General features: G+C 40.2%; 3 protein-coding genes across 7 annotated transcripts; 2 read left to right on the top strand and 1 right to left on the bottom strand.

Annotated features, from left to right (window-relative positions):
- Positions 1 to 23,595: 23,595 nt before the first annotated feature.
- Positions 23,596 to 102,089, top strand: RASSF4 (Ras association domain family member 4). Of its 5 annotated transcripts, none has more exons than XM_020994627.2 (12): positions 23,596 to 23,705; positions 44,795 to 44,900; positions 53,340 to 53,437; positions 54,819 to 54,894; positions 74,837 to 74,979; positions 77,100 to 77,188; positions 78,501 to 78,658; positions 91,404 to 91,505; positions 92,644 to 92,695; positions 96,789 to 96,910; positions 97,895 to 97,992; positions 99,470 to 102,089. In XM_020994627.2, the coding sequence occupies exons 3-12, from the start codon at positions 53,376 to 53,378 to the stop codon at positions 99,537 to 99,539; spliced, it is 972 nt and encodes a 323-aa protein (XP_020850286.1). In that variant the 5' UTR covers positions 23,596 to 23,705; positions 44,795 to 44,900; positions 53,340 to 53,375; the 3' UTR covers positions 99,540 to 102,089. The 5 variants fall into 5 exon arrangements, with proteins under 5 accessions (XP_020850286.1, XP_020850283.1, XP_020850285.1 ...); XM_020994624.2 differs by having other exon boundaries at positions 78,498 to 78,658; XM_020994625.2 differs by lacking the exon at positions 23,596 to 23,705 and adding an exon at positions 24,836 to 25,073 and having other exon boundaries at positions 78,498 to 78,658.
- DEPP1 (DEPP autophagy regulator 1) lies at positions 66,344 to 68,093 on the bottom strand. The gene is made up of 2 exons (XM_020994631.2): positions 67,878 to 68,093; positions 66,344 to 67,063 (listed from the first exon to the last, which is right to left on the bottom strand). The coding sequence occupies exon 2, from the start codon at positions 67,059 to 67,061 to the stop codon at positions 66,372 to 66,374; it is 690 nt and encodes a 229-aa protein (XP_020850290.1). The 5' UTR covers positions 67,062 to 67,063; positions 67,878 to 68,093; the 3' UTR covers positions 66,344 to 66,371.
- Positions 102,090 to 113,474: 11,385 nt separating the features above from the next.
- On the top strand, positions 113,475 to 120,776 carry ZNF22 (zinc finger protein 22). The gene is made up of 3 exons (XM_020994566.2): positions 113,475 to 113,582; positions 116,431 to 116,540; positions 118,548 to 120,776. The coding sequence occupies exon 3, from the start codon at positions 118,651 to 118,653 to the stop codon at positions 119,326 to 119,328; it is 678 nt and encodes a 225-aa protein (XP_020850225.1). The 5' UTR covers positions 113,475 to 113,582; positions 116,431 to 116,540; positions 118,548 to 118,650; the 3' UTR covers positions 119,329 to 120,776.
- Positions 120,777 to 127,809: the final 7,033 nt, after the last annotated feature.

The following is a 127,809-nucleotide window of genomic DNA, read 5'->3' as shown; positions in this document are numbered from 1 at the left end:
CCTCTCTGGGCTTCAGTTTCCTTGTCTGTAAAAAGGAGTTGGACTTCAGGGCCCCTTCTGGCTCAAAGTCTATTGTGTATGATCCAGAACCTTAAAGATCTATCCCAGGAGTGGGGAATCTATGCCCTTGAGGCTGTATGTGCCCTCTAACTCCTCAAATGCAGCCCTTTGGCTGAATCCAACAGTAAGTTTGGATTCAGGACTGCACTTGAGGACCTAGAGGGCCACATATGACCTTGAGACCACAGGTTCCCCGCCCCCAGTCTATCCCAACCCATAGCTACATCCCCTTTCCAACACATACTGTAGACTTAGACTCCATAAATAGAAATAAAAGCATAATGAGTTTTTTTAAACTACAATAAAATCCATGTCATCTGATTCCAAATTCTTGACTCATTCTACTACACTGAAGACTTGAGCCAGGATTCAAGAAAGAAAAATGATTTTCTGAGAACTACCATCAGATTGTCCTCTGGAGTGTTAATGAGTAAGTTTATGCTTCCTTACATCTGATGGCCCTTCCCGACATGTGAAGATGGTTCATCTGTCCCCACCCCAAGTCTTCTTCTCCACCACAAATCTTCCCCTGGGTCCTTCCTAGCATTCTCTATTTTGTTCCTCATTTTCTCTCTCCCCCTCCACATTTCCATAAAGGGAAAATCAGATATGGGAGAAAGAGATTCGTGAGAGAAGGAACAACGTGAGGATGAGGGGAGACAGCAAAATAATTTGAAAATTTCTCAGGGGGATATGTCCTTTATGTATTCTAGAACTTGGGTTCTTTAGCCTTTCCCATTTTCAACACCAAACAAGTTCCTTCCTTTTTAGTTCGGAAGAATTTTTCAAGGTGTAGCATTTGTTGACAAGCCATTTTTCCCATTGCTCTGGGAAATATTCTTGGGGTATCAAGCCCATCTGTACAGCTGTTTCCTGCCATTTCATCTAAGAAGTAGTTGTCTGTACAACTAGGCCAAGTTCTCCTTCTATGAGGGGGAGGGTAAGAAGATGATGAGCTGGTATGTGTTTTATGACCATGATTCTATGTATGTCCACGTCATCATAAGAGTTCCTCTTTTGAATGCTAATGGTCACAGCCCTTCTCTGCTAAATCACGAGCTCTAGTGACAAAGGACAAGGCCAATGCTGTCCTCTCATTCAAGATATTTCCTTCTGTTTACAGCTCAACTATCCTCCGAGAAAAGAATTTTGCCTACAGCTTGTTGTTTCCTTACTAGGTGATGTATCTGTCTTTTGGTATTCAACTTCTGCCTTGGAAAGCAGGAGAGCTGGGAAGGGAGGGGAGAAGGAACAAGCATTTACTCAGTGCCTGCTATGTGCCAGGCATTGTGCCAAGCATTTTGCAAATATTATCTCATTTGATCCTCACAACCACCCTGGGAAGTAGGTACTAACATTATCCCCATTTTATAGTAGAAGAAATTGAGGTTAAATGACTTGCCCACAGCTAATAAGTGACTAATGCTGGATTTGACCTCAGGTCTTTCCTGACTTGAAGCCTAATGCTCTATTCACTTTGCCACCTAGACCTCACAGATCTGGTAGCAAAGATTCCATTTATAGACAAGGGGAATTGAAAACTTAATCTGAAACCTAGGTTCCATCTCACTGCCAGACATGAGGGTAAGCATTGGTCCCCAATGACTTACTCCCCACTGGTCCAGGAATGGTAAGACCTATTTTTTTTCACATTACTTTACTTATAGAAGATGTAATTTACCATCATTGCCAAGAATAAAAACATTCATGAACTGAGTCTTCAACAGTTCCTAAAGTGAATAGCCACCTTTTCAGTGATATAGGAGGCTATTATCTGATTAAGTCTGAGGATAGCAGGTAGGATTTGAATTATGGGCCAGAACAGAAAAGAATACACATTTTCATAGAATCATAGCTGGAAGGTCATCTAGACTACCATTTTATAGAGAGAAAAGAATATGTGAGATAAATAAGGATCTAATAAAAGAGCCAAACAATAAAAGACCCAAATGCAATGAACAAGTTCAAATTACCATGCCCAAGTGAATTAAATATTAATGGAAATGACCTGAAAGAAGAAGCATTAATAGCTGTTTTGCTGCCATTCCTTATACTGCTGGAAAGGACTGGAGTTGACTAATGAGCCACTGTTACTGATCTTTAAAAGATTATGGAAAGTGTGAGAGGCATTGCAGGACTAGAAAAAGAAAAAAACAACAGATTCTCAGGTTTCAAATGAGAACAAAAAAGAAAACAGAATCTATAGTCCATATAAGGCACCAAATTTGATTGGTTCCTGGAAAAAATTCAAGAATGTATTATTAAAGAGATGGTATGTGAACATCTAGAATAGGAAACAATGATCAGAAAATCAGCATGGCTTCATCCAGAACAGGTTATTTCAGCCTACCTTCATTTCTTTTTTAACAGAGCTATGAGGCTGGTAGGAGGACAGGGAAACACCATTGGCATCATATACCTAGATCTCAGGATAGCATTTGACGAAGTACCCCATTCTATTCCTGTGGACAAGATGGAGAGATATGGGCTATTTAAACAGTACAGATTAGTGAACTTGGTTGAATATCCACAAGAGTAGCCATTAATGAATTGATATCATCTTAGAAGGATGTCTTTACTAAAATGTTCCAGAAAACTTCGTTCCATCCTCTACAATTTAGAATTTTTATCAATGACTTGGATAAAGACATGCTTAGCAAACTTGTGGATAATGAAAAACTAGGAGGGATAGTTGACATTCTGGATGACAAAATAAGAGTTTGAAAAAACCTCTAGGGGTTAGGACTAGGCTAAATCTAAACATATGAAATGTAATAGGGATAAATATAAGTCCAGAGGATCATCGATTTTAAGCTTTCGAGGACATCCACTACACCAACTCCCTCATGTTATTGATGAGGAAAATGATGTTTAGAAATTTTAAGTTTAATCCAGAATGAAAAAATGGACATTTAATGAACTGTCAGACTTTTGGGATGTTGTTTAAAAAAAAATTGAACTTGATAGAAGATTTGACATACAAGAGCCAAGAGAAATATAAGGTATATACCAAAGACTAATTACAAGGGACTCCATAAGGTCAGAATGTTTATCTTTTATGTGAGGAAATGTAAAATGTGTCTAAGATTGTTATTAGTAATTGGGTAATTCATAAGAAAGATTGGGGTAGACTTGAGCATGATATGACTTCAAAAAGTGAAACCTTTCTGAAACAACTAAAATGAGTAATTATCTTATGCAAATGAGGTACAAGAGGAAGAAGTGACACAGAGAAATTAGATGGAGGAGGAGGGCTGGTAGTCCTGGAAACCTACTTTCATTGGGAATGGGTTCAAGAGGGAACAACACATATATACATCTGGAAGAGTGTGAAAGTCTTCTAAATTCAGAAACTGATATGATTTTATCAGTGGCAATGACATTAAAGAAGAGCATTAACATCTGCTTTGCAGTTGCTCCCTAAGGACCATTGGACTTTACCATCTGACCTGATGGATAGAGCACTGAATCTGGAATCAGGAAGACTTGAGTTCAAATCTAGCCTCAGGTCCTTACTAGCTGTATGACCCTGGACAAGTCACTTCATCCCTAGCAGCCTCAATTTCCTCATCTGTAAAATAGAGATAATATTGCCTCCCTCGTAGGGTTGTTGTGAAGATAAAATGTAATAATATTTGTAAAGCACTTTGCAAACCTTCAAGTTCTATACAAATTGTTGCCGACTGTCTTACTTGCAGCTGAAACCTTCCATATATGTGTTCTTCCCCATTAGAATGTAATCTCTTTAAAAGCAAAGATGGATGGTCTTACTTTTCTATTTGTATGGCACAGTGTTTTGCCAATTGTAAGCACTTAATAAATGATTCATTCATTCCTTTTCATATTTTTAGATTTCTTCATGTGTGTCCACATTAATATATAAATATTAATGCAAACAACAAATGTACACAATTATAGCAACACTGCTACTTTGGATTAATATACTGTGCTTAAACAACACCTTAGCACAGAAGCAGGCAATTTCAAATCATGAGCATAGCGCCAGTGACTTTCTCATGTATCCACATATAGCAATTAGTTATACATACAGTGCTGGTCAAATTTTTCAAGTCACTAAGTGCCTGCTCTGTGCCAGGAACTATGCTAAAACCTGAGGATAAAATGAAAGGCAAAACAACATAAAAGATTTCAATAGATTTAATGGTGCTGTAACAATATTTTCATGCTAACATCAGCTAGGAATGATATGAAACTCATTTGGATATGTTCATTTCAGCTCCAAAGAAATTAAAAGAAAAGAAAAAGAAAAAAATGCATTTAAAAAAGGCAATTCCAGGATACAACCAGGAAGAAATAAAATTATATGTGCCTCAAAAGAAAAAAAATCTTTTTCCTGTCAAAAGGGAAAAATGAAAACAAAATGTGTTTTCCTGAATGGGAAGACAAACTCTCTGAGACAAAAATGACCACAGTCAAACATGTCCTAAATTTTCTTTCAAAGTCAAAGAATTTCCTGCCATTCATATTGCTGCCTGAGTCAACCACCACTTGAGCTCCAAATGGACCTGTCAGGGCACCAGCTCCTCCATAATTCTGCTGCTCCCCAAAGTCATTTCTCTCTGTCTGGGGCTCTCTCCCCGATGAGAGCCTAAAAGGAAAGGTGTCCTTTCTCAAAGCTGCAAGAAGGTCCCTCTCCTAAGCTCTTGTCAACTCCACTCTCATACAGGCAGAGCTGCTTCAAGTAATCACTCTTTCCACCAATGAGAAGAGTCCTTTGCAAATGTGCCACGTTGTTCTCCATGTTATACTCTAAAAAGCCACAGCTATTATAAATGACAGGCTGCCACTGAGGAAACGTTCAATGAAGCTTTAATGTGCCAAGCCAGGGAACATTCTCTCCAGAGCACCATTTATCACTCCCATTCCTCTTCCTGCTTCATCATAAATTCCATCACACCCAAGGATACAATGAGTGATTCCCTCCACTTACTCAGGTTGTATCCATGCCATCCAATGACTGAGACATATCTTTTGCCCTAAGATCCCTCTTTCCTCATTTCCCCTGTTCCTCTATGATTCCTCTTCCCTCTTCCCCAAAACGCCAACATGTTTTGATTTAGACCTATAGCCTCCCCTTGTATGAGTTAAAACTGCCCTCTAGGTGCTCAAATGCGGCCCTTTGACTGAATCCAAACTTCACCAAACAAATCCCCTTAACAAAAGGATTTGTTCTGTACAACTTGGACTCGGTCAAAAGGCCGCATCCAAGAACCTAGCAGGCCATATATGGCCTCAAGGCTGCAGGTTCCCCACCCCTGCATTGTTTTATGTATCACTGGACTATAAGATTCTTTTGTGATTCCCCCTCTGAGCCCCATAACTTCTGTTAAGGACAAAGAAAATACCCACTAAGTGGTGATCAAGCCTCTGCTTAAAGACTTTCAGTGGGGAGGGCAGGGAAATGACTTTCTTAGGCATTCAGTGCTACTCTTGGATAGGAAGGTTGGTTGGATATTGTCCTTAGTTCTCAGAGGACCAAAATGGCACCACCATGTTGGAGTCAAGGTACAGTGCATCCATCCATCTGTGGCTGATCAGACCAATATGAACTTGGAAGGCTCTACCACAGACGGTTCACGTGAACATTGGGAGTGGAGAAGTCTCCAGATTTGCACATCTCGTGTTTCTTTTGCACTACTGCAATTCTGCTTCACCCATAGAGAGGATGGATAGGATAGGATAAGTATTTCTAGAAGGACAGCAGTGAAGAGATGGTGTGGAAGCAGCAGCAAAAAGTAAAGGACTATTCCTACCCCTCTTCCTGGCCCTTGGAGGTGGGATGAGTAGGAGGAATAGTGGCCTCCAGTCGAGAGAATTGCAAGGGATGTGGCATCATCACGGAAGTACCAGGTTCCCATCAGAACAAGAAAGAAAAGGGAAAGTAGGTGGAAAAGTTCAAGAATAAAGAAGGATTTGCTGACAATTGGCAGACACTAGGGAGTGGCCCACAAGGTAGACAAACTCACAGGAGAAATTCCTAGGCTTGTTGGAATAGGGATGAAGACTGGGGAGGAAGCAGTAGCAGTAGGTCACTTTCAGTTTAGGCCATGAATGGATGACCAGGACTGGGGAGTCAGTACCACGGGAGGTAAATTGTTGTGATATGTTTAGCAAATGAAACTTGATCGGTAGAGTACTAAAAGAGTTGAATTCGACTTCGCATGTGGAAACTAGAGAACTTGTCTCTGAAAGTCAAAGTGGTTTATTTAGTAGAGAGTGTGAGTAGGGCCAGGAAAACCTGGGTTCAAATCCAGCCTCATTTACTTGCCGTGTAACCCCTGGCAAGTTACAATCTCTCTCAGCCTTAGTTTCCTCATTGGGCTGCTTGAGCTCTAGGGTTCCTTCCATTTCCACATCTATGATCCCAGAAACCATATCTTCTTAACTAGCACTTGTTACGATATTTGCAGAGCACCCTGTGACCCTTAAACAAGTCACCTAACTTTTCTTAGACTCATTTTACTCATCTGTAAAATGGAGGTGATGATAACAGCTAGCATTTACACAATACTTTAAGATTTGCAAAGCACTTTACTTATATTTTCTCATTTGATCCTTAAAATAGTCCCATGAAAGTAGGTACTACTACTATCCTCACTTTACAGATGAAGAAACTAAGACGAAAAAGAATAAGTGACCTGCCCAGGGTCACATGAAGAATAAGTGTATGAGGCAGGATTCAAACTCAGGTCTTCTTGACTCTAAGTCCAGCCCCTTATATACTACATTCCCAAGCTGCCCCATAACACTTACCTCACCTCATGATGATCAGTGAGATAATGTATATTAAGTATGCAAATCTTCAAGGTCTATAGAAACGAATTGTTATAATAACAGTAACAAGAAAAACTTTACTATTGTTATTATTAAGAAATATTACCCCTTGGCATGTTGCTGCTTTTTCAGCCATCATTAGAAGGAGTGGATCTTGGGGTCCTAGGATCTTAAATTTAGAGGCAGAAGGGACCTCAGGAGACCTCAGACCATCCAGTCCAATCCATTTACTCATTTTACAAGGGGAAAACTGAGACTCGAGAAGATTAAATGACCTAAATGAGGTCACAAGGTGATTTGCAAATGCTATACAGAAGCTATAGTTTCCAAGATCATAGATTTAGAGCTTAGAAGTAGACTGGTCCAACTCACCCACTTTATAGATGAAAAATTGAGAGGTTAAATGACTTGCCCAATGTCATGCACATAGTAAGTGGTAGGTCTGGGATTTGAACCCAGGCCCCTCTGACTACCATTCAATGAGTCAACAGTCATTTTTAAGCATCTACTGTGTGCCAGACATTGTCCTAAGCCCAGTGTAGACAACTAGTATGCTTTCCATGATAGCACAAAACTATCACAATCATCATTATCCCTGAAGACACCCATTAGTTTCCAGCAGATCAAAGCTGCTCCATGTTTAAAGACCAAGTCCCAGATTCTCCCCTAGTTAGGAGATAAGCTTGGTCACCGGGGAGTGAAGCTGTGGATAACTCAACCCAGCCAGGTCCTCATCACTGCTGAGGAATCGGCTCACAATGGACATCCTTCCCACGGTAAGGCAGTGGAAACACTGCTTGCATTCATATTCCACTGGAAAGGAGCCAGAGGCCCTGGCTTTTGAGCCCCCAGAGACCAGCAGCTGGAGAGCATTGCAGAAAGTCCACTGTGAGTGCACTCACCCAGCCACACCTGTTGCTAAGGATTTCTCTCTCCTATTCCTTCTGCTGTCTTAGGGTCCCACTGATTGCTAGCAAACCAAACTCACAGGGTTTAGGGCATTTATAATTAGCCAAACATTGAGTTCCTAGGATGATTGCCCTCACAAGTCATGTAAGTAGGGCAAAGTAACAGGTCACAACCAGCAGACTTCACCGACTTCAGTGAACGTAGGGACCCAGAAATTAATAAAAAATAAAAATGTAACTCTCAATTTGTTGTATTGGAGCATCTCCCAAGGAAGCCAGAGAGCAAGATCAGCTTCATGGGAAGTGCCTCAGTCCCACAAACCAAGTCTCCCCTTGATCTTCCCTATTACACTAATTGATATTTATGTTGTACTTTAAGGTCAGCAAACCACTTCAACATATTTTGTTGTTGAATCACTTCTTTTTTTTCAGCTGTGTCTAACTCTTCATGACCCCCTTCAGTGTTTTCTTGGCAAAGATACTAGAGTGGTTTACCATTTCTTTCTCCAACTTCAACATACACTATCTCATCTGAGACTCATGAGTACTCTATGAAGTAAGTTCCACGATTGTTATCCTCTGCATTTTACAGCTAAGGGGCTCAGAGGTTAAGTGATTTACCCAAGGTCACACAGCTACAATAGGAAGCGGCCAGGTGCAATTCAAACCAAGCTTTTCTTGTCTCCTGGTCCTACATTCTTTAGCTGTTGTTGTAATTGTTCAGTCTTTTTTTAGTCATGCCTGACCCCATTTGGGTTTTGTTGGCAAAGATACTGGAGTGGTTTACCATTTCCTTCTCCAGCTCATTTTACAGATGAGGAAACTGAGGCAAACAGAGTTAAGCGACTTGCCCAGGGTCACCGAGCTAGGAAGTGTCTGAGGCCAGATTTAAAGTCAGGTCTTTCTGACTCCAAGTCCGGCACTCTATCCTGCTCTCCGCCCAGCTGCCCAGGCATTCTTTAGACCAGACCTTAATGCCTCTTAGCTACCCACTCTCTCAATGCTGTGGGACTAACCTACACCTTTCCCTCCTGCCCCCAGCTTCAGTTCAGATCTCATGAGTTTAGATGTTTTTTGCCTCCTTGAAACAGGCTCCTAAGGAGATTCCCAGGATCCAGTGATTTCCTTGAAAGCAAGGATTGTCTTTTCCCTTTCTTTGAATCCCCACCTTTTAGCACAGTATCTGACACATAGTAGGCACTTAACATAAATGCTGGTTGACCGACTGTTGAGTGTAGACACCCAAGGTTGGATAATCTAGGCCCCTAGTTCTTGATCTTGCACAGAAGACTTTTACTTGTCTCAGTTTCTCTGCTACATTTTGTCAGTATAAATACAACCTAAATTGCCTAAGGTATAAGTAATCATCATAATATAATAACACTGATATAATGCTTTAAAGTTTGCAAAACACTCCACAAATAGTATCTTCTGTGATCCCCTCAACGACCCTATGAGGTAGATGTTATTATCATCCCCTTAGATGAGGAAACTAAACCAGGCATAGTTTAAGTGACATAGGAATTATTTCAGGAAGATCTGAACGCGGGGCTTCTGCCCTTCGACACTCTGCCACCCACACAAGTGATGCTGCATTTTTCAGACTGTAAAAATTCAGAATTTTCATCCTTTGGATTTTCTCCAATCAACTTCCCTAGATTGGAAAATGCCACATGAACAGAGGCTACTTCTGAACCTTTTGCGTAGTCTTGAAGAGCTATGAGCTCCTTGAAGAACCGTTGAACCCAAAGAGTGTCATGGAATGTACCCCACCACCTTCTTGTCATTTAAAAGCTAATTTCTAAATCTGAAGCGGCGTTTTGTCCGTCTCTGATCTGACGCTGGAAAATCTCTTGTTGGACCTTCAAAATTTCTTGACCTAACTAGAGCCAGCAGGACAACCAGTCCATTTTTCACTTGGTTAAGAAGGCTTTTTAAATATATAAAGGAGGTAAACTGAATTTGAGCAGTTAGACCAGAGAATTAATAATCCAAAAAACGCATTTCTTATCTAATCTAATCTGATCTAACCTAATGTAATAGTTCAGCTAAGTAGTCCAATTGATAAAGCACTGAATTTCAAGTCAGGAAGATCTGAATTCAAATCCGGCCTCAGACTCTTAACTAGCTGTTTCATTCTGGGCAAGTCACTTAACTTCTACCTGCCTCATCCATAAAATGAGAATCATAATAGCTCCTACCTCAAAGGGTTGGGAGGATCAATGAAATAATTCATGTAAAGTTCTTTGCAAACCATAATGCACTATATAAACGCTAGTTACTATTATTACAATAGGTATCCAGGTGTCTCAGTGTAGACAGGTGGTAGAAATTCAGAAAGATGGATCTAGAGTCAGGAAGATCTAAGTTCAAATCCTGCCTCAGATACTTATTGTATGACCCTGGTCAACTCACTTAATCTGTCAGCCTCAGTTTTACCATCTGTAAAATGGAAATAATAATAGCAACTATCCCATAGGGTTGTTGTGAGTATTCAATGAGATAATGCCTGCAAAGTTGCCTGCAAATCTTCAAGTGTTATCTAAATGTTATTGTTGAGGTAATAGCATGTATTGTGATGTCATCTCGAAGGAATTCAGACTCAGACTGTCTCCAAACCAAGTAAGGGTGTTTTATTCTGGGTAACACACCCAGTGGGCCCTATTCCTTAAGGGAAATGGGTGTCCCGCTGGAGAGGAACATGAGGTTTATATAATGCAGAAAGTGCTGACAAGCATCCTGAATCTGTTCCAAACCATGATTGCTTGGTCACAAAGGCAAAGTGGAGCTTGCAGGGGCTACCCATAATACATACAGAAAAGCCCACAAAGTGGGGGCAAAACCGCAATGCAAATGGTATTATAACGAAATCAGGGTCCCCTTTAAGTGAGCCAAGATAGATAATGTGCTGGCACTGTGGGCAGCACTTCTTAAACTGTGGGTCAAGACCCCATACTGGGTCATGTAAATGAAGGTGGGGATCACAAAAAACTTGGCAGTAGTAAAAGGCTTCTGAATGAGCAATGACCAAAAAAATAATTAAAAATCAAACACGTAATGAATCCGAGGTGTTTCTGGAAGCGTTTGCCCATGTTGCATCAGGCAACTTCACTTGCAGGTTTTGTTCTGAACAGACAACATGTATACTTCACACTGCACATGCCATCATGCCATGCAATGCCAACTAACACTGCCAGAAACGCTTCAGCTAAGATCTGAGACTATTGTATGTTATGAATGGCAATGTTTTTACTATATGTACAAAGTTTTCTGCTTTTGCAGAAACAAAACAGTTTAATTCCAGAAAATGCTTTTAATATTTTTCCTACCATCATTCCTCAGCATGTAAGTATCAAATTAGTATATCTTTGGATTGTATTATGTTAGAATGTTTGATTTTTTTAATTGCTGTTACCTACTTCTTTTACAGAAACATGTGTTTCATTGCAGCAAGCGAAGACAAAAGCCCTTTAATCACATTTCTTCAACATCACCACTATATGTGCATGTAAGTGTAAACATCAATATTTTAAATTAGGCAAAAACAAATGTAATTTCATACACTAAATCTAGTATTTATTTGAGAAATTATTAGCAATATTTATTTATATTTTAGGACAACAATATTTTTCAGTTATAGATAAGTAGCTAAATTTAGACAGAAGAGGTAAAAATACTGATGACAATGTGGCAGAGTCTTCACTACCAGATTGTAGTACACCTAAATTGACAAGTAATAGAAAATAAGCTGAATCATTTTTGCAATATAGATTTATTTCTAATAATGATGATGGTATGGAAAAATCTCTTTGTTTAATTTGTAATGAAGTTTTGGCTTTGGAGAGCATGAAACCAGCCAAACTAAAATAATGTCTTAATATCAAGCATGCAGCATATTGCAATAAACCAAAGGAATATTTTGAATGACTTTTAAAATCTTCAAATAAAGAAAAACAATGTTTCAAGAAATGTGTTACTATCAACAAAAAGTATTTACTTGCATCTTATGAAATTCTTACTTAATTGCAAAAACTAGAAAGCCCTATGTGATAGAAGATCTTGTGTTACCTGCTGCTATTAAAATGTAAGAAACAGTTCATGGGAAAAAGTAGGGGGATGAAATTTGTAAAATTCCTTTATCAAATGATAGTGTTTTCAAAAAAATTTCTGAAATTATTTATGACCAATTCCAACAGCATATTACTAAGCTTAAGAGCAGACCCAAATTTGCAATTCAGTTAGATGAAACAACTGATATTCCTAACATGGCACGGTTGTTACTTTATTTAGGTTATGTTTATGAAGAAAGCATACATGAGGAATTTTTTTTTGTCACCCTCTGGAAGGACATACAAGAGGGGAAGATATATATATCTTCAAGTCAATGAATTTTTCACAAATGAAAGTTGACAGTGGAAAAATTGCATTGGAGTGTATACAGGTGGTACTGGAGCGATAATGGGTTAGAATGTTGGATTTAGAAAAAGTGAAAGCTGGTGGCAATGAACATCTCGCTTTTACTCACTGCGTGATCCATCGGGAGGCACTCATAGCCAAAAAAATCACTAGAGTTGCACATTGTTCTTCATGATACTATCAAAATCATTAATTTTGTCAAAAGCCATGCCCTTAACAGTCATTTGTTTTCAAACCTTTTCAAAGACATGGATTCTGATTACAAAAAGCTTATTACTACCTGCAGAGGTAAGGTGGCTCTCAAGATGGTGAAGTTTAAACCAATTATTGAAATTGAAAGATGAAGTTGTAATATTTCTGACTGAGCAGAAATCCGAAAAACCTCAGTCATCTGCCATTAAAAGTTCAGGAAGAATTTGCCGAATTATCAAGCAACACAGGTTTAAAATTAGAGTTTCTTAAAAAATCATTAAATGAATTTTTGCTTGGGATTAGAACAGAATGTCTAGCAATTTCTAAAATGCCCCTAAACATACTTCTGCCATTTTATACTACATATCTATGCGAAGTAGCATTCTCGGCATCGACGATTTTAAAACCAAAATATCAATCAACTCTGAAAAACATTGAAGAGGCTCTAAGTCCCACAGTATCAAATATTCCACCAAGATTTAATTCTTTATGTAAAAATAAACAAGCATATCCACCTCATTAGTATGCAAATTTGCTTCTTCTTTAATAAGTGGTGAAATTATATGTATTCCAAAATGCTTTAAAATAAATTTCTTTATGATTTATTATCAGTAAATTTTTTATTTGTATATCTATTTTATATATCTATATACCCAGGGTCATGTAAAAATTTCTTTGGCAAAAAGGTGTTGTGAGTGGAAAAAGTTTAAGAAACCCTGCTCAAGGGAAAGTCTCTTTTCCCTGGTCTTATGGCTGACATCTTGTATGGGTAATGCATTCATTAGTTAAAATATGTTTATCTAGGGCAATAGGTTATTCCTCCTTGTCTAGCAATTGTTGCTGACATAATTGTTGCTAACATTGCTACCCCCATCACCATTGTCAATCCTCCTTCTACATCCAGCATGCTGCGTGATATAGCATGCTTCCTTTTGACTTTCAATTGCTTCATTTTTTCCAGTTACAAAGTAGGGCATGGTAATATCTTCCTACCATCCATCTCCCTGTGAAGAGAATTATCACTCCCTCAGGCCTTGAAAATGATCTGAGATATCAGCTGAATCTAAGATTGCTTTTACATGCTAAGTGCCTGCCATGTGTTAGGACCTGCATAGAAGATGGCCCTGCTTTTAAGAATTCTAATCTATATAACCCAAGGAAATCAAAGAAAGAGGAAATTATCTTATATTTATGGGCCGCAAAATATTTATACATAAATATTTATAGGTAGCAAAATTTCAAAATTAAGGTATACCCATCAATTGGTGGATGGCTGAACAAATTATGGCATATGAGTATAACAAAATACTATTATGCTATATGACAAGAAGGACAGTTTCAGAGAAACATGGGAAAACCTGTGTGGACTGAGGCAGAGGGAAGTAAGCAGAATTAGGAGAAAAATTTATGTAATAACAACAACACTATAAAACAAACAACTTTGAAAGACTTAAGAACTCTGATCAACACAATGATCGATCATGATTCCAGAAGACATGATGAAGACTGCTGTCCACCTCTGGACAAGGAGGTGACAGGCTAACATAAAGAATGACACACATTTTTGGACATTTCCAGTATGGGGATTTATTTTGCTTGACTATACATTTGTCCCAGGAGTTTTTTTTTCTCTTTAAAATTTTTTTAGTGCACTAGAAGGAGGTAACGGGAAAAACAAACAAATACTTGATAACTGGAATTTTTTTTCAAAAGGAACATGTAGCTTAAGATAAGAAATATTACTTTTTTTTTCAACTCAAACCTATTCCTTCAATTAACTTTACCATTTCTGTCAATAGCTCTAATATTCATTTAAGCAGCCATGTGGAATAGGGTTAATGGGCATTGTTTTTACTTTTCCTTTACTTGACATCTTGATACTACATTCTATCTTGTATTCATCTATGCTCAGTATACAAATCCACCACCCTAATACCAGCCACCCTGGTCTGTTATTTTCATTCAGGTTTTCCTACCTCCACTTTCTCCCTCACATCCTTCACACCACTGATAAAAATTCTCCTTATGCATAATGTCAATCAATCAATCAGCAGGCATCTATAGTGGTTTATGAATTATTTGGGATAAGTAGTAATTTTAATGTAGTTTCATTTAGTGACACCACTGGCCATAGGTGTATGTGCATCTAATGATACTAGGCTGACTCAGAATATCTGACTTTGACCAGATAAAATCAGATTGAACTGGTTTCCTCTCCTTTAGTTTGTTCTCTGTCATTTAAAGACTCATTTTTATGCGATTGTCATTTGTGAGAGCGAATCTCAAAATCTCAAGTAGTTTTAGAAAGAAATTGATTAGGTCTTTTGGTAGAAGAGAACAAGCTGGAAAATTGGTATGGTGCTTTCCCCTTCAGGCTCTGGAAGGTTTACATTATACAGGATTTAGACAAGGGTACCTGTACACAGACCACAAGTACGAGGTTAAGCAGTTTTACCAAGAGGACAACTTGAAAGCAAAGTAGATGGAAATGAATGTCAGTATATGTGAACATTCAATAAAATTTAAGCAAAGTCAAGACACAAGGGAACCCAAATAGAATGAGTGGACCCAAGTCAACATCTGGGTGAGGGAACTCAAAACAAGAATGTTTAAGGATAGATGCAGGACATAGGGAAACCCAATATTTCTCATAGCCATCTCTGGCATTCCTGGAGAGTTACTGAGGTCAGGGTGACATTCTAGGTTCAAATGATAAATAACAATCCACACTATAAATATGTATTTTGTTGCTTTTACAAATCAGTATCACTCCAAGGTAATACAAAAAAGTTGTAAAGAGCACACTTCTCTGACTATCAGAGATAATAGCAGCAGCTGTCATGGAGAAGGCAAGCATTCATAGTTCATCCCAGTCTACGATGAAACAGGATCAATTACATCAAAGCAGGAAAAAGCAGCAAGAACTGAGAATCTATTGCTGTCATACATTCTACTTAATCCTTGGAAAATAAGCAAGGAGCTTCAGAGAGACCTGGCAGAATGAGGAGTTGTTATTAATTCCTTCTTAGTGTAATGGAGACTTCTTGGATTTGGAATTTGGAAGAATAGCAAGAAAACTATTCAAAAGAAATAAACAGCTGCTAACCCATGCTATGAGAAAAAAAAAAGTCATCAGCAAGGCAATGCAAAAATCAGAGACCTCAGAGATAGGGAAAGGTATTTTTACTGATGAAACTCACTTTTAAATTCAAGGTTATAACTCCTGTCTAAAGAAGTACAGGTTTGGGGCAGCTAGGTGGCACAGTGGATAAAGCTCTGGTCTTGGAGTCAGAAGGACCTGAGTTCAAATCTGCCTTCAGACACTTAACACTTACTAGATGTGTGACCTTGGGCAAGTCACTTAAACCTGATTGCCTCACCAAAAAGAAAAAAAAAAGTCCAGATAAGCCTGTAAAAGCTGGGCATCTTTGTCAGCCTATAAAACATCCACCCACAAAAATGTTTGGGGGATTTTTTACTTCCAGTGGCCCTGGAAGTCTTGTCCCATTGAGGGAATGTTGAACTCTGATAAATTTTAAAGAATACATTTCAAAATCTTGTACATTCAATCCCAAATTGTGTAAAACAGTGGCTTATAGCAAAAGGACATATTTAATGTTGAAAGTTTTTAAAGACGTGAAAAGTTGTAAGATTTATTGTATCACCTAGTTAAATGTAATTATTTTACTTTGCCCTAGGCAATTTGCATATATTAATCACTTACTGTGTGATAAGTACTGGGGATATAAAGTTAAAAATGAAACAGTCCGTGCCAATAAGGAGCTTAATCCTAGTGGGGAAGACAATCTGTAAATATATAAGTGTATACTAATATATGTATGTATATATATATATATATTTGTATTTAAATATACTAAATATATTCAAAATAAATTAAAGGTAATAAATGGGGCAATGGAAACTGGGGAAAATCAGGAAAGGTGATACAAAGAAGGCGGCCCTTGGACTGAGTTTTCAAGGAAATCGGGGATTCTAAAAGATGGAAATGAGAAGACGTGCCTTCCAGGCATGGAGGACAGCCACAGTCAGAAGATGGAGTTTCATATGTGAAGAACATCGAAAAGGGAAAATCTGGCTGAACCACAGAAAGCAGGAAGGGGAGTAATATGTAACAAATCTAGAAAGGTAAGTTGAAGCTAGATTGTAAAGTTCTCCAAATGTTGAAGGAGTTTATATTTGATATATTTGATCCTAGAGAACATAGCTGGCAGCTAGGTGGCTCAGTGGATAGAGTGCTGGACATGGAATCAGGAAGACTCATCTCTTCCTGATTTCAAATCTGGCCTCAGATACTTATTAGTTGTGTGACCCTGAGCAAGTCACCTAGCCCCATTTGCCTCAGTTCCCTCATCTGTAAAATGAGTTGGAGAAAGAAATGGCAAACTATCCCAGTATCTTTGCTCAGAAAACCCCAAATGGGGTCATGAAGAGTCAGACAGGACCCAAAAATGACTGAACAACAGTTATTTAGTAGGACACTGCAGTTTATCAGGCAGAAGAGTGACATGGTCAGATATATGCTTTAGGAAAATCAGTTTAGCAGCTATGGAAAGGATAGATTGGAGTTTGGAAAGGCTTGAGGGAAGATTGTAGATTTAGACCTGCAGGAGAACTCAGGGATCATGCCCAATCCCATTATTTTACAGATGAGGAAATTAGGGCCTAAAAAGGTTAAGGCAAATGCCCAATGCCACTCAGGCATAGTAATGGGTAGCAGAGCTGGGATTAAAGTAGCAGGCCTGGGATTCCAAATCCAGAACTTTCCCTACTGTGGCAGGCTATCTGGCTATGCCGCACCTCTGCTTAAAGCCCTTCAATATTTTTCAACTGAATTGAAATATGCATTCTTCTTAATGTTTGTGAAAAAGAAAGAGAGAGAGAGAGAGAGAGAGAGAGAAGTTGACAATTCATTCACAAATAAAGATTTATATTGTTTCAAGATGTCAATTTTAGGTCAATCAATTATCAAAATATGTCTTTGGATTTTCTCTCCCAAATAGACCTTGTTTTGACTTTGATACTCACAGCTCTGGAGGAAGAGCTTGGAGCTTCCCCAGGCTAAGGAGAGATGTTTCCATGGAGCGCTTTTCCACAAACAGTAGCTTCTGTGATTATTTTCAGCTTCCTTACATCACGGCTACATCCTCTAGCAAACCCAGCTGCCTTCCTCCAAGGAAACCCCACAGCCAAGGGAAATTCCTCTTCCTCTGGATAGGTGACAAAAAAAAATCTTTCTCTTCCTAGGCATGAACCTAGAGGAGAAAAAATATATTGCAAAGGGAAGGCTCTTACCTGCTATGTATCATTGAAATTGATGTGCATGTGGGGGAAAATGATAACTTAGAACTTGTCTCTGGAATAGGTTTGGGAGCTGTGCATATCTACCCAAGGGCCATTAATATGCAAACCAGATGGAAAACTTTCCATGTAAGAAAGCAGGCTACATTAGGATTTTTGATAAATAACCTAAAATCTTATTGTTAAATCACATGAATAACTTCTGTATTTTAAGAGAACATAACATGATTACCATATTCCTCCAAAAGTTTACAGAGGCATGCTACGTAGCTCTTTGAATTAACCAGGAATCTTGCTAAGCAGTGTTCCAAGTGTCCAAAGAGCCAAGGATGTGCCAATGAAACCATTTTCTTCAAAGTTATCTTCCTTGATTCATAACCCAAATCTGTTTCCCAAATTTAAAGAATCCCAGTGATAATTGCGGAAATGCACTTACCTGTTTTTAGTGGACTAAAGTGGCCATGGACAAATTACTTTACTGCCCTGAATTTCAATTTCTTTAACTGTAAAATGGGAATAATACTGAAACCTACCTCACAGGGTTGTTGAAAGTGTCCAAGTGTGCTAATACATATAAATGTCAGTTCTTCCTATAATTTTTGTAGGCATTGACAAAGTCATCTATTAACAGCTATTGGTAAGCAACCAAACTTAAAACAAAACAATTCTTCAAAATCAATCAATCAACAAGTTTTTCTTAAGCATCTCCTACTATGTTCCAGGCACTACACTAGACTCTGGATATACCATTATAAACATGGGACACCCCCTGCCTTTAAGGAACTTAAGTCTAACAATTTTTAGAAATGACTTAATAAAATAACATTCATTTTTTATGTAGATAGAAGGGACAGGGAATAGACCCATGACCTCATTGGTGCAGGGAACCCTTTGTGAAAAAGTATTCTTTTATCAATGGAGGTCAACACCTTCTCTGTAACTTATAGTCTTAGAGACAGAGGGAGGAAGGGAGGAAGGAAGGAAGGAAGGAAGGAAGGAAGGAAGGAAGGAAGGAAGGAAGGAAGGAAGGAAGGAAGGAAGGAAGGAAGGAAGGAAGGAAGGAAGGAAGGAAGGAAGGAAGAAGGAAAGGAAGGAAGGAAGGGAGGAAGGAAGGAAGGAAACAAGCATTTATTAAGCACTTACTATGTTCTGGAAACTGTTCCAAGTGCTTTACAAATATTTTCTCATTTGACCCTCAAAACAACCCTGGGAGGTAGGTGGTACTAGAGGGTTTCTCAGAGTACTCAGAGATTAAAGGACTTGCCCAGGATCACAGTCAGTATGGTTCAAAACAAGAACTCAAGGCAGTTTTCCCTGGCTCCAAGGCCTACATTCTATCTGCTACATACTGCTACCTCAATAAAATATTGTCCAAAACCCTTCTTTCAGTTTTCCATGGTGCACATTCAACCTCAGAGACACATGATAATAAATCCTTCATTTAAAAAAAAATTTAAATTATTATTCTAGGAGTAAGGAGTCAATTTATCATCTTTTTTTGGGGGGATTGTATTGTATAGTCACAAAATTAAGTACTAATTGGGACCTAATATTAGATTCCCTAATTAGGACCCTAATTAGGACCAAATCATTAATCCCTTTGAATAATGGTATTGGGCTAAATGATCCTTGATCTTCTTTTTCAGGTCTTAATTTGTGATCCTTCCTCAAGCCTTTGCATACTCCAAATACACATTCTCACTGCATATTTCCTTTGGGATATGTAATCGAAAGGATTATGTACTGCACAGATTCAATTTAGGTTCCAGTCTCAAGATATAATGACACCGCACTCGGGATAAACTTAACAAATAATCGCATTTATTTTACAATAATTAATAATGATTAAAAACCACACAAGCAATAAAGGTAAGAATAACATTCAATGTAATAAGTAATAATCAACATAAAGGAAAGTAGGAATAAGAAAAGAAAGGATACACACTCACTGACCAGGTGAGCTCAAATGCCCATAGAACTAGGGAGACTGGAGATGGCCCAATGGGTCTGGTCAGGGAGGCAATGGGGAGTGTCCTACTCTGGGACACACCAAAGGCTGTGCACGAAAACTACTCCAAAATCTCCCTTTCAAATGACCCTTTTTATAATTATGCAAACCAGGGAAAGACAATCTTAACATTTTGTTTTGTGTATGTCTCCTTGGTGAGCGCTCACGTCCAGGCACACACACATCTTTAACAAAAGTTGGGGCTTGATCAGAGCCCCAAATACCTGTTTGCTGTGTAAGTCTCCAAGGAGTGATCAATTCCTTGGACAGTTACATACTCTTCTCAAGAAAAATGTTCCTTCAGTGAGCAGCTAGGTGGCGCAGTGGTTAGAGCACCAGCCCTGGATTCAGGAGGTCCTGAGTTCAAATCTGTCTTCAGACATATAACATTTACTAGCAGTGTGGCCCTGGGCAAGTCACTTAACCCCATTGTCTAGCCAAAAAACAAACAAAAAAAAAAAGAAAGAAAAGTGTTCCTTCAGATAATTTGCTTTCCCAGGTGACATAGTTTGTTGGTTATTTAGTATTTTGCCTCCATGGTCAGCTCCAGCCATGCATGCTAAGTCCCATTTATCTTTACGTCAGGCAGTTACACCATTAGGTCATGAGATAGTTACACAGGGGGCTGAGGAGGATCTTTCCTCCTCAGTTTCCATTACAGGATAGAACCAACAACCATATTTTATATAATTATAAACTCACATAGTGACCACTTCATGGTATTCGTTATTTAAGCTTATCAGGACCTTGCTGAAGGAAACCAACAAGCAGATGTGATGTTTCATGACCCACGTGCTCCATTATATTACCTCATTCATCAATGAAACATAACTCCATCTTTATACCACCTCTATTTCCTAACTATTTCCTATCCCATACACTTCCATTCTGCTTTCTATGGGCATTCCAGGCCATTATAGACTTGACTTAAAATGTGGTCTCCTTTTCTTAAGAATTTTGGAAACCTTTACTTCTATTGTAGCTTTCCAAGTATACAGACCACCTGCAAAGGAGCAAGGTGATTAATGAGTTGTTTCCCTTCATGGCCCACCTAAAGCTTCAGTGCTCACTAGGGGTGAGGAAGAGGAAATTCAGAGATATACTTGGGTAAGAACTTGTATGTGCAGTCAGATTCTGCTGAGTCCCCATCTTCTATTTCCAATCCAGGTCCAAAGTAGCCTAACCCTTGAATTAAAAAAAAAAATCCATCTTGCAAACTTGAATAGGCTACGTATTCTCATAGTTTGCTTCAGTAACTATGGGCTAGAAAACTGTGATGATGCTCTAAGCCTACAAATATAGATGCTAGGGACATCAAGTTAAACTTGTTATGACCTTGTCTAGCAAGAAGGCCATTAAAGCAGATAACAAAGACATAAAAGCTGATGCATTAAAGTGTTTTTATGACTGCCATCACAAAATCCTCATCCATTTTCTTTGTGTATTTTTGGATAGAGTCCATGATCATTTATTTAACTGTCATTATTAAGCACTTGCTGTATGCAAGACCTTGAACCTCATTCATTCATTCACTCATTCATTCATTGTCGGGATACAAAAATGAAACATGACACAGTCCTTCCCTTGACATTCTTTTGGGGCGAGGAGTGAAGTAAGACATACATTGACTTTTTAAAAATTAAAATTATAGCAATGAAATTAGAGAATATATGATTTTTCTGGAATCTCATTTGATGTTAAGATTTCATGAGATTCCTTTATTGGGGAAAAAGTGCCTGAAGTTACCATTTCCAACGGTGGTAAATAAAATGTTTCTGCTCTTCTTGTGTTTGGGTTCAAATTATCTTGCCTGGGGGATGAGGAGAGGGAAACTCTTCAAAGAGATAATCTTAGTTTTGTTGCTCTTTTTCTGATAAACAGTCAAAAAAAAAAGTCTAGGGCTTAGAAGGTATCTTGTAGGTCAGCTTGTTCATTTTACAGCTGAGGAAGATGAGGTGCCCAAAGATGGAAATGACTTGCACAAGGTCACACCTATAATAAAAGGCAGGACTCACCGTAGAACTTAAGTTTCCTAACTCAAAATCAAATAGCCATAGTATCATCACTATTGTCATCATCAGAGCTAGAATATATTCAGTGCTTTAAAACAGTATCTCATTTTATCCTCACAATAACTCTCAGAGGTAGGTGATATTATTATCCCCATTTTACAAATGAAGAAAGAGAGGTAGACTGTAGTTAAGTCCCTCAACCAGAGCCACCCAGCTAGAAAGTATCTGGGGCTGGATTTGATCTTAGATTGTCCTGACTCCAAGTGTAATGTCCTATCCACTATAGTCCAGGGATGGAGAATTTGCAACCTGGGGGCCACATGTGGCCTTCTAAGTCCTCGGGTGCAGCCTTTTGACTGGGTCCAAGTTTTACAGAACAAATCCTTTTATTAAAGGGATTTGTTCTTTCCTGTAGAAGGTAGGATTTTAGCTGGGAAGGAAAGCTGGAAAACCGGGAGGCACTGGCCCCTGGAATCAGGAAGGCCTGAGTTCAAATCCAGCCTCAGTTGTGTGATCTTGGGTAAATCATTTTACTTCTGTCTGCCCCAGTTTCTTCATCTGTAAAGTGGGGGTAATCTTAGCACCTACCTCCCAGGATTGCTGTGAGGATCAAAGTAGATAATCTTTATCAAATGCTTAGCATAGTGGCTGGTACTAAATGTTAGTGATGATGATGAGGATGATGAGGATGATGAGGATGATGATGATGATAAGTGGTAGTGTTCTAGGCATGGGAAGTCGTCAGTGAAAATTCAAAGACAGGAGATGAAGTATCTTAGGCTTATTTGACCACTAGACTGAATTCTCGTGAGGGCAGGGACTATCTTGGACTAGATGAAAGACAATATAACTATAAAAAGGAAATGAAAATAGAAAATTTAAGTTGAATCCATGGAAATACATGTGACCTTTAATAACTGCTATAGAGATGTATCCCAGTTTTTCCACTTACAACTTAGGTGACCTTAGGTAAATAACTTCACCTTTCTGGCCCTCAGTTTCCTTGTCTCTAAAATGAGATGCTTAGACTTGGATGACTACTAAAATGACTTCCAGCTCCAGCCTATGATCCTAAGGTTCAGTGATATCTAACACCCTTATTTTCTGTATGAGGAAAGTGAGACCCAAAGAGCTGAAAGGACTCATGGAAAGTCATGTAGCTAATTAGCAGCAAAGCCATTACCTGGCTCTGGGTCGAGAGCTCTTTTCATTACAGCTATGACCCACTGAAGATGCTGAACTTCGATCAATTATTATTGCTACAATCCCTGATGTGCACAATGCTTCTTACATATGTTGATTGCCTCATTTAATCCTCCCAATAACCCTGGGAATTAGAAAGCCAATAACCCACAAACCCTTTCTTTTACTAATAGGGAATCCTTTTACTAAACATAGGGACTTGGAGGATAATAGGATTGAGAGCTGAGAGGCCATCGAGTTCAACCCTTTCATTTTTACAGATGAGAAAACTGAGATCCAGAGAAGCTATGTGATTTGTACAGGGTCACACAGGTGGTAAGAGACAAAGGCTGCGTTCGAACCCATGTCTCCCAAAGCCAACTCCTGAATGCACCCTTTCCACGGTACCATCTTGCCTTGCCCAGGCTGCCTTCCGCTTCGTGGGCTAGACCCGCACCTTTGCCCAGGGCCTAGAACTGCTGTATACAGTTCTCATAGCTGCAGCAGATGCCTAGGGGAATGAGGCTGAAGGGCGCTGAAAGCCCACGCCTGCGGCTCCTCCTTTCCTCGGGTTCTGGGTCACCCTCTTCTTGGCCACGCCCACCTCGCCATGGGGAGTTAGAGGAGGCGGAGCAGGTTGGCGCCGGGGCCGCAGTGATTGGCAGATGCCCGGGCTGGGGCGGGGATGTGAGGGGAGCAGAGAAGCGAGGGACTGTGGCCGGGGCTGCTGCTGGGAGCGGAGCCGGCCACGCGCAGGGCGAGGAGGGCTCCAGGGGTGGACGCGCGCGTGCCGGCTTGGGGAGTCTCGAGTGGGTGAGTGATGCAGATTCCTTTCTACCCCTTCCTCTTCACAGAGAAGGGACCGGCATCCTCAGCTCCCAAGAAGTACCTTCTCTTGGGCTAGCGTGCCCTGCCCAGGGGCTGGGGGACATTTATTGATCCCGGGCGACACCACGCCTTTGCCCTTCCCTGGGCTGATGCTGCCCTGCCCGCTTCTCTACTCCACACCCCGTGGTACCCTACACTCATCTCTGCGTCCCACTGCACCAGTAGGACTCCCGGTGCTTCTAATCCCCTCACCTTCTTGATATCCACCCCACCCCCAACCTTCTCTACTGCCCCTTTAGACTAAATGAATCTATTGCTGGAGCGCAGACGGTGCTTTCCTTGGGGGTCGTGTGGAGGAAACATCTGCCAGGGAGACAAGTGCCCGGGACTGCCCGTGTCCTAGGCTGTGTCTACCACTGGGTTTCCCCTCCCCAGGTGGTACTGGGGAGGGGAACCCAGGTGGCCCCAGAGCAGGGCAAAAGAAGCACCTGACTGACCGCCCACCCTACCCCCTTCGTGCTCCCTGTGAATTGCACATGGATTATCACGTGGAGATTCTACCCTTGGCTCACTGGTACGTCCCACATTGCTCCACCTTTTTGTTAGGGAAGGACCAGGTTTTGAAGAAAGGGCTTCTTCAGTATCTTGAACCTGGAACTGGGTGGGTTGCTGGACTTCTGGTCGAAACTTCAGTTTTGAACACCCTCTTAAACCATTTATACCCGACAGCTTCTCAAGATGTTTGTTTGTTTCCCCTAAAGACTAGCAAACCTAGGTGGTGGAGAAGTGGGGGTGGAGGGCAAACATCTTCAGTCCACCAATCCTTAGAGATGTAGAAGCCGCCTTGTTTCATTTTTTAGTAAACTATGCCAGTCATTCAAACACACACACACACACACACACACACAGAGAGAGAGAGAGAGAGAGAGAGAGAGAGAGAGAGAGAGAGAGAGAGAGAAACACTTGTTCATTGTAGCTGTTGCTAATGAATACAGAACTTCCCTTGAGAAGCAAATCTCCCGACTCTCCTGGCCCCTCCCCTGCTGTCATTTCCAGAATACTATTCTGTGGGTTAAAGAGTCCAGGCTGGAATCAATTGCTTCATCGAATACAGTAGACTGTTGGACAGAGATTTCTTGAGGGCTTGGTTGTCCTTTAGTGTCTTTTACAAAAAAATAACTCCATTAATGTGTGCTAAGCCCACTTTAATTTGTGTTTGCTCTTAATGGTAGCAATGACAGTAATATAATTTACTGGTGTCAAAGGACTAATAAATAAACTCTTTGACGACGGGACTACTTTGGTTTTACCTTTGTGTACTAAGTGCCTAGCACAGTGCTTGCTGCATATTAGGTGAGTAATTAGGTGTCCTGAGTTAAATGTTATTGACTGATAAATACAGTAAAATGATTTTAAATCAAATAGTGGAGAAAACTAAGCTTGGATTTGGGGGTGGGAGATGGGAATGAATGTTGATATTGGATGATTAATACTTTTTGTTGTTTCGTTTACTCAGGAAAGCAGATGACAGGGTATGCCGTTTGGTCTACCTTGAATTGTTTTAGATTTGTGGACATTGCATAGCCAATAACATGAATACTAGTTATTTTAAATATAATGTATTCTGTGCACAGTGTGTGTGTGTAGGTGCCATGGGGATAAATGAAGACATATATGACCTAGTCCTTACTCTCAACATGTTTATAATCCATTATTATAATTCTGTAATGAGGATTACCCTTATGGAGCAGTTAGGTCATAATAGAGAATAGTGACATTTCTTGCCTTCTCCGTCGGTGGGGAGGAGAAAGGGAGTTTGGAACTCAAAATAAAAATATATTAAAAAGAAGAAGAAGAAGAATGCCTAGTCCTATAGCATCATCAGGAGAATGTTGTTACCAAAAAAATAAAACAAAACAGATGGGTCATTGTAATAGGAAACGAGTTGGAATCATTGAAAGTGCTTGACAATTCCTCAATTGTTGACTAGCCTGATTTCCTCCTATTTGATTCTTGACTCGGTTCATTGTCTATGAACAGCCCATGGCCAAGATAGAGTATTGAGCCAGTGGCTAGGGCCTCCCCCATTCAGTGACCCTGTATTTACTTTGTAAATGTTTTGCATTTTCTCGTATGTATATACGTTATTTCCCCTCAAAGAATGTAAGGCAGGGGCTAGTTTGTTTTTGAATTTGTATCCTCAGTGTGTCTAGCACATAGTACACATTTGTTAGTGCTTGGAGAGAGAGAGAGAGAGAGAGAGAGAGAGAGAGAGAGAGAGAGAGAGAGAGAGAGAGAGGGAGGGAGGGAGGGAGGGAGGGAGAGGGAGAGAGAGAGAGGAGAATGGAAAGATGCTTCTTAAGTGCTGTTAATGTACCAAGCACTGGTATGTACCATGTACAAGAGTAAGTCCTCTCTATGTGCCAAGGTACTGGTGAAAAGATAAAATAATGCCTGCTCTCAAGGAACTCTGTACTCTGTGTGAGATGATAGGACATAAAAGAAAGTTCAGCTGCGGAGCACATAGCAAGGGCCAAAGGTTGTATTGTATGTGCGCATTCCTGTACCTATACATACACACTCTAATTCAACCGATCGGTCATCCAGCTTCATGTCATATCTGGATAGTAATCCCTGGGGGAAAAAGCACTTTACCTCTGTCTGTGTCAGTTTCCTAATCTGTAAAGTAAGGGTAGTAATAGCACCTACCTCCTAGGATTATTGTTAGGATAAAACGAGATCATATTTGTAAATGCTTTGCAAACCTTAAAGTGCTACGTAATAAATGCTCTTCTTATTATTAATCCATTTTTCAATACCTTTCTGTGGTTTTGCCTCTTTCCTTCTTTCCACGTGTCCTAAAGTTCTTCCCTTTCAAAGCCTCATCCTTTGGGATCACGCTCCGTTAATCTTTCCCAGTGCATCATTGTACTCTAGTTCCTTCTCTTCTGTGGAAAAATATATGCAAAATTCTCCTAACCTTGCTGTGGTTCATCTCATTTCACCCTCTCACTGTAAAACTTCAAGGAAGTTGCGTTCAATCATTGACTTCAATTTTCTCACTGCCAACACTTAGACTTTGGCTCCTGACTCCACTGTTCTATTGCTCTCACCTCCTAGATCACCAAATTCGGTGATCTTTTCTCAGTGGTTTTCCTTGACAACTGAATCACCCATGAAGCTGTCCACTACCTCTTCTATTCTGTGAAATGGTTGCTTTTCCTAGCTTTTCTTAACCATCCACTCTTTCTTATCTTTCTGTCTCCCTCATTGCCTCCTCTTCTTCCTCCCTTCCCAGCATCCTGCCCTAGGCCCATGTCTCTTCTTTCTTTTTCCTCTCTACCACCTGTCCCCAAATTTCTCTTTTGCGAGGCTTATCTGTGCCATGTATGTAAGCATGACCTCTCTAAATCACTCCCAAATCTTTATTTCCTTCACTAATCTCTCCTAAGTTGCAGAGCCAGGTCTCCAACAATGACCAGATGTCTCCATATCTCTGCCAGAACCTCAAACTTGATATATCTCAAACTGAAATCATCTTTCCCCCAAAACTTGTTCCTCTTCCTTACTTCTCCATCATCTATTAATAGTGCTAGCATTCTGCCAGGCACTCACACTTAAAACCTCAGAGTCATCTATTTCCCCTCTCATGCTTCCCATTTCTAGTTGATCTACCAAATGGTAGCAATTTTCCTTTATAGCATCTCTGAACTACATTCCCAATGCCTTCACTTTTGCTAGCTCAGACCCTCATTACTTCTCTCCTGACTTTTGCAATATTCAGTCTTCCATACTCAAATATAATTTACTCATCCTATCCATCACACATATTGCTATGAGATTAGTTTTCCTAATACAACAAATGGATCGGGTGCTGCCTGTAATAAAAACTTGCATTTTTTGTAGTATGTTACAGTTTTAAATATGCCTTCAGGCATGTGCTATCATTTGGTCTAGAGAACAACTCTAAGCTAGGCCAAGGGAAGCAGTATTGCTCTTGTTTTGCAGATTAGGAAACTGAGGCTCAAGTAGTAATTTCCTCAAGGTCAAACTGGTAAACTTAGTATTCTAACTCAAGTTCATCCGATTTAAATTCAGGTTCTTCTACCATTTGACAAAATTCAATAAGCTTTTATTAACTCCTGTTTTGATTACAAAGAAAGCAGGAAACTGGGGGGGGGGGAAATTACAGTGGGTTTCTCTGATAAAGGCCTCATTTCTCCAGTATGTAGAGAACTGAGTCAAATTTATAAGAATATAAGTCATTACCCAGTTGATAAATGGTCAAAGGATATGATCAGGCAATTTTCAGAAGAAGAAATCAAAGCTATCTATAGTCATATAAAAATGCTCTAAATCATTGTTGATTAGAGAAATGCAAATTAAAACAATTTGTCATGTTATGACAGAAAAGGAAAAACAGCAAATTCTGGAGTGGAGGTGGAAAAATGAAGATACTAATGCTTTGTTGGTAGAGTTATGACCTAATCCAACCATTCTGGAGAGCAAATCTGGACTGTGCCCAAAAGACTAAACTGTGCATACCCGTTGATCCAGCAATATTCACTACTACATCTGTATCCCAAAGAGGCTTAAAACAAGGGAAAAGGACATATATGTAAAAAAACACATTCACAGCAGCTCTTATTGTGGTGGCAAAAAATTTGGAAATTGGGGGAATGCTCATCATTGAGGATTGGCTGAACAAGTTGTGCTATGTGATTGTGATGGAATACTATTGTGCTATAAGAAATGATAAACAGCATGGTTTCAGAAAAACCTGGGAAGACTTGCATGAACTGATGCAAAGTGAAGTGAGCACAATCAAGAGAACATCGGGTATAGAACATTAATTCTGTCTGATGATCAATTGTGAATAATTTAGCCATTCTCAACAATATAATAATCTAAGACAATTCCAAAGGAATTATGATAAAAAATGCTACTCATCTCCAGAGAAAGCACTGGAGTCTAAATGCAGATCAAAGCATATTTTTTTTAACTTTCTTCTTTTTCTTCTGGTGAGAGGAGACGATCTTTGTTTTCTTTTGTAACATATATACAGAAATAAGTTTTACATGGTTGCACATATATCATTTATATTAAATTACTTGCCTTCTCAAGGAGGGGAGAAGGGAGGGAAAGAGGGGGGGGAGACCTTGGAACTCAATTTTTTAAAATGAATGTTAAAAATTGCTTTTACATGGGATTAAGAAAAAATAAATGATTAAAAAAACCTCACCTCCTGCTTTGTATAAGGTACCTATGCTAGGCACACAAAGAAATAGTCCCTGACTTCAAGGAGCCTTCATGACACTGGGAGAGGGGAGGAGATTCCCCAAGTATGCAAAGAAATGCAAGGTCATTTGAGGAGTGAGAGAATACAAACAATTAGGGAGAGGGGGACATCAGAACATAACTTGGCAGAAGAAAACAGTTGTGGCTTAAAGGAAGGCCCAGATTCCAAGAGGTAGAGAGGCAAGGAGTGAGAGAGAAGATGGTGCTTGGGAAACAGCTGCTAGCAAACCTGTTTGGCTGCACCTTAAAGTGTCTGATGAGGACTGATGTGAAATAAGGCTGGAAAGGTAGCTTGGTGCCCGCCTGTGAAGGGTCTTAAATGTCAGGTTGAGGAATTTGTTTTGTACCTGGGACATAATAGGGAGTGAGTGAAGGTTTTTGAGCAGGTGACATGATTAATCTAGTACCTTAGCAAGCTTGATTTGGCAGCTATATGGAGGATAAACTAGAGATGGGAGCAAGGGGAAGAAGGAAGATTCCTCCTCAAAAACTAGAGCCCAAAAGCTTTAGCAAACTATGCAATCTTGATCAAACCCAAGGGTTCTTCACCTTTTTGTGTGTCGTGGTCCTCTTTGGCAATCTGCTGAAGTCCATAGACTTTTCAAATAATGGTTTCTTGCCTACATGCAAATTGAAGAAACTGCTAACTTTCAGTGAGAGGTTAGTGGAAATAAACATGTAAAATTTCCCCATCGCAGTTGTGGACCCCCTGAAATCTGTGTTCTGCAGATTCCAGGGTAAGAAGCCGTGCTGTAACCTGACTTTCTAATCATATCATATCTTAGTCTCTTTCATGCAGTGTTTTGCTCTGAGCAAATTTGTTTGCTTGGCTCAATTTGAAGTCAGAGGATGTGGGTTCAGGTCTCAGTTGTAGTACTTGTGGAACTTTGTAGTGCTTGTAATAAGTCACTTCCTTTTTGTGGGCTTGTCTCCTGATTTGTAAAATGGGGAGATGGAAGGTGCTGGACTGCAATGCTGTCTAAGGTCCTTCCAATTCTAATTCTATGACTCTATGAATTTGTTCTCTATGTTTTTCTGTGTCCGTGTGGTTTGTTTGAATTTCTCCTGCCTAGAATGCCCTCCTTTTCTCTCTCTCTTTCTGTGTCTCTCTCTTCCTCTCTCCTCTATCTCTCTCTCTTCTCTGTCTCTCTATCTTGCTGTCTCTGTCTCTCTTTCTCTCCTGCTGATGCTTGAAGGTCCAGCTCAAATACTACCTTTTTTTCTAGGCAAACTTTGCTGATGGCAGCTCAAAGCTCTAAGTAATAAGAAATACATGAATAGAGAGTTGGACTAAGAGCCGGGAAGATGTGAGGTTCAGTCCTCTGATGCTAGTGACTTGGAAAAGTCCTGCCTCTGACACAATGCTACCTGTGTGACCTTGGATAAGTCACTTAACTTCCCAATGTTCTAGACTATATGTTGAAGAGCAGCTGTTGACTTGTAGTTGGTGTGCTGAGAGAGGTATTAAACTCACCTGAGGACTGAACCAGATTACAATGTAATTGGGAACAAATAAATAAAATTACAGTACAACACAGATAATGTTACTTGGTACTTTTCCAAGTCACTAGGAATCCCCCAAGGGGCCCTTTCTATTTGAGCTTGATACCACTGTCTTAGACCAATGAAATCACAGGTCCAGTCTCTAGGCTCATATGAATGTCAGCTGGTGTGTTATTCATGTTAAATATTCTTATGTCAGATTATCATTTGAATCCTAATATGAGGGCAGGAGTGCAGCCAGGTGGCACAGTGGATAGCGCACTGGGCCTGAAACTAGAAAAACTCATCTTCCTGAGTTCAAATCTAGTCTCAGACACTTATTAGCTACATGACCTTGGGCAAGTCACTTAACCCTGTTTGCCCCAGTTTCCTCCTCTGTAAAATGAGCTGGAGAAGGAAATGGCAAAAGACTCTAGAATCTCTGCCAAGAAAACCCAAATAGGGTTATGAAGAGGTGGACATGACAAATGAATGAACAAGAACTTGGAGACAGGAAGCTACAGTGGAAATAAAAACAAACGAACAGAAAACATTGAGTTTGGTTTCAAAGGACCTGGATTCAAATGTTAACCGTGAAATCTACTCTCTGACTGTAAAGAAGAGTATTTCTTTGGTCTGCACTTTCCTCCTCTTTAAGACGCAAAGGTTGAACTAGGTCACTAATGTAATAAGTCTGTGATTCTAGGTATAGTACTTAGTATAAGGGAGAGATTAGTTTTACACACACATGCACACACACCTTTATACTGGTTAACATTTGCATGTGCTGATACTGATGTCTCCCTCATGCAACTGATGACAGACGACCCTCAGGGAGAGATAGGTGGATGACATAATGAGGGCTCTAGAGATCCTGACAGCCTGGGATGATGGATGGGCTACATCTAACAACATACAAATTTAATAAGTATAAATGTAAAGTCCTGCATCTAGTTTTAAAAAATAATCTAATTCCTAAGTATAGAATGGAGGAGGGAGGCAGAGAGGTGGTGAGCTTTGCATCCAAGTGCCTTAGCTCAGCATTTCACTTGTAAGCCCTTATCCCAGAGGCAGTGGGGAGAGAGTGAATCTTTTTGAGCAGATAAGTGACACGGTCAGATCTGTGCCTTAGGAAAGCCATGATGAGAAAAGGACAGAAAGCTCAGTGAATCCTAATTCTGATGTGGCTGCAAAAAAAGTGAATTTGATATTAGGCTACATTAAGAGACAAATAATATCCGGAATAAGGGGAGAGGATGGTTCCATCGTATTCTTCCCTCTCAGCCCACATCCGGAGTGTTTTCTGGGCAACATATTTTAGGAGTTATATTGACACACTGAAATGCATCTGAAGGAGCATATCTAGCATAGTCAAAGGTCCTCAATGCAATCTTATTCAAGCAGCGATGAAGGAATTGAGGGCATTTAGCTTGTAGAAGAAAAAAATCATGGATCATTAGAACTGAAATGAACCTTGAGTCTCATCCCAGGCTGCTGGATGGCTTAGTGGATAGAGTGCCTGATTTGGAGTCACGAAGACCAACCCCAAGCCAACCCCAGATACTTACTAGCCCTTTAACCCCTGGCCAAGTAGTATAACTTTACTCATCTGTAAAACAGGGATAACATAGTAGATCTTCTTACCTTCCAGGGTGTGAGGATCAAATGAGGTAATATTTGTAAAACGTTTTGCAAGCCTTCAAATCCTTCATAAAGGCTAGTTCATATTAAATGCAAAATCTATGCAGAGTGATTTCGGGGAAGCAGTAAAAATGGGAAGATCAGAAGACTCTCGAAGGAGACGACACGTGAGCTGAGCCATGAATGAGTCTAGTTCTGTTCCCATCCTAGATTCAGTCCATTAAATTCCATTCTTTGAATAGACAGGCCCAGGACAGCCTGCTCAAATGTACAGAGAGCAGAAACAGAGCATCAATGGGGAAGGGATTTTGTCTGGAACACAGAGTACAGGAGGGAGAGTAATAAGTAATGTTTAATTTGCCTGGAAAAGTGTACTGGAACCAGGTTGTGAAGGGCTTTAATTGCTAAACAGAATAGTTTGTGAGGCAATAGGGACCCACGGACATTTCTCAAGTGTGGAACTGATGCGGTTGTACTTGTGCTTTAAAATATATTGGAAAGGGGCAGCTAGATGGCACAGTGGATAGAGCACTGGCCCTGGAGTCAGGAGAACCTGAGTTCAAATCCAGTCTCAGACACTTGACACTTACTAGCTGTGTGACCCTGGGCAAGTCACTTAACCTCAATGCCTAGCCCCCCCCCAAAAAAAAATATGTGGAGGAAAAGTCTGGATTCAGCATAGCCAGTGAGGAGGCTATTAGAATGGTACAGGCTAGAGGTAATGAGTATGATGGTGGTGGCTGTTTGGGGGAAGAGACAGGAATGGAGGTAAAATCTATGTGACTGAAGGAATTGGGGTTGCTTAGTCTGAGGGAGGAGATTTGCTAATGACATGAGAGTAATCTTCAAGCACTTGAAAGGATTTCTTGTGGAATAAAGATTAAACGTATTCAGTGTAGATCCTGATGGAATAATTAAGACCAATAAGTTGGGATTAGAGAGAGGCAGATTTTTGTCTATTAAGGAATGAATATATATATATATATATATATATATATATATATATATATATATATATATATGTGAATGTATGTATGTATACACACACATATACATGCATATATACACATATATATATGTATGTATATATGTATGTGTGTGCATATATAGACATATATACATATTATATATGCATATATGTGTGTGTGTGTGTGTGTGTGTGTATGTATATATTCCAAGCATCAGAGCTGTTTACAAGAAGAAATGGAAAAGGCTGCCTTGTGAGATAGGAGGTACCCATGTTACCATCCCTAGATATCCTTGGACTGTTTGTCTGAATATCATAAAGACGATTTGGCTCAGCTGTGGACCGAGCGATGTGAAAGAATCCTTCTGACTCTGAATTCCTTTTTCTATTTTCTACTTATTTGTATTCATGGCCTTTTTTTTCCCTGACTAGACTGTAAGCTTCTTGAGGGCAGGCACTGTTTTCTTTGCATTCCCAACACGTGGCAGAGTACCTGGCACATAGTGAATATTTAGTAAATTCTTATTGAGTTGGATTTGATAAGTAAAATGTAGCTTCTCCCTAAAAGACAGTTAAGGACCCAGCACTATCTCATTTAATGTTTCCCAGGCTCCAACACGTTTTGTGATGATTTGAATTCTCAGGAGTTGCCATTAGGTCATAGGGGAACACCAGCTTCTCTGTTCTTGTCTCCTGCTATCTGTCAGAAGCCACACATAGACCTCTCGGCCTCCTAAGTGTCTGAGGCCCAGAAAGGTGACCTGCCTGTCTGTGATTTCCAGAACTAACAAGTTTCAGAGTAGGGATGACTTACTTTTGATAACAATAAGGGGCAAGTGATAGGGACCTGGGGGAAAGTCCATTTGGATTCAGCTCAGTGAGCTTTATGAAAGCACATAGTTCCACTTTTGTTGGAGGAAATTGTAAATTCTCTCAATTCTCCTTTTAAGTTTTGATGCCTTATCACAATCAAGGCATGACTGTTGCCTTCATCAATAAATAATAAGCGTATTTCCTCTTCACTCCACTGCATTTATGACAGAGCTAGAGAAAATCCTTTGGCATCTCCCTGAGCTTTTTTCTGAAAGAATGCCTCAGAGAAACAAAGAGGTACAACGTCTTAAAGCGAGAAGGAATGTTAAAGATCATGTCATACAGCCATTCATTTTACAGATGTGGAAACTGAGGCCTGGAGAAGGGACTTGCAATGAGAAGAGGTGAGCCTAGAATTCACATCTCCCAACTTCCAGTTCCATTTCACACATGCAGGGTGCCATGATGCTTAGCTGCTTCTTAGCTTGGCCTTAGAGAGCCCTACCTGTCACTTTGCTCTTTTGGCTGAGTTAAACTGTGGGAGCTCATATCTGTGGTGCAGCCTCAGAACATCTGCCCTAGCTATGATACTGTAGGTTACTGTCTCCTCCTGCTTCTCGACCTATGGGAGGAAGCAATAAAGCTGGAATGCAAGCCGGGTCCTTTTATTTCAAATCCAGCCCTGTTCTCATGACATTTCATAAATATGCAAACATTAGTCTGTAATATGCTAGGATACAATGAAGTACATAGGAAAAATCAAAAAGGTCAAAAAGTCTAAGAGATCAAGGGGGGAGGGACAATTCCCTCTTTGGGGAAGTTTTCATGGAGTAGGGGATTTTGAAGGAAGAGAGGATTTTAACAGCCGCAGATGTGAGTGGAGTCCAGGGAAGGGATGACATCTATAAATAACATAGAGGCAGGATCGGAAAGAACAAGGCCCAGAACAGTGACTAGTCTTGTTTGTGAGATATGACAGGGGGAGAAATGGGAGATGTGGGGGGGGGAGGCATTCCATCTTCCCTTTTTCAACAGAAGGAATGCAATTTTAGAATGTCTCCATTTCACTGTAAACGAGCAATCATGTCTAACCCTTATTGTTTGCCTTCTTTTACCCTGGTTCTTCACCATAGACAACCAAAAGACGGACCGACAGAGTCCGCCTTGTGTCAGACCCCCAAATCTAACAGACTTTCAGATTAGGACATGTTCCCTGAAACATGCATACACACATACATATACACATACACACACACACACACACACAACACAGCCTCCCAAGCCCTGTGATTTTATCTACTTATGAATCCAGCAGCACAGCATTTTCTGTATACTGTAAGTATACAAAAACTTAAGATCACAGAATCATCTAGAACTGGAAAAAAACTCTGAGGCAATCTATTTCAACACCATTTTTTAGATGATGTAACAGAGACCCATGTTGGCAAAGAGACTGGTTCAAAGGTCATATTAGTAGTAAGTAGCAAAAGTAGGATTTGAACCTGTGTCTTCTCACTCCAATCCATTGCTCCTTCCATTGTACTTTGCTATGGAAGCCCACTTGCCCCATGGAGAGTTCCATTCTCAATGGACCAAATGATGCTTTTCCTTGCCTTAGCTTGCAATAATAGATGAAATAAAGCCTTTTACTGCTTTGTACCCTAAGTTGTAAATAATAGTTTTTCTTTCCAAAACAGGAATATGAATATAAAAGTAGATTTGGACCAGATTTTTTGGTGGGGTGGGGTGGGAATTGAAAGCTCTGTTAAAGAATTTGAATTAATGATTGAATTAAGATGTAGAAAGGGGAATAAATAGAGCAAGTGAGAGATATTGGTGAAATAGACCCACAGGATTTTGCAATTGAATGCACATAGGTAGTGAGGGTTGGGGAAAATAATCAGAGACTGTTGAGGCAGAGAGAAATAGGGAGATCCGGAGATAGTGTTTTGGGGAAAAGAGAGAAATTCAGTTTTGGACATTTTGAATTTCAGAGCTGGTAATTCCTCACCCATAAAATGAGGGTTTTAGATTGGATGACTCCTAAAGTATCTTCTAGCTCTATACCTACGGTCCTATGAATGAATGAATGAATTTATTAAGGTCTTACTGTATACCAGGCACTGTGCACTAGAGAGACAAATACAAGCAAGGCAAATAGTCCCCCACCCTCAAAAAGCATACATTCTAATAGGGAAAGATAACCTATATGGAAGTGGTGACTAGGGAGTAGTGCTTTGGAGAGGGATGTCAGAAAGAAGGATGATTCACATAATAGGCAGCTGATTGAGAGAACCTTGACAGGAATAGTTGTATTGATATGATTACCGTTCTCTGAGGCAGGGCAGGGGGAAAGCAGCAGCAGGACTCACCTGATAGCATGGCTTTAAGAGCACAGTGGTCTTCCTAATATGACATGGTGGCCTGAGACTAGTCAAGATAAAGTGAAATGCTCCACATATAATCTTATTATCAAGGGGATGAATTAGCCAGCCTTCCTACCTTCAAGGGTTTTAGAGTTCAATAGAAGAGATTGTGTCTGTGATCAATTATGGTGAAGAGAGTATGTGATTTCCAGGAAATGGCTGTTAAAGACTTTGTTTATGATGGATGGATGTTCTTAATATCTTTGTTTTTCACATCACTTGGATGGATGGATGGGAGACCTGCTCCATAAAGAAACAGGAAGACTTACCAGTCTATTACGTTATATTATGGAAAGGAGAGTTGAAATCATAAGGGAAGGTAGGGGCAGGGGGAGGGAACAAGCATTTATTAAACACCTACTGTATTCCAGGCACTGTGCTACGTGCTTTACAAATATCACAGTTGATTGAGGAGAAGCTATTATGATACCATTTAACAGTTGAGGAAACTGAGGTAGTCAGAGGTTCAATGACTTATTTAAGGTCAGCTTGTAAGTGTGAGATGGGATTTGAACTCTATCCACTGCACTATCTAGCTGCCTAATAAGTTCCTAATAAGTTGCTCATTGGTTGGTACTTAATAAATGCTTATCAGGTTGATCTTTCTCCCCACTCAATCATCCTTCACTCAGCTGTCAAATAACTAATCTTCACAAAGTGTAGATCTGACATGTTATCACTGGTTCAGTAAAGTTCAGTGGCTTCCCATCACTTCTAGAATCAAACATAAAATCCTCTGTTTGGCATTCAGAGCCCTTCACAACCTGTCCCTCTCCCACCTTTCCAATCTTCTTAAGGCTCCTCGCCCTCAAGTAGCACTGGCCTTCTTCCTGTTCCTCTAACAAAACCCTACATCTCCCACCTCTGGGCATTTGTCCTGGCTGTCTCCCATGCCTGGAATGCTCTCCCTTGTCCCTGGTTTTCTTCAAATCTCAGAAAAAATCCCTCCCCTAATCCCCCTTAATGCTAATACCTTCCCTATATTGATCATTTTTAATTTATCTCATATATATCGGTTATAAATAGTTATTTTCTTGTGGTCTCCCCCAGTAGACTGAGTTCCTCGGAAGCAAAGACTGTCTTTTGCCTTTCTTTGTATCCCTAGTGTTTAGCACAGTGCCTGGTATAGAGTAGGTGCTTAATACTGGAGTCAGGAATATGTGTGTTCAAATTTGGCCTCAGACTTATTTAGCTGTTTGACCCTGGGCAAATCACTTAACCCTACCTATTTGCCACCGTGTACTCGTATGTAAAATGAGCTGGAGAAGGAAATGGCAAACCACTCCGGCATCTTTGCCAAGAAAACCCCAGATGGAGTCCCGAAGAATCAGACAAGACTGAAAATGACTGAATAACAGCAAAATGCTTATTGACTAACTGTTGAGAACTGAATTGAATCCTTTAGTGGATAAAGGTGATATTTTCCAAACCACTGTGCAGATAGCTATCTAACCCATCCTGGTAGAGGGAGGACAGGGTGGTACCAGGAATCTGGCTGTTAAATCAGGGAAGGAGGAGGATGAGGAGGGGAAGAAGGAAGCTTAAGATTCAGAAGGAAATGCTAATGGGACCAGCTGAAACTCTACCTATTTTTGCTTTGTTCGGTTTTATTCTCGTGTCCTGTTTTGCCTGAGCCTTTTTTTAGACTAGTAACAGTTCTTCTGCAACAATTGTGTCTGGAGTAATTGCTCTGAGCAAGCTGACCTATATCTCTTCCCTTTTAAAGCCTAGCTCCCAAAAGTAACTTGTCTGCTCCTGCTTCTGCTCTCTCCACCCACTCGCTTCTCCACCTCTTAGAATCAAGATTCTGACTCCGACACTCAGAGCTATTCTCTCTAAGGCTACCAGAAATCTCTTGACTGCTACATCTGACAGCCCTTTCTGTTCTCATCCTTCTTTTGGCTAGATTTGGTACTGCTGACCATCTTCTTTTCTCTGGGACACTCTCATTTGTACCTTAAAACAATTCTATGAGGTAGATACTAAAGGATGAATGGATTCATGGACAGATGGATAGATGGATGAAAATGGGCAGATGGATAAAATATTTATCAAGTACTTACTATGTATTGAAGGAAGAATCGAGGTGACTCAGTAGATAAAGTGCTAGGCTTGGAGTCAGGAAGAACTGAGTTCAAATTCAGCCTCACACACTTACTAGCTATGTGACCCTGGGTAAGTTATTTAACCTCTATTTGCCTTGATGCACTAGAGAAAAAAATGCAAAACACACCACTATTTCTGCCAAGAAAATCCAATGGACCACATTGTCCACAGGGTCACAAAGAGTCGGACACCACTAACCGGCTAAACAACAACAATACTGTGTATTGAACACTGTGCTAAGTACTAACGATACAAACACAAGCAAACAAGATAATCTTCAATGAGCTCACAATCCAATGGGGAAAAGACAACAATTCAATTCAATAAATATTTATTCAGCAGCTACTATGTTCCAGGCACTATGCTAAGTCCTGGGGATACAAATAAGACAAAGAAAGATAGTCCCTGTCTTCCAGGAGCTTAGAATCTAATTGGCACACACAAGAGGAAGCTGGAGTGGGTGAAGGGGAAGAATGGACACCAGGGGCTATCTGGCGTGTAGGGGATCATATTCCATGGAATTCAAACCAAGCAGAGGTACAGGTACAAATTAAAGACTTACAAGACGTACAGAATGGCGAAAATTCCAGGTATTCCTATCACTATTCTACAGATGAAGAAACTAAGATATGAAGCTTAATGACTTGCTAAGAGCTGCATAACTTGTGTCATAGCAAAAATTTGAACCCAGGTCTGCCTGATTTCCAATCCAACCTGCCTATGGCAGGTTGACATTCAATAACATTATTATTTTTATATATGACTTCAAAAATTGTAAGAAATATTTTTAGTTCTAACATTTCTCCTGAGCCCCAGTCCCACATCCCTACCTGCCTACTGAACAGATCTATCTGGGTAGCCCCCAGATCTCAAACTCAATGTGGCTATAATAGAATGCATTATTATTCCTCTTCCCCACCCCCAACCCTATACAGGTACATTTACTCCAAACTTCTCTTTACTGAAAATACCAGCATTGTTCTTGTGACCCAGGATCACAGCCTCAGTTGTCCTTGAAATCTTCCCTCTCCATTCTTGAAATCAACAAATCCTAGGCTTGAACATCTGACTTTGGGTTCCCAAGTCCAGATCAGATTTGAACAGGCAATTATTTATGACATGGGATGGAAATTCAGTGAGGAAGTAATTGCATAAACAAAGAAAGGGAAGTAGGAAGACTCTGGCGAGCAGAGGAAGCATGGAATTATTATTTCACCTTTTAATTTTCACTCGCTTGTGTTCCCTTGTCAAATGTCAGTTATTAACATTCTAGCCCTGCCATAAAAATCATTTTAAAAATGACTCCTGTGTATCCTAAGAGACTAAATACTACACAGACCACAGAACAGCACATTAACATCATAGATTTAGAACGGAAAAGAGGCTTAAAAGCCATCCAGTAGAACTTTCATTGAATGGTTAAGGAAACTGAGGCCCAGTAAAGGTAAGATTAATTGTTTTGCTGTTTAGTCTTTTTTTAGTCATGTTCAACTCTCTGTGACCCCCTTGGGGTTTTCTTGGCAAAGATACTGGAGTACTTTGCCATTTCCTTCTCCAGCTCATTTTACAGGTGATGAAACTGAGGCAAATAGGGTTAAATGATTTGCCCGAGTCACACAGCTAGTGAGTCTCTGAGGCCAGATTTGAAATCAGGAACATGAGATTTCCGAACTCCAGGCCTGAAGCTCTGTCCACTGCACCACTAGCTGCCAAGGTTAAGGTAATAAGGGATAAAGACAGAGTTTGAACCCAGGATATTTGACTCCAAAGACACAGTAAAGCACTTTCCATAGCTGGGCACTGAGAGCTTAAGTGCTCAGGGATTACTCAGTGTTTATCACAGTACTTAGCACATAATAGGTGCTTAATAAATGTTTATTGATTAATTGAGCAAAGGTCTTCCAGAATCTTGAGGGTGTCTATCCGCTATGCCAGGCTACCTCTTGTTAGGAGCCATTAAGCCCCAGTTCTCAAAGATTATGTCCTTGGGCAAGGCTGCTGGTTTCACATCATGAAATTAGCCTGGCACACTTGTGTTCAGCTGCTGTAAGAGTTCAGGGCTAATGGCACGATGAGATTGGACAGGTGGGCAGCTGGAGAGATGACCACAATTGAGGCTCTTCAAGGGCAGCCGGCATTTGTAGGGCATAGGGGTTGTTCTGGCATCAGGGCTGCCCTTCCTGAGCCTCTAAAAAACAGCTTTAGTGACAAGAAGGCAATCTACATGTGCTTGTGTGGTTCCAAGTGAACATGCCAAAGCAAATTTTGAAATAGTCAGTGTCTTACTTCCAGAATAAGTTTCTGCACATGCTAGAGGTTGTCGTAACAAGTGTTGAAGAAAAAAAAATGACAGTATTTCTTCTGTTTTGGTCACATGTCAATCATAAACAGTATATTCATTGAGCATTATTCTAGAGTCAAGCATTGTCTTCCTTGGAGAGAAAGACTCAAGCTGGTAGAGTCCACGCATGCTCTTGGATATGTCTCTGATACAAGACATTTTGAAGTTACTTTTATAAGAATACCAAATCAGGAAAGTGTTATCATATGATAAAACACATTACTCCTAGTAATGGAACAATAGTCACTTAGTTTTTCCTGAACACCCCTGGAGAAAAACTCTTCATCCCTCTTTGACCGCTCCCAAAGTAATCAAAGGGACTTCCTCCCTCTAATGAATGATTCCTTTGGAAGAGAAGTGAGTCTGTGGCCATAGGTGGGTCCTGTCTTCCTTTCAGGGGATGGGGAGGGCAACATCACACCCTATACCGGAGGTATTCCTCCTTAGGTTTGCTTCCTTTTTTCCAGTTTCTGGACCTGGTTTTTGTTCTTGACCTTTTATACGCTTTCCTCAAATTCAATTCAATAAACATTTATTGAAAGAAAGAGGTTTTGACCTGAGCAGATGGATTTCATAGCAGGGCATTGTTCCTTAAAAATTTTGATTAAATACTGATAAAATTTTGATTAATACTGATAAAATTTCCTCCCTTCAGGGAAGTCTGGAAAGAACTTTTGAGAAGAGAAATTACTGCCTCGTTATTGCTGTATTCATTATTTTTAAAAAATACATTCAAGCAAAATCCAAAGGAGGTTTGTGCTGTGCTTCCACATAAGGAAGGGTTAATTCAGCCAGCACTTCCTGGGCATTCACTACGTGCCTGGTCCTGTGGCTTGTCGGCCCAGGAGACAAGGGTGAATTAAAACACAGTCCCTTTTCTAAAGGACAGCCTGTAGGGTAGGTAGGAGGCATACACAAAAACCACCCTACAAGGAATACTTTGGAGTAGGAGAGGCTAAAAAGCATTACTGTGAGAGTTTTAAGGAAGAGGCCTATTCAGATAACTGAACAGTGGATGAGAATGCTGGACTTGGGAGTCAGGAAGATCAGAGTTCAAATCCATCCTCTATGTCACACTAGCTATTATTAAATCCTGCTAAGTCAATCAGACCCAGAATCTGATCATTCAGCTTCTCCTTGGCTCCAAAGATCCTTTCTTTCCCACTAGGACTATTTGTCCGGAACTCCTCTAAAGTATATGTGGAAGAAATAGTCAGACTACCTCTTGTAATTCAGCTTTCTGATCCAGCTAATAAGTGTCAGGGGTGGGATTTGAACCAGCTTTTCCATGCCCTGGCTCAGCACTTTCTATTGGCATGCTGCCTGTCGATTAACATATCTTTCTACAAGGAGATGGCTGCTGGTTCAGCTGCTAAATGAGGTTCTCTGCTTTTTAGATGGCCTTTGGAGAAAGACTGAAGCAAATGGCCCTTTGGCAGAGGGAGGGAGAGATTAACTGAACGGTAGTTTGAGTTGAAGCCAAACTCCCATTTCAGTGGCACTGACCCGTTTCGCCTCTCAAGAGGCTCATGCCTTTCTCTCTTATTTTGCTCCCTGCCTTTCTTTGGAGCTGGCAGGTTACTAATTGTATGAAAGCTCCTGCCTTGAGCCAAATGCTAGTTTCAGCTTCCCCATCTTTCCTGGCCAGTCATTTGGAAGATGTAGAAATGGGCGAATTCCCATTGGACTGAGCTCTTCAGTAATGACTGCATTGCAGCGATGTTGGAATGGTTAGCTGTAACATCTGTTGGGCTGAACAAATGTGTTGGGCAGAAGGTTGGCAAATTTGCAAGAGCTGAAAGCCATTTTTTCTAAGAGTGGACACAAGGATGTCATACAGTAGCTGTCGTAGAAACACTGTTTGGAAAGCATTTATTTAACTCAGGCTTACTTAAATTTTTTTTAACTTAAAAAAGGGGGAAAAAATAAAAACCTAGAACCTGGACTGGAAAGAGAATTTCGAGATCATCATTTTTCAGGGCAAATAATAGGCCCACAGAAGTGGCTTGCCCAAAATCATAATTTGGTATTATGAGAAAAAGACTGATTGTAGAAAACTTGGGTTCATAGCCCTGCTCTGTTTCTTTTCTTTTCTTTTCCTTCTTTCTTTCTTCTTTTTTAAAGGCAGTTGGGATTAAATGACTTGCCCAGGGTCACACAGCTAGTAGGTGTCTGAGGCTGGATTTGAACTCAGCTCTTTCAGGTGCTCTATCCACTATACCACCTAGTTGCCACCTAGCTGTGTGCACCCCTCCCCCCTTTTCTTATGATGTATGATATGGCCTTACATAAGTCCCTAAACTTCTGGTCTTCAGTTTCATTATATGTAAAGTGAGGATAATAATACCCTAACCCAGGACTATTGTGCATCTCCAATGACATGACATACGTAAAGCAGTTTGTAAGCGTTAAAGTGCTCCATTAATGTTGTTGTTTTCCTCTTCTTTCATAAGGAAGTTGGATTCAATCAGCTCTCAGGTATTTTCTAAAATTCACGTTGCCTCCTGGCTTCCCAGGATCTCACACTGACATCCTAGCCGAATGTCTCCTGACCACAACACTTTTCCCTGTTTCCTTAAAATGTCTCTTTCTTGTATCATATCAGTTCCCTTGGGCCCTATTATTTGCTTTCTAATGTAATAACTGATTATCTGAACAAATGTATCTATTCTACTGATTGATATGAAGTGATATATATTCCCAGCTCTCAGCAGAATTTGCATTTTAAGGGAAGATATTTAGAGATGCCCTTACTTATAGAAATCCATAACTAATGATGAGTGAAGCCTTTCACACCTGGCTCCCACCTTCCTTTCTTTATTTAATTTTTTAAAATTTTATTTGTAATTTATGGAATAAAACAAGCATTTCCATAATATATTATGATTTTTAAAAGATGATTGCACATGAAACTGCAAATCGGTTATGCACAACTTGCTATTCCTTTTAGATATGTAAGTTATCATGTAATTTTTTTTCTTTTTTTTCTTCCCTCTCCTCCCACCCTAGAGATGGCTACCATTAGACACAAATATGTGTATATATGCAAAATCATTCCATACATACTCCTATTTATCAGTTCTTTCTCTGAATGAAGATGGCATCTTCATATGTCCTTTGTAAATACCTAAAAAACCTCTCTTCTCTGATATGAAGGATCAGCTACAGATGGGTTAAAACTAGCAGACATTTCTTTCAGTCGTTTTGGGACACTCCTTAGGACTTCCCCATCATGCCAATGAGAACCCCATTTTCCTGCAAGATCACATTAGCCTTAGTACTCACCCTCTTTCCCTATGGGGCCTAATTGGAGAACTCCTCCCCAAACCTCCATTTAAGAAAGGTGCCCAGGCCAGCATCTCCTCATTTCCTCTGTCCCTTTGGATTTCTGTGTCATTCCTCAGTGTGGGGGAAGGGAGAGGGGTACCTTTTCCCCTCTCCCTTTTCAGTTTCCTTTTGAATTAGATTAGACTGTAAGCTCCTTGAGGCCAGGGACTTTTCTTTTTCCATATTTGTATCCCCAAAGTTTAGTACAGTGTTTGGCATATAGGAGGCGCTTAATAAGGTTTATTAACCATCTCATTTGCTCCTCACAGCAATCCTGTGGAGGAGATACTGCACAGTAACATCTCCCCATAACAGATGGGGAAGCTAAGAATAGGAGACGTTAGATCTACTTGTGGCCATGTAGCTCGTAAGCATTAGAGGTATGATTCAAGTTCAGGTTTCTTCTCTCTGTTTCTTACCCTGCATTTCCCCAGAACAAAGGTCAGGTGTGGAAGAGGGGGCAGGGAGAACCAGCTGGGCAGTGCACATCCTCTCTGCCCCATTGTCTGTTAGACTGAGAGGAAAGGCTGATCAATGGGCCTGAAATAGAAAGCAGAACCTGCTGAGAAGTTGGGAAATCCGAGCCAATGTGATGGGCATGAATCACGGAGGTGGCAGGATTCTGGGGCTTGCAGGACCCTAGTGATCATGGTCTCCATACTTTTTTTTTTAGGTGAAGGAACTGAGGTCCAGAAGTGAAGTTATAAGCCTCAAGCCATCCAACCAGAAATCGAACCCAGGTCTCCTGGCTCCAAATTCCAATTCCTGTTTGACTTTGAGTAAGTCACTTAACTTTTCTGGGCTTCAGCCTCCTCATTTATGTAACACTCTAATATAAAATTAGCTTCCTTTAATCCTAGGGAGCTATATAATGAATCAACCCCACCCTTTGACCTGTAAAATTAGAGGCTTAGCCTAGGATCTACATAATATCTAGTTCTAAATCTTACGAGCCTGTGCTCTGAAATTCCATGCTGTAATAATTCTTCATTCCCCCTAATTTTGGAGATCAAAAGTCCCCGTTTCTTTCTTGGTTCTTCCTCAAAAAGGCAATTTCCTCCAATTTAAAAATATTAGGGTCAAATCAACTCAGTGAGCACATATTAAGCACCCAATGTATGCCAGACACTGTGCTAAATGCAAAATAATGTGGTTTGAGGACTTTGGGTATAAGGGAATGCATGAAACTCATGCATGAATGCATGAATAGGAGGGTGTAGCAGAAATAGTTGGGAGTCGGGACCTGGGTTTAATCTCAACTCTGCCACTCACCTCTTCTAGCTGGCTCATTTGTAGTTTTCAGTAATCAACGAGCATATATTGACCACCTACTAACTGTAAGATGTCCTGGTAGATGCTGAGTATACAAATACAAAGAATGAAACAATTTCTCCAGACAAACAGCTCACATTTTAATGGAGAAATCAATCATACACACATATACATATATACATATACATATATACACATACATATATAAATGTACTTATATTACATAGAATATGTAACACACATACGTCATATCATATCTTATGACATATCATATGTGATACATATTATACATTAATGTAATAGTTGTAGCTGATGCTATATAGAATAAAGATAAAGAATATATGTAGTTGCTGAGCCTTAAAAGGTAGTTAGAGGAATTTTGCATGACCTGACATGTGATCATTGAAATCAAAGAACTTGCCTTATCAATGAGGGGTGAGGGATGGAAAGGCTGAAAGGAATTTAGAACTCAACATTTTAAAAGATAATTGTTAATTTTTTTATTATATTGGGAAATATTTAATGAAATAAAGAAAAATAATCTTTAAAAAATAAAAAAAAAGTTCTCAAAGTCAAAGAGAGAATGTCATATATCAGGAACAGCAAAATGGCCTCTCTGCCCACCTACCAAGGAGGCACAAATTCCTTGAGTGGGGTGACTCATGAGTCACACTCAGTAAATCCTGCAGTCAAGCCAAAACTCCTTTTCTAGTGTGGAGTTTGAGGATCAGTTAGCTAATAATTTGGTCCAGATTCCCCTCTCACATCCCCAATGCCTGGTTCTGTTTGACCCAGACAAGAACTCTATAAAACCACCTGGCTGTGGGCACCTTTCTATCCAGGGCCCTAGTGTACCTGACTTGACTCCATCTCCTTGACCATCCCTTCTTATTAGGTTTCCCCTCAATAAAGCTGACTTGCTTCACTTTCACTCCATTAACTTCTTCATTTGCTTTTCTCTCTCTTGTGTTACATCACATCTCAACCACATCAATTTTTGCATTAGAAGCCTAGACCATTAACCAAGGCGGGGATTGATGGTCTTGGTGGCCATTCCTACACCCATGCTTCCCCAGCCACAACTTAGGGAATGCAGAACATAAGAACTGGACTAGAACTCTATGTCCCAACATGAGTACCTCCTCAATTCTCCTAGATACCAGTCCCAAATATGCACCCCTTGGAATTTTTCCCCAGGCATCCTAAGTGGCTTGTAATGCAGATTGCCCCCTTTCCTCTCACTGTACCATGGAGCCCTGAATCTCACATAAATTAAATTAAGATAGTCAGCTTGGCACATGAGAGGCATGAGAATGAGTGATGTTTAATGAGAATGACAAGAGAGATGGAAATAAGTTACTATCTGAGAATAGATTTGAACTCAGGTCTTCCTGACTCCAGTCACTTAGCTACCTTGACACATGGTCACACATGCTCTGTAGGATTGTAAATATGGCCACTGTGTGAAATTTGGAGTGGAGAATGGACAGACTGGATTCAGGGAAACCATTTAATAACTATAGCAATAATTTAGTCCAGAGGTGATGAGGATCTGCCCTGAGGAGATGATGATAAATGAGGGGAGGGTATTTTGCACCTGATTAAATATCTGAGTTGGGGAAGAACAAGATGACTTTGAGGTGGTAACTGGAAGGATAGTAGTGCCCTCCTCAGAAACTGGAAAGTTTGCAGAAAGGGGAATTTGGGGCTGGAGGTGAGGGGAAGACAATGAGATATGTCAAGTGTGATAGGCCAGCTTAGATGTGGAAATGCAATCATTTGTATTCGAGGCCTAAAGCATGGTGGCTAGCTGTGAATCCCTGGGAAATCTTGACTAGGGAATGTGCCCTTTTTGAGCAATCTGCCTTTCACTATAACTGTCTTGCTCTCTCCCATGCTAGACTTAAATCAACCTTAAAAGTTCCAGAGGTATTAGGGAAACACTTAGAAATAGAAGGAGAATGATATGGCAAGCTGGGTTGTTTTTTTTTTTTTCACCCCAACCAAAAACTGAATGTGAAAGGGACCTAAATAAATAACCACAGGAACTGAAACTCTATTTCAACATCATTACAGCTGGAAAGTAAAGACTGTTTGAATGTTTGAATGCCATGGAGTCCCCTTCCTCTAGTCTAGGGGCTTGCCCTGAAGCTGAGTTGTCTGTCCAAGGGTGTTTGTTCAGGGTCCTTCCCTTTAATTTGCTGGAATATGACTTTATTCTCTTTCACTCTGTTGAAACTGCTCTGCAAAGTCATTGGTGACTTCCTAATCCTCAGATCCAAAGGTCTTTTTCTCAGTCCCCTTTCTCCTTGATTAGCCTTAGCTTTTGGTGTTTACTAAATTACTGCTATTACTTAATATTCTCCCCTGACTTAGCTGTCTTGACTCTGCTGTCTCGGTTTTTCTCTGACTTCACTGACTGCTCCTCTTCTTTATTAACTCTTATTATGTGCCCCTTTCCTTTTGAACCTAGGTGTTCCCCAGAGCTCTGTCCTTGAACCTTTCCCTTCTTTCTTTACACTCTGATCTTTGGCAATCCCCAAAGGTCATATCTATGCGATGATTCCCAAACCTTTATTTCCAACCCCAATCTCTTTCCTAAGTTCTGAACCCACATTTCTATCAGCCGATTGGATTTCTTCACTTCCTTGTCCATACCTTAAAGTGAACACATCCAAAGCTGAGTGTGTCAAGGTTCCCTAAAGCCTATTCCTTCTTGACTTCCTCTTTCTATTAGTGGTTCCAGTGTTCAGTCAATTGTTTGTACTTTAGACATCAGAGTCATTTCTAATTCTTTCCTCTTTCTTCTTTCCTTAGGTCTAATTAATAGCCAAGTGCTGGTGTTTTTGCGACTGTGACATCTCTTAGATCCACTGTCTCTGTTATCACTGCAGTCTATACCCTCCTTTTATGCACACACACAGTCTATCTGTATTTGTCTGTCTGTCTCTCTCTCTCTCTTTGTACACACATATATGTGTATGTATGTGTGTATGTATGTATGTATGTATGTGTGTGTGTGTATTCCACGACAGGATATTGCAATAGAGGAGATAGATAGGTGGATTGATAGAAGGATAGCCTCTACTGCAATAACCGGTAGTGGAAAGAGAACTTCGATGGATGTGTTGAGACCAGGGTTCAAATCCTGCCTCTTATGTTTACTAATATGTGACCTTGGTCAAGTTACTTCTCATCTCTAAACCCAAGTTTCCCAGGGAAAATATCATAGTTGCATGTGATTTATAAACCTTAAAGCATGATTTAAATGTTATCTATTATTTAACCTAACTACTCTCCCAGCTTCATCTTTCATTTAGTCGATGAACATATATTAAGCACCTGCTATGTACCAGACACTGTGCTAAGTGCTGGGGATACAAAAAAGAGGCAAAAGACAGTCCCTGCCCTCAAGGAGCTCACATTTTAATGGGAGAGACAACATGCAAACAAATGTATACAAGTGATATATAGGATCAGTAGGAAATAATTAACAGGGGAGGCACTAGCATTAAGAGGGGATGGGGAAAGCTTCCACTAGAAGAAAGGATTTTAGTTGAGACTTAAAGGAAGCTAGGGAAGCTATAGGCAGAGATAAGGAAGGAACATGGTTGGGAGGGGCTAATCAAAACTAGTTAAGAGATCACTGGGGCCTGGATGTAGTAGATGCAGCATTCCATCCCCAGCATTCACTCTCCCTCCTCATTTCCCCCACCCCCCAATTCTCCAATGGAAAGAATGAAGTATCTTTCCTTACCTCTTCCTAATATCTTTTGAATTACATAGTTTTCGGCTTTGTCTTCTCATCATCATGTTTATGCTTTTCTGAGATTCTACTCCATTCAGTCCACATCAGTTTATATGAGCCATCGTTCATGATTCTCTTTCTTACAGTGGAATAATAATCTGTTGTATTCATATACCACGATTTGGTTAGCCATTAGTTGAGATAACATTACTCCCATTTTGCAGATGAAGAAGCTGAGGCCTCAAGTCATTTATTCAGCTAATGAGTAGCCAAGCTGGGATCTGAACTCATATATTCTGTGCAGAATCCATTTTGAAGGGAATAGTTATATCAGACTCATTTCGTTTTCTTTTCCTAAACTTTCATTTCCTTAGCAGAGTGCCTGCCCTGTAGTAGGTGCTTAATAACTGTTTGTTGGCTTTTTGACTACTAAGCTGGTAGGTCAGGGGAGTGCTGTAGATCAGAAGTGTCAAACTTAAGGCCCCCAGGACAGCCAAACTAGATTAAAATGTAATTGGGTAGTGTTTAAGAAAATAAGCAAAAATACAATGCAGTAGAGATGATGTGGATTTGTGGTTTTCTAAGTCCATATGTGGCCAGCAGTGATCCCTTTCCATTTGAGTTTGACACCATTGTAGTAGATTGTTCACTTGGGTTCTTTAAAATGTCTGATCCAGCAACTCATCCTGTTTTTGTGGACAGCATGGAGAGAGGTTGGCTAGAAGATGCTACGGCTATTTAGATTTGGATCTATATGAAGACCAGAATCCCTAACGTAGTCATTAATGATTCCTTGTCAGTTTGGAAGATGTCCAGTGGAGGGTCTCAGGGATCTGTGCTTGACCCAATGCTGTTTTAACGTTATTATCAGTGACGTAGATGAGGGCATAGATGTCATACATCTCAAGTTTACAGATGGTGACAGGGTGAGAGGCATAGCTAGCACTGGCTGGTAGGATTCAAAAGAATCTTGACATATCAAAACATTATAAGGACCTGAGCATGAATGCTTCCTCTGACACTTAGCTGTATGGTCCTGGACAAGTCACAATGCTTCTACCTCAGTTTCCTCAAGTATAAAACATGGATAATAATAGTACCTGTCTCACAGGGTTATTGGGAGGATCAAATGTGGTGATCTATATAAAGCATATTGCAAACTATAACTCATTATAAGAATTTGAATTATCATTGCTGTTATTAATAAGAAACAGTTGAATAAGGCTAAATGTAATGTCATACAACTGGGTTTGTAAAAATTAGTAAATGCACATGTACAGGGCTGAGAGAAGCATCGTAAGATAATAGTTTGTCTGGAAAAACAAACAAACAATTCATATTGGTGGACTATAAGCTCAGTGGGTCAGCAGTGAGGTATAGTAGCCCCTGAGCATGGTGCTATAGAAAGAACACTAGGCTGAATGTCAGGAGATGTGGGCTGTGTTGTGCCAATACTTAGCTCTCCTGTATAACCACTTAAGCTATGGAACTCCATTTCCTCCTTTATAAAGTCATGGGGTAGGGTTGGACTGGGTAATTTCTAAGGTACTTTACAACTCAAAAATCTATGATTCTGGAATTTTGCTAAAATTTCCCTTGTGGGCCCACTCCTTCAACTTTCATTCCTCTCATAATTTCAGGTCCCCAGAGGGTGGCTGCTACCATAATTGCTATTAATGGAAACTAAGAAGTTCATGATCTTTAAAAAATTGTAGTGTTCCAATTTAAAAAAAAGTGGGGGTTAAAGAGGGATAATGTCTTCAACTTTATGCTGGTGGGTTTTGATAGCTGGTAAAATTCTAGAACTTATTATTAGCGGGCTGGTTTGTAAGCATTTACAAAGAAAATCAAGCAGTAATTGCAAAAGGCTAACATGGCTTTATCAAGGGCAAGTTGTCATACCAGGCTAGCCCACTTCCTTTCTTTTGACAGGATTGTTGTTAGACTGATATGTCGGGGGAATTGTAGAGGCCTGGTGTGTTTGGATTTCAGGAAAGTGTCTATCAGTTTCTGGTGGACAAGATGGTAAGATGTGGGCCTCCATCATCCTGTTCTATTCCCAAACGCTGTCATTGGCGCCCATCATCACTTCCCCCACCAGGCCAATTTAGGATTTGCCCAAACTGTCTCTTTGATCAAGATAGTTTGCCCTTTCTACAAGCTCAGGCTCACTTGACTCTGCCTAGAGTTCTAAATTAATCCCTTATCTAACTGATTATCACCTCCTTTTTCGTTTGTAAAAAGGAGAGGATAAAAAAGAGTACCCCAATTCCATTAAACGTTTTTCCATTACCCAGAAAGAAGAATAATCTCATTGGAAAGTCTGCTTCCAAAGATTAGAAAGGACCATAGCTTTCCTACATAAAACAAACCCATACAGGACAATTCAGTATTAGGGAAGTCAGATATAAGTAGGGGCTGGCCATGGAAAGACCAGTGGTCATGATTCTGTGCTGTGTGGAAAATGTGGAAAGTGGACGTGAAGATGAATGTGAACTAGATGACTTCCTAAGCTTTTTCCCACTAAGAAATTCGGACTCTTGCAGTCACTCAACAAATATTTATTAAGTGGTTACTGTGTGCCAGGCTCTATGCTAATTACTTGGGATATAAAGAAATGCAAAAACACAGCACCTGCCCTCAATATACACAAGAGATAGAAGGCAACGTCATTTTCTAATGATCGTGACAGACAGATTGAATGAATGAAAAAGTGTTAAGCAGCTTCTATGTGCCAAGCACTGTACTAAACATTAGGAATACAAATACACAAAGGAAAGGGTGTCTCTGCCCTCTAGGAGCTTACATTCAAATAGACACTCTCTCTCTCTCTCTCTCTCTCTCTCTCTCTCTCTCTCTCTCTCTCTCTCTCTCTCTCCACATTATATACATACATATATATATGTATGTATATATATACATATATATATACACACACATATATATATGTATATATATATATACATATATATATGGGATTAGTATTATATATATATAATATGTATATGATATATACATATATAGATAGATACAGATATAGATATATATATACATACATGCACTCATATATATATACACATATGTATATATTAGAATATTCTCTATATCAAATATTCTAAAAGAGACTTCTACATGTTATGATATATCTATATTCTCTCTGTATATTTTTATATGTATAGGGGAGTAGTGTTCTGAGAGGGGCCCTTTGACCTGGAAAGTTGCCAGGCTGGTGAATGGTGCCATTTTTCAAGTAGATTTACACACTTCTAGGAGCAATATTAGAGTTGATTTAATCATGGTACCAGAACTTGTCGTGGAGTGGGAATGGTTTGGGTGGCAAGATCATTGGTAAGATGGCTGGAGAGTAAGGAGTAAAGCATGGCTTAGTTTTAGTAGTTCTGGTGAGGTACAAATGTGTTTCCATTGTGTTGTGCTGGTGTCCAACTTGTAGGAAGGAGGAGACCAGATGATTTCTAAGGTTCATCTAGCTGTAATGTTCCACTGAGTATGGTTATTGATGGATTTTGCCAGTGTTTTGTTTTTGCTGGTTAAATTGCATCCTCCATACTTGAAATACACTTCTCTTCATCTTTGCCTCCAAGAATTGCTAGCTTCTTTTAAAGCTTAGCTCAAATGCCACCTCCTACATGCATTCTTTCTTTATTAACACGCCCCCTCCTTCCTATGGCTGCTGTTTACTTAGGAAATATTAACTTACATTTACTTTGTATATGTTTTATATATATTATATGTGTGCATGTTGTTTGTATGGTAAGCTCCTTAAGGGAAGAGACTGTTTCACTTTTGGTTTTGTATCTGCAGAGCCTGGCACACAGTAGATGATTAATACATGCTTATTGATTAATCTATTTTGATATTTGTTTGTTTCCTCCATAAAGGACAATCACGTGCTTTCTCGTGGGGTAGGAGGCTGAACTAGATGACTTCCTAAGCTTTTTCCCACTAAGAAATTCGGACTCTTGCAGTCACTCAACAAATATTTATTAAGTGGTTACTGTGTGCCAGGCTCTATGCTAAGTATTTGGGATATAAATAAATGCAAAAACACAGCACCTGCCCTCAATATACACAAGAGATAGAAGGCAATTTCATTTTCTAATGATCGTGACAGACAGCCATTGGCTGAACACCACAGCCTTGTAGGTATGTTTGTAAGCCCTTTTTGGTTTTTTGGCAGATTGGCTCTCAGGCCCCCACAGAGCTGCTGGTCAGGATGGACGAAGAGCTCCTGCCCAATTCACATGTGCTCATCAGTGGCAGTAAATCAATTCTGAAGTAAGTGTTTCCTTCTTCTACTGGCGGAGGGTAAAGGAATGGGAGGCTCATCCCTTCTCCTTTGCCTAATTGCTTTACTCCACACATTGGGTGGAGGTGGATTCAAATGTGACGTGCTACTTTGTTTCTTCCATCATTGGCTAATCTTAGGAATTATCTATAAAGTGAGGGAGTGTTAGATAGTAGATTTAGAGGCAAGAAGATCTGGGTTCAGATTTCACCTCTGATGTTTACTAATGCAGTGACCTAGGGCCAGTCACTTCACCTCCTTGATGTTCCATTTCCTCATCTATAAAATGAGGAAGGGGATGACTAGAATCCACTGAAGGTCCCTTCTAATCCTGCTAGTTTACAATTTTCATAAGCATAATATTCTCATAAGTATAATGATTCTCATGAAGTATAATAATACAGACGTCATACCAACTCTACCATTCTTCTCTGGGAAAACCTTTCAAGTGATTGCCTCTGGAGAATTGAGAAATCATGTGATGAATGATTTGCTTCACTTAACCACTCTGGGCTTCAGTTTTCTCATCTATAAAATGAAGGTGTTCAACTAGGTGACCTTAAAAGTTCCTTCAAGCTATAAATGTGTGTGTGTATATATATATATATATATGTGTGTGTGTGTGTATGTGTGTGTGTGTGTGTGTGTATGCACATATTTATATATATGTGTGTGTGTGTGTATATATACATATATGTGTGTGTGTGTGTGTATTACCCTGTGATCCTCTGGCTTTCTCTGTGCAAAGCTGGATATGGTGGCCAACTGCCCTGATATATCCTTGGAGGGACCTTGAAGGGGGTGAGGATTGAGGGAACCAGTCTGGGGTTGGGCCTGGGTAAGTAACCTTGAAGCAGAGAAGTGGCAAAGATGCCCTCACTGCTTTCAGTGCCCTCTTCTCTCCTTACCATTTTACTGTGCCCAACCCTACCATTCCATCCCACCATTCTTAACTCTTTCTTACTCATAAATATGGCGTATGTATACATGTACATACCCATAGAGTCCTCTTTCCTGGGAAAAAATATAGAAGTTAATCATGTGAGTGGGCAGGCTAGGGAGTGTGTGGGTGGGATTTAGGTGCTGGTGGTAGCTGATCCTAGTTCTAGAGACTGTTTAGAGTAGAAATGCCTTGTGTTTAATGGAATGTTTAGTACTGTGTCCGTGAACTTAGATCAGTTATCCCACTTGAACCCATGAAGCATCAGGGCAAGTGTCAGTAGCCTTATTTGACAAATGTTCTCTATAGCACAGACAATGTTAACTTCTTCAGTGTCACATAGCAGATGTTTCATTACCAGTCTCCTGACTTCTTATCCAATGTTGTAATCTTCATGCCACAAGCCTAAATTTGTGTTTTGACTCCTGCAGATCAGAACTCTTATCTCTGCTAAAAACATACAATTGTTATCATGAAGGAAGAAGCTTCCAGCTGAGACATCGAGAGGTAAGATTTCAGTTTAATATCGAAAAAAAGATGTGGGCTAAGTAAGCGAAGTTTGCCTGAGAAAATCCAGACATTCTGACTAAGGCCTTGTGCTTGGAGTCTGCTCCAAGCTGTGCGGTGGGAGAAAGCCACCGTGACTGGAGATCAAGGCCTGTGGTCACTCACATTGTATGCTCCTTATTTACCCCAATTTCACCACTATCATTTTTTTAGGTAAAATCTCATGGGCTCATAGTATAATAAGGCTGGAATAAATCTTAAAAATATATACATAAAACAGTGGTTCTTAAACTGGAGTCTGTGACTTACAAATATACATATATACTTTATGCACATACACAAATACATACATATATATATATATATATATATATATATATATATACACACATACATATATATGTACACATACACACTTACAGATAACTCTATTTCACTAAAATTGGTTTCCTGTGTAATTTTGCATATTTTCTTTTGTGTATTTAGAAGCTTGATTCTGAGAAGGAATCCAGAAGCCTCACTAGACTGCTAATGGGGTCCACAAAATAAAACAGTTGTTAAGGTCCCTTATCCAGTCTTACCCTCTCACTTTATAGATAAGGAAACTGAGACATTGAAAGTTCAAAGGATATCCCCAAAAGAATGTGACCAGAGTTACAACACTGTTTTTCAAAGCTTTAAAAGTTGTTAAAATTATCTTGGAGAGAACACCCTTGGAGGGGAAGAAATATCCCAAGAAGGAAACCTGCAGCTTGAGGAGGATGTTGGAAAGGAAAGGGTGGGGGGGAGGGAGAAGCAGCTACAGTGACTCCTATCTTTCTCTTAGAACCAGCCGACTTTACCACCTGCTTCTACTCTCCTGACTGCTTTCCTGAGTCATTCCAATAGCCACCCTAATTACTGTTCCCCACCTTCCTCAAAATGTGGGGTCTGGGGTCAACTGTTGGAATTAAATATTTATTGGATGCCTATTTTATGCAAAATATTATGTTAAATGCTAGACATTATTGTGATTAATAAAACATGGTTGCTGCCCTCAGGGACCTTGCAATCTAGAACAGGAATTAAGGGATATATGCATAGAACTGGGGGTAAGGGAATCTTCGCCTTTTTTTGTTTCATGAACTTTTTTTGGTAGTGTGGTGAAATCTATGGACCCCTTCTCATATTCATGCTTCGTTAATTACATTTATAATAGGAAGAAATGTTCCATATCTGTTTGAGATTAGGGAAAATAAAGATGATTTTCCCCCATCCAAGTTCATGGACCTCCTGAAATCTATCCATAGAGTCCTTAAGGATGTGTAGATCTCAGGTTAAGAATTCCTCATCTGTACCTGTGATTTCATTGGTATAAGGAACTACCAGATGGGGAAACCCTCTGTACTAGTGAAGATCAGCACCTTCTCTGTAATTTATAGTCTTAAGAAATTTACCCAGGTAATGTAACTTGCAAAGGGTCACACAGTGAATTTATGTCAGAGGCAAAACTTGAATCCAGATCTTCCTCATTCTAAGACCAAGTTCTTCTTTCATTCTACCATATTAGATCTGGTATGTATAATAAGAATTTTCATGCTTAAATTAGTATTTTATTAATATTAGCACATTTATATAGAGCTTCACAGTTGACAAAGGCCTTTCCTTACAATGTTTCTGGGTATCTGTTGGTGCAAGTATTATAATTCCCATCTTACAGATGAGAGATGTTGAAAGAGTTTAAGTTCCCCAAATCACTCTGGCTCGCTACAGAGCAAAGCCTCAAACCCAGGTTTGACTGTGACTCTGAAGGTCAGTGACTGTTCCAGTACATGATTCTCCCACCTGTCGTTAGCATCTCACTTGTCCCTCGGGGTTTCTGAAATATGAATGCCTCTTTCTAACCCAGCATCCAATTTCTTTCTCTTTTTTTTAAAATTTTATTAATTTATTTTGATTTATCAACAATCACTTCCATATGCTTTTGAGTTTAAAATTTTTCTCCCCCTTCCTCCCCACCTTCCTCAAGATGGCGCGCAATCTGATATAGGCTTTACTTTTACATACCCATGCAACATATTTTCACATTAGTGAAGTTGTAAGTAAAAATTAAAACCAATAGGAAGAACCATCAGAAAGATGAAACAAAACTCAACAGAAGGTAAAAATAAGTGATGGCGATTCTACTTCCATAGTTCTTTCTTTGGATGTGGACAGCATTTTCCATCCTGAGGCCTCTGGAGATGTCTTAGATCCTTATAATGCTGAGAAGGGTTCAGTTTAACAATATTAGTCATCACATAACGTGGCTGTTATTGTGTACAAAGTCCTCTTGGTTCTGCTCACTTCACTCAGCATCAGACCATACAAGTCTTTCCTAGCATCCAGTTTCTGATCATAATACCCCAGACACTTTTGGAGAAGTGTCTCTGACAGCTCTGTTTGCCCAGACTTTTTTGGGTCTTTTTACCTTAGCTGCACACTGTGTCTGTTGGCTAATCTGACTTCTTGTGTGCTACAGACTGAGCCTTTCCCTCTTGGTTACTGAAGAGCTGGTCCCTTCTCTGAATGTGATGATTTTTTTTTTAAAGCAGCAAGGGCGTAATGTTCTGGAATGAAGTTTATTCACTCATCTCTATCAGTTTGCTATTTACTGTTTGTATAACACTGGAGAATACATGGTCTTCATTACAGAAATAAAAACTTAGGTCCAGAGAACTAAATAACCTGCCCCAAAACAGTCTTAATCATCTTTGAATCTCTCCATATGTACCTAGTGTAGTACATTGCATACAGTAGGCCCCTGAGCAGTGTCACATGGACTGTGTGAGTGGATGTAGTCCTCAAGGAACTTTCAAAATGTGCAAGTTACAGAGAGACAGATTTGGATCACTCTAAGATAGGACCTAATAGGTCCTAATCATTCCCTCTAAAAAAATAACAAAATAGGGGGGCAGCTAGGTGGTGCAGTGGATAGAGCACCAGCCCTGGATTCAAGAGGACCTGAGTTCAAATGTGGCCTCAGACACATAACATTTACTAGCTGTGTGACCTTGGGCAAGTCACTTAACCCCATTGCCTAGCCAAAATAATAATAATAATAATAATAATAATAATAATAAAATAGGCTGCCTCATGAGATAGTGATTTGACCGTCACTGAAGGTATTCAAACAGAGTCTGGGGTGACCACTTTATCAGAATTTTGTAGTTGGCCACATAATCTACCATCCATTCTCTCTTTTTCTTTCTTGCTCTTGTCTATCACATACTACAGATCACAAGAATGAAGTTCCCACCCCCTTTAGAGTTTTATTTATGAAGGAAAGAAGTCACCTGTGTGACCTTAGGCAAGTTACTCATTTTCTTTAGGCCTCGATTTCCTCATCTGTAAAATGAAAGAGTTGTGGTCACTTAAGTTTTTTGATCATACGTTCCCATTATCAAAAAAAATTAGAGCATGCACTCCTTATATTTGTACATTTATATGTACACACACACACACACACACACACACACACACACCCCTTTACTAATAGGTATGTATCATAAGCATGCACAAAATTCAGACATCCAGAAGGGATGAGATAAAGATGAAATAAATGTTTTTAAAATATTTTATTCTATTCATTAATGGTACAAAAACTTTTATTTTCAATAAAATGTTGTTGTTCAGTTGTATCCAATTTTCTGTGAGCCCATGGACTACAGCACACAGACCCTTCTGTCCTATGCTATCTCTCAAAGTCTGTGCAAGTTCATGTTCATTGCTTCTGTGACACTATCTATCCATCTCATCCTCTGCCGTCCCCTTTTCCTTTTGCCTTCAATCTTTCCCAACATCAGGGTCTTTTCCAGTGAGTCCTGTCTTCTCATTATGTGGCCAAAGTATTTAAGCTTCAGCTTCAGTATTTGACCTGCCAGTGAATAACCTGAATTAATTTCTTTAAGTATTCACTGATTTGACCTTGCTGACTAAGGGACTTTTTGAAGTCTACTCCAGCACCATGAGTCGAAAGTGTCAATTCTGTTATGCCCAGTTTCTCTGATAGTCCAGCTCTCAGAGCCAGCTGCACATTACTACTGGAAAAACCATACAGACTTTTCATTGTTGTTGTTGTTTGAAAGCAGTGTTATTAAGTAGTCATCATTTTCCAAAACTCCCTGAGGGTGTCCAGAGTATAGTGCAGACTGGAAAATAATGATTTCTTGTTCTTTACTTAGTTGGATCAAAGCCACTAGTCAAGTAGGTGAATATCTAGAGATACCTTTAAAGATACAACATACCACGTGGTAATGGACAGCGAGCAGCAGCTTTTCAGCAGAAGTCACATTTCTCTGTGTGTTCCCCACAGGATGCAAAAAACAAGCAAAAGTGATTTATCTCTAATTTCAACTCAGGCAAAAGTTTTCAGTGTAAAAGCATTCCTTTTTTTTTTAATATAGTTTTGCTCACTAAATGGACTTGTGCCTAAATTTTCCCTTCGTGGTTGAATATTTTAATTGTGGTTTTGCATTAATGTGAAAGACAGCAAGAAGGCTAGTTTGACTAGAATGAAGTGAGCAGAAAGGGGACTACTATGTAATAAGGCTGTAGAATGTGAAATTATGAAGGGTTATGAAGGCCTTTAAATGTCAAAGGGAGTAGTCAGTCAGTGAATAAACATTTATTAAGTGCCTAGCATGTTCAGGCACTGTGCTAAGTGCTGGGGAAGGTGAAGAGTAATGACATTGAACTAGGGTGGTGACTCAGAGTGGGCAGAAGGAGAAAAGATGCAAGCGGTGCTGTAGAATTGGAAATGACAAGACTTAGCAACTGTTTGAATGTGTGGGGTGAGTGAAAGTGAGGAATTAGGGGTAATACTTGACTAATTTAAGGGGTGGTGTATAAAGCCCTTGACAGGGAAGAAACAGGGAAGGGCAGAAAAAGCAGTGACTGAGGGGTGTGGGAGTAGATATGTCAAAAGATCTGTGAAACACATTGCAATTCCATCCATGCCTGCTCATCCTGGGTGGCTCACTCTGTGCTACCCAAAATGAAAGCAGGGAAGGAGGCAAGGCTCTCAGTCATTGGTTACTACCCTTCAACCTATCCAATAAGGAATACCTGCCTAGGTGGCAAGGTGATCTGGGGGAGAGTGAGTATTCTGGGCAGGAGGGGGTGAGGGAGGGATTTGACCTATCAGGATCTGATGGGGAAAGGATGGGGGCTCTTCTGAAAGTAAGCTCCTTGGGAGCACAGTTTAGTTTTTGTCCTTGTATCCACATTACCCAACACATCACATGATCAAAGCTCTAAACTGGGAGGGACCCCACAGGCATACTTAATAACTGTTAATTAATTGCTACAATCTAATTAGGGCAGCTAAGTGGTGCAGTGGCTGGAGTGCCAGTCCTGGAGTCAGGAAGGGTTAAGATCTGGCGTCAGACACATTTACCAGCTGGGTGACTGTGGGCAGGTCACTTCACTTCACCCTCCTTGCCTCAGTTTCCTCACCTGTAAAATGAGTTAGAGAAGGAAATAGCAAACCAGTCCAATATCTTTGCCCAGAAAAACCCAAATGGGGTCCCAAAGAGTTGGACATGGCTGAAATGACTGAAAAACAAAGCAATTGAGGAACATCGAATTTATCTGTGTACTGAGCAACGTTCCTCTGTGAGCCTTCTTACTCAGCCTTCTTCTCAGAGTTAAGTAGTTATACCTGCTTAACAAATCTCTGAAGCCGTTTCCTAGCTTTCCTCAAACATAAAATGTTCTCGTGTTTTGGCTCACTGGCTGAATAGTAATAGACTTAGAAATGAGTGGTAGTGAATGTGGTCCCCTGGGGAATGCAAGTTGTGTGAACCACAGAATTCCTTTATATACCTAGGGGTGAATTAAGAGGTGTGGCTTAAGCTTTTCTGAGGTCCCTTGATTTGATGACTCTATTGTTATGGGCCTGCTGGCTCTGGAATCATCCTGACAAGGCCTCTAAGGCTGTTTCCTGTACTGCTTTGGCTGTCCAGCTCCCCAAATCTGCTCACTAACTCTCTCTCCCCCTCTCTCTCCCTCTCTCTCCCCCTCTCTCTCCCTCTCTCTCCCTCCCACCCCTTTCCCTCTCCCCCTCTCCCTCTCCCCTTCTCCCTCTCTCTCTCCTTCTTCCCTCCCTCCCTTCCCCCTCTCTCGATTTCTTTTCTGATCTTGTGTTCCCTTCCCTGGGAAAACAGCTGGTATCTGGTTTTGTGGCACAGAATTAAAACAAAGATTGTGAGAGCCGCAAAGTATCCTACACCAACCCTCTCATTCTATGGCAACCTCAAACTCACAGAAGATGAGGCACTTACTCACCCCCCGAAGTACTGGATACAGCTGCTACCAACTCATAAGAGGGACTGTTAAATTTGGAATGTGAACATTTACACCTTGGAAATCAGCAAACCCTGTTAATCATCCCTTGATTTATTGCTTTGGTGATTGTCTAGGTTTAAGAAAGTGATGCTGAAAATGTTATAATGCAGGGTAAAATTTAAAACCATGCTGTGAGTGCCCCCACACACATACTTTGGTCAACGTTTATGAGCACATCCTTGGCCCAGATCTATCTAGAGATGAGGAGACTTCCTGGGTTGGGAAATGGGGGACAATGGAGGGACAGTTCTCCATAAACTAATGCCTTAGCTCTTTTACTTTTTTTTGTTGTTGTTCAGACCTATTATTTCATCAGTGTAGACTACTCCCAGTGTGCAGTTTAGAGTCTCACAAAGTTCCCCTGCGTGGTCACTGAGAAGTTAAGCATTTTGTCTAGGGTCACACAGCTAATCTGTGTTACTCTGCACATAGTGTCTTCCTGACTGACTGTCTATCCACTACATACATGTTCTCTTAACTTATTTGCTGCTGTTCAGTTGTTTCACACATGTACAACTCTTCATGACCCCGTTTGGGGTTTTCTTGGCAAAGATACAGGAGGCGTTTGCTATTTCCTTCTCCAGTTCATTTTATAGATGAGAAAACTGAGGCAAACAGGGTTAAGGGACTTGCCCAGGGTCACACAGCTGCTAAGTGTCTGAGAGTGGATTTGAGCTCAGGAAGATGAGTCTTCCAGGCCCTGCCCCCTTAATTTATACTTACTATCAATTATTAATTTTCTTTACTTATTCTTGAAAGACCATAGCAAAAGCTTCATTAATTAATTTGTTTAGGGGTGGGGAGTTGAAAGGGGCAGAAAGGAAACAGAGCAAAGAAGTTGGAGTCAGGAGGACCTGAGTGTCCTAGTCTGGGAAGGGCCTTCTCCTTCCTTAGCCTGCCACCTGCTGGCCTCAGACCTACTTTGTTACTGTACGGGATGGGAGCAACAGACATGTTATGACTTCTGCGTATGAGCTACTTCCTCTCCTTTTCCCTGCTGTATGCTTCTTTTAAAAACAACAACAACAATAATTAATAATATAAAATATGATATTGTTAATAATAATATTGTAACCACTAAGCATGACCTGTTGGCTAGAGTTGCACATCAAAAGCTTATCTTCTTTCCTAAACTAACAGTGGAAAAATCTAAATGTAACAAATGCAGACCGCATAACAGCCTGGAGAATTCAACCAGTAAACTGTAATGGAATCAGACCATTATGTACTGAACTGTTGACCATGATCACCTGCACAGAACATTGATTCATAAAAACTTTGGGGCATTTTAAATAGTGTCACCAGTCCAAATACTTATCATCTCCAAAATAAAAGGCTTTGGAAGGAAAGGGGCCTAGCGGAAGACATGAAAAAGCACAGGGGAAAAGGTTAAAATGCATCCCTGTTGTTTGGTCTGTTACTGGCACTGTACCAAGAATCCCTTCTCAGAGTGACATTTTAGATGAATAAAATTGAATACATAGAATTGCAAAGGAAACTAGAATTAGTGAAAAGAAGCATGTAATATTTTTTTTTCCCATTCAAGTTTATGGACCTCCTGAAATCTATACATGGACTCCTTGGGGGCTTCCATAGACTCCCAGTTAAGAACCACTAGTATATATACTGGATGAATTTTAGATAGCCATTGTAGGGAGAGTCTCCCCATATTGAAGATTCCAAAAGGGCATGATCATATATACACCTTTGACACATGACCTATGCACTATAATAATTCTTTAACACCATTCCTCAGGCAACGGAAAGCAATTCATTAAGATAAAATCAATGACTAATTGAAATTTAGGCCAGGAAGGGAGGTCAGAGATCATCTTTCTACCCCTTCTTCTTGTGAGTGAGGGGCCAGACTAGGGAAGACACTGCTTTTGTTCAGCTTCCCTGAGCAAAGGCAGAGAGCAGAAAACTGACATCTCTGAGGTCAGTGTGTGCCCCTGGAGCTGGGTCTAATGTCTCACTCCACGTGATTATTGCATTTCACTGGTTAATCACCACAGTGAATTAACAACAGTGCTAATTATCATGTTCAGTATCTAGCCTTGACCTAGTAGAAAAAAGGGATCATGGAAGATTGTGAACTCAGTGTGATTCAACTAAAAATAGTTAATTAAGGGAAGTAGAGTTGGTAGAGGGAATTGGTGGGGGGAGCACCACTTTACTTTGCTCTGGTCAGACCACACTTGTATTATTGTGCCCAGTTCTAGGTGCTACATTTTAGGAGGACGTGAGCAAGCTGCGGTGTTCTCAAAGAAGGGCAGCCAGATGGATGAGGGAACTCTACATTATGTTACATGAAAACTGAAGAAATGATTGTGATTATTGGTGGGGGCAGGCCTAAGGAACAGATGATGGTGTCTGCATATATCTGCATGGTTGTTACATGGAAGAGGGGTCAGACTCATTCTTTGTGGTTCCAGAGGACAAATCTGGAACCAGTGGATAGAGATTTGCAGAAAGACAGATTTCCATTTAAGATAAAAGGAGGAATAATACTGTAGTAAATTATTGAGAAACACGAGAGGACGAATAGCCCAGGAAGACCTGTATTCAGCCCTACCTCTGACTGTGAGATCCTTGAGAGCAGGGATGGGGACTGTCTTTTGCCTCTTTCAATCACTAGCATTTAGCTCAGTACTCAGCACATAGTAGATTGTAAATAAATGTTTACTGGCTGTCTGATAAATACAGTTTTTGTTTAGTCTCTTAACCTCTCAGTGTTCCAGTATAGTGGTGTCAAATTCAAATATAGATGGGAGCCACCGAAGCAAACCTAAGTATCCATGTGGTCAGCATATTGACTTATAAAATGACAAATTAACAGCTGTGTTTTACTGTATTTTTATTTATTTTGCTATTTCCCAATTACATTTTAATCTGGTTCAGACTACATTCATACATAAGTGTTGGGGGCCTAGGTTGCATGTTTGATCCCTCTACTCTAATCATCTCTCTAAGACAGTAAGGTGCAGAGGATGTACCAAACTGTCTTGGTAGACAGGAGTTGTTTTCAGCCAGGAGTTCCCTATATCAGGAACTACAGATCCAGTCCCTATTCCTGTCACTAAGAAAATCCTCCCTAACTAGTAGAACTGTCCAAGAATGGGATGGGCTATTTATCTATATGTATTTAAACAGATGGCAAAGGACCTGTTATTGGCAGTATTGTTGAAGGGAATTCTAGCTTCAGGAAGGGATAAGATGTTAGATGACTCTAAGGGCCCTTCCATTTCTTAGATTACATGATTCTGCACAATATTCCATCTATGGGGAGGATACATACTGATATTGGTTAGGCTGTGATAAGAGTAGGGAAACTTTTTTTCTCTCATTCCCTTTTTCATATCCTTTCCCAAAGTCTCAATAAGATTCCTTTGAATGGAAGTTCCAGAAGACTGAGCAAACTGTTAGTCAAAGTAATTATTGAAAAGATGCTTTACTTCCAAAGCTGATCTCAGTATTCACTCCTGAAACAGATGTCTAACATAGTGTGCTAGGATCTACAAGAGGGGATAATGACTAGAGCTATGATTTCATTACTATTAGGAACTTTCTGAATGAAAAGACTGCCCCTACCAATGCAGGTTGGCATCTTTTCTACAGCTGATAATCTGTCAGTGTTCTGGGCAACTCTTTAAGACCAAGTAACTTGACCAGAATCACACAGCAAGCGTGTGTCAGGCTTGGGACTTGAACCTGGATCTTCTTGCTTTTGAGGCTGCCTCTCCCAAGGGAGAGACCAAGGTAAATAAAACATGGAGCCTGATTTCCAAAGGTTGACACTGTCCTCTGAGCTCCCACAAATCTCCTCAGGGGAGTTCCCCCCATGTTAAGGGAGCATAACACCAGAGTGGGAAAACATTCTGTTGGTTGGTGTAACTACTGTTTCACATATTATAGGGAACTGGACTGTGACTGTTAGTACACTTATTCCTAGAGTCCAGCCTGACAACTTTACATAATACTAATCACTGGGTCAGGGTATAATGGAGAGAGCTCAGTAATGACTGAGAGTTTGGGAGTTATCAGATTTATGGTTTATGCCCAACTTCCTTCAAGGCTTAGCTCATGCGCCATTCCCTTCATGATGCCTTCCCTCAGCTGCTTTTGCCTGACCCACCCCCACCAATCATTGTGCTTTTGTTTTATTGTTGTGTGTGTGTGTGTGTGTGTGTGTGTGTGTGTATATATATATATATATATATATATACACACATAATATATAGATATCTATATATGTGTATTATGTGTATATATGTATATACATACATATATTATCTGTGAGTTTATATCATCCCAGTAGAATGTTAGCTTCTTGAGTACAGGGACTATCTCATTTCTGTATTTCTATCTCCTCTGACTAACCCAGTACTTCTCACATAGTAATTTCTAACTCAGTGCTTACTGATTAATTACCTAGAGTTTGGGCTCTAATGTTTTTTATTTTTTTAATTTTTTTTTTTTATAATTCACAGCATTTAAATCCTTTGGGAGTCTATTACTTTGCTTTCAGCTATACCCTAACTACATTTCCCTTTTTAGCTCCTAGATTATTAATCTTGTCAATATTTTTGTTGGTACCATAACTATGTTAATATCCATAATCATACAACTTATATAAAGCCCCTCATTTGATTCAGATCCTTGGATAAAGCAAAAGAGATATGGTTTGACCAGTCCAGAACCATGGTCCCTTTCCCCTTAAGACTCTTCATCTGGCATGTGTCCATTAACACAACCTAAGATGGTGCCACCTGACTGCTCTGTTGTGAGTCTCCGTTAAACCTCAGTTTCCTCATCTGTTAGGCACAGTACTTATTTGTAATATGATAGCTACACTTAACATGTATTGTTACCATTGTTATTTATCCAACTGGAAAGTCTATCCTACCTACTTCAAGCGCTTGATCAAAACAGGCATATAGCTCTTAATGGAAAAATTCTCCCCTTCAGTAGCCCTCCCCAGCATGGCATGGACTGTGAGACAATAGGAGAGCAAAGACAAGATATGTTGTTTTCTCTTCAAGATAAGAAACTTGATAATGTAGGAAAACACCACAACAGAAGGTTATTTACAGAAGACTTTATTTGTGGGGTCACAGTTCATAAATGACTGGGAGGTTTGAGTTCAAAGACCGGAGTGTCCTACCCTGGTGGGGACTGCTGGAATAGTCCATGGCAGCATTCAACATGGAGGGTTGAGTCCTTTTCTCCCAAGCCTTGCCCCACTCACCAGACAGTTTTGTCAGGGGACCCCCAGGGATCTTTGCTTCACAGGCTCTGACTCGGCGGGCAACTCTGGACTTTCCTGTTTCAGTCTGTTTATGCAGAGGGGAAGGGTCAGTGGATAAGCCAGTCCTCCTCAGGGCATCCTTCCAGCTCTGTCGCTTTGGTTGGGATTCCCCAAAAAGCCAGTCTAGGGGGTCAATGTTGTTGCCCAGAGTCAGGGTAGGATGCTGGCCACTGAAACGGGCAGTGATGTCCTGCAGGGATGAGGTTGGGCTTGACTTCTCACTCGGTAAAGCTGAAGCCACATCATTGATAGTCTTTCCTCTGAGCCTGCACGGCTTTCGTGGTCTGGTGTAGGGGAGACGTTGGGCCCCATCAAGCACAGAAGTGGGCTGGGCTAGCTGACAGATGGACTTCACATAGTCATCAAGGCTCTGCGATGAGAGAAGATCATTTTGCAGCTCATCTTTAGCCTGGGCGCCTCCCAGCATCATCACCTCCGAGGTCTCACTTATGGTTGGCAGGAGGGCCACTGAAATCAGAAGCCTGGACCTCATACCTTAATATAGGGAAAGAAAAAAAATGCCCCTATTAGTTGTGAAAATAGTTCACAAGGAATCCTGGAGCCTGGCAGGCAAACAATTTTTTCTATCATTTGTCATTTAAAAGGTCCCAGTTGCAAATCAATGCCCCTGACAACCCTCTCTATTAGGAGAGATGAAGGGCGAGCAGCTAGGATACTGAGTTTAGCAGGGCTTTCTTACACTAGCTAGACATTGATCGTCTTTTAGTAGGCAATTATAAGAGCATGTATATGCAGCACTTTTTGATTTGCAAAATTTATTGCATATATTATCATTTAATTTTCTCAGCAAAACTGTGAGCTAAGTGCTGCTGTTATCCCCATGTTACAGATGGGGAAACTGAGACAGATATTAAATGACTTATCCATTGCCATACAACTAGTTAGTGTCAGAGCCAGGATTTGAATTCAGGTCTTCCTGACTCCGAGCCCAGAACTCTATCCTGCACTTCACCTACTTTTGAGTCTTGCCTCAGACACTTAACTAGCTGTGAGAACCTGGACAGGTCATTTCATGGCCTCTAAGGAGCAGATAGTCATCTTCACTTTCCACGGAAACATAGCTAGGCTTTGGACTCCAAGTTTCTCTCCCTGCTAAAATCAGAATGCAAGAATGTTTAAGACAAACTTTCAAACACATATCTTTCAATGCCTACTTTCGTTACCCTGTTGTTGAAACTTAACTAGCTGCTCTAACTGGTCTTTTAAGTCCACTGAAAGTAATTTTTAATAAATTTAAACAACGCACAAACACACACCAACCCAAGGTGTATATAGTATATGCTGTTACCTGCAGTTGCAGAGACTGGGGCTGTGAGGCTGAGTTTGCTCAACACGATGGCTTCCTAAGAACCAAAAGGGAATCCTCTTCCTTGGCTGGGCTGGGCCAGACACCAAGAGAGCAGGGAGCAGAGGCCCCAGGTCCCTGTGGGGACTGAGCGCCGAGTGCCTGGAGCTGCCTGCTGGCCGAGGAGCTTGTCTGACCAATCTGGGCAGCCCAGCAGCTTCTTATACCATCCCCTGGTCATAGATAACTGTCAGCTGTGGTCTAAAAATAACAGCACTCAGGAAGGCTCTCAGAGGAAAAACAGGCTGGAACTGGCCTGGGTTTGGTCCTTTCACTAACCTCTCAGTAAATGTTTGTCTTTCAGATTCATTTCCCCAGTGATTCAGCCATTGTTTATCTTACAGTAATGGGGGGGTGGGGTTGGGTAAGAGGAGGCTGTGCTCCTGGGCCCTGGGCAGCCTTACTTGTGCAAAGGCTGCCTCTTCCCTAATGGAGCAAAGTCCTCATAAAAGCTTTTCCGCCTTAGGCTAAAAACTGATTTCCATTGTTCCCATGTTCTACTTTCCCACAGAAACAAAACTATTCTGGGGCCAGTTTCCAAGCCAAGCCCCTCCTTCACCCTGCACCTGTCAGGTGGCTGGGGGTCACAGGCCTTGGTAGCTAGCCACAGGTTGGATGCTCCCATGGATGTCAGGACCAGGCACCAGAAGGACAGGGTAGTGGTCCCAGCTTGTGTTAGGAAAGACAACTTTCCAAGAAGCAGCTCTTATTTTTAAAGATGGGTTGGATGACCTTTTTTTAACTCAGTTTCTCCTTCTGAACTTCTTGCCCTTTTCCCGCAAACCTTGCATTTCACAGGTTAGAGATTCTCCAGAATTTCTGCATTAGCGGGTCTTGCATAGTGCAGGAAACAAGCATTTATTAAGTGCCCACTATGAGCCAGGCATTGTGCTAAGTACTTTACAGAGGTTATCTTATTTGATCTTCACAATAACCCTGAGAGATCAGTGCTATGGTTAATTTCACAGTTGAGGAAACTGAGGCAAACAGAGACGAAGTGAATCGCCCAAGCTCACACAGCTAGTAAGTGTCTGAGGCCAGATTCGAACGCAGGTCTTCCTGACTCTAGACCTGGAGCTCTTCTTTGTTAGATATCAAAGGACTCTCCAGTCTATACCCAACCAAAGAGCCCTTTGGCAACATCTCTGACAGACAGTAGGTAGCATTTATATGTAGCATTTTCTGGTTTGCAAAAGAGTTTTACAAGTTATCTTTTTGATTCTCACAACAGCCTTGTGAGGTAGTTGCTGTTGACAATCGAATTTTAAACATAAGGAAACTGGGTCAACCAATAAGTATTTATTAAGCACTTACTATGTGCAAAGCCCTGTGCTTAGTGCTAGGGATACAAAGAAAAAGCAAAAATAGGCCTCGCCCTCGAGGAGCTTAAATTCTTATGGAGGAAAGCACATATACACAAATGAGTGCATCTAAGATACATAAAGACTAGATGGAGGGTAGGCTCAGAAGGTTAGGCACCAGCTGCTAGGGAACTTGGGAGAGTCCTCCTGTGGGAAGTGGTGCTTAAGCAGAGTCTTAAATGAAGCTAGAGAATATAAGAGGGAGAGGTTAGAAAGGAGAAGATTCCAGACGTGGGGGACAGCCAGTGTGCAAAGGCACAGAAACGAGAGATAGGGCCCCGTGTTTGAGAGAAGCAGAGAGACATCTGTCCAGCCACATAAGTAACCCTGGAGAGCCAACACCTGGATCTGGGAGCTTGGAGAAGGTTCACGTGCACGCCAAGTGAAGTTATTCCTTCTCCCCACTCAAGGAATAGAGACACTTGAGTAGCATGCTTCAAGCCACACACTGCAACTCTTTAAGAAAGTGAAGTGAGTAATTCTATCCTTAAATCCACCTTTTTTTTTTAATGTGGTACCCTAGCTGCAGTACACATTACTACCTGACTTTAAGCTCGTGGCAGGATGTGGTTTTCAGACGCCATCTCAGTCACGTAGGCCATGCTTTAGTGTCCCATTATGTCCCTTGTCCAAGGTTTCCCATTAGTCTGTCATCAAGTTTACTATTGACTTTGTATTTCAAGTATATTCAGTACTAGGCATGTGTTCAAGGTTCAGGATGCTAGCAGCCATAAAACACTTTGTTCTTTAAAAAAAAATTGCTTGAGCAGAAAGCTGTGAATGAGGAAGCAGAAATTCTGAATTGTCTCCAAGTCTTTCATTGCCTCTCCATACTGTCTTTGTACACTGCTTCTCTTTATAGTGTCTTTCTAAAATCAGAGGTAGTCTCTGATCAGACCACATCTGTGTTGTTGTGTTTGGCTCTGGGTCTCACATATTGGGAAGGACGTTGGCAGGTCCAGAGGAAGGTGACTGAGATAATAAGGATGGGATGATAGGGGATCATGGCATATGAGGTCTAGTTGAAAGTATAGTTGTCTTACCCTGAAGGAGAACAAGCCTAGTGGAAGGAGGGGAGGAGAAGATGGGTAAAGAAACAGATGATAGCAGTCATCCAGATTTTGAAGGGTTGTTCTTCTTGTCCTAGAGCAGGTTCCCTAGTCCTGTCCTAGAGGATGGAACTAAGACCGATAGCTAGAAATAGTAATGAGGCAGATCTGGGGATAATATGAGGATATGTTTCTAATAATTTGAGCTATATTTTTAAATGGAGTTTTCTGCCTCATAAAATAGTGAGCTTTCTGTCACTGGAGGTTTTCAAGGATGAAAGCCATGGCTATTTATCAGAAATGCTGTCTAGAGGGGATTCCTGTTTCAGATAGAGAACAGCTAGACTTTACCTGACAGATTATACTTGGGTCCTGCCTGGTCACTTTCTAAGAGGCTTCCTTAAAAGGACAAGGGTATTTAATAAGTATTTTTGCTTAACCCAGAACAAGATCCAGGAGTGAGCATGGTCCCGTCAGCAACTTGTGAGAGTGAGCATATGAAAAGTTCATGTTTTGTCTCGTCTATCAGTTCACATAGGGTATCTTTCTGCAAGTTTATACTAGCCTCGTCTCTCTGATTCACAGTCTAGAGAATTGAATGAATCATAACACAAAAGCTTGTTAATTAGACCAAATGTCAAGTTGTCCGAAAATTATGTACCATTTCCCAATTGACTCAATCAAGGTTTTATTTGCTTGTTTGTGTTTAGCTATGTTGGGGAAAATAAGATCAATCAATAATCATTTATTAAACATCTATTATGAACTAGGCACTAGGATTACACATCCCAAAGTGAGAGCGCCCCTTCCTCTTAATAACTTTACATTCTACCAGGTCCAAAAAGATATTGAGGCCACTTGTGGTGGTTGGGAATCTGATAGTTATTTGATGCAGGGGCTTCAAGTCATTGATTCCAAACAATAACTAAAAACAACACTCCTCTACTCCATCACCAACATGTGTTTATTCAGCCTTTTACTTGAAAATCTCTAGTAAGAAGAAATCAACTTATTCCCAAGACAGCCCACTGCATGGGTGGATGAATGCATGGATGGATGGATGGATAGATAGATAGATGATAGATAGATAGATAGATACATACATACATACATACATACATACATACATACATATATATATACATCTCAAGTTGATTAAAGCTTACTTTGTGCCAAGCACTATGCTAAGCACTGAGAATACAAATGGAAGGGGAGAAAAAGAAAAACAGTCCAAATCCTCAGGAAGCTCACATTTTATGGGGGAAGACAACATATAAAAGAGAGTTAGAAAAGTCAGGAGAAAAGCTGGGAGAGAAATGAACATGGATGACCTTGGCTCTTCATGAAACAGTGGTCTCTGTAGGAACTCACCAGTCATCAGAGAAGCCCCAAGGGCAGAGACATCTGTAGGTAAGAAGACTATTGGCCCGGACAGGGAAGAGGCTGCATAGCTCTAATTGTTCGTATTAAGTAAAGCCTCATTGGTGTTTTTGCAACTTCTACCCATTACTCCATTCCCTCTGAAACAAAGTAGTTGGATCCTCCCATGTGACAGCCTTTCAGATATTTGAAATTGATTTTCCTTTTTTCTCCCCAACTAAAATCTTCTCTGGGCTAAACATCCCTAGGTTTTTCAGCCACTTCCTGTACAAAATGATATTCTCCACTATCCTGGTATACCTCTCTAGGTCATTAGTGTTCTTCTGAAAATTTGACAAAGTTCTTCCTACGTGGTCTAATGAGAACAAAATAGACCTGTGCTATCATTTCCCTAGCCCATAGGATGCCTCTTTTAACCTAGCCTAAGATCATGCTAGGTTTTGTGGTTGCCATATCACATGGTTGACTCATTGATTAGGCATCCAGTGCACTCTTGCTCCTAGCCCCTTGTCACCTGCAAATTTGTCAAACACACCATCTATACCTGTATCCAAGTCATAGATAAAAAATGTTAAATAGCACAGGGCTGAACAGAGAAGAACTCTTGGAAACCTTACAAATTGACATGGAACCATTAATGAGCACCCTTTGGGTCTGGCCATTCAACCATTTCTGAATCCTTCTAATTATACTCTTGTGCAGACCACATCAATCCACAGGAATTGCATGAGAGACTTTTGTCAAATGCTTTTCTGAAATCTAGGTAAATGATATTTACAGTATTTCTTTGATCTACCAGTTTAAAAGTGCTCTTGAAAAAGGATATAAACTTAGACTTATGCGACCTGTTCTTGATGAAGGTATTCTGGGATTGATTCATCATTGCTTCTTTTACTAAGATATTCATTAGCATTAATATGGTCTAGAATTTTGCCAGGAATAAGTGTAAGACTCCCTCATTGAGTTTGCTGACTCTTTCATATTTTGGGGAATGGGGATAATGTTTGTCCATCTCCTATCCTGTGGCACCAGTCCCATTTGAAATCTTTTGAAAATCACTGACAGTGGCTCAGCAGTCACCCCTGAAGGACCTAAAATGCCACCCAGATGATGCTTCCTCTCGCATCTCTGAACCTCTGCACCAACTGTCCTTCATTTTTGTAACGCACTCCCACTCTCTTACATCTACCTCTAAGAATCCTTTATTCCCCTACAAAACTCTACTTAAGTGATACCTTCTATACTTGGATAGAACTTAGAGGGGGGGAAATTTACATATTTATTTTCACTAACCTTTTACTGAAATTTAGCATTTCCTTTCAATTATGAATGTGGGTACCAGGCATGATTCTCAGAAGGGGTTCATAGCCTTCATCAGACTGCCAAAGGAGTAAAGAACCCTTGATTTAATTCAATCCCCACTTTTTCACATTTGAGGAAACTGAAGCCCTGAAAAATGATATGAAGTATTTGGCTAAGGGTCCAGAGCTGGTAAGCAGCATGAGCTTCCACCCATAGTCTCAAACCTAGCATTCTTTCTACCACACTATAGCACATCACCTCCCTTCTTTACAACAATAGCACAATATCAGTATTCAATAGTTTCTTAATTGCTATTTGATCATTTCCTATATTGAGAAAATTCCTAGAAAGTGAAACTAGTCAATAGGACAAAATATGTATGAAGGAAGGGAGTGATAGACTGAACAGAATAACCAATGTTCCATGAAATGCCCCCAAAATTTCCTAAATTTGGTCTTAGGAAAGATGAAATAAAGTCAGCTTAGGGCCAGCCAGCCTGACTCACACCAAAGGATAAGAAAAATCAGTTGTCCTAATAAGGAAGATTTCTAAGAGACCCAGTTAGTCAATGAAGAAAAATCTAGTTCAGAAAAAAAAAAAGACTCATAGTTAAGAGACAGTGTTTCCCATTTGTGGGGTGGTGTGTGTCCAGGAGGGGAGGAAGGTGGTGGATGACTGTGGAACAAAATCATTTTAAAAGAATTTTCTGCTTCACCTTTAAAACTGGAAAATAAATTTGCCTTTGGGAAATTTCATCACATGAAATATTCTACCTACCTCCTGATACAGAGGTGTTAGACTCAAAAGTGAAGATTAAGATATGCGTGTGTGAGAGTGTGAGTGTGTATGAGTGTAAGTGACATGGCTACTGAGAGAATTTGATTTGCTTGACTGTACGTATTTGTAGCAAGGCTTTTGTTTTTCTTGCCTTCTCAAAATGAGAGTGGGAGGGAAATGGTGAATTAGTTAGTTGGACTTTCTGGGGGGAAATTAATTTAAAAAAAAAACCAAATCTTTATAAGAAAAAGAAAATCTCGTTATCGAATCGGACAATAAGGTAGATTTGGGAGGCTGTTGGTTTTTTCATTAGTTCTCATCCCGTTGCTTTAGTGACCTGTTTTTTAAATGATCCTTAGGCCTCATAAAACTTAGTAAATGTTGAAATTGAATTGTTCACTCTGATCCATATGAGTAGAGGTACAGATATTTGAAAACATTAGGTAATCCAGGAATGCTTTGGGCAACATGCCTTTGGATTGTAGGTTAGAGATTCATGCAGGCACACACACTAATGCCCAGTTACACCCATCCTCTAGGGTCTCATCCTGACACCTTTTCTCATTTGGTCTTGCTCTTAGATTGACTAATGGAGGAGAGGGTAATTCACTTGCAGATAACTGAATTGACCATATGTAGGAAATAGAAGTCCACTTAAAATCCATTAATAGTAACTCATCAGAGAACTCATGAAGTCGGAAGGGGAAGTTTCTGGGCATGTGTGTAGGAACACGTCTACCTTGAGACTTCTATTTCCTCACAGCCTAGGCTGTACGTGACTGACTATACCTCGGCTGTGTTCCTAAATTAATTCTGACTCATCGAATTCATTCCCTAGTACTGCTTTTTTCTGGCCAAGTCTGGGTGGGATGATATGTGAAAGTGCGCGGCTCAGGTTTCCTTTTGCTAGGTCCTCTCACATACCAAATGTCACATAGCACATGGAGATGGGTAGGCACTGAGACCAATCTTTAAGCTGGGTAAGGCTGGCCTTGAATGTCTCCATGTTTTGTTCCCTCACCTCCCACTTCAGGAAGAAGGTGAGCTGATCATTGAAGGGCTCCTCAACATATCCTGGGGACTGAGGCGACCCATCCGTCTCCAGATGCAGGATGATAATGAGAGAATCCACCTCTCTACAGCTCCGTGGAAGAAAGACCTGCCTAGTATAAGCCAGTGAGTGGTCCAGGGGAGAGGGAGCACCCCGAGGCACCCCAGATGCTCCACATGACATCCTCTTGCTAACCTAGACATTTCTGCAGCCTCCTGTATGGAGGCCAGAGTAGGTATGGGGAAAGAACCCAGAGAGGTCAAAGAAATTAACAGAGTTAGGGAACACTCAAAAAAGGCATGGTTTAGCTGAGGTCATGGAAAGACCCCTACTCATTTCAATTCAGCAAGCATGTATCCAGGGCTTCAAATGTACCTAGCGCTGTGCTAGGCACTGGAGATTCAATAGCCCCCTGCCCTCAGGTAGCTCACAGTCACATCCATATTGGTGCTCAGTCTCCTTAAGTGACTAGTCCAGAGGCTACGTGGACCAGAACAGGGACAGGACTCAAATCCAGGTCAACTCCAAATCCAGTGATAGAGCAGTTCTGCTCTACCATTCTGCCCCTTCTTGAGACTTGGCCAGAAGTCTCTTCTCCTCTTTAATCTTCAGTTTTCCATCTATAAAATGAGAATAATAATACACCACCTGCCTCACAGGATAACAGTAACCACTAGCATTGATTAAGCACATACTGTATGCCAGGTACTGTAGAAGAAGAGAGGGGGAATAAAAAGAAAGAAAAGAAATAGTCCCTGCCTTCGAGGAGCTCACATCCTATAGGAGGAGACAACATTCACACGTAGAAGTTTGTACAAAATAAAGACCACATAATTTACAGTGTTGTGAGGTTGAAGGGGTAGGGGTGGGAGGGCACCAGCAACTGGAACTTTTAACCTTTCTTTTTCTTAACCATTTTTATGCCAGGCATCCCCTTAAGTAGTCTGTCTAAACCTTCACACTCCTTCTCGAAAATAATGTTTTTAAATGCTTAGGATTAAAAGGGAAATCAATTATATTAAAATATAGTTTTCAAATTAAAAAACAAAAAGTTCCCAGGTGCCCAGGTTAAGAATTCCTGGGCTAGATGGCTGAGAAAAGGCCTCATGTAGGGGGTGGCACCTGATCAGAGCCAGGAAGGCAGCTAAGGATGTGAAGGTGATGGTGAGAACAGAGGGATTTTTGCCCATGTGGGGCTGAGAGGGCAGAGGTCCAGTTGTCTGAGATAGAACATTGTATGTTAGGAACAGTAAGAAAGCCTCCTTGTTTAGAATACAGAGTACCTTCAATTGCTTTGTAAACAAAGCACTATAGAAAGAGGAGCCATTATTGCTTATCATTAGATGAATGTTCTTCCTCTTGGAGCTCAGACATGGCCTCCAAGTCATTGGATTTCCCTGATTTGGGGCAGCCACAGCCTTCTTTCTGAAGGTGCCTTTTCCTCAACCTACCGGTGTCCTTGCTGCCAGGTAGAAGAATTTGTCCTCACAGTTTCAAAAACCAATGAGCCTGATCTTTAAATAAATGGTGCACAGTCTAAGATCCCTCGTTCTTCCAAAATCAAAGTAGTAATAGCTAACATTAATATAGTGCCTATTATATACTAAGTACTTTACAAACAGGATCTCATTTGATCCTCAAAACAATCCTGGGAGGTGGGTGATATTACCATCTCTGTTTTACAGATGAGTACACTGAGGCAAACAGAGGTTATGTGACTTGCCCAGGATCACATAGCTAGGGAGTATCTGAAGCTGGATCTGAACTCGGGTCTTCCTGACCCCAGGCCCAGTGCTAAACCCATTGTACCACCTTGCTGTCCCATAAGGGCGAAGGAGTGTGAAAAGCAGAGAATCATTGGAAATATTTGCCAAGCTGCTATATGAATTAACCCGACTGAACTTTCTTTTCTTTTGTTTTTTATTTTTGTTCATCTAAAATAGGTCATTTGAATACTAAATTGTGGTTCCTCTCATTCTCTTTTCTCCCCCTTTCCTTTTAAAAAGAGAAAGGAGGAAAGGGAAAGAAGGAAAGAAGGAAAGACGGAAGATGGATGCAATTTCTGTCCATCCTTTACTGGTGTCTTGTCTGTCCTTTCTTCCTGGTTTGAAATGCCAGCATTTGGCCTTTTCTTCCTCTCCCCTCCTTTGTCCCTAACATGAGAAGATATCTAGCTCAGTTCTTTTGAAAATGAGAGGCCCATTCCTAGCAACAGAAAGCATCAACATGGTGACTGTCTTTTCAGAAAGGGACTTCACCAGGGTGCCAGAGAGACCATCGAAGAGTCCAGCCCTCACGCTGTGGTGAATTCAGAAAGCTCTGGCACTGACTCAAGTAAGTGGGGCTCCTCCTATGTTTACAATCTAATCCAGGAAAGGACAGAGATGAAAATACCGTGTAGAATTGCCCTATAGATGACAGAGAAAAGTGTGACTTCACTTCAGTCAATCAATAAGCATTTTTTAAGTACTCACTGGGCACTATCTGAGACACTGTGATAACAAAATGAAAACAAAACAGTGCCTGCCCTCAAGGGGCTTATATTCTATTGCTGGAAATAGCACATAGGTATATAAGTAGATATACAAACTTAGACATGAGGTCATCGGGGGAGGAAACACTAGCAAGTGGGCTCAGGAAAGGCCTCATGTAGGAGGTAATCTTCAAGCTAACCTTTGAAGGAAATTAAGGATTCTAAAAGATGGAGGTGGGAGGGAAGTATGTTCCAGGTATAGAAGACACATGAAGATTGGAGTTGGATGTTATGAGGGAGAGCAAGGAGATTGATTTGGCTGGGCCATAGAATACATAAAGAAGAATAATCAATCAATAGGTACTTAATATATGCTTACTCTGTGCCAGGCAGGCAGGCACTGTGCCAAGCTCTGGGGATACAAATGAAAGCAAAAACAGCACTTACCCGCAAGCAGCTTTCCATTCTAAAGGGGGAGACAACATGTATATAAATAGGTCCATTCAAGATATGTCCGGAGTAGATGGAAGATAATGTGTAACAAGTCTGGAAAGGGTGGTTGCAGCCAGATTATGAATGGCTTTAAATGCCAAACAGAAGAATTTGAAGGTCTGAGCCAAGTCACCAGGCAAGATGGTGCATGTCTTAGTCTAATCAAGCCACCTGGAGTCTCATTTTCTCTTCTTCAACCTGCAAGATCTCCCCAAATAGTGTTTTCTATTCGATTTGTATCCCTTACACAGCACCCACTGAAAGCCACTCAGTAAATAGTGATAATTTTCTAACTAAGCAGAAATCTGGCAATCTCCAGTGGATAGGGGACTCTGAAACTGATCACTGCAATATTGTATAAATTACTTCTTTTCTTAACCTCTGTATCTTGATCTACCTACTTGAACATAGGAGTAACAGAACTAGTGCCCTAGCCTCTTGCACAAAAATTTTATTAAATTTAATTTTGTCAATAAAATATTTTGTTAATAAATACTTATTAACAAAATATTTTAATTACATTTTAATATATTGTATTTTAATTATATTAATAAAATATTGTATTAATAAAAACCAGGGAAGTACTTCATGAGTACAATTATATTATCATCCTATTAATTGCATTATCGTCCATTATTCCACCAATACCTTAACATTTTTATTCATCTCCACTACCAGCAGATTCTATAAATGGTGAAGAGGAGACACCACAGCTCATGAGGACAAAAAGTGATGCAAGTTGCATGATTCAGCGAAGATCAAAATGTCGCACACTGGGAGAAGCTCAGAAGATAAAGCGGCATAGATTCTCAATCAATGGGCATTTCTATAACCACAAGGTAATCTCTCAGGACCATCACTTCTTGTAGTACATTTAGCCCATTTACATTGCAACCCAAGAAAAGATGGTCAGATCACTGTATAATTTGTACTCAAAGGTATGAGAGTCAGTTATTTAAAAAAGGAGTATAGTTTTTTACACTGTGTGTAGAATCTTAGGATTGGAAGGGATGTTCAGTCTAATTCCCTGCCAGGTCTATCAGCCTTTTCTGTAGCAACTCTAAGAAGTGGTTAATTAGGCCCTACTCCTGAAGTTCCTCTCATATGGGCAATCAATATCTTATGAGATACCATATTTTTAGAAAATTCTCATATTGAACCAAAATCAACTTCCCTGCAAATTTGATATATTGGTCCTAAATCTCCCCTTTGTAGCTGTTAAAAATACATCTAATCCCTCTTGTGCCTGGCGCGTACTCTTATATTTCAATAAGCTCATAAGCTCACGGGTACGGGTATTCCTTCCATTAATGCATGTGGACACAACTGTGCATTCTTGCTCACATTGTCCCAAAAATCCTCTTTACGGGCTTTCCTTCCCTGACCTCTCACCCCTTGCTGCCAATGTATTAAAGGCCTTCCCCACTATCTTGGTCACCCTTCCTATAGACGTGTTCCAGCTTCCTCTCATAAAATATGTTGTCCAGAACTGAACACAAAACTGTGGCCATGACGGAGCACAGTGGTTTAGCAGCCCCTTTGTTCTAGATATCACACTTTTGCTGATGCAACTATATAGGTTGTGTACTGTACTAAAAATCCCAACCCTTTTACATATGACTAACCAAACTATATCTTTCCTTCTGTGCTTGTGCAGTTGATTTTTCTAACCCACTTGAACAATTATTCCTATGTCATTTTATCTTCCTATTGTGATCTTTTGAAGTCTGATTCCGTCATCCACTGTGTCAGCTGTTTGGCCCTCCCAGTTTTATGTAATCTGCAAAATTGTCAAGTATACTTTTTATGACTCCATTTAAGTCATTAATAAAAATTTGAAATGGTGGTGGCCCATGACAAACTCATACCATAGTACTCTACATACCTCTATCAAGGACAACAAATTCCCCTTCTCAGGATGGGTGGTCACTTGTTGGGGATATTGTAGAAACCTTGTTTAGGTACAGGGTAGACTGGTTGGCCCCTAAGGATCAGATCTGAAATCCTATGATCCATTAGCAAAACTCATTGTACTTTGTCATTCAGCCAGATCCAGATCTACCTAACTGCACTGTTGTCCAGCCCAGACCATTTCATTTTGTTGACAAAATTCCCCTGACTTTGTCAGATGTTTTTCTTGAATCAGATTTACCTCAACAGCATTTCTCAAATCTGTTAGTCTACTAACCTTGTCAAAAGAAGAAATGTACTTTGTCTATCACAGTTTCCTCATAATGATTTCATGCTGGCTCTAATGAGGGAGAGGCAGTGTAATGTGAAATGATGATATTAGTGGAGTGATTTAAAGCATCTGGGCTTGAATCCAGCTCTTCTCTTCACTATTTGCCTGGCTTTGGGCAAGTGATTTAGCTTCTTTATAACCTCAGATTCCTCACCTGAGTGTGTTAGACTTTCATAATATCCAAAGTCCTTTCTAACTTTAGATCCTATGACCTAGAATGGATTTGTTCTGTGTGGTTTGGATTCAGCCAAAGGGCCACACTTGTGGCCTTGAGGCCATAGCTTTCCGACCCCTGTACACTCTCCCATTGCCATGATCCTCCTTGAGGACTATGATAACCAGATGGAACAATTAATCATGTAAACGTTTTGTGTAAAGTATGTAGCACACCAAGGGAGAGAGTGAGTGTGTGCTTCAACCTCCCACTGGTGACCTCTCATCCTTCCCTTCCCCATCCCCTGTCTTTGGGTTAACTCCATTTAGACTCAGTTTTCTCAAAGGGTCAAATTCCTTTCTAATTGATGTCATTTCCAGCTAATTAGCCCATATTGTTTATCTATTTGAGCCTTAAGATTAAGTTTTTTCCTCACTCTGGACAATCAGGAAATAGTTTCTGCTTATCAATTCTTTGTTCTCATGCTTCACTTTAAAGACCCCGCCCCACCCCACCTACCCTATACTAATTGAGGATTGAAACATTAATCTTTTCCTAATACTGTCTGCCCAAGAGGTCTTCCTTCTAATCCCAACACTTGGGCCTTTCTGGAACCTTTATGGTTCTTTCTAATTTGTCCCTGCTTCCATGTTGTTTTCCTGTCCTCAATTCAGGAGACTTGTTATGTAGACACATTGGACTCTTTTAAAACTTTACTTTTTCTTCCTTATTAGATAAATTCTCAACTCTGTCCTTATAATTTAATTCTTGAGATCCTTTTAAGCTGCCCCCCCCATTACAATCTCATACCTATCTTATTTCTGGATTCTCTTGAAACTCCCTTTACTCAAAACTAAATTATATTCATCAAGTCTCTTTAGTCACAATGGATTCTGGAGTAATATTATCACATTCTTCCAGGTTTCTTTTTTATTTCAACTAAATAATTCTCATCAGTCAATGGTCCTAATTATCCCATCTGCTTTCTGAAAGATGAAATTGTCATCAAGTCAGGATTTTTTCACATATTCTCCTTTTAAAAAGGAAAGATATATCCAGCAGATATCACAGTAGGTGAGATTCTTTATTTTGGTACAGTTTGGTGATTTGAATCAGGAATTCCTCCACTTTCTGCACCTGGCTCATTTGTATATTCACCTGACAAGATCACTTGAATCTCTCCTACCTTTTACCTCATTCAGATACTCTCCACTGTGTTTTCCTTCTCATGTCTGCAGGTTTCTGCATAGCCTTATATGTTCTCAGCACCCAGAGATAACTTGCCATCACCTCCCCACCCCAATTCCCACTGCTTCTTGTGAATAGTGAACACAGTCTCATTTCTGTATTCTTTAATAAATACTATCCTACTAAATCTGTGCTGCCTGTGTGATGATATTTTCTGGCTTGTTTATTAAAAACTTGCACTCAATTTGTTGATTACATATTCTCTGCATGTTGGCATGCAGATGTCTGAGGCTGTAAGTCTATGAACCTCTCTTCCCTGTTAGTTTTCCCTGTGAATTAATGTCTATTTCCCCCTTGGCTATTTTTCTTTCTGGGCCATCCCTGTCACTCTTTGTAATGTCTTTTTCAGGAGCTCATTTGACTGGGAATGGTTCTCCTTTCACTACCATTTTCTGTTTGTTCTTCTTGATCAGATGAACAATTTCCTCTCAGTCCTTGTTAATTTTAGTCCATACAGAGAGCTAATGATAATAATAATAACTAAGAGCTAGCATTTATTATAATACCTTAAGGATTTAAAAATACTTTACTAATATTATCGTATTTGATCCTCACAACAACCCTAGGAGGTAAGTGTGATTATTATCCCCATTTTGCAGATGAAGAAACTGAGGCGAGCAGAGGATAAGTGATTTACCCAGGATCCCACAGGTAATAAGTATCAGGCTAAATTGAACTGAGGTCTTCTTGATTCCAGGTCGAGCATGCCACCTAGGCAGCATAGAGGAAGTTTGGCATAGAAAAAGGAATGTTAGGCCTAAAAAGAGAAAAGGGCTCAAATCTAGCCTCTGAACCTTACTACCTGCTTAACCATGGGCACGTTATATAACCTGAGCCTCAGATTCGTTACCTGTAAAATGAGGCTGATAATGCCTGTAGTACCCATTCAGCATTCTTGTGAAGCTCAAGTGAAGTATAATATAGATCAATAAGGTGCTTTAAATTAATTAAAGAGCTATATTAATATAAGCTGTCACCTTTGATTGAATGGTTATGCCTTTTGGAAGCCACATGCCATTCTTCTACACTGTCTTAGCCAGCTGTTCACTTGCTGTATCATTATTTCTCTTCTACAATCCCAATCTCTGAGGAAAGTATGAGAAGAAGGTGTGTCCCCCCAAGTTTTTCGCTTTTCTATTGAGGACTTAATATTTCCCAGAACTAACTTCTACTATTCTCTTATCGGCTCATTTGTCGCTACACAAATCAACAGAAGTCAATAGTGATCGACAGATATAAATCCCTGTATGCTCACCTTTATATTCTACACATATCAAGAAAACAGCACACCTCCAGCTGACTAAGTCATGTTTAGAGAGGGCCACGTCCCTCAGCAGTGATAGTCATGGTCAACTTGATCTATCTTCTTCTAGTATCTAACAATAGATCTCCTTCCAGAAAGTACCTATGGATCCTTTCCATGAATCCATGGAATATTGGTCAGTATTTCTTTATCCCAACATCTGAAGCCATCTGCTGGGTTATGAGATTCATGCTTTTAATGTAGCTCCAGTGTTTCAGAGGATGCATTCTCTTTCTTCTTGGTTTCGTATTCTTATACCCACCAACCTGTTGATATTGGTTTTAATTCCCCATTACCTTCTCCAAACAATTTTTTCTTCTTAGTTTTTCTTTCTTTGTTTTTCTTTTTCCTTTTTTTTGGTTCCCTTCTTTCATTCTGTCTGATAATTCTTCATAACTCTTCACTTAATTCGACACAGCTAGAAGTGTCCCACCAATCCATGAGGTTTCTCTTCTAGTAGCTCATTCATTTGCATTTCATACAGTGTTTGCTCTTGCTTCCAAGTGGTATCACCAACAAAGCCTTCCTTTAAGTCATTGGAACAGGCCCTTAATGTTCCTTAACCTGGATTTCTTCAAGTTTCAGGTACTTGGAGTCCCAAGCCCTGAGTATTTTATTACTCCCTTCCCCCACATCTGTGATAAACACTAGATTGATTTATAATTGAAGTGATTATTTTATATGAGGTTGTTATAGGAACCAAGATGATTATTTGTTTGAACACTATATCCTAGTCATTCATCATTCCCCATTCCGTAAATTAAATAGATTAGCTTGAGACATATTGCATTGACCTCTACAATTGAATCATTTGATCAACAGAACTATAAAAGAGAAGTAACTATGACTATAAATAGAATGAGGTGACTGGAGATAAGGGTATAGGTGAAGGCTATTTCAAATTTTGTGACAAAAAGAGCTCAGTGAACATGTTTCCAACTTAAACAGCTGTCCCATCTATTTTAAGGAGCCAAAGGGCTTAACTGACGAGCTTACATCTGGCAGTTAGACGGTGCAGTGGAATGTTGAACCTGGAATCAGGAAAACCTGAGATCAAATTCTGCCTCAGATACTTCCTAGCAGTGTGACCCTGGGCAAGTCATTTAACTGCTGTTGGCTTCAGTTTCCCCAAATGTAAAATGGGGATAATCATAGCAGCTACCTCACAGGGTTGTCGTGAGGATCAAATGAGGTGACATTTGTAAAGCGCTTTACAAACCTTCAAGCACTATTATAAATTTTGTTGTTTAGTCAATTTTCAGTCGTGTCTTCTTTTTCTTTTTCTTTTTTTTTTCATGTTTTACTTTTCATGAATCCCTTTGGGGTTTTCTTGGCAAAGATACTGGAGTAGTTTGTCCTTTCCTTCTCCAGCTCATTTTACAAGTGAAGAAACTAAGGAAAACAGAGCTAAGTGACTTGCCCAGAATCACACAGCTAGTATCTGAGGTCAGATTTGAACTCAGGAAGCTGTCTTCCTAACTCTAGACCCAGAACTCTAGTACACTGCACCACCTAGCTGCCGCTTTATAAATATTAGCTATTATTAGAAGATTCAATTAACTAGTATGTATTTATTGAATATTCTGGGCCCTGGAAAAGGCAATAGTTTAGGAAGCCAATCTCTTTGGGGTTCACTTAAAACTGTTTTCTATATCACCCTGTTGTGGGAAGAGCTTAACTCTTGAGCAGTCAAGAGTAGGGGCTGTGATTTTCAGGTGCCTAGACAGTGTCCTCTTACTTGTGACTGGGAAAAAAGAGATATTGATTAGTCTCGGGGACTCTGAGGATCCCCTGTCCATCTATCTTGGCCCCAGCAGAATTCCTGAGGTCATAGCTCCAGGGACATAGCTGTGTCTCCCAAAATAGAAAATGAGACTCAAGACTCTTGGACTAATAGACAAAGACTCTGTCCTAACAGAACTAAATACCCTTGCTAGGACCATCATCTTTCAGGATTTGATGAGTTAATCCAGCCTGGTTTGGTTCAGGGAAGCCCTGGGTCTCTCTGTTAAAAACTAGCACGTGATGATCTTTCATCAGTCATAATTTATCCCTTTGGGAGCAACTAAATAATACCTGTGCCTCAGTCTGAGCTTTAGCGCCGTTCCTGATACTCATTGTAGATTCTTAACCCCCAACATCAATGTCAGAGGACAAGTGTGTTCTTCCCCAATATTTGCCTTGTCCACTATCATGAGAGGCACATTCTCGAATTATATGGACCATGGATCCAGTTCTTATTTCTTATGACGATCATCAGTTCTGCTTGGTGAACTGAACAAGTTGTAATGATTACTAATTTATCTAATCTTGGGCATGATGACAGGTAAATGTGTTTTTATCAATTCATTGTTCTGCTTGCCATCTGTCAAACTGGTTCATCATATGGAGCTAGCCAAATAAGTATATCATGTCATTGTGAAACATGAAGCACCAAAGTCTCCAAGGAATTGAAAAGAAATGTGACCCAGCAGGCAATGGAGAGGTGCGTGATGGCTGTGAACAGGCTGTATAACATGCAAATAAGGAGCTATAAAGTAAAATCAGAATAAAGAATGTCATCAAGCATTTCTTAAGTACTTACAATATGCCAGGCACTGTTAGGGCTATCATCAAAGAAATGTGTGATCCAAAAAGAAGATGGGTTGGTCATGTGGTAAATGTGAAAAGATAGTTGATGGACCACCCTTGGTATCCTTGTGATGTCAAGTGGAAGCAAGAAGGGAAGGAGTATATTGTGTGGCCCTGTGACCGACTAATGAGAGTACATGGAAAACTATTGCACAGGATGGGCAGCAGTCTACATCAGTCGAGGGCAAACACTCACACTGATGTGATCATTAATTCGTTTGAGTGGGAAGATAGTTGCTATGGAGCCTAATTTACAGAGAATAAATTACTGTGCATTACAGGTCCACCTATGGCACGGAGATCAGTCCTTCCAGGTTACCTTTTGGCAAATAAACTTTTCCAGGACATTGAACTAGGATTCTGAAGTTAAACCACCTCCCTAGAATGAGTTCTAGTTTCCGAAAGAGAATTGTGTATACCTTAACAAAAGGCCTCTTTCTCACCCCCTTTTGTATGCAGACAGTAGCACCCATTAACAGGGCACCTAGGGCATAACAATAGGTAGGTTTTGTCTAGCTTTCACACTAGGAGAACACTGTCCTTGAGTTGACATTCTTGGGAGAAACAGAACATTTTGATCATCTTTGTTCAGTGATTTTTCTAAGAATGGTGGTAGGGCCTGCTTTTGCTCACACAGAGATATATCCAAATGCTATTTTTATCACAGGAAAGTTGATTTAATTTCTGGAACAGGCAATGATTTATGCCCTAGCCTATTGCCTTGACCTTGCCTGCTAGATTCAGCTGTGTGCCTCTTAGAATGAAACCCTTCCTAGCCCGGGCTGGGAAGTCTGCCACATCAGTCTTGGCAGTGCTCATATCACTATCAGTCCTAAAGCTAGATGGGAGAAGATCAGCATGACAACAACAATAATGCCAATGTGTTTGATGCCAAAGACCTTTCTTCTTACAAAGCAGAACATTCCTACAGCCTCACTGCTTGGGAATGGGTATTTCATTCTCAGTATTTTGTTCTCCTATGTTAATGCCTTGTAGTTTTACAGTAACTTTTCTCCCTAATTTTATTGGTTTTTATTTTATTTAAAAAATTTTTAAATTAAATTCCATTGTTTTCAATCAATAAAAATTCATTTGTTTGCTTCTCACTCTCCCCTACCCCTTTCTTAAGAAAGAAAGAAAATCAAAACCTTTGTTACAAGTATGTATAGTCAAGCAAAACAAATTTCCCTCATTGACCATTTCCAAAAGATAACTGTGTCTCATTCTGCTCTCTAAGCCTATACCACCTCTCTGTCAGGATATGGGTGGCTTGTTTCATCCTGAGTCCTCTGGAATAGCGGTTTGTCATTGCATTGATCAGAGTTCTAGAGCCTTTCAAAGTTGTTTGTCTTTCCAGTCATGCTGTTATCGTCTAAGTTGGTTTGTTGGCTCTGTTCATTTTGTTCTACATCAATTCATACAAGTCTTCCTAGGTTTCTCTGACACTGCTCCTTTCATTGCTTCTTGGAACATGATACTATTCCATCACATTCATATACCACAATGCATTTAGCCATTCGTCGATTGATGAGCCGTCCTTCAGTTTCCAGTTCTTTCCCACAGCAACTGTGTTTAAGAAAAATCTCCTTAGCCTTCTGCAATTCCTCTGATTTAGCTTGCATATTCAAGGGACTAGTAAGCCATTGCTCTTGGCCATAGTTACCCTCTGTCTAAATGCTTGGCATTCAAAGATGGAGCCCAGCCTCCCTCTCCAGATTCTTGTCCTTTATTTCTCTTTGTGCATTCTCAGTTACTGCTAACCTAGCTCTACCCTAGCATTCCATGAGGCTATCCCTCTCACCTGGAATATACTCCCTCTTTGAATCCTCACCCTCTTTCATAACTCAAGTCTGGTGCACTCGCTTTCTCCTATGAGATACTTTTGCTGATTCCTCTGATTATAAGTGCTATTACATTTCTCCAATGGTCTCCATTTACTCATCTGTGTAAATATTGTATTTCCCCCAGAGCTTAGCAGCACACTGCACTGAGAAACTGCTCTATAAGTGAATTTTGTTTAGAGAGGATCTAAATTGGCCGAGGCACAATGACATTGTCAGAGAATCCTGGAATTTTAGATCTTGAAAAAATGACCTCAATAACTTTCTAGTTCAACCTAGATCTAAAAATGAATCTCTTATACTCAACAAGTGAATTTCTAACCTTGACAGTGGCAAAGATAAGGAGGAAATGCATAGCATAGTTTCTGGTACATAGTAGGTGCTAAATAAATGCTTGTGGCGTTGACAGCTTGAACTCTAGGACTTCTGATATTCAGCTTTGGACCTTTCTCCCCTTAAGGGCTGATGGAGGAAACTGAAAGGCAACAGGAAATGAGGCTGTTTGGGCCTCATTTTTATTCACCCATACAAGAGCATTCATGTATAGTGGATTAGAGTTTTCCTCAGACCCGGAAGACCAAGGTCCAGATGTAGTTTAACCTTTGTTACTGCTTGAGCTCAAGAAAATTGCTCCTTCCTGATATGCAGATAAACAAGGTTGCTCAGTGAATACTGGAGAGAAATCAGGCCAATCCCCTAAAAAATGCCTGTGTATAACAAAGACTTTTAATAAAATTGAAAATCTGACCCACAGCACTGATTTTAGGTTGCTGAAGCTTACTTCTATTTGAGAAAGTTACCGTTGGTACTCAGTGAATGGGGAAAAATGAGGGGAAGGGAATAAGCATTTCTATTGAATCTATTATGGGCCAAGCAGGGTGTTAAGTAATTATAAATATTATATCATTTAATTCTCATAAGAACACTGTGAGGTAAATGCTATTACCCCCATTTTGCAGTTGAGGAAACTGAAGCAAAGATTAAGTGACTTGTCCAGGAGCCCTCAGCCTAGTCAGTGTCTAAGGCTAGATTTGAACCAAGGACTTTCTGACTTCAGGCTTAATGCATTTAACTCACTGCACCACCTTGCTGCCCCTTTAAAAGGAAAAAAAAAAGGTAACTGAGGAAACCTTGGTGAAGTTGCTAGGCATTCCTGTTGAAGCAATTTTGTGAAATGTTGGAGATGAGCAATGCATCTTCTAGGAGACAAAAGAACATTACTGATCATAGAACCTCTGTATCCAAACTGGGATTCAGTACATTCTTTCATACACTGTGAATATTTTTAATAATAATCTTGAAATTCCAGAGGGATTTTATAATTTAGAACCCAATTCCCCCAGAATCTAAGCCTCAACATGATGCTAAATTGGGAATCTTTTGAGACTTCATTAATTTTGTCAGGATCCTGGAACATTCTTCGGTGTGATGGTCATCACCTTGTCATCTCCCTGGCATTCAGTCTGGTGTCAGGCAGTGGGCCAGTGTGATCAAGGTTATAATTGGCATAATATAGGAATACCCTGAATACAGGCCTTACCCCTAATGTGAGATATATTAGATATGAAAATATGCAGTGGCCAGGCTGCATCTATATAGGATAATAGCTAAGGGCAGCATGCTGGAAGCATGACTATTCCCAAGACTCTTGGGTTCAGAGTCCTGACATCAGGGTCTATGGGGACGTGGTGGTCAAGGTGGAGGCCAGAGTTTGGACATGGGCTGCCTCCTGTTTGCTGCTTGTGGCTTACCTGTCCTGTGGTGGGCCGTTGGTTGGCACTTGGTGGGCAGTGGCTGACCCCCACTTCCAGATGATAACTGTGAGGGATGGGCTGGAAGTAGAACTGTCGGTCCTACTGACATGCATACACACATACATGTATGTATACACACGTGTATGTATATATGTACACACGTGCATGTGTATGTACATGTGTGTAAGTGTATTAGTGTATACATGCATGTGTGTGAGATATACATATATTTGTACATATGTAAATGTATATAGGTTCAGGGACTAGACCTGTGATTTTATTGGTATAGCCAACTCCCACACGAGGAAACTTCCTTTACCAAAGCAACATTTCTGTAGTTTATGGTCTTAGAGAGTTGCCTAGAACAGAGGTGTCATAAAAGGCCCAAGTGCTACCTGAACCATATTAAAATGTAATTGGGAGATATTTCACAAAATATATAAAAATACAATTTAACATGGATGATACCATATTTTAAAGCAAAGTCACTATGTGGCCTGTAGAGATCCTTATGTACAGATTAGTGGCTCCCATTTCTTTCTGGGTTTGACCTCACTGGCCTAGAGCACAGAGAGGCTGAATAGCTTGGCAAGGGTCAAGTCACCCAGACAATATACACCAGAGACACGACTTAAATCTAGTCCTTCTTGACTCTGAGACCAGTTCTATCCCCATTATAGCATATTGCTTCCCAGAGACAGAGAGAAATAAACAAATCTTCATTGGGAGTTCCTAACTCTAATTCTGTGCGTGTGTGTGTGTGTGTGTGTGTGTGTGTGTGTGTGCACACAATAATACATATATGTGGTATGTGGCACACACAATACATGTATATGGAATATAGCTATGTATGTGTATGTGTGTATTCTACATATGTTGTTGTTCAGTCATTTCAGTCATGTCTGACTTTTGTGACCCCATTTGGAGTTTCTTTGGAAGAGATACTGGAATGGTTTGCCATTTCCTTGTCCAGATCATTTTACAGATGAGGAAACTGAGGCAGATAGGGTTGAGTGACTTGCCCAGGGTCACACAGCTAAGAAGTGTCTGAGGCTAGATTTGAACTAAGGTCTCCCTGAATCCAGGTTTAGCACTCTATCCACTGTGCTACCTAGCTGCTTATATTTCACCTACACACATAGATATAGATACATATCTGTGTGAATAAATATACTTAAACCTCTGTAAATATAAATAACACATAGAGGGGCCTCTGCATCAGAACTGAGACTTCTCAGTCCATTTTAAAAAATATAATTCTAGTATCTTTTATAATAATCCTGGAAGCCCAGAGGGAGATATATGTCTACACAAAGAACCACTTAAAAAAAACATTAGGTCACACTCAGGTTTGTCCTCACCATATTTTGGGGAAAAACTACTTTTTACATTTGGACCTAGTTGGTAATATATATGAAAAAAATAAAATACATGTCTTAAAAATAAAATGTAAAATGTGGCAAGACATTTTTCATAATGGCTATTACCATCGTTTGCATCCCCACTACTGCTGTTGTAGGATTTCTGTTTAACATCGAGATGATGATGCTACCTCTGCTCTTTTGTTTTAGTCCTTAGACTGTCACAGCCTTGTTTTGGGCATTCTTTGCTAGAAATTTGGGGTCAGCCATTCAGGTTAAGGTTGGTGAAGTGACCAGGTACTGTCTTTCTGTTTGTGTCCTCAGTGTTTAGTATGATGTCTGACACATAGTAAGGGCTTAATAAATGCTTTTTCATTCATTCATTCGTTCGTTTGTTCTGAAGCATTCTTATTAGGACTATGGATACTTGAGGACAGTCTCCAGTGGTTTCCCCCATCCAGAGGGGATTGACTGAATCAACCAATTGCTTTTGTGTAAATTAGGCTCGGCTTTGGTAAGAGATTTCTTTAGTGTCTTCTTGAGATTCTCTTAGGGTGGGACTGTGATTCTAAAAGCGTATGGAGCTTCAGGTGAGGAAGTTTCTCTATCAGTGCAATTTCTAGTCTGGAGAGTTGGCTGGGGGCAGTGAGAGGTTAAGTGATTTGCAGCCAGGTTATATCAGAAGCTGGCCTTGAACCCAGATCTTCTCGAGTCGAGGGGCCAGCACTTTCTCTGTCAAGTCAGTATTGCCTCTTTATTGATTCTCTGATAGGATGAAGAATCTAATGTAGATTCCAGAGGTACACCCTTACAACCTGAGTGCAGCTGAGGAATAGAGGGTGGGGGGCTGGTCTGATAGTCCTGTTTGAGAGAGTTAGTAGCAGATGGCCACAGGTGTTCCATGTGAACAGTGAATGAGGCTCTCTAGCTTCCTCTCCATCTGCCAGAGATGCCCATGCTGGAGCCGCGTGCCCAAGGTAAGCTAGCACCGTGACAGGAGCATGGATCTGGCTCCTACTCTATCTAATCAGCACTTCTTGTCTCTCTCAGACCTCCGTGTTTACTCCTGCCTATGGCTCCGTGACCAATGTGAGAGTCAATAGCACCATGACAACTGTCCAAGTGCTGACCCTGCTTCTGAACAAGTTTAGGGTAAGCCAGCCTGGGAGAAGGCATGGTTCACATGTACTGAAGGGGAGAAGCCTTGGGGCACCTGTGGCAGTTATGGGTCTGTGTAGACACACACTTGTGAGAGTTTTATAGCCTAGAGGCCATCTGGGTGGAGGCAATCTGGTGTCCTTTAAGGGCAGGGGTCAGCAAACTACAACCAGGGGCTGGATCCCACTGCCTATAAGCTAAGAATGTTTGTGGATTTTAAAGTACAATAAAACTTTATTTAAAAATGTAAAAGCCATTCTTAGCTCACTGTAAAAATATAGGTGGTGGGCTGGATTGGGCCCTTGAGAACAGTGCTAAGGAGACAGCTTATGTGTTGGTAGGTTGTACAAGAGGGAAGGCACATCCTATGCTTTAAATAAATTCATTTGGCCACATTTATCAAATACATATGTCCAAGGTCTTATGATTGACGCTATGAAGAACAGAAAGAAAAATAGAAATAAATAAAATAATAGTCTCTGCCCTTGAGGAGACAACATTTTGCAGTGGAAATAGCCCTAGCTCTGGAGTCAGACACCTTGGTTAAATTCCACTCATTACGTGTGTACCCATGAGTTTAACCTCCTTGAGCCTGGCATCGAAGAGGGGACACTGAAGGATGTGGTGTCATACTCCTGCAGCAGACGCTTACTAGCTATGTGATCCCGGCCAAATTTCTTATCCTGTCTATGCCTCTGTAAAATGAGGAGATTGAATTTTGTCAGTTAACATGTATTAAGTGCCTACTGTGTTTCTGGCATTATGCTAAGCACTGGAGATACAAGGAAAGGCAAAAATAGTCCCTGTCCTCAAGGAGCTCACATTCTAATGAGGGAAAAAAAATCATGTAAATAGTTAGGTATGTACAAGACACATACCTATATACATGTACATGTACACATACATGCATACATGCATGCATGTGTGTATATATAAATATATATGATTCAGATTTTATGCTTGGGTGACTAAGAGAGTGGTGGTGCTATTAATAGAAGTACTTGAGTAGAAGGAGAAGCAGGTATGGCAAGAGTCAAGGTGGTGATGAGCTAGGATCCATTCATACTGAGTCCTGTACTATGGGGAGACATCTCTAAGTCTTGGTCCTAATATCTTGTTTTGAATGTTGCAGGTTGAAAATGGCCCCAGCGAGTTTGCACTCTATGTAGTTCATGAATCAGGGGGTAAGTTTCAAGCATTCCTTCTTAATGGTAACACCTGCAATTGGGTTTGGGTATTTTACTGGTGGACTCTGATAAAATGATGTTTTGGCACACAGTAGGTGCTTCATATATACTTATTAATTGAACTATTTGACACAAATGGAAAGAAGGAAATAAGCATTTGTTGCACATTTCCTATGCACCGGGCACTTTACTGTTGATGAGAAGCACAGTGATGAGTTGGAAGAAGATATCCCAGATACCCAGTCTCCTGAATGCCAGGGGCACATGCCATGGTGGTTGTGTATCAAAGACGAGGCCAGTTGTAGTTATAATAATAATAACAATAATAACAACAGGAGCTCACATTTGCAAAGCACTTTATGCATCAAAAAAAAAAAAGGCACACAGTATAATGGATGGTGGGCTTGGAGACAAGAAGACCTGAGTTCAAATCCACCTCTAGGCATTTATTATCTGTGTGACCCTGGAGAAGTCACTTAATTTCTCACTTACTCATCTGTAAAGTGGGGATAATAATAGCACTTACCTCACAAAGTTGTTCTGAGAATCAAATGAGAAAACAAATGTAAAGTACTTTGAAATCTTTAAAGCGCTACATAAATACTAGCGATGTTGATGATGATGATGATGACAATGATGATGGGCAGAGTCAGCGTTATTTTTATTATTTATTTATATTATTAATAATAATAATTTCAGAACACCTGCCAACTATTCAACATATGATCCTGGGCAATTAATTTAACCCCTATGTGCCTAAGACAATCCCAGGGACTTAATTTACTAAGTCATGTCCACATTGGAATTCACTGCCTTAAGTTACTGTTGGTGTATTCTTTCTAGCAGCCCAGTGAGGTAGGGAATTTTACATTCCCTATTTTACCAAAGGTGAAATAAGACTGAGAAAGACAAACTGGTTACTTAGCTAGAAGTGGTAGAGTCTTGACACAAACCTAAGTCTTCTACTTCTAGACCCTCCTGAAGTTTTCCATCCTATTTCAGCTTGGCTTTGTCCTGTTTCTCTTGTGGTCCTCATGGATACTAGAGGAGGAGAGGCTTCCTGGGCTACACTGGTTTACCCTGGCTCCTCCTGGTCCCTTTCCTGAGCAGACCAGGCTTCTTAGTAGGAGGAAGTACTGTAATTGGAAAAAACCCTGACTCTGCACTCAGAAGACCTGGGTTCATATCCTGCTTCTATGACCTCAGGAAAATCATTTAACTTTGCTGGGCCTCAATTTTCTAAACTGTAAAATGAGCAAGTTGGACAGCTGGCCCCTGGAGTCCCTTCCAGCCTTAGATCAATGATCTTAGAAGCTTACTGACCAAGATGAGAAAGGACACCCTTTGGCCTGACAAATGTTTTAGATATTACAGAGAACTTCTCTTGGGTGAAGTCACTGTAAGTTTGCAGCTAGGCAAGGTGGAGATATGACTTATTTCTGGCCCAGCTACTGTCATGTAACTTGAAACAAACCCTCATATGCTTGTCTTGTTTCCCACTTATGGAAATGTTTGCCACCAAATACTCTGTATGAAGAATTTTACAACAGAGAAGTGATATAGAAACATAACCATTTCTTACTACTGTGATACTTTGAGTCTACATTTCCTACCCTTTTTTTAAGTCTTTCCTCCTTCCCTCCTCTCCCAACAACAAAAAAAAAAGTACCTGAACCACATGATTCTCCCTAAAAACCCTCAATCTTAGGGGAAAAGACTGACTAGGATTTGGAGGTGAGGAGTGGGATAGGAATGGTACCTGTCCTATAGAGTCTAGGCTGGTCTTTTATAGATGTGGGGAGGACATTTTGGCTTCTTGCCACCAATAAATGGCCCATCCCCTCTGGAGTTTTCAGAGGTTTTACCTGAATTCGCACTGCTTTTCAAGGAATTCTCATTGCCATTCTGACCTAGTGTTCTGGCTACTGTGGAGGCTGAAGGGAATGGTGTTTTCTTTTTTCTTCTTTAAACCTTAGTAATTGTATCCTTTTAGATCTCATTCTAAGTAAAATTATATTTGTTGCCTTTTATGGTCCATGGGTGGTTCACTATATTCTAATCTCAAGTCTATGTTGAAGTGAGCTAGGCCTGGCCTAGAATAAGGAGAATATTAGCAACTACTAAGTTTATATTCAATGAGAAAGCTCATTAGGCACTGAGCTAGAGGTGCTCACAAAGGGTCTGATTTGAATCTACCCAGGTGCACTTGACTGGAACCTTGGGATCACAAATTCCCTTGTTTATGGAGAAAGCAGTAGTCAGAGAAGTGCTGCCCTTGCTGTTTCTTATTGTTATAAATTAGGGCAAGTAACTGAACCTCTTGCATCAGTTTCCTCATCTGTAATATGAACGAGCTGAATTTTAAAATCTCTTCCACTTCTTCCAATAGGAAGATGATATTGCCACGCATTAATCAGTAGGCTTTTTGCCTTCAATTATTCTTCCAGTAGTGGGGATGCATTCACACTGACCCATCTGAGTACTCTCTGGCCCAGTCTGCGTTATGACCAGTGGCCAAAGTCTACTTCATGTCTGCGGGTAGGATAGAGGAGAGGCTATTGGGAATCTGTGGTCATGGTAAGGAAAGAGACTAGTATAAGCATGACCCCATGGCCTTGGTCTCATTTGCACACTATCTTAATTAACAGAACTAGTCAGTTACAGGCCAAGAAGAGCTGAAAATTTTTGCTATCATTCCTAAGATGCTACCTGGAGAATTTTACTGTATTTCTCACATAGTGGTCACAAAGCATACATTCCTTCTGAGCTACCAATTTGCTGGGCCTCAGTTTCCTCATCTGTAAAACGCTGGGTTGTACTCACTTCAGAGATGACCTCTCAGTTCCCTTCTAGCTCTAGCTTTCTGATCCTATAATCTATTCTCTACCTTTCTTGCTCATAAACTGCATATTTTAAAAGGAACTTCTATCCCCTTTGCAATTTCTCAGCTTTTGTTCCTTTTAATGCAATCTACCATCACAGAAATCACAAATATATGCCTGCCTTGTCCTGTTTTAGTGATCCCTACCTTCCAACTGCCCTTGGTTGAGTTTTAGTGATCCTAACCTCCTAACCTGCCTTGGTAGTAGTTTCCCAGATTTCTCTGTCCAGGGTTGAAGTCTGGAAAAAGGAATGTTTTCTTTTAATTTTACAATTTAAAAATCATTTATTTTCTCTTCCCTCCTCCATCTCTCTTTGAGAAAGAAAAGGGAAAAAAATCTTTGTAACCATCAGGAACAGTTAAGCAAAACAAATCTTCCCATTGGCCCTGTCCAAAAATGCATGTCTCATTTTGCATCAGCTTTCTTGCTGTCAGGAAGTGGGTTATTATTATTCATCACTGGTCCTCTGGAATTGTGATTAGTCATTGTGCTCATCGAAAATCTTTAAAGTCTTTCCTCTTTCTATACACAGTCCTGTTGTTTTATAAAGTGTTCTTTTGGTTCAACTCACTTCCCTGTGAATTAGTCCATAGAAGTCTTCCCATGGGGCAGCTAGGTGGCTCAGTGAATAGTGCTGTGGCCTTGGAGTCAGGAGGACCTGAGTTCAAATCCAGCCTCAGACACTTAACACTTACTAGCTGTGTGACCTTGGGCAAGTCACTTAACCCCAATCGCCTCACCTAAAAAAAAGGAAAAAAAAAGGAAGAAGAAGAAAAATCATCCCAGGTTGCTCTGAAATCTCTCTTTTGTCATTTCATGAAGCACAAAATAATATTCCATTTTGTTCAAATGCTTTATTTTGTTCAGCCATTTGCTAATTGATGGGCATTCATTCCCTTAGTTTCTAGTTATTTGGCACCACAAAAGCTGCTGCTATAAATATTTTTAATATATATGGTCCTTTTTATTTCTTTTGGGGATATAGCCCTTGAGCTGATATTTCTGGGCTAAGGGGTACTCATGGTTTAGTCACCTTGGGGACTGGGTCCAATGGCTTCCTTGAATGGATGGCCCAATTCATAGTTTCACCAACAGCACTTCAATGTGCCTGTTTTTCCTTAGCCCCATCAATATTTGTCATGTAAAGAGGAGAATGTCTTTCAAAACAAAACAAGACATCTAGATCTTACATGCCTTCCTTCCTCTAGAACGCACAAAATTAAAAGACTGTGAATATCCACTGATCTCAAGAATCCTACACGGGCCATGTGAGAAAATCGCCAAAATATTTCTAATGGAAACAGACTTGGGAGAAGAAGTTCCTTATGATGTAAGTGGGAGTCAGGGGCATAGGGACTAGAGAGCATGTATTTTTAAAAGGAAGAACACTTAACTTCTTTGTCAATAGGGACACCTGAGCAAAGCAGATAAAAGATTTCCTCATTTCACCTCATTCATATTTTGACTGGTACCCCTGCTAGACTTTTGCAGATCCCCATCAGCTATAAAAGACTCAGATCTATGGCCACTCCACCTCTATTACCTGAAACGCACCAGCTATCTTCCTTACCTGTGTTCACCTTCCCTCTCACCCTCCAAGAACTGGTATTACAGAGAAACCAAGTAAGGAAAGAATTGTCCTTACCGTACTTTTTTCCCCTCATGAAGATAAAAAAAAACTTCATTGAAATTAGAGGGTTTTTTAATTTTTTGGTCTTCTTTTGGACAACCTAGAAAAATATTTTAACCAGGGACCTTAGTCCTGAGGTCAAGATAGCTCTCATTAGAGCCTAGTCATTCTGGTTCCTGGCCAATGATTAGCAAATCTCCAAAACTACCAGTGGGAAAAAGATTAGGTAATTGTAGATCCCACAGAGTCTGTTCCCAAGACAGAATTGTTCAAATGTTGTATATCTTCCCTGCACCCCACCCCCTCCATTACTTTTCTGAGGGCTATTTCAAGTTCAGTTCTCATTGTTCAAGAGAATGGGACTCGAACCACTCCCCCTGAGAGACCTGAGTGTGAGTGTATTTCACTATTGAATGCTTTTCCTAATCTTTAGTTTGTATTTCCTCTAATGGATAATAGCTTCTCTGAAAATAATAATGGGACCTTTTTTATTTTCTGCACTCACTGTTTAGTTTCTATTACTTGATACTTAGGGATTTTGTCAGGGGCAGGGTGGGGGAATAACATTTACAAGGAACTGGCATGTCTGGTTGCATTGGAATGCCAATGAAGCCATACTTGAAAAGCAAAAAATAATTTTAAAGAACATTTTGAAAACATATTAAATCTTCTTGGATCTTCTAGGTCGCTCAGTACATTAAGTTTGAAATGCCGGTGCTGGACAGTTTTGTTGAAAAATTAAAAGAAGAGGAGGAAAGAGAAATAATCAAACTGACTCTGAAGTAAGCAGTTCCCAAGAATACACATAGTAGCTATCCATCAGGGTCACCACATGGATAGCAGAGTGGGCATCCTCCATTAGGATGGCAAGGATGCTTCACTCTCTATGGCCAAAGAGTCATTAGGTTAATTTCAGTAAACCCAGTTTCCCAGCTGCTCCACCCTCATGCTCCATGGCATTTTTGTGTGGCTGCTATGACATCCCATTTATTTTTAGTTGGAAAGTAGCCTTGAGATCTCTCATCCACGTGGTACAAAGGAAACAGAGGCTACTGAAAAAATGTGTCTTCAAGGTCAGAAACTCAGGAAGTCCTATGTCTCTCGGTAATCCCATTTATAAACTGACAGTGTGATGAAGTAGAAGGTAGTCTTGAAATATCCAAGGAGCTTTATGGGGAAAAAATGGGATAAGCATTCTTGTGAGGTGTAAGCTAGGTCCAGGGAAGAGATATTTTTAAACAACAGAAAGTGTAAGCCTGCTACTTGCTTCCAGCACAGATATTTTAAAAGGAGCCAGTCAAGTGATGAAATCTGATTGCACCAGATGGTGTTTTTAGATCTTTGGAGGGAAAAGTGATGAGGTATTAGCTGCCTGCTCTCGGATACAAGACAGGACTTTCCAATTATTTGTTTCCATTTAATTGCAGATGTGATCAGCAAGACACTTTCAAAGTTAGGTGAGATTAGATCATCAAAATAGATCACAGCTCAAAGGAGGAAGGGCAGGTGGGGGCCACTCATGGGGGATGTTCATTCAAGGACCACTCATTCAATGCTTTTTATTGTTCAGACAGACAGAGTAAGCCTAGAATCCCTAACTAGCTTTGTGTTCTTGAGGAAGTCACCTTCGTTTCCCCTGGCTTCTTGGATAAAATAAATGGCTTGGATTAAATGACCTTTAACGTCCCTTCCAACTCTAAATTCTGGATTTTTGTTAATTTTGGTGAAGAGCTACACCCATTTTTTTTAAAACTCACGCAGTGCCTTGCATATGGTAGTGACTTTAAAAAATAATAATCTATTCATTTGATCTTTCTTTAAACCTCTCCCTAAACCATGTAATAGAGAGAAAATAGCTTTTCCCTCTTGGCTTACAAAACTGAGTTGAGAATTCACCAGTTACCAGAGGTGAGTGTTTTGAGATTCATACTATCTGGGGGAAATGCCATATCTTCTCATTATTGTCTATTTGACAAAAATAGTACAGCCTTAAGAAAAATACAGCAAAAATCCGAGGCTCCAAAGCTCATCAAAGATTTCTTTCTATCTCTGTGAAGCAGCCTCCAGAAATGAGGGTGCTGTTGGGGAGGATCAAGGTTCAGAGAACTGAGGACATAGCCTAAGCCAAGACAGGGGCTACACAGCCTTTCATGATAACAAAGCATCCAGGTTTTCCCTGGGCAAGGATCCCACATTCCCTATTGCATAGGCTGTCTAGCCAAGCCCTGGGTGAGATCTGTGCATTGTGTCTCCCATAAGGTTCCACACTCTCCGCCTGATGATGTTGCAGCGCCTGGAGCAGCTGACAGAGCCAGAAGAGCTGGCGTAACATCTGGTTCCCAGGATGACCAGAGATAGTGATGTCTGGATGCGGAAAAGTCTACATGATGCAACCACCTGAAGCCAATCAGCTGCGATCTTTGATATTCACCCTCTAATTGCCACTTCAACCAACCCCCCAGAACAACTGGGGGATGAACATACCATTTATCTGTATGGCACTAACACCTTGTCTCTTGCTATTACTCACATTGCTCCACATCTGGAGGTGTTCCCTCATCACTGTGGGGACCAGACCAGACCTTAGGGGAAAGGGAACTTTGACATAAGGTACCTGCAGCTGGCATCTTGCTTTTGCAAGAGGATTCCTCAGAGCTTGGTACAACCCCCTGATTGCTTGGTAGTGGGGATTAGGAGTAGGCCATGTGGTATGTGTGGGGAGGAGTGATAGGAACCACCAGCTGCCATCCTTGCTGCCCTTGGGGTGGCAGGTGCCTGAGCAGCTGGTGTGTAAGGACAGCCCATCTGTTCTTTGCCTTGGGTAATGTCTCTGAATAACCTATGCCCACTGGTCCTTTTGTCACCACAAAGGGATTGTGTGTACATCACATAATTTGTGCTCTCTCCTTTTGCCTCTGGACTATGAATTCACCATAACTCACACAATGTGGGTGTGCTGCCATGCTGGAGAACACCAACCTTACTAGTGGTCAACAGAGTTGACTTTGACATACAGGTGTTTGTAACAATGCCTACTTCAATATGGTTTGGCCTTGGGTACTAGGCTGTCATGAATCTCTTCAGTACAAACCTGAAAGTCAAAGTCACTTGCATTTCTCCCCTCCCCCTTCCAAAAAGTCAATCATACAAATGTTTCACTCCTGGTTCTTTACGAAAGCAGTGAGATTTGTGGAACATGTATCGGGTAACTCATTATGGGAACACTTCCAGCTTGTTTTGGCCACTTTTAAAAGGGTGTTGCCACTTTATTAGCATGGGTGTAGGTCCAAGGGAACGGCTAGTTTACACAATGTGCCCAGATAACCATAAGACAAAATATTAAATGAGAAGGGTATCAGAGAGGGGCAAAACAAAGTATTTTATGTTGCCCAAGTGGAAGAAGGTGATGCCCAGGGGCATGTAACTACTATTTCTACCTCTGAAACAGTGAGTATAATGCTTATTAATTCCTTCAAAGTGACATTGAAGCCGTGAATGCTTGCATTGGGAGAAAAGGGTTTCAAGTTCCCAGGAGATGCAATACTGAAGAAATCTTGTATTTTTCTGCTAAGGAAAAATTCCAGGAATGAAGTGGCCTTTGCAAAAATATGCAGTCACAGAGAACAGCCACTGGAAATGCTTGGTCAAAACAGAACCAAACCTTTTGCCTAGATTCCACTTTTGGGACCACAGTCTCATGACCTAGCTCCCCAGCAATCTTCTAACCCTTTCCCCTAGTAAGTGGATAGCAACTTTGGAGCAAATGGATTTCTGAGAGCTCCAAAGTCAACAAGCATTTATTAAGCACTTAATGATCATAATTGTCTTCTTTGCACATAAAAGTTGCATCCCTGGGAGCATGCAACTCACTGGTCCTAGTCATGCCCTCAGGGTATTTAGGAGAAATCTGTGAGCGGATTTTGTTTTTTTAAACCAGATCTGTGATTTCATCACTGCAGTGAATTCCCTCTTCTAAGGCAGATAAGCACCTGCTCTGAAGGTTATAATCTGACAGAATTAGTTGCCTGCGTCACTGAGACATTAAATTACTTGTCTCGCTGCCATAGACAGTACATGTTAGTGTCAGGACTTGAACTCAGCTCTTCTTGATCCTGGGGCCAGCTCACCATCTATAACGCCTGGTTGTCTCTCTGTGTACACTTGTAACACAACAATTCCATTCCTGTATCTGTGCCCCTGTGCCTGACATGGATCACTTCTGGTTGTGTTGAACCAGTAAAAATTGAGAATATTTGTTTCAAGATTTTCCAGAAACCTGTTCTGATCTCACTCTATGCAAGCTGTGAATGAGACCTAGGCATCATCCTACTGGAGTTTTTATTCTCAGAGACTCAAGAAGCTTCTCTCTCAGTGAAAGTAGAGGAATAACAGCTAAGAGAGCATGCTTGTGCATCTTGCCCACTTCATTAGACCTTAAGGTCTTGCCCCCTCAGTATGGGTGTTGAATAGTTTTTGGCAGCTAAGTCCACTTCTGTTCCCTATTAAAGACAAAATGTAATCCTTTGAATTCCCCTGTACATTTCCATCAGCTGGACTGAATGCATAGGCTTTATTTAAGAGATATTGGAGAGGAGATATTTGGAATTAACCATGGTTTGTCGAGTAGGTTCCCTGTAAGATTCTAAGCATTGGAAACCTATTTCAAAGACCAGCCTTTGGGTTTGGGGGCTTCCTCTAATTGCTCTTACTTTTTCCTCTCTTTTTTTCCTACTGTATACATCCATTTGTTCAAAATTTTAGAAAAATTAGACAAGAGAAGCCAAATAGAAAGCTGCTTTCTTCCTCCATAAGTTTAAGTATTTGAAGATAGCTGTTTACTACACACATACAAATAAAGCTTCAATATTTTTCTAAAACAGTTTTTATTCTCTTCCTTGTCAGACTTAGATCAGCTAATGGGTTTTCTTGCAAAGTGTATTGGATAATACTACAGTTACTGTGATATTGTGGAGCCTGGTAACAGTGGGTAGTCAGAGGACTCAGTCCTGGGGATTTCCCAGCACTCCTCACCTGCCTATCTCCCCTCACACCCATCATTCTGCACCCTTGTCCTGCCTTCTTTGGAAAGCAGATGCAGCCATTACCTAGAGCATTGGTTTAGTAGGGAATTGTCATGGTCAGTTACCAATAGTGAACTGCCTTTAGAATGTTTCAGCTTGTTCCAGAAAAAATCGTTCTTCTTGCCATTATTTAGCAGGTCATACATCCCTGGCATGAGCCTGACTTTGCTAATTGCCTAGCATAAGACAGTTAATGAAAACTGGCACCGTGGAAATTGACACCATCCAATCTATGTCTGGGGCCATCCATGTCCTACTTATCTTTGTGCACATATAAGGTGTACATAGCAGATGTTTAATGAATGAATGAATAGAACCTATAGGAGCTTCTGTGAATAGAAGAGGAAGTTGATTGAGGAAGACCATTCATAATTTGCCAGAGTTAAACTCATATTCCATTTGTTCGATTTTTTTTTGGCAGTTGGGTTAAGTGACTTGCCCAGGGTCACACTGCTAGTGTCAAGTGTTTAGTCGGAGGCTGGATTTGAACTCAGGTCCTCCTGACTTCAGGGCTGGTGCTCTATCCACTGCGCCACCTAGCTGCCCCCATTTGTTCAATTCTATAACAGTGCCTCATCTTGGAGTGCAGGTGGCCATGGGTTCTCAAAGGCTCTGCTAATTGAACACAAACCATTCGACATATACTTATTGAACAAACATTAATCAGGGGGCATATATTAGACTCCCTATGTGTCAATGTGTCAAGCACTATTCTAAACACCAGTGCTTACTTTGTACAAAATTATGGTAAGCCCTGGGTAAGAGACAGAGTTTAGATAAGTGAATTTTTCTGCCCTCAGGAAGTTTCAGTCTAGTAGACAGAAATAGATAATTATAGTGCGTGACACCTTACAGGGTGTCCCAAAAGTCTTAGCAGCTTGAAGCTATTAAAGGGACAAGTAATACAGTTGTTATTATTGTCCTCATTTTATAGATGAAGAAACTGAGACCCAGTGATGTACCAAGTTTCCCACAGCCTGTAAGAATTTGAGGAGAGATTCCAGTTGAGATCTTTCTGACCTTAAGTCTAGTGTTTTATCCCCAATGTCATGCTTCTTGTTTCTTAAAGGAAATTTCATCTGTATGTGAATATACATGTTGTTATTCATTCACATTTACCCAGTGCTTTAGAGTTACGGAGTGCTCATTCCATGGTACCAGGTACCACCGAAGAATATCCCTACACAGCCAAAGTACCAGCCAAATGAGCACAAGGGCAAATCAGTTGCATCCAGATAATGATGTCCAATACCACAATGTGACAGATATTTATTAAGTGCCTATTGAGTGTAGGGTATTGAGGGAAATACAAAGTTTGGACAAGACAGCCCTTGCCTTGGTGGAATTCCCAATCTAGAAGAGGGATATTACATTCAGAAGTAACAGCAGCCCAGAGTAATGTTCTCGATAAGTCATGTTCTAAATAATATAATAGCAAGCCTTCACCACTAGACTTTATTTTTAAAGAAAATAGGATTACTGAAATATTCAGTTACTAAAAGCACTTTATAAAGTTACAAACGTGCTATTATCAATATGGGTGAAAAAAGCATTTATTAAATGCTCTATGTGCCAAGCACAATGCTAAGTACTAGGGATACAAATAGGGGAAACAACTGAGACAGTCCTTGCTCTCAAGAAGCTTACACTTTAATTAGAGGAAATGTATAAAAGGAAGTTGAGCAGTAGAGCAGAATGGAAAGCCTGGGAAGACCAACAAGTCAGCATGGCAAGGCCCAGAGATGCAAAGGCCAAGTAGGTTAAATAGTGATGCTGGGGACTTCAGGGCAGGTGGTAGGGCCTGGAGATTATGAAGAGACATTAGCAGGGCAAATGGTCACACCTCGTTGCCTGCCGTCTTGTGGGAAGGGATGGAGCTACAAGGTCCCATCTCATCCAAGCCCTGTGAGAGGTCAGGTGGCCAAAGCAATGGCTGAGCGGGTAACCAGGATGGAGGTGGGTCTTCCTGTTGCAGGTCTGTCTGGAGTGACTTCTAGAACAGTCTAGGGCAGAAGGAAGAAGAAAAAGAGAAGAGAAGTAAGGAAGAGTAGAATGCCCTCCTAATGGGTTAGAGTAATTCAAAAGGAACAAAATAGGTGCAACCAAATCCTCTTTTACTTCTCTGGGCCTGTTTCCTCAACTTTAAAATGAGAGGATTAGACTAGTCACTAAAGGGTTTAGAAAGTCTAGCTCTAAATCTGTGTTATGAATTCTCCCAGGTAAGCATCCCTAGTCACTTCTGGGATTCTTGCATAGATTTAGGTCACCTCACCATGTTGGAAGCTATCCATGTGCTTCCTAACATGTAGCATCCAGAAGTAGAAGAAATGAGCAGAAGTTACAAAGAGACAAATTTAGTTTTGTGTTAAGGAAATAACTTCCTTATGATTAATGTTACCCAAAAGCTGTATGGGCTAATTCAAGAGGTGACAGATTCCTTCTTCCAGTAAGGCTGAATGACTATATGACAGCTTTGTTTTGGAAGAAATTCCCATTTAGGTATAGGCTGGACCAGATGCTCTCTGAGACACTTGCAATTCTGAGAGTTCTAAATACTGGGAATACAATATTCTTGATATGGCCTGATGAGGGCAGAGTACAGTGAGTCCAGAATATAATAGAGTATAGTACATTTCCTGTATTTTGCTGACTGTTGGCAAAAGCTCATTGCCTGTCACCTCCACTGCTCTGGACAAAATGTTTTTATGAACTCAGACTAAAAGGCCATTAGCTTGTTTTGAGCTTGCAGTCCTCTGAAGGAAGGTGTGAGTCAGCTGATTCCTAACTGGAGGCCAAACTTTGAAATTCTGAAAAACAAACAATGGCCTCAGTAAAGAGGCTTTGTTAGAAAATATTGTGGAAGGTATCCTACTGATTGTTGATACACCACAACCAGAATTGCCTGCTGCCTTGCAGTGACAACCATCCATGGGGACTCTGGCAAATTCTGCAGGATTCCAAGGCCACCTGCCATTGATTATCTGAATATGCAACAATTTCAGAGCTTTCTGGTCATGTGAATGGTCAAAATTCAAAGTTCGTGTCAGATGAGGTCAATGGGCTTTGCTTTGATGGATTTTAAGATCATCTTTTCTCAAAGCATAACTGCTTCATGCACGATCTGCCTTTTTCATTATTTCATCAGTTAAATGGAACCCTTGGACCCAGTATGGTAAGCTTGAAAAAGTCCTAAATATTGAATCAAAGGGATCTTGGTTTGCATCCTGGCTCTTAGTTTCAAAGTGTCTGACCTTGGGAAAGCCATATAACATCTCCATCCCCCAGCTTGCTCGTCTATGAAACAAAGGGATGAACTAGATGAGTGGTTCTCAAAGAGTGGTCCGAGGACCCCTAGAGGTTCCTAAGACCCTTTCAAGGAGCCTGTGAGATCAAAACTATTTTTATAATAGTACTAAGATGTTTTAATTTCTAATATAGTAAATATCAACAGCTATAACCCACATAAATGAAAACTCTTCTTGATCATTTTTAAGAGTTTAGAGGGCTCCTGAGACTAAAAAATAAGAACCACTGAACTAGATAAACTCTAAGGACCCTTTCAATCTGGAGTATGCTGCCAAATTAACAGCCAGCTTTCCAGAAAGAAAAAAAAAGTATTCAGGTTACACTTTCAAGTATAGTTTGCATTATTAATATTTTCTTTATCATTTTCTTAAGTCTAGATATTCAACAAAACAAATAAAGCCTGATTTGTAGCATTTGTCAGTTTCCCAGGTATAAATGATCACCCTGAAAATTTAGCAATACTCATTTGTTTATTTACTTATTGGCTGAAGCCCTCGAGAGTCAGAATGAGTTGGCTCCAGTATATCACTGCTTTCATTTGTTGATCCTCTTTAGTCTGAAGAAATCCTAAACTGACCCACAGATATTTTGGAGCATTTATTTCCTGTGTTTGGGTACAAAAAAAAAAAGCTAGCTCTCTGTGCGTTTTATGGATATCACTGATCTTAGAAGCTGCTCCTTTAATTTATGAGATTTAGAATGATTCAGTCTTACTGGATAAGTAAGACCTTAGCTTGACCTAACGTAAAAGTCTAATTTGGTTCAGTCAAGAAGCGCTTCTTCATGAACTTGATGTACAAAAATTCCACATGTCATTTGAGAAATCCCCCAGGTAGAAGCAGTAAAGCCCTATTAAGCAATACTTGTGTCAAATAAACAGCAGGGCCCTTACCATACTGCTGGTTGTATGTGTGAAATGAAAATCTCTAATGAGTGACTGAGATATATATGTGTGTGTGTGTGTGTGTGTGTGTGTGTATGTATACATATATATACATACACACATATATATGCAAACACATGCACATATATTTATATATATATACACACACAAACACATACACATATATATATATATATATATATATATATATATATATACACAAACACACACACATATATATATGATGTCTTGAGATGTATACTTTCAATAACACTGAAAACTTATTTAAGGAGGAAGTAGATACCTGGTTCCTACCCATTTTTAGGAGCTTTCTCTCTCCCTTCAAAATACAAACATAGTATTTTGAAATATGAATACCCATATTAGCAGTAGGAGGGGTATGCTTTTCTAGCTCCTCCATTTAGGCATGACTTTCCTTCTAGTCAATGCCTTTAGCTCTGTCCCTCATGGGAATAGTTTACCTTTCAAACCTGCTGTGGGAAGAAAAGGAGGGGAATTGGATATGAACTTTCCTCAGAAGATTACTCAGGTAACCTTTTCACATCCTTCCCTCAACAACACTTTGGGTTCATTGGATCTAGATATTAGTCTAAATCAAGAGTAAAGAAACTGAAGCCTTGAGGCCACATGTGGGTTTCTAGGTCCTCAAGTGCAGCCCTTTGACTGAATCCAAACTTCACAGAACAAATCCCCTTAATAAAAGTATTTGTTCAGTACAACTGGGACTTAGTCAAAAGGCCACACCCAAGGATCGAGAAGGCCACATGTGGCCTCTTGGCTGCAGGTTACCCTCTACATTCATGTCTTCTGTCTACTGCAGGAAAGCTATTACTACACACACACACACACACACACGTACACATACATGTATATAGGTGCACACATTGCACATATATAAACATATATAATATATACATATATTTTTATATATCTTTTATTGCCGGAAATAAATACCAATTTTATGTCAAAGAATGCCTCTCAGAAGTAATAGAATCTACCAGTCTTTCTCCCAGTATATGTCACCAACTATAGCCTCTCTCTTGGCTGCATTTACAACCCCACTCACCCCTGGTCTTAAGAAAAATATTTTCTTTCAAAATAAATCCCAAGTGAGAAAGCAAGCAAATTCTTAAAGAATAAGGATTAGAAAAACAGGTTTGTGTTCCCCTCAAGAAAGCAGGAAGGACAAAAAGGGAAAGAGAATGAAAATATGTGTTACCATCTCCATTCCTAACTCCTAGGCACACAGTCTCTGTTTTAATATATTGGCATCCTCAGCTACTCCATGCCTTCTCTACTCAGACCATCATTTCCACCTTCTCCCAGTTGGTTACCTGGACTCTGCCCCATATTCCTTGGCTATGATGTTTGGCCGGGCCCAGTAGTCAGTCCACCACCATTTCCCAGCCACTTCCATACCATGCTGTAGTGTGCAACTCCCTTCTGTTTCCTTTCTGTCTTGTCTTTCTCCATTAGAATGTAAGCTCCTTGAGGGCAGGGATTGTTCTTACTCACTTATATTTTTATTCCCAGTACTTAGCTAGGGCCTGATATAGGTAAATACTTAATAAATGATCTTTCTCTCTCTCATTAGTAAATAAGCATTTATTAACTGCCTATTATGTGCCAGGCTCTGTGCTAAGTGCTAGAGATACAGAAAGAAGCCTAAGACAGTCCTTGCCTTCAGGGAGCTCACAGTCTAATGGGGGAGATAACAAGCAAATAAATATGTTATATAAAGCTATATACAGGATAAATTTAAAAAAAAAAAAGAATTAAGAAAAGGAAACACACTAGAACTGAGAAGGGTTGGCAAAGACTTTTTCTAAAAGATGGAATTTTGTTTGAGTCTTGAAGCCAGGGGAGCCAGAAGTCTATCTCAGTCTATCTCACTCTATCTCAGTCTCTTCCTTCCTTCCTTCCTTCCTTCCTTCCTTCCTTCCTTCCTTCCTTCCTTCCTTCCTTCCTTCCTTCCTTCCTTCCTTCCTTCCTTCCTTCCTTTCATTTCCTTTCTTTCTTCTTCTTTCTTTCTTTCTTTTTCTTTCTTTCTTTCTTTCTTTCTTTCTTTTCTTTCTTTCTTTCTTTCTTTCTTTCTTTCTTTCTTTCTTTCTTTCTTTTTCTTTCTTTCTTTCTTTCTTTCTTTCTTTCTCTTTCCTTCTTTCCCTTCCTCCTCCCCTCCCCTCCCCTCCTCTCCCCTCCTCTCCCCTCCTCTCCTCTCCTCTCTATCTCTTCTGTCTATCTATCAGATATGTGGTGCAATGGATAAGAAGATCTGAAACCCTGAAACCAAATCTGGACTCAGACACTAGCTGTGAGATGCTGGGCAAGTCAATTAACTTGTTTGCTTAAGTTTCATCAACTGTAAAACGGAGATAATAAAAGCTACCTCTTCACAAGGATGTTGTGAAGCTCAGATGTAATACTATTTGTGAAGTGCTTAGCAAAGTTCCCAGCACATAGTAGGTGCTATAGTGCTTGCTTATTCCCCCTCTCCACTCCCTCCTTCTTTCTCTCCCCCCCTCTCTCTTTTGTCCTCTCCATACCCCTAGGCATAATGCCTCTCTTCTGCTGCAGCACTTTGGGGCCCTGGCAGTACCCCAGCCAGAGCTTGTTGAGTCTTTTCATAGAAGTAGGAAGGGCTGTTTTCTGATAAAGAAAGGGAATGTGTCTGCTAGTGGACACTGGTCTTCAACATGGGAATTGGGCTAACTGAAATCAAACTTTTCCAAATGCTCCAAAGCAGCCATTTGAAGGATAGATTTGCTCAAATTTCAAGGGAAATGACATATTTAATTACTAAGTATATTAAAAGTGAGCTTTTGACTGAACAGCCTGAGATAATGCTGCTGTTAATATTTATAGAGCACTTTGTCTGTGCCAGGAACTGTATAAAGCACTTTACGATTATCATATCATTTGAGCCTCACAACCACCCTATGAGATAGGTGCTATTATTTTTCCCCATTCCCCCATTTTACAGATGAGGAAACTGAGGCAAACTGAGGTTAAGTGACTTGCCCAAAGTCATACATGTAGTGTCATGTGAACTTAGATCTTCCTGAGTCCAGACTCAAAGTCCAATCCACTGTACCACCTTGCTTAGCATAGTGCCTAGCACTATGCTTAATAAATGGTGCTTAGGTGTTTAATAAATGTTTGTGTCCTCCTTACTCCTCCTACCCCAACAAATCTTTGCTCTATCACCAGAATGGCTAGTGTTCATAACATTAACAGACAAGAGGCAAATAGCCCTACAACATGAGTCAAATTGATAACAGAATAATCTATCTAAAGTCACTGTAGAATTTAATTAAGGCAAGTCAAATACAGTGGAATTCAAAAAGAATAATTATTATTATTCACTTTTATGATGCATTAATTTTTACAAAACATTTTCCTTAAAGTGACTCTGGAATATTATTGGGACAAGTATTTTTACCCTTTTTTACAGATGAGGAAACTGAGGCTGAGAAGCTAAGTGATTTGCTAAAAATCAGTTAAATGACTGATGAAATGACACAAATAAGTTAAGTGCCAGAGCTAAGACTCATGGTTCCTGACTCCCATTCCTGTGCTTATTCCATGACAATGCCAGAAAGCTATCCCTGGATAGCTTTGGATACTCTAGCACACGCACATGTACACGCACGCACACACATACACACACACACACATTTCACGTGGCTAAAATATGACACACATGTGCCAATAAAAATATCCGGGCAGCTGCAGCAAGAAATATTATGTAACCTTGTCTAATGGATATTAGTTCAACCCACACCTTTCCTAATGCCTTGCAGTTTTTATTAGACAGGATGTTTTGCCTTGTCCAAAAAGTACCAAAACCATATAAACAGTCAGATGTGCACAGAAGTCTATATTTAAATACCACCTGTTTTGTGTCACTAGGAAAGCCCAAATCTTTCTTCAGACACTGAATAGCAATGTGAAGGTAGGCACATCACTAAAGTTTTCTGTCCCTCAGTTTCACCATGGTAAAATGAAGGGGTTAAACTCAAAGATTTATCAGATCTCTTTCGCTTTCAGTCAGTGATTCTAGGATCCTAATATGGTCTTGTCCCTCTTCTTCCCCATTCCATCTAGGCTCTTACTGAATAAGTCCCAATAACATTTCAGTATGGTATGATAGAAAGGGAAAAGTACATGTCCTCCTAAGATCTGGATTTGAATTTTGATTCCAACATGTGGAAGTTATGGTCATCTCATTTTGTGACCCTGAGGAAATCTCTTGCCTTTTCTAACCTCAAGTTTCCTCATCACATGAGCCAATGAATGCCAAGTTTTTTAAAAAAAAAACTTAAACATGTTATATAACCAATGTCTTTTAAAAATTATTGAGTGATTTTTTTCATGGGGATAATAATCATGATTTTGTCTTCATAGAGACAATAATCATGATATTGTCTTCATGAGGACAATAATCAAGATATTGTCTTCATGGGGACGATAATCCATGCACAGTGTCACATACAATTTCTGTGTGAATAGGAGCTATTCTTATTATTATAACAAGTGACGTTGCTAGTGGGCAGAGTTTTAAGGCAAGGCTGCACCAAACCAGGGGCTGGGAACGTTAAAGGCTTCCTTTCCCAGAGAAGCCAAAGGAAACAGAAAGTAAGGCTTGGGGCCTTTGGTGAACAGAACACATTGTGTGTCCTGGAAGGCTTGATTCACACAATAAAAAAGCTCTTATTGCACAGGGGTCAGAGGTTTGAACTGGAGACATGCGGGAGGTCACACAAGCACAGCTTCATCTCTTAATCATTTCCCCTTAAACAAAGCCCCCGAGACCAAAATAACACCAGCTCCAGCTGCTTATGCAGCACTTTTCACGTTCAGAGGTGCTTCTTATCTTTTCTTAAACCAAGTCGCAAGAATAAATACGCCACAAGAAAGTTACATTGTCTTTCTGAAAAGAGAGCCCCCTTTCTTTGGTCTCCATTTCCAGTGCTTGCTGCTCTCTGGTGGTAATAATAGCTAAGCTTTATATATCGCGTTAAGGTTTCATACATACATTATCTCATTTAATACTCATAGCCACCCTCTGAACTAGGTAGTACAATGATTATTATTCCCATTTTATGGGAAGCAAATTCAGAGAGGTGAAGTGATTTGACCACGGTCATACAGAGCGTAAGTATAAGAGACAGGGTTTGAACTGTTATTTGCTGACTTGCTCTTGCCAATGTACCACATTGCTTTTCTTATGGTAAGGCTCTGTAATCCCTTGGCCACAAAGAGCTAGTGCCAAAGCACCCAGAATTCTCTCGAACATGTCAAATCCCATAGTTGTACGGTGGAAAGACCATGAATTTAGAGATAGAGGACATGAGTAGGAATTCTGGCTCTGATACAACCTGTGTGACCTTGACTAAGTTATTTAATTTGTCTGGGGTTCAGATGACACTCATCTCCTACCCAGTGTCTTTGTGCATCCCCCAGTTCTGGAATATACTCCCTGTACCGCCTTGACGCCCTGTCTTTTAAGATGATAGTCAGTCACCATCTTCTACAAGAACTGTTTCCTGATCACCCAACTGCTAATGCCCTATCTGCTCACGTACTTTGGTTTGAACTATTTTGTACATTTTTTGTATTTACTCACATTATTTTTTACTGTACATATTGATATGTGTATATATTGTCTATTCTGTTAGAACATAACTGTTCACCAAGACCCAAGCTGGAGCAGAGAGAGGACAGAGATGGTAGGGATGATCTAGGGTTTGCTGTTTGGCAAGATAGGAGTCACAGTAGAACGGATGTTGAATAGTGTATAGTTGAACTGGTCATAGAGTGGTTGAAGTGGAGTAAGAGAATGTTAGAAAGGTAGAGTAGTGCCACTTTGTGGAAAGCCTTGAGTATGAGCCCAATGAAGGTGTTGATTCAGTAAGCCATAAAGAGACCTTGCAGGTTTTTGAGGATGTGACTGAAACGACCAGAGCCTTGCTTGAAGGATATAATATCACAGCAGCATAAAGAATGGAGTGGAGACAAGAGCCAGTGGAGATGGGAATACCTCTTAACGATGCTATTTGCAATAGTTTAAGGTGGTGGTGGAGAGAAAGTGATATGTACCCCTTTAAAGTAGAAAAACATTCACTGATATCAGTTTCAGCATATTAATTTTTATTAAGACGGTGATGATTCCTTGCTTTGTTGATAGAAATAATGCCACCCTAGACCAAATCACTGCCAAAGCCCAAGTGAAGCATTCTATGCTTAGGAGCTGGTGACCAAAGGGTGCCCCAGCGATTGGGCCACTGACCCCATGGAATGCTTACCTACCGAAATGGAAAATTGACTTCCACTGGATTTTGGTACAATATTGTGGGATATTTTCTTGGCCATTTAACTCAAACTGGTTAGGGGCAAAGGAAGCACCAGGAATCTTTACTCTAGTTTAGAAACACATTTGCATTGCAATACTCATAGCTTACATATGTACACCTATATTTTTCAAAGTTATTTAAAATCATTTCCACACCCATTTGATCTTTACAAATCCTCCAAGATATTGAAAAATGGAATTTTTAGCTCCATTTTATAGATGAAGAAACTAAGGCCTAAAAAAAATTAAGCGCCCATGAATAATATAGCTGGTATGTGGCAGGGCCAGGGCTATGCTCAGGGCATCTGTCTCCACACTCTATAACCCCTAAGGCTCGCAAAGAGCTTTACAAATATCGCATTTATTTCTCACTACAATCCTAGGAGATCGGAGTTACTGTTAGCACCCCCATCTGAGGAAGTGGGAAACTGTGACAGTGTCCGGGGCTGGATCTGAACATCTTCCGGACGCCAGGTCCAGCACCCTACTCTCTGCACCACCTAAGCCTAAGCAGTGACTTGCAGCCATGCTCGCTCCCAGATGCAGGTGTCCGAGCCACACGTACTCGGAGCTCCACGGGCCCCAGGGGGTTAAAACCATCGAGTTGAGCCTCCCGGTGTTCTAGAGTGGCCTCAGCGGAAGTCGTCGTGCGGCCCGTCTGCTGACTTCCGGCGAGAGGAGCGGGAGTCAGAGTTGCGCGTGTACAGCTAGGCCGCGGCAGTTGTGGCGGTAAGTGAGTGGGTCTTCGCTGCCGGGCCTGTGTGGGCCGGGCTCCACTCCCGTGGCCTCCTCCTCCGGGCTGCTGGACCACCGCCGGAAGTTGGGTTCCCCCCGACGCCGCGGATTTGGGCCACGCTCGAACTGGGCCTGCGGGTTCTAGGGCGGGGACCGCGGCACCGCCCACGGGTGTCGCGGGAGCCGGGCCCTGCTGCTGGTGTTGTCAGAGAGATGGGGAAACTGAGGCCTCAGACCCCCCCCCCCGCTGCGCCTCTACACTCCCCAACTCGGGAGGTCATTGCCAAAGGCCACTCAGGGCGGGCAGGGGGCTCCGCGAGTGGGCCGTTGGGTCAGAAGTAGCCATTAGTCCCGTCCACGAGCATTTATGTGCCATGCCTGGGGTGGTGGGGTATCCACTCACCTCCCACCACCCATCCCCCCAAAAAAAAAGGAGAAATGGGTGCCATTGTATTCAGGAAAAATAATAACAACAGCAATAATAATAATAATAGCAATAATAACAGTAACAATAGGAATAGTAATAATTATAGTAATGCCAGTAATAGTAGTGATACAGTAACAATTGTGACAGTAATGATAGCAGTAACAACGGTAATACTAACAGTAATAATAGTGATAATAGCAATAAGTTAAAAAGTAATAGTGACAGAAAACAATAGTGATAATAAAAGTAGCAGTGCTAATAACAAATAATAATACTAGGAACAACCGTAGTAATAGTAATAATAAGAGTAAGAATAATAGACATAATAGCTAGCATTTCTATAGGACTTGAAGATTTGCAAAGCACTTTGCAAATGTAATTTCCTTTGATTCTCACAATCCTGGAAGGTGAACATTATTCTCCCCATTTTACTTGGAGGAAACCTGAGGCTGAGGGAGGTTAAGTGATTTGTCCTGTGGCTCATAAATGCCTTGAGGCTGGATTTGAACCCTGGCCTTCAGGACTCCGGTCCCTCCTCCTGCTCTTTCTCCACCCTTTTAGCTGGAGTCATCAAAGACCTTCCTTCTGGGGGAGGTGAGGCTGCAGGGATGATAATGAATATTGTTTTATGGTTCTAAAGTGTCCTTTGGTTCTCATCTCCACTCTGTGAGGTCAGTGCCCTGAGATGCGATCCCCACAAACAGATGAGATAGTTTGAGGTGAGCTTGGTGCTGTTGCCTCTGTGATAAGTAAAGCTCAGAATCTGGTTGCTGGGTTGACACCAGCCTCCCAAGGTGCTTGCAAGGAAAGAAGGAGGTTGCACACCTTAGAGCATCTCTTTGATGGCTAACTGTCATTGGTTTTATTTTTTTAACACTTGAAGCAAATTTGGGTGTTTCGGAGCAGGGGCTCTTCCCCATTGTTGTGTCCTTGGAAGGCTGTGGACCCCCTCTCATAATAATGTTTTTAACAATATAAAATAAAATACAAGAGACTAAAGAAGGCACTAAAGATTAGATATAAAGATATTTTTTTTCCCCTTCCAAGTTCAAGGACCCGCCTGAAATATATCCATAGATGCCTTGGGAGCTTGGGTTAAAAACGGCCTCTGTTGTACAAGAAGGAATTGAGACCCACTCGGAGACATTGGATAATTCAGCCCAAACTTTCTTTAGTTTTTTTTGATCATTGTTAGTGAAGAACCACGGCATGGTGAACAGAGAGGGCCTCAAAGTCAGGCGAACCTGGGTTCAAGCCCTGTTTCTGCCATCCTGGCTTTATGACCTGGAGAAGTCCTTGACTTCTCAGTGTCCTAGACAGCTCTTAGATTTGAAATTGTGGATCAGGGGGTGATTGGGAGAGCCTCAGTAGGAGCTCTATACGTTGAAGGCGCATGTCTAAGGGGATCCAGAAGAAGTAATGTGATGGGGAGCAGGTGAAAAAAAGGAAGGAATGATGGCACCTCTGTAAGCACTCATTCCTCAGCCTTCTCTTGGAGGCCTACTACAAGTAGTTTCCAGGTTTATTTCACACTATGCTATGCACTTCACACTTGCGAAAACACTGGACACTGGACAGTCTAGCTCTTCTAGAGCTTCCCCAGCCCTCCACCCCTATGTATTTCTGTAGGCCAGAGGTGAGGACTCTGCGGCTTTGAGGCCACATGTGGCCTTTTGACTGAGTCCAAGTTTTAAAGAACAAATCATTTTATTAACAGATTTGTTTTGAGAAGTTTGGATTCCATCAGAGGGCTACACTTGAGGACCTAGAGGGCCACATATGGCCATGAGGCCACAAGTTCCCCCCCCACTATAGGCTATTCCCACTGCCCAGAACTTACTCTAATCACCTCTTCCATGAAGCCTTTCTTGATATTCCACAGAGGAAAGGGATCTCTTACCTCCTCAAACTTCTCTTTCCCTGCATTTCTCTCTTATCACGTTCTAACTTTATTATACTCATTGTCTATTAATTCGTGCCTCTATGATGAGATTGTAAGTCTTCTAAGTTAGCATCTGTCATTTTCTTTCTTTGTATTCCCAGTGCTTAGCACATAGTAGGTACTTTAAATGCATGTTGAATTGCATTGATGCAGTCACAGTAACAGCATGAGAACCTGTTCTTGAGAAGCTTTCACTCTTACTCCAATAAAAAATAAGCACATACATGATTATTTGAGAACACAGATACACTCACAACTGGGAAGACTAGGAAAAACTTGTAAGAAGTGGTAGCTGAGGTTACCTTTGAAGGAGGCCAGGGATGCTGATGGGCAGTGTTCACGAGGGAGGGCAGTGTACACCTAGGCCTCTCACATTTTTTAAAATTACTGATAATGGGTAGGGTAAATTGTCATTGGAATTTTGCAGGTAGAGACTGAAGTGAGTAATGTATGATTTCATTTTCTTCTCTTAGAGTTCTTTTGTTCGGACTGACCCAGGATAGGTCTCAGTTCATAGTGTAAGCCCTGTGTGAAGGTTATGCTACACAGCAGGAAGAGGACCTATAACTTTATTCCACATGAAGTAAGTAATAGCTTTAATGTAATCTCACCATTGGCAGGTTATGAAGGCTACTGTTTTGAACAGATTGAGGGCCTTTTTGGAACATTTAAAACAAAAGTGGTAAACTTCATATTTTCAGAGATTTTAAAACTTAACCTCTTGAAGCTCTGGATATTTTAAAACTTTGATCTGATTTTAACCTTTAAATTTCATGTGACCATGTATCACCTCCCTCCTATTAAAGTCATCAATCTTTTTTTTTTTCTTATCTGTTCCCATTGCCTGTTTCTTACTCAGTCCTCCATTGAAGAGCAGAGATTCTTTGAATAATTCCTTCTTTCCCCCCGGAAAGCTATCATGCCACGGTTTTTTTGAGAGGTATTATTTCTTTTCCTTGTAATTTTTTTCTTATCCAGAAAAAAACAAAACAAAACACTTCTAATGATTATCAGATGTTATTAAAATACAGAACACTTATTTACAGTGAAACTCTTATTGTTAAATACCCTAAAGTAATAATTTAGATTCATAAGGTTGGGATTGTTGAGGTTTACAAAGAGAAAATATCATGAATCTCTCGATGCAATTCATTGTTGCATTTATTCCACCAGGTGAAGAAAGAACCTAAACCCTAGGTCAGAATCACTCAGGGATAAGTAAATATTGGACACCTATTTATTACTACATGTATGAGTACTGGCAAATTTCAAATATATTTTTATGCTTATATCTTGAACTTATAATATTTTTAGAATAGTCTATTCCCATTAAGAATTGCAGGTGTTCCTCTTTCAATGTATCTTCACATTTTATTATTGTATTTATTTGGCATAATTTAATTTAAAATTTGTTCCTTATTTCCTTTTGTAAAGTTAATTTTTTATTATGAACTTGATCATTAACACAAACATTACAATAAATGAAGAACAAAAAGGATTGTATATGGAACAGTATTTCTGTTCTGTTTCTTTTTAATTTTTTTGACAGTCTGCAGCATATGCTTTTGTCCCCTTCTGAATGCCTTTTGTACTTTTAAAATTTGAGTTATACTTTTAAAAATTTATAGCTCTTCCTAGTAAGTCATTTCTCTCTCCCAAAAGGAAGCCATTCTACATATAGCCCTTCTACAAATAAATGATGAGTATAGTCAAGCAAAATAAAACTAAATACTCATTGTATACCTCTAGGCCATCGCCTATATTAAGAAATGGATGCTTGTCTTATTATTGGTGTTTGGACCTCATCATTGATCACTGCACTGATGGGTGTTCTAATGTTTTTCAAAATTATCTTTATATTATTTTTGTCATTGTGTAAATTGTCCTGGTTCTCTTCATTCTGTATCAGTCTATATAAGTCTTCCCAAGTATCTATGAATTCTTTATATGGAGCATTTCTTATGGCACAATATAATATTCTATTACATTAATTTCATGAGCTACTTCCCAGTTAGTGAGCACTCACTTGTTTCCATTCCTTTGCTCAAATAAACAACAACAACAAAAGCATTGCTCTAAAGGTTTTTATAAATCTGAGTCATTTCACTCTGGCTTTTGACTTCTTTTGTGGCGTAAGCCTAGTTAAGTGGTATTTCTGTGTAAAAGGATATGGACAGCTTAGTGATTTTTTGAGTACAGTTCCAAATTATTTTCTAGAATATTTAGACCAGTTCACAGCTTCATCATCAGATTTATTTTCCTTCCCACCTATCTCCATTTACAGGTACAAAAGGACATCTACAAATGCAGTTAGGATTTTGTCATTGTGGTCCTCTTTCAGATTTTGGTTCCTTGGACTTTTGTTTAATAGCAGGGAGTGTAGAATTCATAAATGTTTTTCATGTATTTGTCTTTGCACTTATTGGTGTCTAATGTATTGTTTTTTCATTGTAGACAGGTTTTGATGTTCTGCCTGGGCAATGAAGTAGGATTGGCCTACTCCATAAAGAAAAATCACTATTGAATAATTTTCTTCTTTATTTCTTTCTGTCAGGGGAATTAACTAATATCTGCATATTTTTTCCTTTAGAAAATGATGGGATTTATTCTCCTACAAAGAAAGTGAAACAGCATTGGATCAAAGAGGAAAACAATAGAAAGTAGTCAGCAGGGCTTTTTTAAAACTCTCCAGGATGCAGTTAGGAAGAGCCAAAGGAAATATTTCCCGAAGCACAAGCCAAGGAAAAACCTTTGAGAATCAGTGTAAGACAGCACGGCAGCGGAAGAGATGGGGAATGGCTTCCCGATATGACACAGGTTTCAGTAGATTTAGAAACAGCTTAGAGGAGAAACCCTATAAATGTACTCAATGTGAGAAAAGTTTCAGTCAGAGTTCAACTCTTTTTCAGCACTTGAAAATCCATACTGGAGAGAAATCCTATAAATGTGCTGATTGTGGAAAAAGCTTCTTTCAGAGCTCCAACCTCATTCAGCACCGACGAGTCCATACTGGAGAAAAGCCCTATAAATGTACTGAGTGTGGGGAAGGATTTAAACAGAGCTCAAATCTCATTCAACATCAGAGAATTCACACTGGAGAAAAGCCCTATCAGTGTGATGAATGTGGCAGATGTTTTAGTCAGAGTTCTCATCTTATCCAGCATCAGAGAACCCATACAGGAGAGAAGCCCTATCAATGTATTGAATGTGGCAGGTGCTTTAGCCAGAGCTCTCACCTTAGTCAACATATGAAACTGCACAGAGAAGAGAGACCTCTTAAAATCCGTGGCAAAAATACCAGGACCAAAAATCGTTTGGTATCCAGTTGGAGAATCCATACAGGAAGGAAGTCAGTATCTTTGCTGTGCTAAACCAGAGACACCACTTGGGCCTGCTTTAATAAAAACGAAAAAATTACAACTCTTGTCTTACCATCACCCTCCTTGCCACCCCTTTCCTTTCCTGGATCTCTCTTCCTCCACGCCCTCTTACCCCCACCCAACAGAAAATGATTTAAATTTCATTGGGCTTTATTGTGAGATTGTTGATATTTAGGGTGAAAGACTGTGATTCCTGCTGTCATCGTCCTTTGGTTTGATGGTTTTTCACCTACAAATTCTCCTGTGGTGCTTTTAAGGTTTGATGCAATGAGAAGGTATGTGAATATGCTAGTGGTTGGTCATTGAATTTTAGGATTGGTCAGCCATTGTATAAAGTAGAAGGGAAGGGAAGTTAATTCCATTTAAAGAAATGATGGGTTAGCTTTTGGGCTTTTGGAACAGATGGGTTTTGTCCTTGTTGTGTTTGATGTTTTTCAAGTGTTTAATATGTAGAAGATTTATTATAAAAACTGAAGAAGGGTACAAAGATAGATTGAAGCTCATTTTTAATCAGTGGAGAGCAGTTTAATCCATGTTGGATTAAAGGTTTTCTGTTCCCATTATTCTGCTTTATCATTTGTTAGTATAAGAATATAATAGAATCTCTCTAATTCTTGTAGCTGCCTGAACTCTCCTGTTCTCAGCAAAAGATATAATAGCTGAAATGAGATTTAGTGTTCATAGGACTTAGGCATTTAAATTACTATACTAACAGTAGTCATGCTTTCCCTTTTATTCAGAGATAATGCTATTAACCTATAAATTAGTAAGTCAGTCACTTGTGTTTTTTCAGGAGTGGTGCTGCATTTACTCTGTGTTGTGGCTATGGGAATGAAATTTTCAAGACCAGGGTTATGAGTGTAGTCTGTATCCATTAAACAGAATGAAGTTCTGCTGGCACATATGGCTTTGGCATCAGTAACGTTGTGCTTTCAGCTAATCTTTTGGATTCATGAGCTCTTTGTAGTGAAAAGAAAGTTATAGCATAACAAAATATCTGACACTCTTATCTGGTCCATTAACTATTTGCTTGTGTGCTTGCTAATTAAAAACACATGATTTGCAACAAGTCTCCCTGACTTCAACTTTGAGAACTTTAGAAACCTTGATCTCATAAAGCAAGTTTTCTCAATAATTACAAAAGCCAATTAACTTTAAGTTTGGGTGTAATTTAGCTCCTCCTTTGAGATATCCCCCCCCCTTCTTCTTTCTAGATCACAGTTAACATTTTAGAAGTCCAGGAAAACCTGTTTCTGAACTTCTGAGGGAACAGTGTCATGTTTCAGACATCCTGGCCAAACTTAATCTCAGGGTTTTGGTTCCTATTGGATGCCGAGATTCTCATAATTTTCTCTATCTTTTGTAATCATTTCTGATCCTACTGTGCTAATAATGACAGTTCTCCATATGAAATAAAACAATATTTTGTACAATGCCAACCTTTGTTTTTTAAATGCTCGCTTTTCAGTTTCTGGTTTCATCCTTTTCTACTGTCTAATTAACCATCCAGGAATCTTTGGCACTTCCTACTTATCTAACTCCCCAACTTTTTGAGTCTTTATGATTCTATCCAAAAATGAGGTTAAACACCTTCATGTTCTAGTTGTCTTTTCCCTAGTCAATATCAAATTGCCATATATTTTCGTTCCTTCTGACAATTCTAAGGCATATTGCACTGAACATATTAGTTATCCTAAGTATAATCACCTGTGTGATGGGTAGCTAACAGTCATTGTGCTTTATTTCTGAGTACTTTTAATAAGATAAAGTAGGAAATCTCTAGTTCACTACTCCAGAGCTGTGTATATAGTTTTCCTTGTGTATGTTCCACTGACAGTAATGGATCTAAAGTTTCTGTGACCCCCACATTTGTTATGCCGGCACTATCCTGATGATGGACCTCTCCAAACTTAGCTAGGGAGGTCCATGGACAGGACAAGTCAATCCATTTCTGGGCATGTACTCTTAACCTCTTTATCTTGGTAGTCCTAATGAGAAAGTACACACTTTCAAAATGAAATATTGGAGTGGAGTGTAAGAGGAAGAAAACTATAGCTATCTTAAATACTTGAATGGAAAACAAAACTATTGGAAACAAGTAATGACAGATCTAGGTTTTATCCATACCTCTTTAGATACTATGCCCTTTTACACAGCTTCAGGCAAATACAGTGCATACTGAGTTGTTTTTTGTTGGCATGCTGATTGAGAAGGTCTTACATGTACTGTAAGACTTTTAGACTTTGTAGGGTGCAGAATACTCTTCTCAGGTTTCAAGAAATTACTAGTGTTTTTTTATCATAGCCCTTTGCTAACATCAAAAACTACCCTGTATGACCCAATCATTTATGATATAAATACCACACGTCCAGGTTTCTGGAGACAGTGAAGCTTGTCTGAGTTCTATGGTGTAGTTAGCTTTTCAGCAGAGCTATTTCTTATATGAAGAATGGCACAAGTTTTAAGTTTATTCTGAAAAATGAATGTCTTGTTATTCCTGCTGTTGGGGTGAGAATAAGAAGGCCTAAAAGGGGTAAAACAACTAGAGAAATCTGCAAGCCAGAAAGGTCAGCATGGTACAGTGCAGAGTGCCAGCTTTGAAGTCGGATTCTGGCTTCAAATCTTGCTTGACTGCCATTTTTGAAGTAGATCATAGACTTAACTAGAAAGTATCTTGGAAATCACCCAATCTAAATTTCACTAAATTTTATCCTTGTTTTGCAAAACTAAGACCCAGAGATATTGATGTGCCCAAGGGCACAAAGTCAGAGCTTAGAACTACAAGGGACCTAAGGCCATCTAGTTGAACCCCTGTACCTTACAGATGAGGAAACTGAGGTTAGAGGGATGTCTTGCCCAGGGTCACATAGGCAGTAACTGGCACTGTTGGGATTCAGATTAATCCCAGGATTGCAAATTTAGTGCTCTACTAATTTCTTTAACCACATATGAATCCTGTGGATGTCAGTTTCTTTATCTGTAAAATGAATGTTGAACACTTTTCAGAGTCCCAATTCTACATCTATGATCCTATGATTATATTGGATTATAGATCTTCCTAGAGATTGTTTTTTCCTACCAAAATCTGTAACCCTAAGCAACGATCACAGACATTTATTTCAGTACCTGCATTTGAGAAAAAGAAATTATTCTAATGGCTCATGTCTCCATAATGCCCTGGCCTTCAAAGGGAAATGAATGGTCAGAAAAAAATTGTGCTGCTGGAGAAAGTAATGAATATCTGATGTGGAAGCGTTAAGCTAGATGACAGTCTTTCATGGATCATATCCAGTAATTTTTGCATTGGGTGAGATATAAGAATAGACTTATAAGGTCTCTTCCATGTGTATATTCTGTAAAAGTAGAAAAGCCCAGAATGTAGCACTTGACGATAATCTATAATGGCAAAATTTTGCTCACCTTCCACGTAATTCTATAGTTCGGTGGGGTTTTTTTTAGTTTTGTTTTTGTTTTTTATGTTAGATGAGAGTTCTAAATGCAAATCTTGCAATACTGAATATGTTTTGCCTTTTTTCCCCTAGTCTGTCAACAGCTTGTTGATTGACTCATTCACAAAGTGACACACACAATCAAAAAAGGAGTGTAAATGACTTCATGGGAGTAAAATCCCTGGAATTAATATTTTCAAATGAAATTTTATTCATGAATAGATCTAGAGGTAGAAGGGACTTCAAAGGCTATCTAGTCCAATGCCTTCTGTCAGTTAATGGACCTTAATTCAGTCTAGGGGGTTGTGAAGACAAAAACAAATGAAAACCAAAACCATTCCCTGCCTTAAAGGAGCTCACATGCTATGGGTCCCTAGGACTTTGGGCTCACACGAAAGGGGTAAGAGCCCTGTGAGGCCTACTCCTCCCCCCCCCCCGTCTCCACTGAAGAGTGTCAGTTTCTCTCCGTCTCCTACCTCAAATACTCCATGGACATCTGAAAAAAAGACTTAGGTATGCCTTGTGTTTGAATTTCCCCCCATAAAGAACATGGTAAAGGATTCACAGGCATTCAAGAGCAAATGAAGTATTTAAATATATCTCATTAGACTCCCCCTTCACTCACTCAAAGTAAAGACACTAGGTGATTTCTGTACAAATGTTACACACACAGGGACGTATACACATACACACATGTATGTACGTATTTGTAGTGTTTGCATAATCAAAGTCATTTGTCACTTATAGGTTTGGCAAAGTTCAGGCCTGTTGTAGACCCTATTTTAGTTCTTTAGCTGAAGGGCTACCTGATAGTCGCCTCCCTCAGAGGGTCATGCTGTTGAGGAAATCTCAGGTCTGGTGACTGGACGTGTGAACTGAAAAATGCAATTTTCAGCTCAAACTTTCATGAAAAGTATTCTTAGAGTTCTCGCGTGCTGGGTACCTAGAAAAGAAACAAAAAAGGAGGGCTGCCCCAGTTGAGGTCTAGAAACTTTAACTAGACTTACCACATACTGGAGCAAGTGGGGAGTTGGGGGGAGGGATTGGTAAAGGGAACAACCCCCTCCACTGCCTTCTTGGTCCCACTTTTTCCCCATGGAATCCAAGGGAAAGAGTACTAATCGTGGGGGTCAGGGAGAGGAAGAGGTAAAACTTGTTTTTGCCAACTTCTGGCAAAACTTGGTCCTCTGAGTCTTGGTCAACATCCATCTTGGTAACAGAGTCAGTTACTGGTTAACTAGCTAGCCTATAAGCATAAAGCAGTGCTACGTGTTCCTGATCAACCCTTATTACACTCCTTCCAGTTGAGTATTTGCTGTTCCAGCCAATCGAACTTGGGTGTCATTGTATATATTTTTCCTTATCTCAATTTCTCCTGTGAGGAAGTCCGTGCCTGGTTTTTTTGTTTGTTTCCCATGGTGTCTAGTACTGTAACAGTCTCAGCAAAAACCATGCAGCATAATTCTTAGACATTCTCAAGTTAAATAAAGTGTTTCATCAGTCCAAATTTTCCATAACTGGTGGCCTTGGAGAATATATCCGCTGCCACCACCCTCCCCAGAGAAATGAAAGCAATGAATAACTTATCAGCCACCACCCCCAACAAATGAATAAGCAAACAAAGAAGCAACAGAGGGGAAGTCTAGTGCCAGATGAGCTTTAAGGTGTGTGGGACCCTCCTCAATAGGAACTGGAGTTCTGAGGTGAATTAGGAGTCAACCTTTTACATTCAGGGGAGAAGCCAAGCTGTCCTGTATGAAAAGTTCTCAGCCCCATAGAGAAGCCCTAGATAATTTCACCAGTAGTTTCACTGTAGCGCCTAAAATGACCAGAAATAGAGTTCCAAACAAAATTTCTCCAAGGAATTATTCCATTTACATTTTTATCCTGAGGCCCCTAGGAGACTTAAGTTCTTGCCCTAAGATGCCTAGGGAGGTAAACATCAGAGTATCTGACTTTGCTCAGGCTATCAAATTCCATTCTCCACTCCTATTTTGGAAACAGTCTTTATCTTTTTATTCTTTCAAAGTGCCTAGCACTGAACCTTCCTGGGAGTAAGTAGGTATCCAATAACTATTGATGGAATGAATATTTATAAGAAAAAGAGCACATGTGGCTTCTAAGCCTCAATGACCCTATACCTTGAGTTGCAGTTTACCGGAGAAATGGGGGAGGTAGAGGGAGTTTCCTTTGGTGACAGCTTGTCTCTTGGAAAAGCGTGCATTGAAGATATATTCAGGAGTAAGAATGTTTACATCTCCTTCTAAGAAAGACAGTGTGATGTCACGGATGGAGCATTGAAGGTAGGAGTGCTGGCTTTGAATCCTGCCTGAAATACTGGCAGTATAAATGGTCATAGGCAAATCACTCAACTCAGAATGTCAGCTTGTACGTATGTAAAACAGCAATTCTAATACTTACGCTCCAGCTTATAGGGTTATTTGGGAAAGTGCTTTGCAAACCTTAAAGTACTCTCTGACTGAATTATTATTGTTTAGTCAGCTAGTATAGTGATGGACCTCGTCAAATATCTTTCTGGAAATCCAGGTATGTACTATGCCTATTATGTTCCGCTAATGAGAATAGTCTGATACGACCTGTTTTTTGATGAAGTTATGCTGCTTCTTTGTGATTTCTTTAACCCTTCAAAGGTGCAGAAACCAATAATGTGTTCTAGAATTTTTCAGGAATTGAGGTCATTTACACTGGCCCATAGTATGCCAACTCTTATCTTCTCACTCCCTCTTCCCTTAAAAATTAGGACATTTCACCCCTTTCAGTCCTACAGTTCTTTAGTTCTTAAAGGCTGTGCTGGTCGAGCATAAGCTTGGACAGGCCTTCTCACACTGGATAAGAGTTTGAGCGTAGCTCTGGATAGGTAGGTCTGCTTTTTGTGGACCAGCACAGCTAAGTTTGGAGAAGATTAACAGAAGATTGTTGACAATGGGTTCTACTCCCCAAATCACTAAGTGCTGAACTTTTTTTTTCTGCACTAGCAACTCATCAAGCCTGTCTAAGATGTGAGGGACAACAGCCTACAAGAATAGAGGGAGTACCCACACTAACAAAATCATGAATTTTGAGGTATTGACATTTTATGATACCCAAGAGAGATACCATCATTAGGTGGGTGTTTAATCAATGATTTTGATTATAAGGGGTTTTGTTACTGGTATATTTCAAAGATTTAAGCCCCTAGACCTTATTTGAAATCTTCTGAGGTCTATGAAGGGTAATTTAAATGTAGAAAATTTATCAGGTGCTCTGAAAAACGTTTGCAGAATGAGCATATAAATCTTACAGAAATTTTTTTAAGGTTGCTTTTCATGAGAATGACCAGTAGATGGCGAAAAAGGCAGACTAAATAGAAATGGAGACTTTTGCTTACTCTTAAAGTTTTACCCTGGGAAACATCTTATGTATCCAATTAGAGGCTGGAGTGTGAAAATGACTCACTTCTATAGGTTGAAAAAAAGGAAACTATATTCCACTGGAATTACTAGTGACTAAGACATGTTTGGATATTATGAAAGTTTGTTATAGGGCATCTTTGCTTTAATGTTATCAACAAATAATCCAGTATTGGTGCTGGAAGAAACTTTAAGAATCATTTAATCCAATCCCCTCATTTTATTAAAAAGTTGAAGTATATGGAAAGGAGTGATTACCTACAGTCACCCTGCAAGTTAAAAGAGCTGGAACTAAAACCCAAGTATTCAATCTTGCATTATGGTTTTCTTTCCAGTAGAATATAATCTCAAGAACATCTAAAATTGCAGTAAAAAGGACTAAAAGCAATGTCAACTAGACTTTTTTTAAGTGTAACTTCTTACAAATTTAATAAGGTAAAATAAAAAAATTGTTCCATTTATGTTCTTTTCTCTGAAAAGGGAACACACTTTCCTGTGTATTTTTAAAATGTTATACTGATTTTTTTTATTTCAATTACTACCAACTAACTCACAGAGCCCCCAACTGAAGCACTCCTTTGTTTAAAAAAATATATAATTTTGCAAAATAAATCAACACGTTGGCCATGTCTGAAATTGCTTATTGACTCTGTACTTCTTGTTCATCATGGCCTATCAAGACTTAAATAATAATTTATTTATATTTATGTTAAACATTTTCTGAAATATGCACCCTTCTCCCCCCCCCCCCCCCGCCCTCTCACTGCAAGGAACCCTACATTATAATAAAGAAAACCAGTTAAACAAAAACAAGTCATCTGAAACCAGTAATGGTCATTGTCTTTAATCTGAGTTTGATTGGCTCCTATGGCTGTTTCATTTACATGACTGTAGCTAGCTGGTTTATTCTTCTGGTGCATGTCAGCTCTTATGAGTTCAATCCAATTCAACAAGCATTTGTTAAGCACTTACCATATGCTAGCTACTATCCAGGTTTCTCTGAATGTCCATGGTTTCTTATGGACCTCATAATATTCCATTACAGTCATATACCAAAATTTGTTCAACTATTTTCCAGACAGTAGGGTACTCATTTTGTTTTCACTTTTTGCTTTCATAAATAAATGCTTCCATAAATATTTTGGCATACAGGAGACCTTTCATTCTGTCTTTGACATTCTTATGGCATATGTCCAATATCCCAAATATATTCTTGCATTCAAAACATATCAGAGCTTTTATCTCTCAAGATGCCTATGTGGAATGATTAGGGCAGAGAAAAGAATACCCTTGCATGAAAACATAATTGACAAGCTTTGCTTTTTATTTCTTTGAGGCTCCCCATTCAAAATTAAAGAAAGTTAAGAAATAAATATATTGGATCTACCTTCAATATAACACAATCCTCAGGGACTAAACCAGAGGAGAGGCTTATTATTGAAACTACTTTATAATGGAGTCTTATGGGCAATAACTAATTACCCTCATGTAGCATCCAAGATGGATCTAATCTATACCAAATTTCATTTTATCTCACTAACTGGCATAATGGACATAGCACTGGCCTATGAGACAGCAAAATTGTTATTAACTCCCTCTGTGCTTAGGTAATT

The sequence above is a fragment of the Phascolarctos cinereus genome, unplaced genomic scaffold (assembly GCF_003287225.1).
Source record: "Phascolarctos cinereus isolate Bilbo 61053 unplaced genomic scaffold, phaCin_HiC Scaffold_3;HRSCAF=262, whole genome shotgun sequence".
NCBI classification, from domain to species: Eukaryota; Metazoa; Chordata; class Mammalia; order Diprotodontia; family Phascolarctidae; genus Phascolarctos; species Phascolarctos cinereus.
This window is presented reverse-complemented; position numbering and strand designations above follow the sequence as displayed.

What these genes read in the sequence shown, in the direction of transcription:
- ZNF22 (XM_020994566.2), top strand. Translation starts at nt 118,651, where the DNA reads ATGCAGTTAGGAAGAGCCAAAGGAAATATTTCCCGAAGCACAAGCCAA.
- RASSF4 (XM_020994626.2), top strand. Translation starts at nt 53,376, where the DNA reads ATGGACGAAGAGCTCCTGCCCAATTCACATGTGCTCATCAGTGGCAGT. An exon ending in GGCAGTAAATCAATTCTGAA is followed by an intron (nt 53,438 to 54,818) that starts GTAAGTGTTTCC and finishes TGACTCCTGCAG; the next exon opens with ATCAGAACTCTTATCTCTGC. An exon ending in AAGCTCTGGCACTGACTCAA is followed by an intron (nt 77,189 to 78,497) that starts GTAAGTGGGGCT and finishes CTCCACTACCAG; the next exon opens with CAGATTCTATAAATGGTGAA.
- DEPP1 (XM_020994631.2), bottom strand. Translation starts at nt 67,061, where the DNA reads ATGAGGTCCAGGCTTCTGATTTCAGTGGCCCTCCTGCCAACCATAAGT.